General features: G+C 49.8%; 10 protein-coding genes and 1 long non-coding RNA gene across 19 annotated transcripts in view; 7 read left to right on the top strand and 4 right to left on the bottom strand.

Annotated features, from left to right (window-relative positions):
• Positions 1-9,957, top strand: part of NR1I3 (nuclear receptor subfamily 1 group I member 3) — a 15,340-nt gene extending 5,383 nt beyond the window's left edge. For 4 of the 6 annotated variants that reach the window (XM_063145967.1, XM_063145968.1, XM_063145965.1 and 1 more), the window contains exons 4-10: positions 876-1,006; positions 4,502-4,695; positions 5,224-5,438; positions 6,451-6,596; positions 7,866-7,982; positions 8,448-8,553; positions 9,819-9,957. In XM_063145967.1, the coding sequence (XP_063002037.1) occupies positions 876-1,006; positions 4,502-4,695; positions 5,224-5,438; positions 6,451-6,596; positions 7,866-7,982; positions 8,448-8,553; positions 9,819-9,957 (1,048 nt within the window). Of the gene's footprint in view, positions 1-875; positions 1,007-4,501; positions 4,696-5,223; positions 5,439-6,450; positions 6,597-7,865; positions 7,983-8,432; positions 8,555-9,818 lie in introns of those variants that run through there. The other 2 variants (XM_063145969.1, XM_063145970.1) reach the window with 2 other exon arrangements.
• Positions 9,958-11,098: 1,141 nt separating this feature from the next.
• Positions 11,099-18,870, bottom strand: TOMM40L (translocase of outer mitochondrial membrane 40 like). The gene is made up of 9 exons (XM_063145971.1): positions 18,204-18,870; positions 16,640-16,707; positions 16,156-16,248; positions 15,720-15,821; positions 14,954-15,059; positions 14,357-14,479; positions 12,691-12,767; positions 12,482-12,584; positions 11,099-11,847 (listed from the first exon to the last, which is right to left on the bottom strand). Exons 1-9 carry the CDS (start codon positions 18,307-18,309, stop codon positions 11,708-11,710), a joined length of 918 nt encoding a protein of 305 aa, XP_063002041.1. The 5' UTR covers positions 18,310-18,870; the 3' UTR covers positions 11,099-11,707.
• A 7,032-nt stretch (positions 18,871-25,902) lies between these two features.
• On the top strand, positions 25,903-28,620 carry LOC134411912 (apolipoprotein A-II-like). Of its 2 annotated transcripts, none has more exons than XM_063145620.1 (4): positions 25,903-26,010; positions 26,771-26,858; positions 27,153-27,294; positions 28,370-28,620. In XM_063145620.1, exons 2-4 carry the CDS (start codon positions 26,807-26,809, stop codon positions 28,470-28,472), a joined length of 297 nt encoding a protein of 98 aa, XP_063001690.1. In that variant the 5' UTR covers positions 25,903-26,010; positions 26,771-26,806; the 3' UTR covers positions 28,473-28,620. The 2 variants fall into 2 exon arrangements, with proteins under 2 accessions (XP_063001690.1, XP_063001689.1); XM_063145619.1 differs by having other exon boundaries at positions 26,750-26,858.
• Positions 28,621-31,621: 3,001 nt separating this feature from the next.
• Positions 31,622-35,809, top strand: LOC134411910 (apolipoprotein A-II-like). Its single transcript, XM_063145618.1, has 4 exons — positions 31,622-31,728; positions 33,035-33,117; positions 34,386-34,530; positions 35,569-35,809. Exons 2-4 carry the CDS (start codon positions 33,066-33,068, stop codon positions 35,681-35,683), a joined length of 312 nt encoding a protein of 103 aa, XP_063001688.1. The 5' UTR covers positions 31,622-31,728; positions 33,035-33,065; the 3' UTR covers positions 35,684-35,809.
• A 2,498-nt stretch (positions 35,810-38,307) lies between these two features.
• On the top strand, positions 38,308-41,988 carry UFC1 (ubiquitin-fold modifier conjugating enzyme 1). Its single transcript, XM_063145657.1, has 6 exons — positions 38,308-38,461; positions 38,816-38,883; positions 39,088-39,151; positions 39,373-39,449; positions 40,211-40,301; positions 41,723-41,988. The coding sequence occupies exons 1-6, from the start codon at positions 38,339-38,341 to the stop codon at positions 41,792-41,794; spliced, it is 495 nt and encodes a 164-aa protein (XP_063001727.1). The 5' UTR covers positions 38,308-38,338; the 3' UTR covers positions 41,795-41,988.
• A 4,172-nt stretch (positions 41,989-46,160) lies between these two features.
• Positions 46,161-67,934, top strand: USP21 (ubiquitin specific peptidase 21). Of its 2 annotated transcripts, XM_063145947.1 has the most exons (14): positions 46,161-46,240; positions 49,892-49,987; positions 50,176-50,995; positions 54,683-54,742; positions 56,944-57,067; positions 58,556-58,667; positions 60,270-60,407; positions 60,840-60,904; positions 61,624-61,727; positions 62,690-62,776; positions 63,104-63,182; positions 64,098-64,205; positions 64,599-64,713; positions 67,276-67,934. In XM_063145947.1, the coding sequence occupies exons 3-14, from the start codon at positions 50,201-50,203 to the stop codon at positions 67,364-67,366; spliced, it is 1,878 nt and encodes a 625-aa protein (XP_063002017.1). In that variant the 5' UTR covers positions 46,161-46,240; positions 49,892-49,987; positions 50,176-50,200; the 3' UTR covers positions 67,367-67,934. The 2 variants fall into 2 exon arrangements, with proteins under 2 accessions (XP_063002017.1, XP_063002018.1); XM_063145948.1 differs by lacking the exons at positions 46,161-46,240; positions 49,892-49,987; positions 50,176-50,995 and adding an exon at positions 53,130-53,301.
• A 2,587-nt stretch (positions 67,935-70,521) lies between these two features.
• PPOX (protoporphyrinogen oxidase) lies at positions 70,522-81,178 on the top strand. Of its 2 annotated transcripts, none has more exons than XM_063145893.1 (13): positions 70,522-70,656; positions 71,619-71,712; positions 72,415-72,549; positions 73,021-73,136; positions 73,274-73,406; positions 74,501-74,645; positions 75,627-75,817; positions 76,461-76,521; positions 77,197-77,315; positions 77,594-77,707; positions 78,435-78,584; positions 79,587-79,629; positions 80,463-81,178. In XM_063145893.1, the coding sequence occupies exons 2-13, from the start codon at positions 71,626-71,628 to the stop codon at positions 80,597-80,599; spliced, it is 1,431 nt and encodes a 476-aa protein (XP_063001963.1). In that variant the 5' UTR covers positions 70,522-70,656; positions 71,619-71,625; the 3' UTR covers positions 80,600-81,178. The 2 variants fall into 2 exon arrangements, with proteins under 2 accessions (XP_063001963.1, XP_063001964.1); XM_063145894.1 differs by lacking the exon at positions 70,522-70,656 and adding an exon at positions 70,835-71,324.
• Positions 81,179-81,915: 737 nt separating this feature from the next.
• Positions 81,916-95,047, bottom strand: B4GALT3 (beta-1,4-galactosyltransferase 3). The gene is made up of 7 exons (XM_063146308.1): positions 94,970-95,047; positions 90,976-91,265; positions 88,720-88,955; positions 87,395-87,585; positions 86,885-87,007; positions 84,747-84,851; positions 81,916-84,192 (listed from the first exon to the last, which is right to left on the bottom strand). Exons 2-7 carry the CDS (start codon positions 91,226-91,228, stop codon positions 83,592-83,594), a joined length of 1,509 nt encoding a protein of 502 aa, XP_063002378.1. The 5' UTR covers positions 91,229-91,265; positions 94,970-95,047; the 3' UTR covers positions 81,916-83,591.
• Positions 95,048-96,646: 1,599 nt separating this feature from the next.
• Positions 96,647-110,983, top strand: LOC134412363 (palmitoyltransferase ZDHHC3-like). Its single transcript, XM_063146267.1, has 9 exons — positions 96,647-96,975; positions 99,751-99,839; positions 102,370-102,464; positions 103,395-103,507; positions 104,085-104,146; positions 106,209-106,329; positions 107,148-107,220; positions 108,885-109,014; positions 109,114-110,983. Exons 1-9 carry the CDS (start codon positions 96,647-96,649, stop codon positions 109,203-109,205), a joined length of 1,104 nt encoding a protein of 367 aa, XP_063002337.1. The 3' UTR covers positions 109,206-110,983.
• Positions 110,984-115,643: 4,660 nt separating this feature from the next.
• On the bottom strand, positions 115,644-116,407 carry LOC134412161 (uncharacterized). Its single transcript, XR_010026391.1, has 2 exons — positions 116,325-116,407; positions 115,644-116,269 (listed from the first exon to the last, which is right to left on the bottom strand). It is a non-coding gene; the product is annotated as an uncharacterized LOC134412161 (long non-coding RNA).
• Positions 116,408-117,909: 1,502 nt separating this feature from the next.
• Positions 117,910-129,435, bottom strand: ADAMTS4 (ADAM metallopeptidase with thrombospondin type 1 motif 4). The gene is made up of 9 exons (XM_063145854.1): positions 128,481-129,435; positions 123,834-124,157; positions 123,095-123,227; positions 122,139-122,306; positions 121,032-121,318; positions 120,288-120,474; positions 119,682-119,857; positions 119,273-119,448; positions 117,910-118,615 (listed from the first exon to the last, which is right to left on the bottom strand). The coding sequence occupies exons 1-9, from the start codon at positions 129,102-129,104 to the stop codon at positions 118,201-118,203; spliced, it is 2,490 nt and encodes an 829-aa protein (XP_063001924.1). The 5' UTR covers positions 129,105-129,435; the 3' UTR covers positions 117,910-118,200.
• Between the last annotated feature and the right edge of the window lie 6,971 nt (positions 129,436-136,406).

Raw genomic sequence — 136,406 nt, 5'->3', positions numbered from 1 at the left:
GCAGGGTTCGCACGTAACAACAACCCACGATTCAGCAACAGCCCCAATTCAGCGACAACCCACAATTCGACAACTCTGAGTTGTCCTTATGTGCGAACCAAGCCAATATACAGTTGCGAGATATCTCTATTGTAATGCAAAAATATTTTGAGGGGTGTTTTGGTCTTGCGTAGGCAGTTAGACCCAGTTGCAAAGAAGAAAAGGAGGGGAGACACTGAGGCGGAGACAGAGGCAAACCTTTAGGTGCAGGAGATATTATTTAGCGGTCCCAAGCCTTTTCCATTAAGATCTTGCCCAGGGGCCCTGTCAAGCGCTCCACGCCTGCGTTCCATCTTCTCCAGATGCTCTCTTCCACATCGAGCGGGAGCGCCTAGGGGTGGAAGAAGGGAGTGTGTCATGCAACGTTTTGGAACAGGGTGGGTGGGGAAATATTTTGAATGCTGCACTATGGAGAAAACACAGACACCCTGCAAGTAGGGAATCAGTGTGCAGTCTAGGATAAAAATCTCCATCCCTGATACGCTAGCTTTATATTTTTAATTTGCAAGGAGTATAATTGAGGGATTATCATTATCATTATCATCATCATCATCATCATCATCATCATCATCATCATCATCATCATTATTTTTAATTTTTAAAATTTATTTATTCACATTTGAATCCCGCCGAGTTCGCTAAAAGGCCATCAAGGTGGCTGGAGCAAATTAACTTCTGTCGGAAGTGAGGTTAGAAGGGGGTGGGGGTGGGCTTCCTTCTTTAAAGCCACCTGAGTGAGCAGCCGCCCCTGCAATGCCTGGCGCTTGAAGACCACACATTAGCAGCGTTTACCTGTGCCAATGGGCCGATCTCTGTTCCCTCCCTCGGTCTCGCAGGCGGACAGTCATCAAGGGAGTCCAGTTTACCTGCCCGTTCACCCGCAGCTGCACCATCACCAGAGCCAAGCGGCGCCAATGCCAGGCCTGCCGCTACCAGAAGTGCCTGGCCGTGGGCATGAGGAAGGACAGTAAGTGTGGCCAGTCTCCTCTTGACTTGCTGTTTGCTAGGCTTTCTGGAGTGTGTGTGCCTGTGTGTCTGTGTCTGAGGGTACATGATGCAACTGCCCTGAGGAAGTTAAGCAGGGCCTGGGGCTGGTCAGTGCTTGGATGGGTGACTGCTTGGGAATGCCTTTGGTACGCTGCCTTGATTTCCATCATGCCAGAAAGGCAGGAGTTAATTCAACAGAGGCTGGTGGCTCTGATTTCAGTGGGGCTGCAAATCCATTCCAGGTTTCAGTCTGAACCAGCCAGAACTCAAAGAAACTATCTGAGGTGCTGAACCCCTAGCCCGCAAATAGGTTCAGCAGCCTGGACAGCTCCAAAACAATAATAATGGTGGCAACAGGCGGGGCATCATTGGGGAGATCATTCCATAATTGGGGCCACCATGGAGAAGGCCGTCTCCCTTGTTGCTGCTTTTTCAGCCTGGGGGAAGGCCTTAGATGTAGAATGTAGTATACAGGTAGGTTTATGCTGCTGCTGCTGCTTCAACATTTTCATCCCACCTTCCACCAAGGAGCTCAGTGTGTTGCATAAGGTTCTTCTTCTTTTAGCTTCACAACAACCCTGTAAGGTAGATTACGTCAGCGGTCCTGTACACCAAGGATGGGTGATAGCAAAGGAAATAATTGGGTGGGATTTTTTAAATGGGCTACAGCACTTTAAACAGGTCGAATGTAGCTTGTTTTGAAGCTAAATTTTACCTTTTTATTGCAGTTGTTTATATATTTAAAATGTTTCTAGGGTATCTTTTGGGGGTCAAGAAGGAGAGGTTGCTCCTTCCTGCAGGCTTCCCATTTGGCTGGTTGCTGTGGAAAACCAAATGCTAGGCTGGAACCAGGAAGGCAGTTCGCATGTTCTTATGGCAGACAGGTCTATCTAAAGCTAAATGGAACAGTCTACTGAAAACCAATCCCTATGGGGCATGGTGGAAAGAACTAAAGGCACAATCCTATGCCTATGTAGACAGAAAAAAGCCCTACAACTCCCAGCATGCCCCAGTCAGCCTACATCTCCCAGCATGCCCCCGTGGGCATTTATTGTGTGCTTGTGATTCCTTCATCACAGTTGTTTACAGGTTCCTTGGACAGAAACATGATCCTCCAGTTTCACGTCTGTTTTTTAAGAGCAGTTTACCAGGGCTTTTGTCTTGTTTTGTTTTTAAGAGCGGGGGAAATGGGGTATTATTTCTGAAAGAGAAAGAACTACTTGTGGTATTTCTGGTATTTCGCTATAGCACAGCGCTACCTAGAGATCATGTAGCGGGGAAGAAGGAAAAGAAAAGCTCTTTGTGTAAAGCTCAGATCCCAATTCCGCAGCGAAGGGAAAGCGGATACTGTGATTAACAGCTTCATGCAGAGAAGGTCTTATCTACTGGCAGGAAGTGCTTGAAAGCTAAAAAAAAATCTGCAGGTAGTTTTGGTATTCCGAGCCTGTCCCCTTTTTCCCTTGGCCCCACCCACCATTGTAAGGTCAGCCCCCAAGAGCTGCTCCGAAATGGAATTTGGCCCTTGGGCTGAGAAGACGTTCAACAGCCCTGCTGTACTTGCATCCTGTGTTGCGGATTCGGCACCAAACAGGGAGTCAGACTAGGTGATCTCTAAAGGACGGGCACAACCAGCAGGGTGTGTGTGTGTGCCCTAATTCCTGGCCAGTTCTGTTCAGCCACTGTGGGGAAGCTGGACTAGGTGGCCCCTTCTTCTGGCTGCTACATTTGTCCCATGCTTCCGGTGTACTGCCGAAGTGCGCAAGAGACGTGGCTCCAATGGGCAGTTGCAATGGGTCTCCTTTGCAGGGGAGGAAGAAGCCTTCAGCTTTGTTTTGCTTCTGCAAAGCCATCATTGCTGAGGCAGGAGGCTGCGGATGCAGCTGCAGGCAGTGTGTGTAGAGTGGGGGGGTGTGGAAAAGAGGAGGCGGCTGTCAGGAACGCCGCATCATCTCCCCAGGGAGGCGCACACTGGAAAATCTGGATGGATGAGGCTGCCCCACCTGGCTTTCCTCCGCATTGACTGGCCCAAAGGGTCAGGTTTCATTAAAAGCAGGGAGGGGGGAGAGAGAGAGAGAGAGAGAGAGAGAAGAAAGAAAACAGACAGAGAGAACACAAGAATAGATTCATCTCCTCCAGTGGCAGGCTGGAAACAGAGCCCAGAATGGGTCTCTGAACACAGAATAATATGACGGGGGGGGGGGGAGTTCTGGTCAGAGATTCATCCTTGCACCTCAGGGCAGCGGGGAGACAGAGCAAGAGCAGTGAGCAAAGATGAAGAAGGTGGTGTATTGCAGTTCCTTGCTGCAGCCTGCCTGCTGTTTAGCCCCGGGCACGGTTGCTGTGTTTTTTTTTTTTTTACAGAAAAAGAAATACAATCCAGATCTGTGCCAGACACACACACCCAGGCAGCTTTGACTTGCACCTGAGCCTCTCCCAGATGCTGTGAAGAAGGCCGTTTCTGTTGGCGGGGTCTGAGAGGGGAGAGGTGTGCGGATAAATCAATCCCGCAGGCTCTCCCCGCAGAATTTGAAATGGGTTCAATCAGGCACCTGGGAGACAAATAAGAAAAAACAGAGAAAGCTGGTGTGTTAAAGAGGTTACTGGCGATGCTGTGCTATGCCTGCTCCAGGGACCTGAGCACCATGGGGACTAGAACCTTGTTTTCAGAGCTACAATTTAGCCCTGGAATATGAGGCATCATAACTAGAGCGTGGTCAGAGCAGCCTGGCAGATATTTTGGACTACATTTCCCTGTGTTCCTGACCTTTGGCCATGCTGGCAAGGGCTGATGGGAGTCGGAGCTCCAAAACATCTGGAAGGGAATGAGTGAGGGAAAGGCTGCATGTTGGGCTAGATGTGGAGAGAGGCAGGTTCAAATCCTCCCCTCCATATGAAGGGGGTGACCATAGGTGAATCACCACTTTTCAGCCTAACCTACATCACAGGGTTGTTGTGGAGAAGGATAAAATAGGGGTTATGGGGTGGAGGAAAGGACCAAGAATGGTGACACAAGCAACTTGAAGGAAAGGTGGGAGAAAAATAATCTAGACCCCCCACTGAAATCAATGGGACAAGTTAGTCCTGGTTTAAGTCCTGTTGATTTCAATGGGGACTAGGTTCAACTAACTTAGTCTGGATCTAGCCAATAGTATTAGTAGTTGTTGTTATTATTATTATTTATTATTATCCCGCCTTTTGCCCAATGCTGGGCCTCCAACTTAGAGGCCAACCAACTTGGCCAAATCCAGATTTGGGGAGCAGATTCGGTGTGTCCAACCCCTTGGCCATCCATTGCACACAGACCCCCATTTGAAATCTGGTACGACACTCAGAGGAGCACTTTGAAAGCAGGCCAACGGGGATCACGTCCAATTAGGCACTTGCCTTTCCAGGTCTCTGGCAGCCACCGGAGTTTGGGTTTGGCCCAAGCCGTGGCGGCCTCTTCCCTGAGCACCGCTTCTCCTTTCTGCCCCAGTGATCATGTCGGAGGAGGTTCTGCGTCAGCGCCGGGCGCTGCGGCGGCAAAAGCACCAGCGAGATCAGAGCCCCACGGCTGAGCCGGCTGAAGAGACGGGCCTAACAGCGGAGCAAGAGCAGCTGATTGGGATCCTCACCGAAGCGCACAAGAAAAACTTCGACTCCAGCTTCTCCCAGTTCATCCACTACCAGGTGTGCTGCAGAGGGGTGTATATCATTTGCTCCTGTACGCCCAGCCTACGTTTCAAGGGTGGAAATCAAGGAGAGTGTAGGCATGGCCAGGCAACTGCGGAGGTCCCCCACCCCAACAGGGGCCCTCTGAGAAGAGTCCCTTGGACCTGCTCCTCCTCCTCCTCTTCCCCATCGCGACCTGCTGGTTCTCCTGCTTCTTGTTCTGGCCCAGACGAGAGTGGCGGTGAGAAGGAGGAGCAGGAGACGCCACGGCCCCCTTGCCTCTCTGCCTGCCAAGCAAGCAAGTGGGAGCCAGGAGGAGGAGGAGGGGGAAGAACAACTGGCGAACCAACGTCTGTAGGACAGCCTTGTTCGCCACAGAGGACCAGTTGGTCGGTAAGTAGCCTGCTTTTAAAACGTCTGTGCAAGTCTCATGAGGACTAGGCACTTAGCAAAGAAGACAAGGCCGTTGAGCTTGCCCTGGGCTTGGCACGAGAAACAAGGGCTTGTGTGGCTTGTGAGCCCCTCTCAACCAGCCTCTGTCTTCAGACTCCAGTGCGCCTGTCCATCCACAGTCCGAGTTCTTGGAGCCCCCCACATGGCGCTTTCCCTCCGCTGTGCCCCCTCAGTCCTCAAGAGCCTGTGGAGAGCTACCCGGAGGAGGTCCTGCCTGACGTTTTCTCCATGTTGCCGCTCTTTGCCGACCTCAGCACCTTCATGATCCAGCAAGTGATCCAGTTTGCCAAGGCCATACCGTCTTTCAGGTATCTCCCCCATTTGTTTGATCGCCCTGGAGAGACATCTGGGTCCTCTTTGCCTTCTGTTACCCACCCTCTATTTCAGGGGTGGGGAACCTTAGGCCCAGGGGTCAAATCCCTCCCTCCAGGGTTGCCCAGATGGTCATGTGCCCTTTTCCTTCCCCCCAAACACAGGTTGTGATTTCCCAGCTTTTGTGCAATAAATTAAGGAGACTGTTCAGGCTGGTGGGAAGGCCCTGCTCCGTCCTCTCATCTCCCAATGGAGGGGCAGATCAACAGCACCTTCTTCTTCCCCACAGGGTGAAGATGTTAGCCTTGTGGGAGGGGGGGTGGTTTCCAACTGAAGCAGGCTCTGATAGTCTCTGCCTGCTCCAGTCTCCCTCGCTTCTATATGTCCATCATTCTGTTTTCCACTTTTGGTGTGCTCTCTCTCTGTCCACCAACTGTCCTCTCTTCTTAAAAAGAAATGCCAAGCAAGCAAACAAAGGGGGGGGGGGGAATGACACCGGTGTCATTGGCATGACCCAACTTGAACTTAGATCAGAACAAAGCCTCATATGTGGGAAGGCGAGAGCTAACTCTTCCTTCCCCAGCTGCAATAACCCCCCTTGAAAATTGCCCCCTGCATGGAAAATAAGCTGGGGTGGGGGTGGGGACTTTCATTGCCACCGGTGGACACTTAGGGCTTTGCAGAGAGGTGGATAGCTCTGATTTCATGGGGCTGTGAATCCTTGGACAGCTCCTTTAGCGTCCTGGCTGTTTCGGAATGAAACCCAGAATGGATTCACAGCTCCGCCGAAATTGGAGCCACCAGCCTCCGCTGAGGTCTGGGTTCCTGGGAAATAGATTCAGGTCCACAGCCCCCAACCTCGCAAAGCCTTTGCTGAGCAAGGGAAACTTGAAAGTTTCGCCTTGAATCTCCAACAAAAGAAGCAAGGAATCCATGGCATGGTTTTGAGCTGGTGCCAATGCTTAACCATCTTTTCTTGTCCCCCCCCCCGCCCCCGCCCCCAACTAGAATTTTGCCAATCGATGATCAGATCTCGCTCCTCAAAGGAGCCACCCTCGATATCTGCCAGATCCAATTCAACACCGTCTTCAATGAGGAGACCAAGGCCTGGGAGTGTGGCCAGCACTGCTACACCATCCAAGATGGAGCCCTGGGTAAGTCGCAGGAAGTCTAGAGCCTTGCTACTGCCATGTAAGGTTGCGCGGACTTTGTAAAATCCGTCCTGTCGAGTGTCTTTCATTCCATTGTCCACTCAAAGATCAGATTCCCCCCCCCCCCAATTTCTTGAATTTCCACAAATGTGCAAATTCCCCCCCCCTTGCACATTTCATGCTTTAGCCTATGGGAGAAATGCACATTTTCAGCCAGCGTTTTTATTTTATGTATTTTTCTGTGACTACATTTCTGTGACTACATAAAATGCAAGAAATTTTACAAAAACCACCAGTCCACGAATCCGTACTACCTGGGAAAAGCCATAATCTGTGGTTCGCATTCACCCTACCAACCATCACCCATGGGTGGGAGGGTGCCGTTGCACTATTGTCCTGCTTTGTGTTCCTAGCTGCGTCTCTCCAGTGTGGACTTAGGCTTCCTGCCTCTGATACAGGAGGCAGCACATAGCCATGAGGACTAGTAGCCCTTGATAGCCTTCTCCTCCAGGGATTTATCCAACCCCCTTTTAAAGCCATCCAAAGTGGTAGCCATCACTACGTCTTGTGATAGTGAATTCAATAATTTAACTCTGTGCTGTGTGAAGAAGTCCTTCCTTTTATCGGTCCTGAATCTCGCACCCATCAGCTTCATGGGATGGCCCCGAGTTCTAGCATTTTGAGAGAGGGGGAAAAATGTCTCCCTCTGCATCAGCATAATTTTGTAGACCTCTGTCATGTCTCCCTTAGCCTCTTTTTTTTTTCATGCTAAACAATCCCAGCTGTTGCAACCTTTCCTTTTCTGCATCTTTTCTAGCTCTACAATCTCTCTCTCTCTCTCTCTCTCTCTCTCTATATATATATATACACACACACATATATAAGAATGGTGACCAGAATTGTCACCATACTTAAAAAAACATGCTAAGTGGTCCCTGGAGCACTGGCGGGGTGCAGAGGCGTGGGCATTTATTTATTACATTTCTATACCGCCCAATAGCCGGAGCTCTCTGGGCGGTTCACAAAAATTAAGCTTTGCTTCCTCCCTGTAAAGGCCTTGCGTCTTGCCACCTTCCAAAACCAGCCCTGCTAAAACATATCCGTCCTTTGGGTTGTGTGAATGCACCCTCGTGTGGTCAGAGGGGAGTATTTACCGCGGCAAAGGAATCCTGACGGGACCAATTCTTTGAATTTGTCCCCCTTGAGAAAACCATTCTGCCCCCCCCCCGCACACCGACACCCCTCGTCAACGACACCCCCTCTGTCTTCCAGCGGGATTCCAGCAGATATATCTGGAGCCATTGCTAAAGTTCCACATCAGCTTGAAGAAGCTCCAGCTGCATGAGGCTGAATATGTCCTGCTACAAGCTCTGGTGCTGTTTTACCCAGGTAAATCCCTCCCTCCCTCACCCCAATAGCCACAGTTTCCAGTGGTGGGCGGGACAAAGGTAAAAGGGCGGAACCAAGAATATATATATGTTAAAAAAAAACACAGTATGTTTTAGCTGAAAGCTCTTGGTACCAATAAGTAAGCCTTAGGAGAGGCATTTTGACCTCTTAGGTGGTGGGGAAACCTGCCCCAAAGCCAGGAAAGCACAAAAAGATTGCCGGTTGTGGGAAGGGGGTGGGGCCAGGGGAAAGGGGGTGGTCATCTGGGGAATCATAAAGGGCAAAGAAAGTCTTCTTCCATCATTGCCAGGCGTTCCGTCACAAGCACTTCCAAGCTATGGGGCTCCCCTCACTGCAGCAAGCGGGGCTTGCCCATGCTCCCTCTGGGGCAAGGGAGGGGTCCAGCATCACCACCCCATCTCTCCTCTGCCTTGTCTCTCACTGCCCAAGCATGACGCTTTGCAGACCACGTGAACGTCACGCAGCGAGAGGAGATCGACCAGACCCAAGAGCGAATTGCCCTCACCCTGAAAAGCTACATTGACCAGCGGCACCCTCTGCCTGAAGGCAGGTGAGCAGGGGAAAGAGCTTTTGGGGAGGGGACTCAGGGCCGTAACTCAGCGGTAGAGCCCCTGTTTTGCATGCAGAAGGCCCCGAGTTCGATCCTCAGATACAGTTGGAGAAGAATCCCACCTGAAACCCTGGTGAGGAGCAGCCAGGCAGAGCATTTCTCCATGAGCCTTTGATCCCACGCCTTTACCAGGGCTTCAGCTTCTGGATTCTTTGCAGGGTTGAGATCAGGTCCTTTACACGTTGTTTTCTGGGGAATTTCTTTCTCTGCCTTTCTGTGTGTTCTATTACACAACCATTAGGTGGCATCATAGTATAGCGGAATTGCACAATTACACGGGACTGTATAACACCATTCAGAAAAAATGCCTCACTTTCCTCATTAGGAAAAAAACCCACCCATGATAATGGTTGCAAAGCACAGGAGAGGCCCTGGAGGATGACAATGTCATGTAAAGGACCCATAAACTACCACAAGTGAAAAATCACAAGCACACAATAAAAGCCTCATGTAGAAAGGCTTGGAATCCGTGGGCATCAGAGGAGCAAAAAGAAATATGTCTCTCCCCGTATAAACCTACCCACATGCTGAGGTGTAGTCAGTGGGCTCTGTTGTGCCTGCAGCAAGTAAGAGCAGGGCCAGCTGAAATTAAAAGCTTTTACAACAACCGTGCAGGCGCTCTCGTATCTCCTTCTGGCGGAAGAGAGGAACGCGGTGCCTCTGCTTCCGTTTCGCCAGGCTGCAAGACCTTTAAGCAGGGGTGCAACTAGGTGATTTTAGATTCTGGCCTTCCAGCCCCCCCCCTTTAAATGTTAAGTGAAATTGTACACACCACTTTATAATCTGGCCAGCCTGATGCATTTGAGGGGTGGGGTGGGGGAGCATTCTCCTGCTCATGCTGTTGAGTGAGGCCTTGGATATCTGCCCAGAAGTCTTACCCTAATGGCACCACTGCTTTTAAAGTTGCCTTTTGGCTTCAGCGTCCTGCAGCTGTTTATCTTTTGACAATTGGATTTTCATGTCGCTGTCCATTTTATCAGCTTTTTAAAGAACCCAATGGAAACCCCCATTCAGCCACCATAATAGCGGCGTATAAATAAATACGTATTTCTAAAAGCAAAGAAACGGGGCAGATTGAAAATGCCTCTTGCCAGTGTAGCGGAGAGGGTCAGGCCTTTCAAAACTGGTCATTAAGAAGGGGTATAATGTCACTGTGAACCCAAGAGCAGAAGGAAGAGAAACAGAAACAAAGGCTCTTTCTCCAGGTTTCTCTACGCCAAGCTTCTCTTGCTGCTGACGGAGCTGCGGACACTCAAAGTTGAGAACACCCGCCAGATCCTACACATCCACGACACCCAGGACCTCACCTCCATGACGCCGCTGCTGTCAGAAATTATCAGCTGAAAGCTCGAGGCTGGGAGCACGGAGCGTTTCCTGCAACTCACCTGCTTAGATGTCCCTTACATCTGTTCTGGAAGACGGGAGCTAGAAACTTCCCCCAGAATGAATCACTTTATCTTGAAATGCGGGAGCTAGGGGATCCGATGGGAAGTTGGGTGCATCTGCCTCTGCTCAGGCCGGCATCAGGGGTCGGTGTGGTTGGGCAGCTGCCGAGGGCCCACTGACAGGAGACCCCTGGAGTCGCTCCTCCTCTTCCCCATTGCAACCAGCTGCCTCCTGCTCTGGACCGGAGAACGGTGGTGGTGGTGGTGGTGAGGAGGAGGAGGAAGAGCAGGAGATGCTGCAGCCTCCTTGCCCCCTGGCTCTCAGCCTGCCAAGCAAGCAAGCAAGCGGGAGCCATGATGAGGAAGAGGAACTGGTGAGAATGGCAGGGAGAAGGTGCACTCACCGAGGGAGAAGCCCATGGGGGGATCTTGCCCAAAGGCCCTCCAGAAACTGAAGCCTCTGTTGCCGTCCTCCCTGCCATCTGCTCCGAAGCCATTTTTGTGTCCCCCCCACTCCCACCACAACCCTCTAATCCTCCTTCCACATAGCTAATCCAATAGCAGCCATCGCCGTCCCCACCAGTCCCAGGCTGATCCTGGCTTAGCCAAGGGCCGGCTGATCCTCTCCAGTGGCCAACCTCGCCTGATCCCCCCGAGCCTTTCTAAGCTCCCCCAAGCGTCTCTCTAAGCCCCTCTTTAGGCTCACGAAAAGCAACGCCCCGTTTGCCCGGCTCCTGCCACCCCCCCACCTATGGTAGACTGTGAGGATTCTCTGGGAGAGACGTCTTGGAGATGTGTTTTGCACAATGGAGATGTGTTAAGTTTGTGATGTCTTACGGCATTGGAAGGAGATGAACTAGGGGCTCCTCCCCCCTCCCCCAAATAGCACTTTAATGGCAAAATTAAAAAGGACTGGTTTTATTTTTCCACTCCTGTGTACCTCTCTCTTTCTCTCACTCACTCACTCAGAGGAAGCCATTCCTATCCTTAATCAACCCTCTAGTCTTCATTAAGGTAGCATCAGTATGTGGCACTTTCCTAAGGTTCAAGGAACGTCCCTCTGACCCCATCCAACCTAAATCAGAACAAATAAGATACTCTTTTGTGGGGAAGCCCCCTGGTACGATTTTAATTGGAATCCAAGCTGTCCTTGCACAGAAACCACAACCTTTGCCCTTATCGCAGTCCTGGAGCGGCACAGTGCTTCCTGGACTATAGACTCTATGAAATCCAGAGCTCACAGACAGCACGCAATCCCCTGAGGGGAATTTCCACCAAACACTGACAGATGGTGAGGGCACAGCGGCCGCCGCCCCTTCACGAGCGAGGGCTGTTGCATCCTGCCCCAAAAGCCTTGCCACCAAGTTGACGCCTTGCACAATCCACAGCCCGGTTTTGGGAGGAAAGCGCGTTCTCCGTCTTGGTGTGTCTTTCCGAAGGCAATAAATAAATAAATTGGCACACCTCTTCACGGCAGGATGGCAGCGTGGACACTCTCAGAGGGAGGGTCGGGTCGGGTCGGGTCGGGTCCCCCCACTCTTTGTCATCCATGCCACGGAAACGGCCCCACGGCACCCACACACAGAACACTTCCCCGAGCCCTGGACGCACGCAGGCAGCCGACCACCTCTGTCACCTCTTCCCATGCAGTTTCACCCAGTGAAATCCAGCAGCCCTTCGCGCAAGCGGAGACTGGCTCCCTGGGATGCTCAGCCCACGATGATGCTGAAACCGCAGTGGAACCGGTTTTTCCAATGATTGAGGAAAGTGCCCAAGGCCAGGGTGACAGGCAGAGGGGGGAGCTTTTTCTCTAGAACAGCCCCCACGCACCAGTTACTGTCCACAAAACCTAAAACGAAAAAGAAAAAACGAGGCAAATAAGGTAATGGCAGCTACTGTGACAATCTTCCAGGCCACAACCTCTCTGCAAGCAGCCAAGATCATTTCAGTGTTTTCCTCCCAACCGTCTAGTTAGTTTCTCAGCTCTCTTTCGAAGGATCTCAGAGCCTTGAATTGGGCCTCAGAAGGGCATCAACATGGCCAGGAGAGTTCCAGATGTGTGCTTGGGGCGGTGGTGGGAGAGATGTTGGGAATTTTCTCCTCGCTTAAAACGGTACAAGAGGAATCCCACCGACCATCATCTGCAGGCAACGTCTGTGGAACAGGCTAAGAATTTCTGAGTTCGGGGGAATGGAAACGGAGAACACATTACAGGTGAGAAATCCCCTCTCGTTGGCTGCTTTTGTACAGAACGGTACAGCAGGATTTGCTTGAACCAGCCAGAGTTGGTTTTACACACAAGCAAAATGTTTGCACTTGTTGGCTTAGCATCGGGTGTGAACCAAGCCATTTCCTTGCCATGATTGACCAAGAGACGATAGACGAAGAAGGAGCTTAACGGAACCGGGATCTGCTGAATGCTTCAGGGTTTTTTTAGCACGCCGAGGCCTCGTGAAGCATCCTGACCGCTCGCTCAAACTCACCTCTGAAAACCATGTTGGCCTGCGGCAATGTGAGCTGATAACCAAAGGCAAAGCTTGTGTCCTGTAGACGTGTGTTCGCCTCAAATTCCACCCCGACCTGGATCTGGGAGGGGAAGAACATGGAGGCCGAATTTGATAAGCCACTGGGCCAAAATAACTAAGGAAGGGGGTGGAGAGAGAGAAGAGGAGAGGACTCGTTTTTTATTTACCTGGTCATTGGCCCGATGGTAGTAGCTGGCGTGAGCCCCACCATAGCCCAGGTTGAGCGTGGCGATCCATTTGAGAGCTACAGCAGAGGGAGAGAAAAGCAACTTGAAATTGCGGCATTACCAACTCCAGTGGGTTTATAAGGGGAGGAGAGGTGGGTAAAGATTTGTGGCACAGTGACATCTTTATGGTACAGCCTCTATCCAAGAGCCCTGAGTTCCTTCGACTACCAAAGGGGAGTGAAGTAGTTGGCAGCTGTTGAGCTATCCAGAGTTCAGTTTCCCTGCTACAGTATTCCGTTTGAACTCTTTAGCGCTGGGGTGGGGAATACGTAGCCCTCCAGGTGTTGGTGGACTGCAGTTCCCATCAGCCCTTGCCAGCATAGCTAAGGGCGGGGCCTGATGGGAGCTTCATCCCAACAACAGTGGTGGGAGATTCAAGACTGATAAAAGGAAGGACTTCTTCACACAACATGTAGTTAAACTATGGAATTTACTTCCACAAGGTGTAATGATGGCCACCAATTTTTTAAAAGGAGGTTGGACAAATTACTAGAGGAGGTGGCTATCAATGGCTACTAGCCCTGATGGCTATGTGCTACGTCCAGTATCAGAGGCAGTATGTCTATGTGCACCAGTTGCTGGGGAACATGGGCCGGAGGGTGCTGTCATGTCCTGCTTGTGGGTTGCCCGTGGGCAGCTGCTTGGCCACTGTGTGAGCAGAATGCTTGACTAGATGGACCCTTGATCTGATGCAGCAAGGCTCTTCATGTGTTCATAACATCTGGAGGACCACATGTTCCTCAACCTGTTTTAGCATTTGCCTGATGAACTAAAATAGCTGCTTTTAGACCGTATTGCCTTTTAGGGTTGGGAGAGGCCATGTGGCTGAGAAATTATATCCTCGTCTTCCTTCCTTAGTCTCCCATCCCATCTCTTTTGGTCTTCCTGCTGAAGGTAGCAAACACTTCTTTTTAAGTTGGCGCAGAGCGGTAAAGCAGCAGTTTCTGCAGCTGAAACTCTCCCCACGGCCTGAGTTCGATCCCAATGGAAGCTGGTTTCAGGCAGCCGGCTCAGGTCGACTCAGCCTTCCATCCTTCCGAGGTCGGTAAAATGAGTACCCAGCTAGCTGGCGGAAAGGTAATAATGGCCGGGGAAGGCAACGGCAAACCACCCCGCTATAAGGCCTACCAAGAAAACGTCAGCAAAAGCTGGCATCCCTCCAAGAGTCAGTAATGACTCAGTGCTTGCACGAGAGGTTCCTTTCCTTTCCTTTCCTTTCCTTGAAAGGAGTGCTGTGTTGTTTCCAACTGAGATTTGCATCATAGCTTTACCCTGCAGCTTTTTGTGATTTAATTATTTGTTGTCTACCCAGGTTTTGTGGTTTTTATATTGGGGTTTGCACATTTATTGAAAGGCTTTGTCATTTTAACAGAGAAGCTTGGAATAGACAGATTAAAACCCAACCAAACCTAGGCCATGTGGCAGCCTCCAGAGGTTTTGGACTACAACACCCATAACCCCAGGCTAATAGCAAGGGAGTTGTACTTCAAAACATCTGGAGGGCATCAGGCTGCCTGTCGCTGCGATATGGCCGAAAATGGAGAATGGCATGTGGCGGGGACTTCTCAAGACTGCACACTCCAAATTGTCAGCAAAAAGGACCAACCTGTGTATTTCCCAGCGAGGGTGACAATGGCCCCCTCTTCTCCCGGCCGCCGGTGGTACACCATCTCGCCCCCTAGGACCAACCGCGAAGTCATGCTCTGCAGGAAGTGCGCAACAACGATGACTGTAAAGAGGGAAACGCAGTCGGTGTCTGTTCACAGGAAGTGGTCCCGTCCTTTCCCTGTCCCCTTAGGAAGAGATGCACATGGCTGCCTCCTATAATCTTTCACTGTAGCAGCTAATTTTCCCTCTCCCCCTCCAAACTCCTAGGGAAGATTAGCCGCCAGGAAAAAAAGAGATAAACAATTAACAGGAAGATACAGGCACAGGTTCCTCCTTCACGGTGTTTGAAACTGCTGCTTCCTCTCCTATGGCGAGTGTAAACAGACTCTAAAGCATACTCATGTTCCTAGAGAAGCCAAGTCAGGTTGCATCCCCATGACATCGACACACACACACACCAGGTTGTGTTAGCAGCTGAGGTGTGCAAGAGTGGACTGAAGAACCGAGAGAAAGAAAACAGGGTGGGAGTGGGTAGGCAGGATACAAACACACCTATGCCAGTTGCAAATGAATGTGAACATGGCAAGGCACTCACTCGATTCGCTGACCAAATCGGGGTTGCCCAAAGTCAGGGTAGCCGTGTAGTCATCCCCGCGGTATTCAGTATCAAACTGCCAAGTCACAAATTTGGACTGCTGAGTCTGGAAGAGACAGATAAAAGGGGGCGAAGGGTGAACATGGACAACTTAAAACAGAATTGCAGCCTAGTTCTCAGAGAGGTGGCCAACCTTTGCCCGAGCCGTATTACTGCAGAATATGGGGGTGGGAAGAAGAGACACTTTTTGAATGGCTCCTCCAGGCAAAAAGAAAAAAACCCTTCATGTAGAAAACTAGCATGGCAGGTCAGTGACGTCCCTTCTAGGTGCAGGGAATTCCTTTTAAAAACAAAACAAGGAACAGTCAATCACATGAGCTTGAATTTGAAGGAACACAGTTGATCATTGCTGCAAAAATTATGCCTACATTAAGCAGCCTCTTCCGTACACTCCACATTAACCATAACAGACTGGACCAAGGGAGAAACAGATAGATTGACTGACCACAAAGGCTGAAAAGAGCTCTGAGGAGTGAGATTATCTGCCAGAAGGTGGAGTGGAATAATAACAAATCATAAAAAGGACAGTCTGCAATAGCTTTCCCCAACCTGTTGCCCTCCAGATGTTTTTGACAGCAACACCTATTGTTCTCCGCTAGCATGACCAATGGTCAGAGTTAATGGGAGTTGTAGTCCAAACCCCTGTAGAGCAACAGGTTGGGAAGCCTGGTCTACACACACCAACACACACCGAGTGCAGCATTACCTGAAATATGGCCTTTGTTCGTATCCGCTCTGCCAGCAGGTGGAGCACCTGAGCGTTGAGGCTCCCAGCATTGTTAATATCTCCAACGAGTGTTGGGAAGGCCTACATTGGGGAAGGAGGAAGGGAGATGGGATGAACCAGAAACTCGGGCTCTTTGGTACCGCTACCTTGTCCAAAATGGCGCCATTAGTTCGAGGAAGGCTGAGAGCAACAGGCAACTTGGAAGCATTTCTTCACCTCTGGCAGAGGCAGTGATTGAACAACATTGCGAGTTGGAGGAGAACAGCGAACCTTACCCAGACAGCAAGGGAACGCGGAGGGGAACCCAACATGGGCACGCACCTGGCTTGAGAATTAGAATCAAGGGACAATCCCGTAGTTTCCCCTCTTTTCACACATATCCCCCGCCCCCCGTGAAAACATGCACTTCACTCACCTCCGTGGGACTCAGCTGCTCGTCCCCCACATACGTTGCATTGAGGTGATAGTTGGACTGGCCGATTGTGCTCATGTGAATGGTGTGGGTCACCTGGAGGGAGACAATCACATGGCAGCATTAAGCAGCTGAAGCCGAAGGTTTGAGACAGGTGCCCTCCTCTTTCCTGGAGTAGGGCAGGAGAAAACTAGCCAGATCCACCATGGGAGCCAGTTTGTGATGGTGCCCACAGCAACTTCCCCAAATCCGCCCAAAAGTTGGGGAAGTTCTCTCTCTGTCATGCACACCCATCTGTTATCAAACGTGTTCCTCTAGACACAAAACCCATCCATCAACAACCCCCCACCCCACCCCATATCACCTCATTTAGAGGGGCAGGGCCATTTCTGCCATTTATACAACATGACTAGGAAAAAACTAGTCATGTTTTATACAACATGACTAGGAAAAAACTACAATGAATAGCAGCAAGGTTAGTACACACCTGAAAATGGCTACTGAGGGATTTATTAATGATAAGCTTGACTCCTTCCATTTGCTGGGGGAAGACTTCTAAAATGGAGAGTGAGAGGAAGTATCAGAAGCAACATTTAAATGTACCTTCATTTAACCACCACCCCAAAAGAAGCAGGAAAACTGACAGATATTATTGTGGAATATATATATTTATTAAAGGTGCCTTAGGCTAAACACCCATAAAATCCAAATTTCACAACCCTTTGCGTGTTTAGGGCTCCATGCATGTTTAGACAACTGGCAATACGGAGTAAATATCTAAATTAAAAACAACAACTCACCATTGTAATACAAATACAAATAAAAGCAGCATGTTAAAAGAACAAGTCAAAACAAATAACTGAAAACAGAGGAATGAAACCCACAGAGCTAAAAAAATACTAGAACGTAAGAAGATCCAGAGCCCTGCTGGATCATTATTATTATTATTTATTTATATAGCACCATCAATGTACATGGTGCTGTACAGAGTAAAACAGTAAATAGCAAGACCCTGCTGCATAGGCTTACATTCTAATAAAATCATAATAAAACAATAAGGAGGGGAAGAGAATGCAAACAGGCACAGGGTAGGGTAGGGTAGGATCAGACCGAGGGTCCATCTAGTCCAGCACTCTGTTCACACAGTGGCCAACGAGCTTTCAACCAGGGACCCACGAGCAGGTCACAGTGCAACAGCACCCTCCCACCCATGATCCCCAGCAACTGGTGTACATGGGCACACTGCCTCCGATACTGGAGGCAGCACATAGCCATGGATAGCCTTCTCCTCCAGGAATTTATCCAACCCCCTTTTAAAGCCATCCAAACTGCTGGCCATCGCCACATCTTGAGGTCGTGAATGACGCGTTGAAAGACCTGCGAGACTGAAAAGATATTTGCCTGAAGTAGGTGACAAACAGGCCTCTCTGGGAAGAACAACCCACAACCAAAGGGAGCCACGATCAAGAAGGCCTTACCTCCCTTGACAGCCTCAAGGTTCAGGTAGGTAAATTAAAACTGTGGTTTGTTTGTTTGCCTGCAAGAAAGCAGGGGATTGAAGGGAACAAAAGCAGAAGAGGCAGGCACAGGGACACCGCTGCATCTTTCCTCGGCACAAACTGAGGACTAGACACTTGCTTTATCAAATGATTTACTCTTTCTATAACACCATCAGCATGCATGGTGCCAGAACGCAGGTCCCTGCCCCGTAGAGCTTACACTTACGGGAAGCGGAGGCAGGAATAAACAGAGGAAGGGTAATCTCCTTTCCATGTACTACTTGAGCTTGCTACAGCGGTAGCGTTCCTGACCTGTTGACTAGCCAGAGTGGCAAGTGGAGTGTGTGCGTGCGTGTGTGTGTGTGTGTATAGAGTGGGGCATCAAGGCACTCTTCTGCTCCCTTCCCTCTCTATAAATGCAATCCTATGCATGTTTAGCCAAGGAAAAAGTTAACTCCCCTCCCTGTCTAAACACGCATAGGATCGCACCCTAGCGAATTCTGAACTCCTCCTCTATGCAACAGTGACCAGAAAGACACAGAGAGGCCTTACCTTTGCATTTTCGGTGGAGTTCATCGAAGCTGCCTGGGTTGGAGACCGGCTGCTCGCGACGGGCCCCCCTCCGCAGGCCAGGCACTGGGGACAGCATATTCCCCATGGCCCCCCCTTTTAATCCGCCCCCACCTAGCTCAGCTGCCGGCCCATGCGTTTGTTGGTGTTTGTTTTTAAGTCTTTTTGTATGCAACCTTTCCCGGCTCTCACTTTAAATTAAGACCAGGCAAGGGGGTGGGGGTTGAAATCCTCGTTAAGCAGAGGAGCAATTTAATATTAGGAAGTAGAGGCCTTTGAGGCACAGCGGAAAGTCTTCTCTAGACATGGTCAACCAAGCAGGGGACGTGGTTTTTCAAGCTGTCAGAGAGAAGGGGAGGGGGGATTCTCAGCAGCAGGGCGATTGTGTGTGAGGGGGGGGGGGGAGGGATCGTCAATGCAGCATGCTTTAATGCTCCAGCCAGGGTCGAAGCAAAATCTAGGGCGTGCATACAAATATTTGCGGGGCGGGGGAGGCTCCAGAAAGCAGATACCCCTACAAAAGCACCAGGTAATACCCTGGCAAGGCCGATTGTGGAGGGCAGGGGGTTATGTCAGCCAGAAGCCCGGACTCTAATAACCCCCCACCCTGTGATCTTGATGGGGGCAGCCATTTTTGCCCCCCTTCCCCCCCCCCTGACTCCACGCCCTTCCCCCGCCCGCTTTCAGGAAGCGATCGGCCTCCCCAGCACCCCATCTGTTTCTTCGGAGGCCATCTTTGAAACGGGCAACTCCCCCCCCCCCACCTATCTAGCCAGGCGTGAGAGGAAGCAACGCAGAGTTTTGATTGGGTATCAATGTTGCACGCCGCTTCCTCTCCTTCAAAGCCGTGCCGAACGTTCTCCGTTTGTTTGTTTCTCCCAAGCCGCTCTGTGATTGGATAGAAATGTTGCCTTACAACTTTCAGGTGTGTAATAACCTTACAACTTTCCAGGCTGTTTAATGAACTGGATGCTGATGAACACCGATGATGTTTGCAAAAACGCTTTATCCTCCTTCGCCGAATGTAGCAGAGGAAAAACAAGAGGAAAATCTAACACGCGCCCTCCTTACAGTAGACCCCTCAGTCTCCCATATGAAATAGAAGAGATGCCTTGCCTTTTGTCAAATCACCCGGAGGAAGGACCCAAGGGTACGAAACGCGTCGGATTTATTTTCTCACAGTAAATAACATTCTTTGTTCCACCGCTTCGCCTTTGGCTTTTTTGGCATCTTTGTTGGGGAGTTCCTTTTTTGGCTTTTGTTCTGCGGTTAGACAGGGGGGAAATCCTATAACTCCTAGCATTCCCCAGCCGGTTGCAGGACTTTTTCCTGTCTAAACCTGCCTAGGATTGCACGCTAAACAAAAAAAAAAGTGTTATTGCAAAATGTGGAGTTTGTGCTGGTTTAGCCCAAAGCAGCCTTATTTTAAAAATCCATGTTATAGCTGATAATTTACATGGTACTTTTCTTTTTTGTTAAATGAGGGCAAATTTAAATGCTATTTCTGACTCTTTCTCACTCCATTTTGGTTGAGGAATGCTGGGAGTTGCACACACACACACACACACACACACCGGTCTACACATACACAGGGTTGCACCCTTAATGGGAGGGGGGGGATCTCAATTCACATGAGGTGATTGAACTGGAGTTAACAAACTGAGGCATTATCCAGTCTCAAAGCCAAATCCCAAACTGATAAAATTCTTGAAAAGAGACTGAGGGGAAAATGCTATCAGTTAAAAACAAGTTAGATTAGGCAATCTGGAGTGGGTCATTGGACTCAGTAGGGGCTTCTCTCCGGAGGACACGTGGGTTGGACCGGGCAGCAATTTTGTGCAGATTTACTTGGGCGTAAACTCCCTTGGACTCAATGAGGCTCCCTTCTGAATAATCATGCATGGGATCAGGCTGGGATTTTACTCCGGTGTGTAAGTGTAATTGCACTCAACAATACTCAAATTCTATACAGGTCTACTCAGAACTAAGCCCCATCTCCCAGGTATACAATTGCACCTTGAGTCTCCCTTCTAAAGGCAGGACTAGTGTGCAGTAAACCTGTGTGCACCAGTTGCCGGGGAATATGGGTGGTAGGGTGCTGCTGCTGCACCATGTCCTGCTTGTGGGTCCCTGATCGACACCTGGCTGGCTACTGTGTGAACAGAATGCTGGACTAGATGGACCCTGCTTGGTCTGATCCAGCAGGGCTCTTCTGATGTTAAATAAACGTGCTTAGGATCTGACTGCACACTATAAATGCATGACACCATGCAGCTGGGGTGGGGGATTGTGGGGGCACAGAAAGGGCTAAATGTATTTCTGTGTGAGCAAACTGTATCCAACTTGTTAGATTTCTGACCGAGAAATAACAGATATTTCACATTAACTCTCCTGTCCTACACATACGTTTTCCCTGAAATAAATCCTTATCAACAAGGAACCAAATTCAACTTCAATATCTAATTCTTGGAACTAACAAATGATCCGACTGGTTTTCCACCCCCTTTCCAGAAATTTGCTTTCCAGTTATTTTGGGTTGAAGGACAGCACTGATGTGAGAGGGCTGCATGGTACTCTGTTTTTTCCTTCTTCTTCTTTCTGAAATGCTGTGGGAGTCGGGGTGACTATGCAACCAATCCTTTGGACTTCGATCGCCAGGTGACTCTTCAAACACGGGGGGGGGGGGAGAACATGATGTGCAGCTGTGACAAGGGAGGTAGGCTGAGAGTCTGTGCCACGTTTATGTGCAATCAAACTTGGGATGCCAGCTCAATGGTTTGTGATGGACCTTTCCCCAGAACTTTTGAACCAGAGGGCAAGACAAAAGGGAATTTGTTTTCTCTGTCCTCCATCCTCCCCCTTCTTCCCCAGCCCATTTTCCATCCAGGTATGTTACCCTCTGGTTTATGATGCTAAGAGCATGCTGATCATGCAGACAGGTGCACGGAAGGTGGTGCTAAGGTTGCACAAGGGTGCACGAGCAGAATTGCAGCTTTTCCCGACCCTTCAAACGAGGCTCAGGGGTGCCCGTTGGCCTGCTGTGTCCTGTTTTAGATGGGCCATTAGTTCCCGCGACGTTTCAGCCAATCAATCAATCAATCAATCACCTGCCTTTAAACTCATCCATTAATGAATCACTTCCCAATGAGCACAGGTAGCACGTCCCCGAAGCTCAGTAGATGTGCTTTCAGCAGATCTGGAAGGCAGTGTGAGATAAGAGCCACGCTGGATTGGGCCAAGGGTCCATGCAATCCAGCTTTTCACAGTGGCCAAGTAGTTGCTTCCAAGTAGTCCCATACCTGGAGGCGATGGTGTGGTTTGGTCATTTTAGACTTGGACAGACGGTGTGAAACTAGATGTTTCTATTTGGAAGCAAGCCCAAGGGGACTTTCTCCCAGATGAGTTTGCAGACTTAATGGTCTTTGGGGAGGAGGCACCCCCTCTTTAGATGGCTGGGGGCCCTTGCCTCCGCAAGGAGTAGCCGTCAGGGGTTCATCAGGCCCCAGCATTGCAAGGTTTTAGGAAGACTCGGAAAACCGACTTGTTTACTCTGGTCTCCCTCTGATTTTGTAGGTGTGTGTTTCTTGTGGTTGTCTTTTTTTATATAAAACTGTGCCTGTCCATTTGATTGCTGTGAGGTCTCTTCCCCTGAAATCATTTCACTGATTCAGAATGTGGTATGCCAGCCCTGCTGTGTAGGCCACCTCCTCTCCTGCTCGTTCTGCTGAAGGGCGCCTTGGACTTCTGCCTCAAAGTTCAACCCTAATGCTGCCACTGGCTCCAAGCAAAGCGATGGTTTTCCTACACATTCTTCTTAAGGGGAAGAGGAAAGAATCCAAAGAGCTGAAATGGGTCTACATGGATTTGTTCCTTTGGGAGGGGAGGGGGTCCTTGTTTGTTTGACCCACTGACCAGCCCTTGAGAGTGTCTTAAGGACCTCTTTACTCCTTGGACTTCTAAATCATATTTTCTGCTGACTCTATTCCCCCACGCTGCAACACATTAGTCAATCTGTCATGTTGGAGGTTAACGTCCAGTGATAAGAGTAGGCCAAAGCACTGTCCTTCACCTCGCTGCTAATAACCCATCCCTGAGCTTGCAAGACCACTAGGGATATCGACAGGCGCAGCTAGGATTTCTGGTGCCAGGGTTGCCAACTTTTTTTTAAAGGCTGCTCCTATGCTTTTTGCATCAGGTCAATCTCTGCACCTGGACAACCGATAATGCTGATAGAAACTGCCACCTTTCGACTTGTGCAGCGGCAGCTTATTTTAAATGCGCAAGAGTAAGCTCAGGGCCTTTCCCCGCACATCACTTGGCAACCTTCTCAGTGGGTTGGAAGAGTCAGGATGAAGGGGTGGTGAGAAATTTGCCACTTTCTTGCCTGGCTCTTATGTGGGAATATGAACAGAAGAAACGCTCACACGGACATTTAAATAAGGAGCTATTAGCAGAGCTTGATCTATCTCTGCAGCAGGAGAAGCCAGCATTGCCATTCCCCCCCACCCCACTTTGCACTGCTCAAGTGCTTTTAGCAGCAACCTGACCAAAACATTTCCTCACAGGGAGATAAATTGATGGGGAGAAAAACTATATCTGTTCTTATTATTGGGACCAGTAAAAACAAAATAGCCGTTGGCAACCTTAGGACAGTTATAGGGGCATTGGCAGGGCTCCTGCAGGGTTTCCAGATCATGTGACAGGCATAGATGTATTCAGCAAGCAAAAGAATAGCAAGCATTTACGTCGCCCTTTAGAGCAGGAAAGGCAACCCAGGGCTCTCCAGACGTTTCAGCCTACAACTCCCATCATGCCTAAGTACTGGCCATGTTGGCAAGGGTGAAGGGGACCTGCAGTCCTAAAACATCTGGAAAAGCAGCAGGAGGCCTACTTCTGTTTTAGAGTGGTCAAAGCTTGACCTGATCACTCAAAGGAGAATCTTCTCAAAATATACCTGCCTACATATGGAGTTCTTCATCAGAGGCCCTCCTCTGGGTGCTCCCGATGCCTGAATTCGAACAGGTGACAACCGGTCAGAAGGCATTCTTGGCTGGGGCACATGAACTGTGGAACAGGAAGTCTCCCCAAGCTGTCACCTGTATGTTTTTTTCAGCAGCAGGAGAATCTGTACTTCTCCCAGGCTTTTAAAACCACTCGCTGGGCTGTTTTAACCAGCTTCCTAAGTTAGATTTGTAAGTGTTGACCTGGATAAACATGATAATAAGGAGAATTGTGCTGCATCAGACCAAAGTCCATCTAGCCCAGTGTTCTGTTCACTCCAAGGACAAGCAGCTGCCCATGGGAAACTCACAAGCAGGACAGGAGTGCAACAGCAGCACCCCTGCCCATGTTCCCCAGCAACTGGTGTCCATAGGCAGACTGCCTCTGATAATTAAGGTAGCCTAAAGCCTTTGGGACTAGTACCCACTGATAGCCTTCTCCTCCAGAAATTTCTCTAACCACCTTTTAAAGCCATGCATGGTGGTGGCCATCCCCGACGTCTTGTGGTAGCGAATTCCATAGTTCAGCGTTGTGCATGTTTGGAGATGTCCTTGCTTTTATCTGTCCTGGATCTCCCACCAATCAGCTTCATGGGGTGACTGTGGCGTTACACCCCACAGGTCAATTCCAAATGTATGTCTGCAGTTTGTAAGTCTGTGGTTTGTAGAATGTTGGCCTGAGTGGGCGAAGTTAGAATGTCTTGGGAGGGGGAGGAGTGATATATAAGGGAAGGAATGAGGGGATTGTGGGGGACTTATTAGGTACTCTTAGAGTCTTTAGTGCTCTCTGTGTTTATGGTACTTAAGTTCTGGGAAATTTGACAGTCAGTGTAGTGAGTGGCGTCTTTAGAGTGTGGTGTGCATGTAGTGGATGTATATTAATCAATACTGAGAATAAAGAAAGTTTAGGAGTGATTGTGTGAGAAAAAGGAAAGCATGTATGTGAATGAGTGACCGGATTGTATGAAAGGTTTCAAAAAGGTTTTTAAATGTTGTTATTTGAAACAAAGCTTATGAACTTTTAAAAATAAATTTTGATTGTTTTGTTTTTAAACTACCACAAAAGTCCCACGTGTCTGTTTGGCATTTATACACATTTAACACCCGCTCTGACAATCATTCACCTAAGCAGATATAACTCACAGCGCATTATTATGTATATTAAAATCCATTCTCCATTTTAAACCCCTTTCTCCACATAGTTTGGAGGAAGATCAGTTTTATCCCTTGCCTCAGGCGTATCAAGCGGTGGTGCTTAGCTTGAGCAGGGAGTGTCCTCCACCGGGTCTGGTGTTCAGAGCCTGTGTCGCCCCATAATAAGTGGTGGCAGTCGTGAGGTCTGGTGTTCAGAGCCTGTGTCGTGGCAGTGACCCCTTTGGGTTCTAGTGTTTATGAAAGAGGGAGAAAAATGTCTCCCTCACCACCTCCTCCACACCGCGCATAATTTGATCTATAGATCAATCCATAACGCATGTTTTAAACCATTTCCGCTGAAGCCTATGATTCCAACTTGCGGCAAGGAGTTTCACAACTCAGATATAGGAAGAAGTACTTTTCTCAAGCCGGGTTGGTGGTGAAGAACAACAGAAAAGGATCTCCGTATTTGTGTGTCCTTGATAATGTCACGGAGGTGTTGAACTTCGGGGCTGTGAGCCAAATCTAGTCGACCTCAGATCCCAACCTGGCTATCCGGAGTTTTCCCAGGTCATCAGACACCCCTCTGCCCCGATTGCTGACCCTTTTCTAAAAGGTTGAAATACCTGTGCTAAGGCTGAGTTATGAGCAGTAAGAGATTTAAGTTAAAATATGCTGGTAATTTTGCACCTCCCCCTTTGACATCAGCCACACCCTCTTTTGCCTTTGGCCCCGCCCACCACTAGAATGAAACCTCAAGACCTTCTCCAAAACTGAATTTGCCCCACGGGGTAAAAGAGGTTCATTACCCCTGCTCCATCGGATCCCCCTCCCAAACCATCTCTCCCCTCCCTCCCACTTCCGTCCCCAAAACTCAAAAGCTTTGGATACTTGGGCTTTTTCTCCAGCCCCCGATCCGCATTTCCTTGCCTTCCCCACCACCCCGCCGAAGTCTCTGATAATGTCCCAGAGGACCTTTTCTTCTGTCGCCCCCAGACTGTGGAATGGCCTGCCGGAGATTTCTAAGACAGCCTTAAAGACTAGTCTCTTCCGACAGCCTACCCAGATGAATTTTTAAACCTAAGAATTTTAAGATGCTGTGATTGTTATTTTAATATTGTGTTGGTTTTATATGCTCTTTTAACTAATTTTATGTATTATATATATTTTTAGTGTTGTTCCCCACCTTGATCCACAGGGAGAGGCGGATTATTATTATTATTATTATTATTATTATTATTATTATTATTATTATTATTATTATTATCCTTCCTTTTCCTTTTTTGGGGGTGCCCCCAAATGTACACTAGATGCCAGATGTAGTTTATATAACGGCATTTGGCAAAGGCAAACCTGGCTGTGGTTCTCTTGTCCATGCTAAAATGTTATCACCAAAATGTGTGCATGGGAGGGGGGCTTGACCCTTAGACACCCTCCCCCCCCCACAAATCAGTTTACATGGAAATGGATTTTGCTATTGATTATACAAAGAGAGTTGGCAGATCTCACTGGGTGGGCCGAAGAAGAACACCAATCAGAAGGAAGATAAGATCAGGTGAAAGAGACTGGAGTTCCAGGGTGACACATAAGAGCTTGCAGCCTTTTGGCCTGGACACAATTCTTCCCCAACTAGCTCCTTTGAATTGATTTTTCAGGTAAGAATGAAACACGTTGCTGTTGTTGTTGTTATTATTGTTGTTGTTATTGGAGAGAGGAAGGCAATGGAGTCGTCACATTTCTCAATTCCCCCTGATAGAAACTCTCTTTCTGGGCTGTGTGGCAGACAGGAATTCAACTGGTGCAGCATTCCCCATCGCTGCGCTACAGGGCTTCGTTGATAAAAAAAACATTTCCACCTAAGTATTATTTTCTGGTTGCCAGGGCTGAGAACAGTATTGGGCGCATGGCAGCAGATCCTAAAGCTCAAACTAAGCCATGCTGTTGCGTTGCCAAATTAGGTCAGCTACACCAGTTGAATTTGAGCCTGTTGTCAAAGCCTGGGCAGGAGGAAGAAGGTAGTATAGTTGGAGGAGAAGGATGATAAGTAGGGAAGCCCCTGCCCCCCCCCCCAAAAGTGCTGACTTGGATTTGAAACAGAGAATTTCTCTCTGACAATATTATTGGTGTTGTTATTCATTGCCACAACGGGTTCCTGCAATAAAATGTTGCAGCGTGAACTGCTTTTCTTCAGAATATTCTGAGAGAAGTACTTTAGCCCTTGCCTTCTACAGCTTTCTCTGGCACCCCAAGAACCACAGCTTTCGGTTGATCAAAAAGGGAGGAATGCAATAGTTTCTAGTCCTGATGTTTTCTTGCAGGCAGTAAAGTAGCAGAGAATAATACATGCTATGTAACGAAAGATTGGTCGACTTACTTTCTTTTACCTTTGGTCAGAACATCCTCTCTTTTCTCCAGAAGGTGCAGGACCCACCCGCCCCAGATCGTGCCAAGATGAAAGTCTTTGCCCTGGCGATCCTGTTGGTCAGCGTTTGCTGCCTGGAAGGTACTCTTTGTGGCTAGCAACTCCTTTTTGGCACTGAGATGCAGGATGCTAAAGACCCTCAGTAGGGAGGATTGGGCAACATTTGGCCCTGAAGATGTTTGGGTGTACGACTCCCCTCAGCCCTCGCTAGCATAGCCAATGGGGAGGGATCGAGGGAGTCCCCGTCTCTTGTTTTCAGTGTCGAACCATCCAGAGAATTTGGGGGCAGTGTCTTACGAATACTGGAAATGGAAGCAGCAGCCTGCTTTGTGGGGCCCAGGTCCTCTGCTCACGTCTCCCCCTGCATCCTTGCAGGTGCTCTGGTGAAACGGCAGGCAGAAGAAGGCCAGAGCCAGGCACAGCCCTTGACTGTTGAGGAGACCTTCCAGCAGTTGTCCGACAAGTTCACTGAGTACATTTCCCCGGAGAGATTCAACACCCTGAGGACCCAGGCACAGTAAGAGCCGCTTTTTGAATCGTGGGAGGGGGGTGGGTGACATGGCTATTTAACACTGTGCCCCTCCCCTTCTCTGCAAGAAGAAACCCTGCCTGTCCTACTCCCGGGGAAGCAGCCCGTGGCTTGTCCCCATGACTATCTCCTGCTGCATAGTGGGAGACCCAAAGGTGAGGGGTCGTGATGTATCTCCAAAGGTAGCAAGACACTTCCCCCTTCAGAAGCAAATAGAAACGATTCACCATATAGGAGAAAGAAAAGGACAAGATGCATTGGTGTGTGTGTGTGTGTGAGAGAGAGAGAGAGAGAGAGTTTGCTAATTATTGAGGAGAGAGACGCACCCCCTTTCCACCTTGGTAGACCCTCCATCCCCAGAAAACAAACCTACCCTGCCCCCAAATTGAAGAGACCCCAAACTCTGGTGTCCAGATATGTTGGACTACAATCCCCATCATGCCCGGCCAACCAGCCTGCCCCCTTTTGGCTGGGGGGTATGAGTGCAACACATCTGGAGTGGGGCCGGATTGGGGGCACGCTGTTTTTGAGAGTGCGTAGAGGGTGGAGCAGGGGGTTGGTTTAGGGTTTTAAAGGCCTCCTCGTGATCGGTGGCAACCACCTTGGCTAGGGATGATGGAGACTGTAATCCAAACTGCATAGTCTGAGCTGTTTCTTTGAGTGTGACAAAACGCTTAGGGGATGGGAAAGGATTTTGTTTCTTTTTAAAGATATCTCATTCATTCTTTTAAACAAATACCCATTTTTGGAACAACGAACCGGGTGGAGGCTGGTTGTCTTCATATCCTGATTGCAGCGTTCCCGGTTAAATCTGTCTGACCATGGTTGAAAACTGGATGCAGGGCTGGATGGACCTTTGGTTTGATCCTGCAGAGCGTTTTTTATGTTAAGAGCTAGGAATACAGCCTCCATGTTCATTCCATGTACCTTGGAATACCAGTCACTGAGGACAACCTATAGGAGAAGGCTGTTTGTTTGTGGACTTTTTGGGGAGTTTCCTTTTGGCTGCGGTGGGAAACCCCTGAATTGGATGGACCCTTTATTTCTTTTCTTCTAATTGCAGGACACATATTCAAGAGTTACATGACACGTTGAACTCGGCTGCAGACAGTCTGAAGGCATTCCTTCAACACTGGGCAAACATGGACAAGAAACCTCCTCAGTAACGAGCAGACTGTGCCTCCAAGCTCTCTCCAGCCCTTCTGCCGAGAGCGAAATGAGGGAAACTCTGGCGCGCCCTTGCAAACGCACAAAGGTGGCCCGGATCTCACTCTGGTCTCAATAAAAGAAAAGCAGGCCCGGTTCTCTAACTTGTCTGTGTGGTTTGATTCAAGCCCCAGCGGAGCCGCATTCTGGATTCTCTGCTGTCCGAACTCAGCAATGTAAATCCAGAAATGGCAAGTTGCCTTTCCACTTACACCATACATGCTTAAAATAGGTACAGGGACCAAACTGGGATCATGGAGTCAACCACCCCTCTTTCTTTCTAATGGACAGTGCCAACTCCAAATATACCAGCATGGGGAGCCTTTGAGGAGGGTCCCAGATAGCCACACTCCCATTCCCGCCTCTCCGTTTCCCATTCTAAAAGGGCCAAATGCCTCTCCTAAGTCTGAGTTCCTGGCCAGAACAGCTTTGAGCTACCCTATGCTGGCAATTTTTGTGTTTTGGCTCTGCCCTTTTTTGCCACCTGCCCCGCCCACTGATGGAATGCAGCCTGGAAGATCTTTTCTGAATTTGAACACAGGCCTTGGGCTCAGAGAGGTTCAGCAGCCCCTGCTCCGTCATATCCCCCTAGCAAAATGTCTCCCCTCCCCAAAACTCAAAAGCTTAGAGCACGCTGGCCTTCCCCCCTCCAGCCCCTTGATCCTCTTTTGCTGTCCTCTCCTACGCTATGCTTTCTTTTCGTTTTTGAGATGGGGCGCCCCAAAATGTACATGGTCAGGGCTGGCTCTGGGTTCCTGAGGACCCTTGGGCAAGACGCCCTCCAAGGGCTCCCTCCCTCAGTGAGTCTACCTTCTCAGCGCCGTGGTCATCAGCTGCTATGGGTCTCTTCCGCACCATGGTTCCCACTTGCTTGCTGGACAGGCAGAGAGCCAGGGAGTCTCCCACTCCTCCTTCTCGCCACCCCCATTGTCTGGGCCGGAGCGAGAGGCAGGTGAACCAGCAAGTTGCAATGGGGAAGAGGAGGTGAGGGCTCTTCTCAGTGGGGCCCCGCTGGCTCTTGGCCAATGTCTGATCATGCCAGCCCCATACGAGCAGAAGGAAAATGGAAAACACGTCGCGTTCTAGATGCCCCTGGACCAGGCCAGGCGGAAAGGTGATAGCGTGGGATTTAAGTAGAAACCAGGAGTGTTTTGTACAATGTACGTCTTCTCGGGAATGTCATGTTAGAGGATGTACAAACACACTCATCTTTGTCACACTACAAGAGCAGGTTCCTTTTTTTAAAAAAAGAAAAGCACACCAAAAGTGGGGTTAGCCAGAGGGTGGCCTCTAGATGGCCACGTGTGTTGCTTCCATTGTGTGATGCTATTTCACGCTTTCCAACTCCTTCTACATCCCTGATACGTTAATGCAAAAAACCCCAAACACCCCAGATCTGTTTGCTACCCTGATTCCCCCCCGCAAAAAAGACATACTCTGACCATGTGCAGTTTTAAAAACTCAATGAAATCACAGCACTATCACGGCTCCAGGAATAATAATAATAATAATAATAATAATAATAATAATAATAATAATAATATAAAAAATATATTTCTTACCCACCTCTCTGATTGGATCGAGGTGGGAAACAACAGCAAGCATAAAATACTGATTAAAAACATAGTATACACTGTTAAAAACATCCTAAAAGCATCCAAAAATTCTACTGGATAGGCCTGCCAGAAGAGATCAAATGGAGTTTGCTTCTGGAACCTACATTGACTGGCTGAGAGGGTAAACTCCATTTTGTCATAGAAAAGGAGAATATATATTTTAAAGGGAAAATGAGCATCTGTGACCATATATGCACCCAGCGGGCCAGCCCCTGATCATAACATGTTTTCACAAAAAGAAGAAAGGATCTTTATTTACACTACCAAATAAAATATCCAATAAAATATTGGAGTGGTGGAATATGTTGTGGGGAGCAACGTTGCCAGAGGGTGGCCTGTGTTTCCTCTTTTGCAGTCCTCTGTTTCAAGGACTGTCCTCCCCAATTCCAGTTCAAAGAGAAAGAAATATAAGAACTGTGAAGAACAGGCTTCACACCTAGACAGCAGGTTGAAAAGGTCACCTGTACCCTGTCTTCCACGCTACGCTGTATTTCTATCAAAATTCTAACGACGATTTCTAAATTTGCCCCAATACGTACAAATTCGCATGTGCAAATGTTATGCACGTTTGTATCATTTTTGGGGGGGGGAGATTCATCAGCAGCCATCTTAAATGTCAGTCCTAGTGGGGCTTCGCCAAGGAGAACAAGCAGGTTGCAATGGTGAAGAGGATGAGCGAGTCCAGAGAACTGGGATTTGGCCAGTATGGGATATGACAAGAGCCCAGCCATGCCTTTTAAGATGTTTGTTTTTAACAATTATATTTTAATTCAGTTTATGTATTTTATATTTACTGTTGTTCCCCGCCTTGATCAGAATGGAGAGGCAGGTAAGAAATAAAATTATCATTATTATCATTATTATCATTATTATTATTATTATTATTATTATTATTATTATTACCCATCATGCCAGCCCTGGATAGCCCAAGTGGGGTAGGCTTTCAGGCAGGTGCTGCTGTGACTCCTCCTCCTCCTCCTCCTCCTCCTTCTTCTTCTTCTTCTTCTTCTTCTCTACCACTTGCCTGTAGGTCAGACAGAGAGCCGGTCAACAAGCAAACATTAGTATCTACTGCACCTCCTTCCCATCACCTCTGCCGTCAGGAAGAGGAGCAGATTCAGGGGGCTTTTGTCCATGGGCCCCTGCTGGGGTGTGGACCTCAGCGAGCGCCCGATCATACCTACCCATGATGCTGGACCTGTAAGGGATGCAATCACAACAAATCTACCTTGCACTCCACGCAACCCCCAAGTGGCTATGTTTTTCTCGTTCATGCTAAAGGTTATCCATGGTGGGTGCGTGGGTGGGTGCATGTGTGGCAGGGGAACATGACCCTTAGACCACCTCCCCCCCCAGCTCTGTTTACATAGGAATTATCTCTGTTAATGATTATACAATGTATGTGATCAGATCCCTAAAGCGAGCGAGAGAACAAGCGAATGGGATGGCGGGGTGGAGTGGAAGGAAGAAAACACCAATCAACAGGAAGATCACCTCTAGGCGAAAGAGGCTGGACTTCCAGGGCAGTATATAAGAGAACCATCAGCCTCTGCCACAAAGGCATTTTCATCCCAACTGGCTCCTTGAACTGATTCCTCAGGTAAGAAAGAAATTGCTTATTTTTCTTTTCAAAAGAAAAAGAAAGAAATGGGGAGAGTGGAAGGAAATAAGGTTGCCACATTTTTCTTATACCCTGACTGACATGCAGTGACTTTACCAGCTGTATGCATGGCAGAAATCCAACTGGTGCAGCATTCCCCATGGGTGCATTACAGAGCTTCGTTTGTAGCTTCTCTCTAGAAATGCCACCCTGGCACCCAGAAGCTCTTCCCCTGAAGAATCTCCATTGCGTGGGCCACTCTTCTCTCCGTGGTCAGGTGGAAATGCGCGCCAACTGGGGGACATTTTCACCTAGTCTTATTTTGTGCGTGCCAGGGCAAATGGCGATAGATTCCAAAGCACAAATTAAGCCATGCTGCTGCTTTGCCAAGCCTTTGCCAAGCCAACTACATCAGTTGAATTTCAGCCTGTTGTCAAGGCTGGGCGGAGAGGGGGAAGGTGGCAAGATTGGGGCAGAAGGATGATAAGGAGGAAAGTCAAAAAGAAACTGCTACCTAGTTTGAAACAGATAATTTATCCTTGGCTATGTTGTTGTTTTAATTCGTATTGCAACAACATTTTGCAGTATAGAGTCCTTGTTTAGTGTATTCCTCCACCCCAGTTTTCTGTCTCCCCTCAACTCTCAGCCAGGATGACATCGAATATCCAATCTTCATTGGGCTGTTTTTCAGTTTCCCTCCTTGCCTTAGGGGTTCACCTCCCCCCCCTGATTTTTTTGTATTTTGTAAACCTCCGGGTTCCCCCAAACCTGTTGATATCTTCCTCCTTGTCCGTGGGTGATGCCGTTTCGGTTATAGGTGTAACAGCACTTGGGAAAGTTGAACTGGTAGGAATTAGAATACAGGACAATTATCGTTCACCATACTACAGCAGTGTAACACTACCCATGGACATTTTAAAGAAAATTCACTTGGGAAGCTTCTCTGCTACCTTTCTGTGTCCCATTGAGTTTTGTGGGGCTTATTTCTGAGTGGACATGCAGAGGATTGCCCTGTATATCAGTATGAAGGTGAGAGAAGGCCTTAAAGGGATCCCTCAGTGTTGACCCAGAGGATTAAGCCCCCTTCACCCCACCACCACATTCTGCTAGACAGCTTTCTCTGCTACAGACAGTTCAACAATCCCTTCTTCCTGTTGTTCAAAAAGGGAGGAATTCAATAGTTCCTAGTCCTCATGATGACGGGCAGGCAGCAGAGGAAGATGTGCTATGTGATGATGGGTTGGGGGGGGGTCTTGCTTCTTTCCCTCCTTGTTCCAAAACCCTCCCCACCCTCTCTTTTTTCCAGAAGGTGCAGGACCCCCCTGGATTGTGCCACGATGAAGGTGTTTGCCCTAGCAATCCTGTTCGTCACCGTTTGCTGCCTGGAAGGTACTGCATACTTATAGGGCGCAAATCTCACTGAACTGTCACTGAATTCAGTGGGAGCTACTTCCGAGTAAACACTGTGCCCTTGGAAATGGAAGGCTTGAAACCAACAGCAGGATTTTGAGAGCGGGGTGGGGGACTTACTTTCCACCATTGAGCATTCATTCCCCAGACACCCACCCTAAATATACTGAAGTTACGTTAAATGACCAAACTGTAGGGATTGAGAAATATTTGTTCTGTAAACACAGGCTAATTATTTTTTGAAAAAAAATCAATGGGTCCACGGTTCCAGCATCACAACCCTACCGGAATGTGATGAAAGCCAAGACTGAATAACCTCTCCCACCTAATTTTCAATGCCAGTCCAAAAATGCCCCCTATGGCTGTAATCCTGCACATGATTAAACTGGCCATAATCCCAGCGGAACTTGTTTCTTAGTAAACACACAAAGGCTTCAGTTGTATGATAGTTTCAGTTGCATAAGCCCCCATGGCTGGGTTTGCACATAATGCTAATCCATACGATGGTTTGTTGATTTCTGAGCTGTCGTGTTGTGTGAACCCAGCCACCCTAACAAACTATGGTTTGTTAACTATAAACAACCCAGAAAGAGAAGCTGTGGTTTGTTGCTTGGTAGTTTAACCCACAGGTTGTCATTATGTGTGAACCCAGAATCTTGGGTTGTTATGCCAGCCTAGAGAGGCAGCATTCGGGAGTAGTTTAAAAAACCCAACTGCTCTCTATGCCAGTACTACAGTGCCACAAAGGGATTTGGGATACAGGGAGGGAGCAGGCGAAGGAGGAAGGAGACAAATAACCCAGGAATTGGGGAAATAAACTGCCATTCAAACCCCGGTATGGCAACAAACCATGATTTAACCTAGGGATGCCTGAGAAATCCACAATGGAATCAAATGAGTTTGCATTTCTATGAAGCTGACCTATTGAGTTCAAAGGGGACTAGCTTTTCCCAACAGATTCTGTCGATTTGTGGGCCATTTTTTAAAAAAACTTTCTGGAATTTTACTCAAATTTTGTTGTAGAAATATATAAAAACTGGCTGAAAATGCACATTTCCCCCATGGGCTACAGCATGAAATTGTGCAGGGGTGAGGGGGGAGTTTTGCACATTTGGGGTGGATTTGCACATTCTTGCTAGTGCAAATTAGTGCAAATTTGGGAAATGGGGGGGGAATGTCAATGAGCGGACGATGGAATGAAATGTTGACTTCACCAGTGGGTCATGATTCTCCCCACGTCCTTGCAGGTGGTCTTGTGAAACGGCAAGCGGAAAGCCAGGCCCAGATCCCCGCTATTGAGCAGTTTCAACAGTTCTCTCAGTCTCTGAAGCAGTACCTGCCCCAGGATTTGTTTACCCAGGAGAAGTTCACCGAACTGAGGACCCAGGCAGAGTAAGAACCGCTTTTTGAATCCCAGAAGGGGTGTGCATAGGGTGGCTATTTAACATTGCCCCCACCCCACCCCGGCCCCAAAAGAGGAAACACGTCACCTAAAGAAGACAGCATGGATTTGCATGGCTAGTTGATGCATACAACCCAGGAAGGCGGTGCTGTCGCCAGGGGTCAGCATCCTCGGGCACAGGCCAAGGGCCATGCCCAGTTGTGGGCTCACTGCTAGTCCCTGGAGCATTCTGGCTCTCCCCTTCTTCCTCCTCCAACTCCTCCTCCTCTTCTTCCATGCGGGTGTTACCAGTCACCACTCCAAGCATGAAGAGTGAACACAGCAGCCCAGTTTCGGAGGATGGTCTAGAACTCCACAACCTGAAAGGAATGTCCTGGAGGTGCCGCCTGGGTTAGGGGCCCTAGGGCCTGATTGGTTGGTTGGGGGATCCCTGGCCTTTGGGGGAGAAAGGCATTGTCCCTTTCCTCACCTGAATCAGTTAGCCTCCTCTTGGAGCCGAGCGGCCAGCTAGCCCCTGGGAACAGAAATGCCTAAAACTGCACGCTTGGCCAGATGGTGATGCAGAAGTGCCCACCTGAGGAATAAGGCCTCCTTGTGAGTAAGGGCATACTCATGAGCAAGGCTCTGCTTATGAGCAGACCACACCTCAGGGCCCCCAGATGGCCTGCAGCTGTATTCTGGCTGGGGCAGAGAGGGCTTGTCCTTCCACAGCGGCCATTTTGTGGTGGTGCTGAGGACAGCTTCTCAAACGGCCCAATGCACCCATGGCCCACAAAGCTTGCCTGCCTCCGCTCTGGCGTAGTGGTGCAGAGCGGGCAAGCAATCTGACCACCTTGTTCATGCCCCACCCCACCCAAACTCCATGTTCAGTTGCAGTCAACCTTGGAACAGCAGCCTCCAAAGATATCCTACAGCAGAAGGCAGTTTGCTGGCGGGCTTGTTGAGATCATTCTTTTGGCTGCAGTGGGAAATGGGGTGATGAAGAATCAAACAGAACATTACCCTCATTTCTTTCTTTTTAATTCCAGGGCAGGCCTCCAACGAGTCCATGAGCATGTGAAGCCCTTCACTGATCAACTAGCAGGAACCATAACCGAATTCTTCAGTGGCTTGGCAGATTCTTTCAAGACCCCGGCCCAGTAAAGAGCAGATTCTGCTTCCTGGGCCCATGAGCTGAGACTAAAGCGAGAGAAACTCTGACGCGTCCGTGTGGCACTGCCCGTGTCTTACCCCTGTCTCAATAAAGGCAAAGCAGGCCTTCTTCTCTAACCGTGTGTGTCTGCGTGGTTTGATTTGGGGACTGGCCGAGCTTCGTTTTAGGCTCTCTGCTGTGCAAATTCGACCAGGATTAAAGTGGGCGATTGGGTTGGAACCAAATTAGGACCCCGGTGCACATTCCCTTTCGTTTCACATGGGCGGCACCAGACACCCTGTCCACACACCCTTTCCTCCCGACCACTGGGTGCTTCTTCAGCTTTTGCAGTCTCTCTCTCCCCTCACCACCACCCCACCCACTGCTCTCATTCTAACAAGTTTAAATGCCTTTCAGCTCAAATATGCTGGAGTTTTTTCCTTTAGCCCTGCCGCCACTGGAATGCTGGTATTTTAGTCCCACCCATCTACATTCCACTGGAATGCAGCCCCCAGCAGCTTCTGAAATGAAGTTCAGCCAACAGGCTGAAAGAGATTCCAACACCTATTTCCAGGTGTATTGCCCCCATTTTGCTGCTCCGTGGAGCTTTCGCAGTTACCCATTTCCCGATATTGTTTTTAAAGCGCCTGCTGGAAACCCTGGTCAAGGAAGACGACGCTGCCTAGTTGTAGCAAGGTCTCCTAGACCAGTGGCATTTCAGCTCTTGGTGCAAAGACTGCTGGCCCATGCAAAGGCATAAAAAGATCTTTGCTGGACCAGAGCAATGGCGTGGTCAAACAGAGTCCTCCAGGGTGGTCATGGACAAGGCAGGGCAGCAACCATCCTTGTGGGCTCTCCCACACTAGAGGCCGTCAAGAGGCAGCTGGACAACCATCTGTCAGGGATGCTTTAGGGTGGATTCCTGCATTGAGCAGGGGGTGGACTCAATGGCCTTGTAGGCCCCTTCCAACTCCACTATTCTATGAGTCTATGATTCTGTCCCCATTGTTGCTCTCCTAAATGGAGCTTGCATTGACCCAGGAAAACCTGGGATCCCAGTTTGGATGTCTGGCTAGCTGTGTCACCCACCCACATGCAAACAAACACTTGAGATATTTTATTCAATTATGTATTACATTTCCGTTCTGCCCAGTGCCAAAGCCCTCTGGCTATTTCACAGGGATGGATGAAAACTTCCAAATGCAATGTGATAAATCCCAATATAAACACTTTAAAGGTTTAAAACAGAAGCAAAACAGAGTAAAAAAAACCAGCAGCAGGGGGATGGGGGGAATAAAACATTTATGATGCAATCCTATGCACGTTTCGAGGGAGCAAAGTCCTACAATTTCCAGCACAACCTCAGCCCAGTATGGTTGATATTGCAACATATATTGTCCCAGTAGATGGCAGTAAAAGGCTTTGGTAATTGCTCCCAAAAAACTATGAACTTTGCTTACACGATTTCTGTTTTTAGTTTAATTTTATTATTACTAGCCACCTTGACTGCCATTTTATTAGCTGGAGGGGTGCCTTCCCCTGCTAATTGCAGGGGAAGGCTATCCCTGTTGAGGATCTGGATGGCCTGCTAAATAAATCACAAAGCAACTTGGGTATACCAGGCTTACTGTCCCAAAAAATTCCCAGCAAAATTATCAATTGCCTCCCCAAACCACCATGAACTCTTGTATACATCAGGGATGTTAATTATCATCCATCTTCTGCTCTGGGCAACGGCTCAGGAGAAGAGGAACAATATAGGACAAGTGGCAGGATCACATCTGGGACTTGCGTTGTCTTCAGGACCATGGATAGCAACTCCTTGGCGCTAGAATACCGACAGGTTACTCCGGCACTGACTGGGAGCAACTGGCAAGGTCTTTCTGGAATCTCCATTCCCTCGGGTACTATCTGTTCAAGAGCCAGCAGCTTTCTCCTGGAGGCATTGACTTAGGGCAAGGGATTGGCCTCACCCCTGTTTTTTGTCTCACCTAGCTTGATGAAGAGTTCTGCAGAGCTCGAAAGTTTGCACGTTTCAATGGGGGTTTGGTTAGTTTTAATAAAGGTATTGTCCAACTCTGGATTTCTTTACTCAATGACCAGGATAGCTACTTTTGTTTTTTATTTGCCCCTTGAAGTTACTATTGTGAGAGTTCGCTCTACCTGCTACGCCTTCCAATGTGTATCGCTGCCTAATGCGAGCACCACTTTTTCTATTATTAGAAGGTGCTTAACCTTTTGCATTTCTGCCTGCTGCCATACAGCTTTTAAAAGCCGAGGAGTCCAATCTTAATACAAACCCACCAACTTTTTCTGAAATTCATTTGGGCAGAGGAGCCCATTTATTCTCCCAGCCCTTCTGCCCTGAGAAAGAATCCACAAGGCAAACGCTGCGCCCTTTCCCCAAAAACCTTGCCCTCAACAATCATGGCGTCCTAGTAGGATAAACAAGATTCACTTCCGCCACCAACCAACAGGGCGACTCCATATCTCTATCATTCCTCTTCTATCCTCCCCACCGCCCATTTCCGCCCTTAATAATCATGCCGCTAGCACTACTTTATCCATTTCCGGCCAATCACCTGTGCCCTTGTCTGCTTCCCACTTTGCTCCCGAGATGTGAAGCCACTTCCGGCTATTCCCCCCCACTTTCTCCCTCGACAAAGATGGCAGACGATGCAACCCGCCGGGTAGTGGCTGAGCTGCCGCTCTTGAAAACTAACGCAGGGCCGCGAGACCGGGAGCTGTGGATTCAGCGGCTGAAGGAGGAATACCAGGCGCTTATTAAGGTCTGTGCTGCATCCCGTCAGGGGAAGGGAGCCTGAACAACCTGGGCTGACGTGGCTTTCTTATTGCCTCTGCTTGCCTACGGTGGTTCCGAAGTACCAATTGGATTCAGGCTTTTTGCTCTTCACGTCCTTTTTCTCCTAGAATCTAGATAACGGGTAGTCAGCCTGGCGCCCTCCAGATATTTTGGACTGCCACTCTCATAATCCCCGCTCATTGGTCTTGCCGGCTGGGGCTGACGGGAGTTGTGGTCTGAAACATCTGGAGAGCACCAGGTTGCCTCCCCCTGATCTGTTGCCAAAAACATCTTGGCACACACCTTCCCTTGCAGCTTATTTTTCTTTCTCTTCCCCTAGTATGTGGAAAACAACAAGAATGCCGATAACGATTGGTTCCGGCTAGAATCCAACAAGGAAGGCACCAGGTGAGAAAGACACAGATTTGGAGAGCCCAGAGCTTCTTGGATGGCTTACCTTGCAGGGCTGATGTCAAAGGTTACAAATAATGCATGTGAAATGCTTTGAACGCTTGGAAGCTTTATATGTATTGTAATGGTGACGTTTTGCTTTCTTAAACAACAGAACTACGCATAACTGTCTTATCTCGTATTTCTTTTTTCTCTTGCCAGGTGGTTTGGGAAGTGCTGGTACATCCATAACCTCCTGAAGTATGAGTTTGCTGTTGAGTTTGATGTGAGTCCTTGTCCTGTGTTTCCTTTCATTCTCTGTTGTCTCTGCCCAGTGTTTTGTCTGCTACTGAACAAAACCACCAGCAGGGCAATAAACCGAACAGAAATTCCAGGCCCAGAGTAGCTCGATTCTGCCCCCTGCACAAATTAAGCCCATTGTACTGTGAGCTATATATTTTTTACATATTATGCTCCTGTTACTCACGTGTATGCTTCCATTTGCAGATCCCAGTCACGTACCCATCCACCGCGCCGGAAATCGCCATTCCAGAACTGGATGGGAAAACAGCCAAAATGTACAGGTGAGATGCTGCTCTCCTGTAAAATTTTGCCCTGGGGTGTTGACCCTTTGTCAGTCTGAGGGCCAAAAGCAAACAGGACAGGGCCAAAATACCAAAATTGACAGCATATTTTTGCATAAACTCTTAATGGCCAGTAACTTAAGTCTTAGGAGAAGCATTGCAATCCTTTATACAGCTCATGTCCAGGTTATTTGAAAGACCGTATTCTCCCTTGTGAGCCTGCCCGTGCTTTGAGATCTTCTGGAGAAGCCCTTCTTTCAGTCCCACCATCTTCACAGGCGCTCTTGGTGGAAACATGGGAGAGGGCCTTCTTGCTGGCTGCTCCAGTGCTCTTGAACTCTCTTCCCGGGGAAGCTAGACTGGCTCCCTCCTTGATGGGCTTTCGGAAGCAGGCAAAAACTTCCTTGTTCTAGCTGGCCTTTGGAGAATAATCTGGCCCTCCATCTATATTTTAATGACTTATAATTTTGTTGTGTATTTTAAACGTGTTTTTTTCTTCCCCCCCCCCCCCCCCCCGCCAATGTACTGTATGTTTTAAACTTTGTAAGGCCGCCTTGAGGCCCAGTATTGGGCAAAAGGCAGGATACAAATAAATATAATAGTAATAATTATAATGGGGGGAAACTGCAGAAAAGCTGGGAAACTCTGAAAAGTTCTACACCCCTGATTTAGCCTTCTTGCATGTTCTGGTCAGTTTCCCCTGCATTATCTTAAACATCCTATCTTAAGTTCTGGATCTCTCTCTCTCTCTCTCCTTGCAGGGGCGGTAAAATTTGTCTAACCGACCATTTCAAGCCCCTCTGGGCCAGGAACGTTCCCAAATTCGGGCTGGCACATCTCATGGCCTTGGGGGTGAGTGGTTGGCATGGCTTCGAGTGGGTGGGTGTCGAGGGGAGCAAGAATACACTGATGGTGCTATGTAAATAATAATAATAATTGGGATGGAGGAGCATCCTTTCAGGTGTCGGGGACAAGGAGTAAGATTTAGCAAGGCCGAAAGGCCTGTGCCTGGGTACCCTTGCAGTTAAGTGTGGATGGACAAACGGCATTTGTTGCAAATGTCTTAATTTTTCTAAATGCTATAAAAACATGAATGCAACAGAAAGTTGCTTTCAGGTTTCTTCGACACTGAAGGGCGCTATGGAGTGCGCCCTTGCTGCTTGGAAATCCCCAAATGTGGAGACTTCTGAGACTTGTATGCCCTGCCAGGTGATCTTTGCCTCCCCGAGGGAAGGAGGCTGGCTGAGGCGCAGGATAAATCATATTCTGTCCTCTCTGGTCGTCTCCTCCTCTTCCTGTTCTCCGAAATGTCTCCTTTCCTCGCATTCTGCGGTTGATTTTCTTACCTCGGAGAGGCAGCCTGTGTGGTTCTCTCCACGCTGGCTGCAAGGGGTGGCGGTTGGCTTTCCGTCTCCTCCTTCCGAGGTCGGAGTGGCATCTCCGACCTCGGAAGAGGTTTTCTGAGCTATTCTAGGGACCCTGGGACACTCACCCAGGACACTGGCTTGCTCTCTAATAGATATAGTAAGACATACATGAGCTTTTGTAGACTACAGTCCACATTGCTGGTTGTGTAGCTATATAGGGTAAACAACATGTAGGCCAAAACTCCCATCATGCCTTACCATTGGCTATGCTGGCTGAGGCTGATGGGAGTTGTGGGCCAAAACATCCCAACAGCCACAATTTGCCCACCCCCAATATATAGGCTGGTGTCTTCCATGCAAATGGCATTTCTGCAGTGAATGAGGAAACATGTCTGCCCCAAAGAGCTTACAGCCAGGCAGCTGAGGAAGGAGAGTGGAATGGAGGAATATGAGGTTTTTTAACCTCCAGTAATGCATGTGTAGTTTTAGTAATCACAAGTTCCCTGAAACCTGGACACGGTGAATACACCTCCCTCAAATGGCAGTCCTTGTGGGGTTTCTTTTTGTGTGTGTGTGTAGACACATACATAGATATGCACACACAACTTTTCAGCTAAAATTGGTCCACAATTTAAAAGCACACACAAGTGCCAGATATTAAGTGTTGGAGAGAGTTGGGTCAGCCTCTTTTTGGCCATGGGCTCTTGGTGTTGGAGTCCGGGGTCCAGGCTCTTTCTCTCCGGGGGTGGGGAAGGCAGAAGATGCTATTGGTAGGACCTGTCCTGTGGAAAAAATGTCCGCCCTCGGAAACAACCTTTCCATTGACCCTCATGGTGTTCCCATCCCTGGGTTGGGATTCGGAGGCCAGGCTCCGGCAGCTTCCTGACAGCCCTCTTTGTCTTACAGCTGGGTCCCTGGTTGGCTGTGGAGATCCCGGACCTGATCTCGAAAGGCCTGATCGAGCACAAGGAAAAATGAGGTGTCTGCAGCCTGTACGTGGAGGTTAGGCCTCAAGCTCTCTCCCTAGGCCTTGCCTGCTGATGCCGGCAGCCCCCCAGGCCTCTGCCAGTGACTTGCCTTGTGCTTCTGTGTGTAACTCCAGGACCACCAGCTCCCAGTCTGTCCGTGAAAGTGACTTGCCAATAAAAGCAACAACAATACCCCTCCCCAAACCTCTTTCCTCACGGTTGTTGTTTCACAGCGTGGCTCTTCGAAAAGGGCCTGGGCACTGTTGTAAAGCAAAGGCGACAGAAGGTTGATCATCTTCTACCGGCAGGCCTAGGGCAGCTTGGAACCAATCGTCAAGGGTTTGGGACTCTCCATTGTTTTAATAATAGCTAGTAAATAGTTTATAGCAACAACAACAAATTAGGCAAAATGACAAAAAAAGGGGGGGCGTAGGGCGAAAATGGGAGTGGGTATTTGTGCACGACGCCCACTCTCTGGAACTGCCTGCCACTACAAATTAGGCAGGTGCCACAAGGGAGGAGGCCAGGCAGAGTTCTCACTGGGGAGGAAGTTCCCCAACTGTGAGGCCACTACTGAAAAGTCCCTGTTGTCTGTCACCACTAACGCAATTGACTTTAGGGAGAAGCCTGAGAGCAGGGCCCAGGAGGGTTTATAGGGCTGCAAGCCATCACTCTTCCAGCCTGAAGGCTGATTCAGTTTTGGAAGGGGGGGGGGAATGACATTCCAATGAGGGGTGGGGTCAAAGGCAAAAGGAGCGAGGCCAAAATACAAAACATAGCAACATATTGCAGCTGACAGCTCTTACTGGCAATAATGGAGCCGCGGGAGGGGCTTTCCAAGCTTTTAGAATGGGGGAAGAAACTTCACAAAAGCCTACTCAGTTCAGGACAGAGGGGAGAGTCAACCCAGCGACTTCTAATTTGTAGTTCAGTCTTTTGCTCACCAACTCTCTAGAAAGTTCTCCTCTAGGTCTGGATGGGACCTTGTCTAATTCTTTGCAAGTTAGGGCCCAATCCTATGCATGTGTAGAGAGAGGGGGAAAGCCCTACAACGCCCAGCGTTCCCCAGCCAGCCTTTTTCTGTATCCACATGTGTAGGATTGGGCTCTTACTCTACTTTTTCTCCAGAGATTCTCCTTGCTGTTAATATTTGCTGAAGCATTAAGAGAGGACTTGGGGTTTAGTGACCAGCTAATGCAGAGGTAAGGGAACCTGTAGCCCTCCAGTTATTTATTATTATTATTATTATTATTATTATTATTATTATTATTAATTGCATTGTTATACCGCCCAATAGCCGAAGCTCCCTGGGTGGTTCACAAAATCTAAAACCATTCAAAGTGTAAAACAAACAGTATAAAAACATGATATAAAATACACATTAAAACGAATTAAAACATACCATACATGATTAAAACATCCTGAAAATATTCTAAAATTTCACTGGATAGGCCTGTTGGAATAGATCAGTCTTTATTGCTTTTTTAAATTCTAAAAGGCTGTCAAGTTGACGAATCTCCTCCGGCATGCCATTCCACAGTCTGGGAGCAGCAGAAGAGAAGGTCCTCTGGGTAACAGATATTAATTCTTCCCAGAGGACCTGAGTGTGCAGGGCGGATTGTATGGGAGAAGGAGTTATGGTTCGTTTATTTATTTGATTTATATCTCGTTTTTTTACTAAAAAATGCCACATGTGTTGGTCAATTGCTCCCATCGTTCCCGATAATTGGCCATGCCGGCTGGGGCTGATGGAAGCTGATGTCCGACAATATCTGGAGAGCTGTGGCTTCCCCATCTCTGAGCAGCAATGCTTCAAGTGGTCCTGTGATCTCCCTGTTTTCTTTCTGGTAAGCTGATACAAAGCAAGCAAGGAATACAGGGCAACATGAGCCCTGAGGCGGCCGGATTTCCGCAAGCTGATACAGGGGGGTCAGTTTACCACCTGCAGAGGCCAGTTTCGTCCTTGATGGAGGAGGGAAACGGCCATGAAGCCTCAAGCAGCAGTACCAAGCGAAGAGCACCGAAACACCCACCCTCAGTCTGTGTTTCTGGTGCCAATGAGGGATAGACCGTTGGAGCAGACACGGCAGCCAATCCTTCCTCCACAACGGAGCTCACGAGGTGACCCCGGGTGCCTCGCTTACCTCTGACTAACCTACCTCGCAGGATCGTAGTGCAGTGAATGTCAGATAACTTCCCGCAGAAGGCAGGTTTGGATACAGCTGTTTAATTTTTACTACCTTTGGATAATACAGTTCAAGGAGAGGCCAGGGACAGGTTGCCTCTTTAATTTCTCCTTTTTAAAAAACAAAATGTTTTATGGAGGGTGGAAATCCTATGCATTTATTTGATACATTTATATCTTTTCCTCTAAGGAGACCAAGGCAGCATACATGAATCTCAACAACCTTGTGAGGTAATTTAGGCATAGAGTCAGTGCCCAGTGAGATTCATGACTGGGTGGGGATTAGAACCCGGATCTCCCAAGTCCCAGTCCAGCACTCCATACTGGCTTTCACCTTGGCTTGGGAGCCATTTGCTAGAAGGGTTAAGGCTACAGTCCTAAGAACATGAGAAGCTGCCATTAGACCATTTAGTTAGGGATTTTCCATACCATGGATTGGAAATGTCTGGCTTGTGGGCCGGATTCAGCCCACCAAGGCCTCCAGTGAGGACCCGGCCCCTTAGAGAAAGGAGAACAGTTTCCAATTCAGCCACCACACAGCTCGGTTTGATTCCTTTCCCGCTATGTGAGTTTGAATGAGGTATGTATGCCTGTGCCTATGTGAATGGGGTCCAGGAAAGCACATTGTGTGTGTGTGTGTGGGGGGGGACATACTGGCTGTGGCATGAGGCCTCCCAAATACCTGAGTGGAGTTGGAAAAGGTTCTCCACCCCAGGTCTACGTTGACTATTAATTTATTACATTTCTATGCCATCCAACAGCTGAAGCTCTCTGATTGCAACAGTGAGTCTCCAAGGTTTCAGCCAGAAGGCCCCCAGGCCTGCCTGCCTGGATATGCTGGGGAGCGAACTTGGAGCCCTTTTGCACTCGGAGCCTATCACTCCCTTACAGTTCTCGCCCATCACCAAATCCAATGCTTGTTACTTGAGAGTAGCGACTTCCAGAAGGTTGGCTGTGTTCCAGCACAATCCTCTGCATGCCTACTCACAAGTAAGCCCCACTAAGTTCAGTTGGACTTGTTCCCAGCTGGGGTTTTAGCCTTAATCTGTTGCAGTAAAAACAGTCCTTGGCTGTGGCTCTTCAAAAGACAAACGTAGGAGGCTAGGAATTGATTATTAATCTGTTTCGGAGTCTTGGCGGCACCTCAAGCCTTTGACACTGTTACTTGTGAGTAAGTCCCGTTCAGTAGAGTCAGCTCAGGTTTCAATGGAGCTGTGAATCCATTCCAGGTTTCAGTCAGCACTAGCTGGAATTCTAAAGAGCTATCCAAGGTGCTGAACCCTAGCCTCAGAATAGATTCAGCACCTTGGATAGCTTCTTTAGGGTTCTGACTGAAACCCGGGATGGATTCACACAGGCCCACTGAAATTGGACCTACCAGCCCATTGAAAAATGTGGGGCTGTCACCTATTTATTTATTTGCAATATGTTTTACTTTGCTCTTCAGCCAAAAAGTCTCCCAGAGCAGCTTACAAAGATGAATAATAAGACAGCCCCTACCTTCAGGTTTGCAATCTAAAGGAAAAGACACAAAAGGAAAAGTGAGTGGGAGGGAGGAGGGAAAGAAAAGAAAAGAATCAAAACTCAGGCACCAATGCTGAGTTTCAACTCCTTCTAGGCGTTCTTGCTAGCAGGAAAGCTCCTTGCAGCTGCTATTTCTCTGGTTGATATATGGAACCAGGTTCGTTTCCCCGCCCCTGCTGATCTTCTTTCTGGGAGACCTGGTCGTGCAGTCTCCCAGAAGCCTTCTGTTCTCCGGCCGATGCATGAGAAAACATAAATTACGATTGAGTTGCAAACTTGTAATCCTATTAAGTAGCTCATTTAAGTGAGAATTACTTCAGACTACGCGTGCATAGGGTTGTCTTGCAGGGCAGCAATCCTATGCATAAATCCCTTTCGAGTAAATCCCATTGAGAAGTCGCTCTACTACTAAATTGCACACGTGCATAGGCTGTAATCTCTTTTATCAAACGTTACTGCGCCTTTAAATTCTCGGGGACGCTTTTCTCTGCTTCCATGGCGACGAGACGGGAGCATTGCCTATGACGTTAAGAAAAGGGGGGAAAAGGCGGAGGAAGCCTAGACTGCGCACGCGCGAGTCTCGCAGGCCGGCCGCAGGGGCGCGCGGACTCCGGAAAGGGCGCCGGCGCGTGCGCGGTGAGGCGGCGCGAAGCCGGCTTCGTCCGGGCAACCCGCGGAGGGAGGGGGAGGAACAAAGATGGCGGCCGGTGCTGCAGGAGTTGTTGTTGCCATGGCGTCGTGCAGGAGGTGAGGCCCACACACCTGAACTCCTTTGCTGGACTGGGTCTGTTAGGGGACCGGGGTGGGGCGTGCTGTTTCTTGGGGCTGGGGTGGGCAGTAATGGACGCTTAGGAAGATGGGGCTTCTAATGGAGCTGTAAAACAAAAAGGCGCTGGAGGTTCATTTTTCTTTTTCTTCTTTTAGTGCTGGGATGGCTATTGATGTATATGGGGTGCGAGGGGGTATTAGAGGCCTATACAGGGAGCCCTCGGTACCCCTTGGACTTCACAGGCGACCCCCCCAAACGTCTACATTTGTATGACACGAGCGGTGGGGGCAAGGGAAAGGGACTCCTGCTTTGCATTATTATGTAATCTCTGTGCATAATAATTTGGGGGGTGAGGCTTACTTAGAGGGGCGAGAAATCCCCCTCCCATGGCTCCTTCGTTTTTGGGGGGTGGGTGGGCGACTTCTGTGGGACTCTAATTGGAAGGGAGGCGGATTAGGTCGACAGATGTGGTTTGACTGCTATGTAGGAGTTGGGTCTTGGCAACAGGAGGAGACCCCTCTCCCCAGCCCCATGAGGTATGGGGGGGTCTATAAGTCTGGGAACTGGAAGTATGAGAAAGTCTCCTTTCTATCTCTATATTTATTACAGGCTTCAAAAATTATGTGTAAGGGAAGTATAAACTATTAAGTATGAGAAACTCTACACCCCTAGAAACAGATGGAATTGTGAAGGAGAATAGATCTCTGGTTTGGGGGGCTCTATATGATTTCATAATTTATTGTTATTAAATTTACAAACAGCATTCTCATTTATTGGCTTTGGGGGTGGGCGTTTTCAGATGATTAGAGCAGAGCTGGGCAATGTGTTGGCCCTCCAGCTGTTTTGGCCTACAGCTCCCATGATCCTTTGCCACTGGCTATGCTGGGTAGGGCTGATGGGAACTGTAGGCCAAAACAGCTGGAGGGCCAGAAGTTGTTTGGCCCTGGATTAGAGAAAGTGAAAGAAGTTAGAGGAACTAAGACTATGTGGATGTATTTGTATTTGAGCAATTTCTCCTAAATTGCAAGATTTCGCTTTTCTTTGTGCAGGATTTGGCTTCCTTGCCATAGGCGGTTGAAAGCATCATAACATTATTTATTTATATATTGTTGTCATCTATGTACGTGACACTTTGCAAAGAATAGGTTTGACAGGGCCCTGTCCCAAGGGGATTACAATCTAAAGTAGATATAGGGAGACAAATGAAAGTGGAGAGGAATAAATACAGGGCATCGCACAACTTGGCAACAAGAGAAGTGACAGGAGAACAGAAATGACTATGTACGGTTTGGGAGGAATAAAAGAAAGCAGAGATCTCACTTACATACGCAAATATCCGAGCATTATCTTTATTACTGGTCCTCCAATAACTTCATATATAATCACCACTGGCATTCCTGACCCCATCTCCAGCCCCTTTATTCTATTGCTTCTTTAATTATGGGTAAAATGGAAAACAAGGTATTCCTCTGGGATCTGTTGTTACTGCGTCTATCCTATATTAAGCTTTATTTACATGCAAAATTGCAATGTGAGAAATGGAGCACCTGCACAATTCCCTGGGAGTTCTCTTCCCTGCTCGCTTTCAAATCTGTCTTTGACACTCATGAGAGCTAGAAACTTGTTTTCTTTGGAAAAGGAGAGATTCTTCAAGATGCTGCATCTTGAGTTGGGTACTGGATTCTATTGCTTGTGTTGGATCTGTGTGCCATAGCGTGTTCTAACCTGTTCATCTGTGTGGCCGTTTAGTCCCCAGGGGCAAGCAGAAGGTAGATTGCACTTCTAGGTGAGTTTTGTAGATTGGCAAGGGTTTCTGACTCCAAACAGTTTGATAATAGCAAGTAAAAATGATTTTTCTTTTTAAATAATCTCTGCCATGGCTGGCTATGTGTGAATGGCTTATCTCTTAGCCTTGGTGTTCCTCACCTGTAAAATGGGACTGTATGAATTGGTTGCCTTTGACCAGGTCTTTCTTTGTGTGGCTGCTTTGGAAGGTTTGCGTCCAAGTCCCTGACCTATGTAGCCCATTGCTGTATTTATGTATCCAGTGCCTGGTTTGTGGGTGCAGTAGGCAACTGACTTCATTGGCCTTGCTCCCATAGCCTCCCAATTGTGCCCTGGCTCTTAGTGGACCTCAGAGTTCCAATAAAAAGCGTGGCATGCCTGGGTTTCTGTTCCAGCATGAATGGCCTTGTCTTGCCTAATAACTGCCCTTCTAAATCAGACCAGCAGTGTTGCTAATAGCTGCCAACAGACCAGTTCACTGTACATTTATCTAACTCAAGCCTGGGCAATGTGAAGCTCTCAAGATGTTGTTGGACTGCAACTCCCATCAGGCTTTTGGGTTGAGCCCAGCATGGAAATTCCTGCGTTCTTCATGTCTGCATCATTTCTATAGAGTTTCCATAGTTCTGCTCAGCAGGCCCTTCAGAATTTGGCTTTCACGGTTTGCAGAAAACGGATGTTTTTTTAATATGTCACTTGGAAGGACCTTTTTTAGCTTTGACTTCCATTGCTTGGGAATCTTAGCTGCCCTACTGATGAGAAGGAAACAGGTTTTTTTTTAAAAAAAAACCCAAAACCCCAAAAACACCTGAACAGGTTTCTAGTCCACATGATTGAATTTATTCATGAGACCAGATGTTGGCCATGCCACTTTAAATATAAAATATCCCCAGATCATCTTGCAACCATAAAACCTAAAAACATAATACTGAGACATAAGCTAAACCAATGTTTCTCAAACTGCAAGTTAGGACTCCGCTAACCGTCAGGTGTTTCTCTGCTTGCCCTGTGCCACAGTGGCACCATTCACATTCCACAGGCAGGGGCGGCGACAGGGGTTGGTTAAACAGGAAGGCTAATCTATGATCAGGAGCGCAGTCCTGCATCCCGCCTGCAGTAGCCCACTGTGTTTCTATGCCAAGTGCAGAGAAGGAGTGTAGGGCTCCACCTCCCCCACCCCTCCAGTCCGCTCGGTCGCCCGCAGGCAATTCCTTTTCGCCTATGGCTACCAGGTGAATGCTTTGATACAAGGCTGCTATAAGGCGCTGTGTATCCTGATGCTGCCGTATAAATGGTAATAAAATTTATAGGAAATCTGTCAGAACCTGGAGTTGGAGCAGAACTGGCCTTGGTGAAATTTATTGCCAGTAATGAATCTGCTGCGCAGGAGTAAATGCAATCAACTAGCAACCGCTGCCCTGTCATCCTTCCAGCCTGGTCCTGTACTGTTCCCACAGCCGCATCCTGTTCCACAGGGTCAAGCCCCCACCACGTGAGAAGTACTCACCTGCCAAGTCCCGTTAGTGTGTAAAGGCTTTAAAAATCTGTATACTTCTTGATCCGCTACCCAGGACCAATGAGGAACATAGACTTGATTTTTAGGAATAAAGTTGAGGTTCTCAGAAAGCCAGCGTCCAGACTGTGCCCTGCGTGGCATTTATGGGCTTCCCACAGCTTTCTGTCTAAGGAATTAAACTACGATGCGGCCTCAGTTTCCCCTCAGATACATAGAGGTGGGGGAAAGTGGCTCTCGTTCCATTGGCACAAAACCACATGCATTCTCAGAGAATCTGGATAAGGGGAACCTCTCTGACTCTGCCCGACTTTGTGTTTTTGTTTTGCAGAGCAATAGCCGAGGGGGGTCCTCGTGAGGTCAGCCACCTCTGTGAGGTGTGAGCCAGGGGCCAGCCGGGGGGCAAGAGTCTCTCGGCTTGTGAGAGGTACGTACCGACCTGGGAGGTGCAGCTTTGCCGAATTGCTGGGCTTTGTTAAGTGCCAGCCGGTCAGGGACTAGAAACCTTTGTGCCTTTCTTCCATTGGGATTGCACAAGAGGTTGTGGGCTGGGCGCTCTGAGCCAGCCTCTTTAACCTGCGTGACCGTCTCCCTCTCGTCTGCTTTTCTCCCCAGGGCTTTCTTCTCCCTTCTCTCCAAGATGCCCCAAGCCTCAGAGCACCGCATCAGCCGGGCAAGAGAACAGGCGGTCATCACCTCTCAGCCGAAAGCCACCAACAAGCTCTCAAACGGACACCGGCCCCCGGGCCCAGATCATCGGGGCTGCTCCTCTTCCTCCTCGTCCTCCGCCTCCAACGGACTCTCGGCTGCTTCCAAGCTCCGGCCTTTACCGCCCAGGCCGAGCCCTCTGGATGACCGGGGCAAGAAGCTGGAACTGGACCGGGGCAGGGCCTCGAAGCGCAGCGACATGCGGGGCTCGGCCTCCCGCCGGGGCCCCGTCAAGGCGGACCATGCGCTCAAAGTGCCCGGCTGCTCGCCGGCCCTCACCATCTCCGGCAGCACCTCCTTCACCATGCCGTCCGGGGTCCTCCTTAGCGGGCCGGACTCGGAGCGCCGGAGAAGCAACCTGCTCCGCTCCAAGTCGATCAGCATCGGTGACTTGAGCCAGACCGGCAGCCGTGGGGAGGAGCAGCTGAGTGCGGCGCTGAACCGGCTGGTCCTCCAGGACCGGAGTCCCTTGTGCAGCCACAAGCTGGGCCTGGGCGCCCTGGCCCTGAAGAGGAGCTCTTCCCTCCGGAGAGTCAACGTGGCTGCCGGGCTGGATGGGAGGCCGTCGGCCACGCTGCTGTCGGTCCGCACGGAGGGCTGCCTGAGGACTCGCGCCACGGATCCCCAGGCCACGGAATACGCTTGCTCCCAAGACATCTTGGGATCGACGACCCCGCCCCAGAGCAAGGCCCCTGTTCCCAGCAGGCTGGAAGAGAAAGCGACCACTGTAAGGAACCAATCAGGGGGCCCTCAGAGATCCGAGCTGCCTCTTGGGGCAGAGGGGCAGAGCACTGTTGAGTGGAGGAGCCCCTGAGTGGCTCCCCTCCATGGACCAGATTTTTTTTACTACAACTCCCATTATTCCTCATCATTGGCAATCTTGGCTAGAGCTGATGGGAGTTGTAGGCCCCAATTCCCAGAGGTCCACAAGTTGCCCACCCTGGTATGTGGGCTTCCCAGAGTCTTAGGGCTGGCCGCTATGGAAAATGGGGTGCCGGACTGGGGGCCTGTGACCTTGTTATGCCCCCTGGGAATGACGGAAGAGCTGCTTGGCTAATGCCTGTGCAGTAGCTTCCTCTAGGTTTAACTATTTTGGTTCCCGTTCCTCCCAGACACGCAGGAATAACAGAGTCCTGGGTGTTCTAATGCTAGGAGAGGGCTCAGGTATCGCTGACAGGCCGTTCAGACACTACAGTTCCCAGCGTTCCTTGGGGTGAGTGTGTGGGGAGAACACCGCAGCAGTTAAGCTGGTTTTAAGTGGCTCAGCTGCATTAGATTATTATTATTATTATTTATTTATATAGCACCATCAATGTACATACTTAGCCCCGATTTATCTGCCATGGAACCTGTCTGATGCGCTGTGTGTGTGTGTGTGTGTGTAGAGGTTCTGGTTCTGTGAGGCGGTCGTAGATCCTTCACTGAGAAGGCTTGGAGAACTGCACTTTGTAGAGATATGGAAGAGCAGAGCTGGGCTTCTTAGGAGGCAAGGAGGAACGAGCAGCTTTTTCTGCATGTGCGCGTTAAATAAGTTTTGGAAAAAAGCTTTTTAAAAACACCAGGCGCCTGCATGCCAGGCAGCAGGGTGAGAAGCACCTCTACGATGACGCCAGGGATGCTCAATGTGCGTAGAGCTCAGCCTGGAGGAACGCAGCCCTTGATGCCCGTCCCCGTTTGAAACGGTGACCCAGAAGGGAAGATGTTCTGTGGGGCAACTTCCTGTGTGCCTGGCGGTGGCTGCCACCGTGAAAGAGACGCACGCCATGGGGAACAGGAAGTGCCTGGCCATAGTTTTTGTGGGGGTGCCCAGGCCACCCTCTCAAAATACCAAAGGTGCCCACCAGCCGTAAGGGTGTAGGGACCTGAGCTCTGAAGGTTTATGATCGCGGGGTGGAACTGAACGGGGCTTTGCGTGGATGGCTTCCTGCCAGAAGCCATCCCGGCCCAATTGTGTTTCCAAGCTGGCCGCTTTTGGAGCCGTGGGCATGTGTTTCTCTGACGCTTGGAAGCATGAGGCAGATTGGGAGTGGTGGCGGTGGGGACGGAAGAAGACATTTTTGGACGTAGCCTCACGAAAAGGACATTGTTTCCATAGAAACCGATGCATGGAGCCATGTGCGTAGACGTCTTCCCCAAATCCTTTCCTCCGTGAGTACAGGGTCTGGCTTTTGGGAGGGGAGGGGGGTGGCGGCTAGGAGAGGACACGTTCTCAAACGTGTCAGGTTTTCTCTCCATCCTGCCCCCTCCCCTTCCGGGGTGCCCTGCCTCTGGTTCCCTACGCACCCCTCGCTGTTTCCTGAGGAACACTGGCCTTCCAGGTGCTGGTGTGCCTGCCAAAGGAATTCTGATGCGCTCATGGCCAAGGCCATATTGTCACGGTTCAACCTGCCCCAGTTGACGTGGCTCATAGGTATGGCTAGCAGCGTACACACACACACACACACACACACACACACACACACACACACACACTGTAAAGTCATACTGCGGTTGCTGCCCGGGTGGGAGCCAGGAGTGTCAGGCATTTCCTGACCCTTCCCAGCTTCAGGGTCGCCGTAGGTCTCCTGGGGAGGTGGTAACCCTGGGTGCACTCTCCTGCTGTGTGTTTGTTTTGGTTTATTTCTGTTTTTCTTCCTGGCTCTCTGGTTCCCTAAACAGCCGCTGCTCCCCAAAGTAGCTCTCCAGGCTAATTAATCCCACCGAGATGAGCGTCCAGGAGAGCCAAGAATAGCCAGGGGAAATCGGATCAGCTAATGAGCTGATGGCTTATAGAGGCCGAGGGGAGGGCCCGCCGGTCCTTTTCCACTCGGCGCCACGCAGGGTGGAGCGCGGCCTCGTCCCGCCGTCCCTCTGCCTCTCTCTCGCCACGGACGGGGAGCCATGCCGGGGCTTCCGGGGGCCACTCTCGTGGAGTTGCCCCGGAAGCTGCACCGCACCTTGGCCACCAAGCGTGAGCTCCATGGCCGAGCGGCAGACATCTCCGAGTCGGTGGTGCACACGGCAGTGATGGGGCTGCTGCTCATGACCAGTGAGGTAACTAGCCGGGATACCTTTGGGTTTGCCAGCTGGAGAGCCCCTGCTGCTTGCTGGGTGAGGAGGGTGGGAGGGTGGGGGACCCAGTGGGTGGGACTTCTGGTTGCTTGGGACAAGGGTCTGTTCAAGCGCCCCTCAACATAGGCAGCAAGGTTGCTTTGGTTTCATGGTAGATCACGGCGTGCAGGGCCGGCCCTGCCGTTAATCAGAGTGAGGCGGCTGCCTCAGGCGGCAGACATTGGCAGGGGTAGCAGATCCCCTAGCTTCTCTCCCACTGTTGGGGACACCATTCAGTCTCCTCCAGATTTTTTGGGGTGCAGGAGAGAGCATCGCCCCATTGCTCGTGCTGAAGTGGGGCTCAACTACCAGTCCAGTCAGCTTCAGGGCTGCCACCTGGCCCTTTCCTCAGGCAGCTCAACTGGCTTGCGTTAGCCCTGAGCAGGGCGCTGTGGCCACCTTTAACCTTGAATGGCAATGAGGGACCCACGTTTCATGTTTTACCATCGTACTTGTCTCTCTTCCTTGCCTCTTCTTTCTGTCAGGCCTATCTGCAAAGACAGACTGAGCAGCTCCTTTATTATATAAAGCGAGAGTTGTTCTCAGAACAGCTGGGCTGGTGGGAGAAGCAGCAAGGGCTGAACTTCCCTTTTCTCTGCCCATGCTCTGTTTTCTTTCATAGGCGGCCTTCTCCGAGCTCCTCCTCTTCCTTCCCACCTGTTGAAGGCTGAATTGGCACAGAGGCAGGGAACCAGACATTGTTGGACCCCAGTTCCCATCGTCCCTCCCCATTAGCTGGGGCTAATGGGAGTTTGAGTCCCCCCACCTCTGGAGGGGGCTACTGGTTGCTCACTGCAGACATAAAGGAAAGACTGGGATTTAAACAATCCCAGGGGGTGAAATAGGCTTGTGTGGTGGGGCTTCTGTTTGCCAAACGTGGGGGCCTGTTGGTTTAGAAAATATAGTATCTATAACGTTGCAGAATAATCAGTGTCTGCTGAAATCCTTGAGGCTTTTACTGCTCAAGGAAACGTGCTCCACCGCTCTGAGCCTAGGGTGGGAACTTGTCCACTCTCAGAACAGAGGCATATATATTTCAGAATGTGTAAATGCCAGCGGAGGGCAGAAATGATAACAGAATGACCACTAGGCCATCGAGCCGTCTGGGCTGGTGTGACGGATTGCGGTGGGGCAGAAGCTCCAGCCGTTTGGCAAAGGGGATCTACACAGTGCCTGGGTTGGGCTCTTTCAGTGTGTGTACTCAAACGTGAACGTATCTGTCCTCGTGCGGAGACACGAGTCAAGCGAAAGCAATTATTCACGCTGTCACAACAAGCGCATCATCCCTTCCTCCTCCTCCTCTCGTTTTTTTTGTTTCCTCCAGACGCATCACACCCTCCTGCTGGGCTCTGGGCACATCGGTCTGCGCAACCTTGGCAACACGGTAAGAAGTGGGGGCCGCCCACTCCCCTCCCTGCCCCAGGTAGACGGACCTTTTCCCCCTGCGAAGGCATTTCCACAAAGGCTGCTTCAGAGGCCCGGCGGCGCACCGTCTTTGTCTCGCTTTCAAAAGCCGTCTCAAAATAGACGGTGTCGGGAAGCCGCCTTTGCAGGAGGCTGTTGTGTTTCGTAGCTTTCTCCAGAAAGGGCAGCAGAAACAGGGTCTCTTTAGAGCAAGGCTGTGGGGCCCAGTTCCCACCCCCTCCTGGGTCCTGCCCGGAGATGTGGACCCACTGCTGAATTTGCTGCTACAATTCAGCTGCAGGCCAACAAAAAAATAACTAAAATCCAGCGTCTGCTTTCCCCCCTTCCTTGCTGGCCCCACCCCAAGTTTTGGCAGCAGGCTGCAGGCGGGGGGGGGGGGGGGGCGGGCGGCAAGCGGTCGCTCTCCAAATGTTTGGGCCTTCAGCTCCCGTCATCTCTCGTCACTGGCTGCTAGGCGGGCTAGGGCTGATGGTAGCCCAGAACACCCGAGGGGCCACAAGTTGCCCAACTCTGTATTGAGGCCCAGGGAAACCTGCCCTTTTTGGCTGCAAATTCTATGCGGGTGGGGGGTTTCGTAAAAAAAGGCCAGGGGTCGGGGGCTGCCTGTGTGGCCTGCGGGCCGTGTTTTGCTCACCCTTGCTTTGGAGCGTTTGTGTATGTTGTGGGAGGCAGGGCTGTGTGAGTGTTCTGCAATTGCCCTGCGCCAAGTGCAGGAAGCAGATGCAGAATCCAACATCATCCCAGAGGTCCAGCTTTCACGATCTCACCAGCCGCAAGCCACCCGCCCCCCCCCCCCCCGGGTTGCGTCAGCTTCTTACGGCGGCCACTGTCGCCCCAGTCCTGGCCGCCATGTTGACTCCTGACGCTACAGCGCGGGTATGTGCCTGGTTGTGTACGGAAATGCAGCACCCCGCGCGGTGGTTACCGGGCAAAGGAATGGCAAGACGAGAGAAGACGTAGTGGGGTGGTCAGTACCCCTGGCCACCTTTTGGGGAGATGGGCTGCATGGCCTCGGTTCCGCCCCCCGCGTGCCCCCACCGAAACACAAGGCCTTGTGGGTGGATTGAGTCAACGTCGCCTGTTCTCATCACCTAGTTCTAAGAATATCTGACCTACTCTGGAGGCTTGGGCTGTCAGTGGCTGCTAGTCATGATGGCTATTTATTACCTTCAGGATCAGCAGCCTTTCAGTGCCAACTGCTGGACATCAGGAAAAACTTCCTGACTGTTAGAGCAGTACGACAATGGAATCAGTTACCTAGGGAGGTTGTGGGCTCTCCCACACTGGAGGCCTTCAAGAGGCAGCTGGACAACCATCTGTCAGGGATGCTTTAGGGTGGATTCCTGCCTTGAGCAGGGGGTTGGACTCGATGGCCTTGTAGGCCCATTCCAGCTCTGCTATTCTATGATTCTATGAGCAGGAGGTTGTGACAGCGCTCGTGTCCTGCTTCTGAGCTTCCCACAGGTAGCTGGTCGGGCACTGTGGGAGCAGGAAGCTGGACTAGGTGAACCCTTGGTCTGATCCTGGAGCGCTGCTCGGCCATTGTTACGATGTACAAAGTGGGCTTTTGTTTGTTTCTCCCACCACCCCCGCTAGACAAAGAACCCCGTGGTAACTGACAGAGTAGGCTCCACTCCACGAAAGCTTCCGCCACGTTCAGTCTGTTAGTGTCTCCCTTTTCCTCCGTCTTTGTTTTGTTTGTGACTGGAACGCTGTGAGATGTGAAAAGCTGACGCCAATTGCAGCCCAGCTTTGTGGACGAGCCCATCATGCTGGCTGGGGGGATGCTGGGAGTTGTAGTCAAATCTACTTGGCGGGCAGCAGGGGGTCGGGGAAGGCCGCTAGAGAGTGTGCCGCTGTACTTTGAGCGGTGCCCTCTCTCCTTTCTGCGTTGGCAGAGCGGTTCTGCGCCCTACCAGGAGGAGAAAAGCAGAGAATTTTAGCGGGGTGTGCTGGCTTGGGAGTTCACACCTGCATTTTATTCCGTTTATTCCATTGGAGCGCCAGGTGGGGTACGTCGGGTCCCCGGGCAGCCGCCTATTCCAGCCTTGGCCCCGATCCAGTCCTGCTTGTCTTCAGCAAGGTGGCTGCTTCCTTAGCCTTGGGGAGGAAATGGACCCCTGCCGGCCACAGTGACACCCCGTTCTGTTTCCTTTTTAGTGTTTCATGAACGCCGTGCTGCAGTGCCTGAGCAGCACCAAACCCCTGCGGGACTACTGCCTCCGTCGGGAATTCCGGCAGGAGCAACCCGGCACGCTGCGGACCCAGCAGGAACTGACGGAAGGTGAAGGGGTGATGAGGGCGGCTCTTTCCTGGCTGTTCCGTTTCCCCCCCCCGTAGGCAGAGGAGGTTACATAACAAGTCTGGACTCACTTCAACTATCAGGATCCTTTCAGTGAGCCAGGGAGCTAAATTAGTCTCTGAAAAGCCTTAATCCAAGCCTAGTTGACCACAGTTACATAAGCCCCTTGGCCTCATCCGACAAAGAGTGACATAATTAGAGCACCACTTCCTGCGCTGTCCTGTCCCTCTCTCACCTGTGAGAGGTGCACATCGTCTGTGTTCTCCGGCTTACAGCTCGTAAATTATTATTTATCACACCTAGAAAGCAGCTTAAATTTTGCCGAGTGAACTGCCTGGGAAGCAGTTTTGGGTGGGGAGAAAGGGCCATTCTGGTCATACTTGGGGTGGGGGGGCGATATTGTTAGTGCACGCAAAACCCAACAAATGTAGCATGAGTAGCATAAACAGTGTGCGGCATTCATCCCTTGGCCAAAAGATTGAAAGGCGGGAGCGCTTGGACTCATCTTAAATGCTGCAGGCGCCCTTTCTCTCCTCTCCTCTCCTGCCCCCCTCCGCCCTTTATATCTGTGGAAGGCAAAAAGAGTTGTGCTGATATTCTTTTGTCTTGTTCAGGGGTTGGTTCTAGTTAGGGATGCGCAGGTTTTGTAAACTCCACTCCGCCTGCGTTTTGCAGATTGTCAAGCGCCTTCCGTTCCGTCGTCCGCTCATTGACGGAATCGGATTTTTTTTCCCATGTCCTGAATTTGCGCAAATATGTTCCCCCGCCACCCCACCCCCCGTGCGTTTTCATGTTCTAGCCTAGGGGGGAGATGCGCGTTTTCAGCTGGTTGTGTTTTATTTTTAATTTTATGTCTTTTTCTGTGACTAAATTTGTGTAAAATTCCGGAAAGTTACCAAAAAACACAACCAGCCCTCAAGTTCGCTGAACCCATTTTGATTCCGTTGTGGATTTCTCCAATGTCCCAAGTTCTAGTATATCCCTGGGGCATACTGCCCCAACCCAGTGCCCTTCAGCTGAGTTGAACTACAACTCCCAGAACCCCCCAGCCATCACTGCTGGAGGCCTCAACAGCCCCGCAAAGGCCCTTAGAACACTGCAGTAGTCTTACAGCTTTGCCTTCTGCCAGCCCAGTTCGACTGAAACGGAGAACCCTGGCATGTGATTCTGCGCTCTGGCGCCTATGGCTGTTGCAGCATTTCACGAAGCTGCCCTAGACCCTGCTGTGACCTCCCCTTCCCGGTTGGCCCCATTGATAATTTGCCATAAGGCACATCCAAGCCTGTGTTGTCTCTGGCTAGACAGATCTAGGTTTGGACTCCATCACTGCCACTGTCTCCCTCGTGTGGCCTCTGCCAAGTCGCTCCTCTCTCAGCCCAAATAAAAGACTGCCGAGCATGTTTGGAAATGAAGTGTTGTCGAAAGGAGGAGGAGAGGGGAAGACTAACTGGTTGTGTCGTTGTCCTCCAGCTTTTGCAGACGTCATTGCCACGTTATGGCACCCCGATTCCATGGAGGCCGCCAACCCCAGCCGCTTCAAAGCCGTCTTTCAGAAATACGTGCCATCCTTTACAGGATACAGGTGAGCGAAGCCAGGATTCCCCCGCCCACCTAGCCTCCTGGCACCTTCCTTATCCTCGCCTCGCTTCCTGGCACCCAGCATGTCCCTTCCTGCACAAAATATGTGTGGCCAAATTCCACCCCCCACCATCCCAGTAAAATGAAAACCTGGGTTCAGAACAAAGCGCAAACATGTGCTTCCTTGGTGCAAAGGTCAAGTTGGGGTTCAGTTGTAAGGTCATTGAGAGCAGGGACCTGTCTAGGATGCTTCTGTAACCGTAAGATGTCCCGTATGCTCATGGCTCGGTTTAAATGCTAAATGTTTATAGTGCTGTAGTTCTAGAGTGATGTGGAGGTTCCTGTCTAAAGATCCTGAGGGCAGACATGAGGAAAATGTCAGTGGTGCGTTGTGGGGAAGGTTTTACCTCTCCATCTTGTGATTTCCAAGGCAGCTTCAATTTTTTAAAACAAACACTTAGAATGTAATAAAACGACTTCATCAGGAAGGCAACAGCAAAAGAAAAGTGCAACAAAACCACAGAGTGGCCTTCCCTAAACTGGTGCCCTCTGGATGCGTTGGACTGCACCTCCTGTCGTCCACAGACATGCTGGTCATGATGGGAGATGGAGTCCAACACACCCAGAGAGCACAAGGTTTCAGAAAGCTGCCATGGGCAATGAATTCACTGCAGTCTCTCACGGCCTCTCGAATAACCAGGTCTTAAGCTGCCATCAGAACCCCTAGCTGCATCCCCCTTGGGAAGAAGGAGTTCCATGTTATAGGGGCCACCACCGCAAAAGCCCCGACTCGGGCATCCGCACAGTCTTACAAACTGGGCGAAAGGTGACGGAGAATGGCCTCTGGCGTTGTAAGGACACAGGTTGGCTCACGCAGCAGGAGGTGGCCGTTACATTGGCTAGATCTTTCAGGGCCTCGTTAAAGGCCCCTTTTGAGCCAGCCGGGCGTCTGCAACGATGACACAAAATCATTGGCCATGCTGGTTGAGGATTGTGGGAGCTGTAGTCCCACACATCTGGAGTGCCCCAAGTTGGAGAAAACGGCAGAGCAGCCTGTTTGGGCTATACGCTACAAGAACGCCTCCTGCAGACTTGATTGCTGAAGTCGTACGCCGTCTTGATCCTCCCTTGCTGCGAAGACTCGAAATTTGCTCTTACATCTGCCGCACTTCATAAACCTGATCTTGTGTTCTGCAGCTGTGAATATTTATAGGACCTTCTGGATGAAAGGAATACAGTTTTGGTGGGGGTTTTGGTTCTTTGTCTCAATGGCTGCTGCTGCTGCTGATTTATTTATTTTGCACCATCAGTGTACATGGTGCTGTACAGAGTAAAACAATAAAATAGCAAGACCCTTCCGCATAGGGTTACATTCTAATAGAATCATAATAAAACAATAAGAAGGGGAAGAGAATGCACCAAACAGGCACAGGGTAGAGTAAAACTGACAGTATAAAAGTCAGATCAAAATCAAGTTCTAAAAGCTTTAGAAAAAAGAAAAGTTTTCAGCTGAGCTTTAAAAACTGTGATTGAACTTATAGTTCGCAAATGTTCTGGAAGAGCGTTCCAGGCATAAGGGGCAGCTTATTCTCTTCTTCGTTTCTAGCCAGCAGGACGCTCAGGAGTTTTTGAAGTTTCTCATGGATCGGTTGCACGTGGAGATCAATCGGAAAGGGCGCAAGGCTCCCAGCATCCTCTCTGACACCAAGCGGCCCTCAGTACTGGAGGACGCCGACGCCTTGAGGTGAGCAGGGCCTGCATGGGCAGACGAAGCTGATTTAGTTCAAATCAGACCAGTGGTCTATCTAAGGACATAAGAACATCCCTGTGGAATCACACCAAAGATTTGCCGAGCCCAGCATTCTGTTTGCAAAACAGTCAGCCAGCTGCCAGTGGAGGCTGGCGGCTTCGATGTCAGTGGGGCGGCGAATCAAAACTCTAAAGCTGATTTCTAAGGTGCAGCGCGTGCAGAGCAATTGCGCTGAATGCCAAGTCCATTTTGCATGCAAAGGCCGCCCTCTCTCTTTTTTAAAAAGATAAAATTCTAATTTTTTTTAGAAATTCTTCTTCCTGCCACCTCCTATTCTCTGCCCCGGTGGCCTGCCCGTCACCCTGTCCTCTCCTCCCAGCCTGGCGTCTCCTAAAGTCCTCTCCTTGGGTTTCTTTTCTTTCCCAGTGACGACGAACAAGCCAACCAGATGTGGAAGCGCTATCTGGAAAGAGAAGACAGCAAGATAGTAGGTGAGCGGGCACGTTTGACGCATTCAGCCTTGAGCCTGCTTTCCAGTCGCAAGAGTTAAAGAAGTTAATAACTGGGGCTGTCAGATTCTAAATTACGTTTCAAGACCTTTTTAACCGATGAATCGCTTAGATTTATATTGCCCAAACCTTCATATATATAACTTCTCAGGGGGAAGTTTGAAGAAGTGTAAGGTAAACCTGCAGTTTAAATAAACAAAAGCTACTACTTGCTAGGGTATAAAGTCTTAAAAGAAATATTCAACATTTTGTAAAAATCCCAGAAATACACTATAAAGCCTCTGCTACACGTGAGCCTCGTTAAGATAGTCACACCTAAATCAGAGTTTAGTTCACAACTCCCCCTTAGCTCTTCTTCTTTGCATACAAGAAGAAGAGAGTGAAAGCTTCCATTTTCACTTAAGAACAAACGGTGGTTCCATGTTACGTTCAAGCTTTGGCAACTATAGTTTGTTCTAACCAAAGTTCGCTTGAACAAGCCAGGTTCTGAAGCCATGGCTTGATCCTGGTTTGTTCTGTAGCTTTCGTTAGAACAGATTAGAGTTCCCCAACTTCGGGTTAGAGCAGCATACACAAGTCACAGCTGTAAAAGTCAAACTGCTTGCAGGCTGACCCAAAACTAACAGAAGCAACAGCTGGGCCCCGTTCCCCCATCTGTCTGGCTCTCCCTTTCTCTCTCTCAGTATCTTTCTCTCTCTCAGACCTCTTTGTTGGCCAGTTGAAGAGCTGCCTCAAGTGTCAAGCGTGTGGCTATCGGTCGACCACATTTGAAGTTTTCTGCGACTTATCTCTGCCTATCCCAAAGGTAGGCTTAAAAGGTGTCACGGCGGAGTTGCAATGCGGTTTATGACGCTTCCTCATGACGACTCAAACCATTCGTCCATCTAGCCTAGCTTTTCCCAACCTGGAGCCCTGTTGCAGTCCAAAATACCCGGAGGGCATCAGATTGTTAGGGGGCTGAACTCACCTATCTGCTTTGGTTGGCAATGGCCGCAGTGGTTATTCTCAGTATTTGCTGCCAACGATCCTTTTGTTTAAAGGAAGGTTGGATTGGGGGCTTTCCAAATGGAAAATTGGAAGGCGTTCCACAGAGGACACCTCACAGACACACAGACATACACATATAGTCAGACCTGTTTCATCCATCACGATGGCAATTCTGGGTCGTTTAGCCCAGGAATTGCGGGGACAAGACGAGTGTGTGATCCTTTCCACTTATAATTAACTCAGGATTGCATCTTATTTTGGGTTACAGCTAATGACCATACACATAAAAACGTTATCTGTCTCAGCTTTATATTTAAGATGGCCTCATCCCTCTCCAGATGTATCAGACTACAAATCCCATCAGGATACCCACCAGCTGGGCCAATATGTATGTTGGCTGGGAATTGGGTGGGAATTCTAGTCCGGCACATCCAGAGGGGGCCAGGTTGGAATGAGGCTGGTTTTAAGCAGCCGTTGGCGACAAGGAGACCCAGTTTCAAATCCCCATCCAGTCAGGGAGCTCAGAGGGGGGCTTTGGGCTAGTCGCTCTGTCTCAGCCTAGCCTACCTCACAGGGTCGTGAGGGTAAAATGGGACGGAAAGAAGAACAATGAACACTGCCTTGAGGTCTTCGCAGGAGAAAGCGGGATATAAATGTAATAAGTAAATAGCTAACATTTATATGCTAACTTTTGTAAGCTGCTGTGAGCCTCAGCATGACGGTGAACTATCGGGGCAGGGCAAAGATCTCATCAGTAAAATCCTTGCTCTGCTTTCGCAGAAAGGTTTCACCGGAGGGAAGGTCTCTCTGCTCGACTGCTTCAGCCTCTTCACCAAGGAGGAAGAGCTGGATTCTGAGAACGCCCCGGTAAGTCTGTGATGGATTTCGTGGGCCGAGGCCAGCTGGGGCAGGGACTCCCCGGCGCTCTTGCGCCAGACGATGCTCAGTCCCTAATTGGGAGTCAGCTGCAAGAGGCTAGAAAGCCACTCTCGATTTGTGTCAGCTGCAGAATCTGGGCTCTTGTTGAACTGAGGGTATTATGGGTAAGAGGTGGGCGGGAAGGGGAGGCAGGAGCCTAGTGGTAATGAGAGGCAGTAGAGAGAAGGAAAGCAAAGCCTCCGCCCTTGTTTCTCCAGAACCATTGCTTACGCTGAGACGGCCTCGTCCTTTGTCCCCCTCTCTCCTTTGGTGCAGGTGTGTGACAAATGCCGGCAGAGGACCCGAAGCACCAAGAAGCTCACCATCCAGCGATTTCCCCGCATCCTAGTACTACGTATCCTTTCCAGACTGCCGTCTGGGACAAGGAACCAGGAGCTGGTCAGGGCTGTGGCTGCCAGCGGATGGGCCTTGTGGGAGGGCTGCATAAGGCGCCGATGGGAAACCGCTGAAAGCTTGCAGCGTAACCCCGGCCGATTTCGCAGGGTCGTTCTTCAGAGTCACGTGAAGCGCATCGTTGTTGTAGTTGTAGTTAGCTTTTCTGGGATAGCCTGTGCTGTGTAAGGCTTCTTGATGTAAACCCAGCCCAGGGCAGTTTGGCTTGGGTTCGGTTTTGCGGTTGAAACATCTGGTCATGTTGCATTGACACGTGGGACAATGGGTACCCTGGTTCCGAGGCCAGTTTGCAAGCCGGCTGAGTTTAGGGGTGAAGACGAACCTAATCTTGGAGCGTTGGGGCTATTTTTTAAGCACCTTCGCTGCGTTCAGTATGCGCCTTCCCTTCTCCAGATTAATCATTGGGTGGTTGGGGGGAGGAAAATGGTGCTGCGACTTTTTTCAGTGGAAGCTGGGTCTGGAGGGTGACGCCCATTTGGGGAGGGGCTGTGATGTCATGAAAAAGCCACACCCACCCACTGCCCAATTGCGTAAAGCGGTTCTGCACGCTAGACTTCTGTTTTTTAATCAATAAGTCGGCAAGCATGGAGATGGGTCTTAAACGGCAGGCAAGCGCCACCGCTAAAGTGATGTTTGGCTCGCTTTTATGCGTGCGTGCTAGTCAAATTAGAAAACAGGAGGGGAGGCGCTGTGAGTTCACCTTCTCACCTTGCGCCTGACTTCTTTGCTGTGTAGTGTCCCTGACGTGGGGTCTTGTGGGTTTCTGGTGTCCACCAGGAGATTTCCCACTCACAGCATTTGTGAGCCGTTCTATTGCTACTTCCAGCTAGCCTTTCTTTAACTCCCGCTGTCCCAGACCTGAATCGGTTCTCCACCACCCGCTACTCCATTAAGAAATGTTCCGTATACGTGGATTTCCCCCTCCAGCAGCTCAACCTGAAGGAGTTTGCCAGCGAAAAGGCCGGTGAGTGGCGTGACGGGCGTTGGGCAGTCCATGCTGTGCCTTCCTGTTTTATTTCCCTGCTGGCTGCTTTTATTGTTTGCTGCTGATTGTAGAGTTACAGCTTGTTTTATGTGATTGACTTGCTTTTTTAAAACTTTTTCTATTGTATTGTTATTTTTGGAGATTTTTATTGTCGTGTTTTCTTTTTGAAAACTTAGCCTGCCTTATTTACAAAACAAGGAACTCAAAGCTGCTTAGAGAAACAAGAACATCACATAATATTTTTGAATGATGTATTGCCCCCATTTTCTAACGATCAGAATGATTTTTAAACAGTTTTTAAGTACAACAGTAGAAAAAGAAAGAAGTTTTCTGTTTAAAAGGTGGTGTTTTCTCGATCTCCTTCTTTCGCAGGCACACCTGTGTACAACCTTTATGCCCTCTGCAATCACTCCGGCAGCGTGCACTATGGCCACTACACCGCCTTCTGCAAGGATCAGTCCAGCTGGCGGGTTTACAACGATTCCCGGTAAGCAAAGGCTTGCTATGACTCTTCCTTTTTTTAAAAAAAAATGTAAAAGATTTATATTATTTATTTATTTATTATTTATTTAAAACATTTATATCCCGCCCTATATCATTAAGATCTCAGAGCGGCGTATAGATAAAAACATACAGTATGAAACCATAAATATGCACAGTTAAAAACAAATTTAAACCATGATCCAAGTTAAAACAATATTTAATTTAATTTTATTTATTTATTTATTTATTTTATTACATTTCTATACCGCCCAATAGCCGAAGCTGTCTGGGCGGTTCACAAAAATTAAAACCATGAGAAGCATAATAAAACAACCAACAGTCTAAAAACACAAATACAAAATACAGGTTCCATTTAATGAGGGGGAAACCAAGTTCCTAGTCCCTGTGATGGAGTGGATGACGTTTGAAGCACGTGGGCCGAGCCATCCAAATTCAGAGAACCCGGATTAGTTCATGCATAATTTGTCTAAACTGGATCATTCTGATACTTGCTGGTCATGGGCAGCGAAATAGCCTGAGCACTGCAACCCAGCCCTTCTGGTCCCTGGAAGCCTTCCACAGACACGCTTTTGAGATTTCACACGCACTTCCAACCATACCTTTTTTTAAAAAAATAATAATCGTAAGGACTATTTGCTTTTAAACTAAGCTAAGGCAGGCAGTAAATCTGACTCGGCGTCTGGTCATTCTGCGCTCCTGTGTTGGTTGTGGCGCGTGCCTGGGCTGGCTCTTGTTAAAGATCCGAAGCGGAATGCGGAAGCTCTTCCGCTGTGACCTTTTTTTTTCCGGCTACACAGCCTCCGCTCTGCACTGATGCCAGGATGCTAATATTGTCTGCCCAGAGCCTGCAAGGTCAATGACCTGGCTAAGTAGCTTACAACGCCTATTTCTGGCACTTGCCCTCTCTTGGTTGGAGAGTCGGAACCAGGCCAAGCTGCCGTGAACACGCTTCACTCAGCCTCACAACAAACTGCAAAGCGGTCGGCCTGCTCAGAGCAAGTTGCGCTAAAAATATATTGCCTGGATAACCGCAGCAAAGTTTTGCAATCTACACAGACAAAAGCCAAAGCCTCTGGTTTCTCTTAAGCATTGCCTGAATTTATTCTGGCGTTTCCCCCTCTTTTGCATAACCGATTCCTCTTCTGCGAATTCTGTGCAAATTTTGGCCATCAGAAATCTTATTTGGCTGCCACGATTCCAGCGGGCAGTGCCCACACTGGGCGTATCTTTGCAACCATAAGTGGAGAAACAAGACCTTGTTCTTCATAGGAAGACCAATTCTGTGAGCCAAACTATGTCCTGAGGCTTTTGCATCCTCTGCACACAACCACTATTACGGTTATTGCTGTGTTGTTTTATATGCAATGGTATCTCCATGTATCACACTTTACAGAGGACAGGTCCCTGCCCCAAAGGGACTACAATCTATAATTAAACACAAGGGAGGAGGCAACCCAGGCTGGGAAGGGAACTGGAGGTGGGGTAAAGAGGCGTAGAAGTTTTGCTTATTTCAGTATACTATCCTGCTTCCAAAGAAGCTGGTAGGGGAGAGGAAGAGAGTACCTCTCTGTAGTTCACACTCTTGACCTCCACCCCCGAAAGGGTGGTGTTCTTCTCCCTTGCCCTTCGCCCCGACAGACTTTATACTCCTGAGAATTGCGAGGCTGCCGTGCAACCTGGTGCCCTCCAAATGTGCGGGACTACAGCTCCCAGCATCCCCTGGCCAACATGGCTTGCTGGGAGTTGTAGTCCAACACATCTAGAGGGCACCCAGCTGATTGGCGGAAATGGCAAGGGAGGGGCACAGAAGCATCCATTCTGGCAAGTTTACTATCCGGAAACGTCTGTCGGTTCCAGCCGCAGGGATCATAATTGGTGTTCAGTGGCCGGATCCCATGCTCTGACCCTTCGCCACCACCTTTGGTTGGCTTCTAGGCTCAGTCCAAAAACTGGGCATTTAGCTCATGCGGCCCTTAGTGGCCTAGATCCAACATACCCTAAGGATCTCCTTTTTCTCATATGAACCTTCCTGAGCTGCAGAGGCCCTGTTCTGCCCTGCCTCCCCTCGTTGTCAGAGTTACGACAGGTGAGCACACGAGGCGAAGCCGCTTCTGTCATAGCCCCTAAAATGTGGGGAAGCCCTGCCAGGTCTCTCTCCTTCTGGTGCTCAGTCGAGCACTTCAGGCTTACCTGTGTTCACCAGGCTATGGGGTTTTGATGGTTGCTGCATGGACTCTTTTTAAAAATTGATACTTTGGTGCTGTGTTTGAATCTGTGGTCCCATTACTTCCGTTCCTGTTTTAATTGAGATTTTCTTGATGGACAGGCCTGGTGTTGCTTTCAGCTTTTAATACAGAAAAGCAGCTATGAGCGTTAACAAAACTGAATACAAATAAGGGCACCCCTCCAGCGGGACCGGGCAAACTCAATGCTTCCCACCACGCCTGAAAAGTATTCCGCGTGGCCGTGCGCCAAGAACAAGAAAGGACCTGCTTGTGCTCAACCCTGCCTGTCCTGACGTTTCCTTCCTCCCTCTCTCGAACAGGGTCTCTCCCATCAGCGAGAACCAGGTCCCGTCAAGCGAGGGCTACGTCCTTTTCTATGAGCTGGACGACATGCACTGGAAGAAACAGTAAAAGTATTGAACCCAGCACTTCGGCCTGCTGCCCTCTTACCTCAGAGACTGGTGCTCGGGTCTTTTAAAATAAATCTGGTGGGGGGGGGGGAGACAGTGACACAAAAAAATGATAAAACTAACAAACGACACTGTGTGGGGTTTGTTTCTGAGAGCGACTTGGGTCATCCACCCGCTACATATATACCCAGGTTTTCTTTTGTTTTCCTCCTCCTCCTCCTCCTCCTTCTTCTTCTTTTAAGTTCACCAGGTCTTAAGGCAGGATGGGGGAGAAATGTTGGCCCCAGGGAAGGACTTGAGGTTGCAGGGGAAGGCCGGAGAGAGAGGGGTGTATGCGTAAGGAGAAATGGGGGGCCTCCCTTGTCTGTCCGTCCATCCGCCCGTCCGTCCCCCTTCCAGCCTTCAGGGGAAATAATGTGTGCTCACCCCTCAGACAGAGACTGTGGCAATCACTACTGATTTTAACGACTATGTGACTTTGTACATAATGATGGGTTTGTACATAGATGATGAGAGAAAAATGAAGAGGTTGAAACTTTTTTTTGTGAATAAATTTACTAAAAAAATATTATTATTATTTGGGTCTTGCTTCTTATTGAAGGAGTGCAGTGCTACAATAACGGAAACACTTTTCATAAAGTCCAGGTGCTTTTAAAGAATCCCAAAAGCAAGGCAAGCGGCCTTCCCTGCGTCCCAGTAGGCAGAGGGACACTGCCCCTGAGGCCATCCCCCTACCTATCAGGACAGCCAATTCCATCAGTGAAGGAATTCTCTGTGTGTATACACACATGCACATCTCTGTGTATATTTATTTATTCAGTTTACGAGTCTCCCAATCATCAAAGCTTTTGGTGATGAACACAATAAAAGCCAAGGCAATAAAACCACCCTAAAAATTTAGCATTGTTTTAAAAGCAGCAACAAACATTCAGCATGTAAAAGAGAAATAACTGAGCTCTGAAACAGACAATGGTTTTAAAATGCAGCATTCAACTTTAAAAATGAGGCAGCAGCAGTTTTAAAAAGTACTTTTCAAAGGCCTGGGAGAATAAAAAAAAGGGGTTTTGCCTGGCCCTGAAAAGTCAGTGAAGTAGGTGCTAGGGATTGATGAGCCACGGTAGGAAAGACTGCTCACAAGTAGCCACCCACTGAATCTCAGTTGCTGGGGGTGCTCGGAGCAGGGCCTCCAGCGACGATCTCAGGACATGGGCAGGAAAATATGGTCCTTTACATCACAGAGGTCGGCCTTCATAGTGTCAAGTAATTACATCGGAAGGGCAACGACCATCAACCCCCAGGCAAGCACGGTCATGAAGCGAGTTATAGTGCGAACTTTTGTATCTATGGGTTTTTTTGCTAGCAGAATAAAAGCTGGCTGGCTCTTGGGCAACTCTGTTGAGAAACTGCTTGATGTTAGTTGCTGGGTTTAATCTCGCCAGGGCCCAATTAGTGTCTTAGCTCACTTGGGATGAAGAAAGCTCCAGTCATTGGGGGGGGGGGGTGTATCCCTCTGGATCTCTTCTCTGGCTCTGCTCAAACTCTCTGGTGTTTTAATAAAAAGTAACCCTCTCTGTGGTGTATGCCAGATGTCTTACTTGACACCCCTGAGCTAAAATATAGCCATCTTATATAATGCAGGAGACAAAGGAAAGGTGATTCTGGACACCGCACCTAAAAAAGGATGTAGAGCTTGAAAAAGTGCAACTAGAATGTTTAAGGGTCTGGAGCATCTCCCCTATGAGGGGGAAGGTTACATCAACTGAGACTGTTTAGCTTGGAAAAAAGGAGGCTGAGGGGAGACATGATAGAGGTGTACACAATTATTCATGGTATGGAGAATGTGGAAAGGGAGACATTTTTCTCCCTCTCTCAAAATGCTAGAACCCGGGGTCGTCATCCCATGATGTTGATTGGTGGGAGATCCAAGACAAATACAAGGTAGTACTTCTTCACACAGTGGAACTCACTACTACAAGATGTAGTGATGGTGGTCACCAATCTGAATGGCTTCAAAAGGGGGTTGGATAAATTCCTGGAGGCAAAAGCTATCCATGGCTACTAGCCCTGATGGTTGTGTGCTGTTTCCAGTATTCGAGGCAATAAGCCTGTGTGCACCAGTTGCTGGGGAACATGGGTGGGAGAGTGCTGTTGTACCATGTCCTGCTTGTTCAATGGCTGGTTGGCCACTGTGTTCTCACCTGTTAATACATAACATTTTTATAGTGCTTCTCATAAGAACATAAGAAGAGCCGTGCTGGATCGGACCATGGTTCCGTCCATCCAGTCCAGCCTTCTATTCACACAGTGGCCAACCAGCTGCCCATTGGGAACCCACAAGCAGGACATGAGTGCAACAGCACCCTCCCGCCCATGTTCCCCAGCCACTGGTGTACGTAGGCTCCAGACTGATACTGGAGGAAGCATAGAGCCATCAGGACTAGAAGCTATTGCTAGCTACTAGTTTCGAAGCGCTATATGTGCATTATCTAGTTTCAATCCTTACAACAACCTTGTTAGGTAAACAGGTATGATTATCCCCAATATTGCAGTTGGAGGGGTTGAGGCTTAGAGTGAGGGGCTTGCCTAAGGCCACCTGAAGTGTTCATGGCAGAGTTGACATTCGAATTGGCAACTTTTTTATTTATTTAACTTCCTGATTCTTTGCTCCATCTCTTAGCCACTATGCTGCACCAGCTCTATTTTTCTATAGTGCAGCAGCTTTATACATTAATTTCTTAAATAAACTAGCTGTAACAAGCAGCAATGCCATTGGATGCAGTTCTCCAGAGCAGAGAGAAAGTGAGTGTGTACAATGTCTTAACCTGTTGGATTTCTGCCTGCCATGTGTTTGCTAAAGGCACAAGAGTTCTGTCTGGAGGAGGAGCCTTTTGAAAGCAGGGTTCGCTTTTAATGATTTGTTTGCAAAGTGAAGTTCTGAATTTCTTAATCCTAAAGTCTGTAAATGACTTTTTTTAAAAGAGAGCTCCGTTGGGTGGAGCTACCAGGAGGCTCCGCCCGCCTCTTCACAGACCCCGCCCACTAGAAGTTATGTACAAGAAGTATCACCCGACGTTCCATTCGCCTCGCCTTCCCCGTCCTTTTGGCTCCGCCCCCCGCGCTCGGGGCGTTTGATTGGAGGCGAGTCGGTCAGCCCCCTTGAACTTTACGTCATTGTCCTTATTAACCAATCCCAGACGGAGGGGAGGAGCCTTGAGCTCAGCTGCGGAGGAAGAGACTTGATGCAGGATATCAGAGTCAGGGTCGGTATCCGGATATCAGAATCAGACCCAGGTATGCGTGCCTTGCAGTGGTGTTTGTGCTCGTGTGAATGCAGCCAAAACGTGTAGGAGAGAAGGTGTTGATGTAGGAGGAGCCAGTCATTGCAAAACTGGGGCCATGAGGTTGTGGGTCATGGAGGGGTTTGGGTGGCGCAGAGGCTGCAGGGATAACTGGAAAGCGAGTAAAGGAGACATAGAAGCATAGAATAGCAGAGTTGGAAGGGGCCTACAAGGCCATCGAGTCCAACCCCCTGCTCAATGCAGGAATCTTTGCAGGGTCAGTGTGCATTACGGAGCCAGAAGGGGTAACCGGAGGTTCTGGGTTCGGATGGGTGTATTCCACAGACTGGAGGAGAGTAATGCATTAAAGAGAGACGATGGAGGGCAGTGACCGACCAAGAAAGAGATCTTGGGGTTGTGGCGGACGGCTTGGTGGAAGGGTTGCCCCAGCATGCAGCTGCTGTGAAAAAGGCAAACAACTCCACGTTAAGTATAAGTAGAAGAGGGATCGAAAACAACTGCCAAGATCATACTGCCTTTATACAAATCTATGGTGCCAACTCGCTTGGAATACTGTGTACAGTTTTGGTCACCGCGTCTCAAAAAAGAATGACGTAGAGTGGGGGAAAGTGAAGAAGAGGAAAGGTTACAACAGCTGGGACTGTTTAGCTTAGAAAAGAGGTGAGTGAGGGGAGACCTGATAGAGGTGTACAAAATGATGCCTGGTGTGGAGAATGTGGACAGGGAGACGTCTTTCAACCTTTTAGAATTGCGGGAGGTGCGAACCCCGCAAAAGCTGATTGGAGTAAAGGGGGGGGGGGAACAGGGCATGGTTTTCTGGTGGATATGCCCCACCCCCACCCCTGTGTGAGGTTCTGCACCCGTGATATATACCATCCAGAGCTGCATAGAAGAAGGAAAGGGTGTCATTATCATTATTATTATTATTATTATTATTATTATCATCCTCTCTAGTCTTCTGATGCAGCGGAAGGTGGCTGTCCTTGGTGGAGGGGTGAGCGGTCTTGCAGCCTGCTATTACCTGGCCAAAAGTCCCCAGGCACCCAAGGTGAGTATTTGCCCCTCTATGGACCACTGTTGCTCCCAAGAGGCCCAGGGCATAGTAAAATGCCCTTTCCTCTTCACTTGGCCATGCTTTGTGGGGGTGGGGGGTGACCAAAACCATTGCAAGATGGTAAACACTTATATCGATCCAAAGCAATCCTGCATCTCATGAAAACAATACCAGGAAGTCCAGGCACTACAGCTCCAACCCACCTGCCATCCTTGAAATTTGAGCTTTCTTCCAAATCTTTAGCCACTTGCCCATCAAACGGTGTTAAGATCCGCCAAAAATGTAAAGGCACATTTAGATTAAACAAAATGTGAGGGCCTGCAACGAAACAATGCAGCATGAGTTGATTGTGTTCTGGATACTCCATTATGTCCCCATCCCCCTTCAATTCTGTCAGTAACTTTCCATGGCGCCAAAGCATGCTTAGATCTCGCTGGGCTGTTGGTGGGATTCCCCCCGCTTCTGCAAACTTTGGGTTTCCCCAAGTCTGGTGATATCCCCCTCTTGCACATGGGGCAGGGATGCTTTGCCTGTGCAGTGATCGGCATTCACCCCGTGAAGATTGGAAATAGAGGAAAATATGATGACAACCAGTCCAGCAATCCTGATGAAGACATGGCTGAATGGATCCCATTTGCTCACCTTCTCTGTCTTTCTTTCTTTCTCTCTTTCTCTCTCTCTCTCTCCTCCACCCAGATAATCCTCTTAGAAAGCAGCAACCACCTGGGCGGCTGGATCCATTCCACCCGCACGGAGGATGGGGCAGTTTTTGAACATGGGCCCAGAGGGATCCGGCCTGCTGGGGACGTGGGAAAGAACACCCTTCTTATGGTACATTGGGAAGGAGGAAGAGGGAGGGAATCAAGGCCTGATTGGTGAGATCCACCCATCTACAGGAATCTGTCATTGATGAAGCAATTGTTAGAAGGGCGCAGGGAATCCATTTGTGCTGACCACACATTAACTTCCAGCAAGCAGATTGATAAGTTAAAAACACACGTGCCTCAGTAAATATTAATGAGTGTCCCAATGCAAAATTTATCTGTATAATGACCTCCCCAAGGGGACAACCAGTAGGCATTACCAAAACATGTGCTTAAAAGAAGCATTAGCTGCTTAACACCTCCAACAATTAGCCGATCCTTATTGAAGAGATGTTGGGGTCTCCAAGAGACGCGTAACAAAAGTCGTCGTCGTGAGGATAAAATGGTGAGGAGGACCGTGCAAGAGGAAGAAAGGCAGGATGAAAATGTAGTGATAAATAAATGGTTAAGCATAAATGGGGTCACGATTCTTCTCTAGGTGTCCGAACTTGGACTTGAAGGGGACGTGCTTCCAGTCCCTGGTGACCACCCAGCTTCCAAGAACCGCTACCTCTACGTTGGTAGGATGCTGCATAAACTCCCTTCGGGTATTGGGTACGTTAATTTTCCAGAAATCCCGTTGAATGGGGGGAAAGGCCATCTTGCTTAATGGGTACCAGAAAATGATGGTTTTGTGTCCTGTGCTTTTTCCCCCCCTTCTGCTTTTTCTGCGGGGGCGGTGTGGTTTTCAGGGGCCTCCTCCGGACGGTGTCTCCTTTCACCCGTCCTCTGGTGTGGAGCGGGCTGAGAGAGCTGACGGCCCCTCGTGGCTCCGAAACAGACGAGACCATCCATGCCTTCGTGAGGCGGCGCTTTGGGCAGGAGGTACTTGTGCCATGTTCGGTGCCCTGCTCATCTAAGAGACTGTACACCTCCCCTTGCTGCAAAGCAAAAAACAACAACCCACAATTGCCTTCTTCTAAAACACAAGGTTGGCACATGCCCCCACCCTCCTCCCACCCAGTGCTGCTGCTATGCGTCTAGCAGCTGCCTGCCATACAGAAATCACACAGCTCAAACATTTATAATCTTCTAGGAAAATCCCCACCCACTATATTTCTACATGCCAGGCCCCTGATAAAGGCACAGGAGTAGGGCTAGAGAGTGAAGTGAAAGCAGTCAGCACTGGAAGAGGCAGTGTTGTGTAGTGGTGAGAGTGTTGGACTGGGACTCAAGAGACCCAAGTTCTAGTCCTCACTCGGCCACGAAGCTCACTGGGTGGCTTTGTGCCGGTCACCAGCACCCAAGCTAAGTTAATTCGCAGGGTTGTTGTGAGGGTAAAATGGACAGGAGGGTCATGTACATTACCTCAGGCTCCTTTGAGGATAAGGCAGGAAGTAAATGTAATAATTAAATAAATCCCTTCCCATGTCAGAAGAAAACACTGTTTTAAAAGTGTTGTTTCCTTCTGCCTTAGGTTGCCAGCTTTCCCCGCCCCCTAGCCTGGCCCCTTTGCCTTTAAAAGTAGGCCGGAAGGCTGAAATTTCAGTGGCCAACTATTTTTTTTGGCAAGTTCAGGAACATTTTGGCTGCTTCCTTCCCCCCCCCCCCCCCCCCGTGCTGGGTGGTGGTGAAGAGGGCATAGGCCAGAAGGGGAGATGTAAGAGGTCATATTTCGCTGGTGTATTTTTTTTCTGGGCGTTGGGGAAGAAGAGAAACAAGTGAAGGGCGGGACGGCGGCTGTTTGCGCTTATCAACTCCACGCAGTGCCTGAGAGGCCTATGCTGCTGTTCCCGCCCCACCCTGTTCTCTCACGTGAAGGCTCCCCCACCCTGACCTGTCAGGATAAGCCATTCCTGAAACAAAATGTCCTCAAAGGAGCAGAGTTACTGTACACATATATATATAAAAAATGCCAATCCCCTCAGAGCTGGCTTGTAGAAGCTCCCATTTTGTTGTCTTGTTCTTCTCCTCCTCAGCTGGCCGACATTGTCATCGACAGCCTGTGCCGAGGAGTGTTTGCCGGAGACTGCCGGGCGCTGAGCATTCGCTCCTGTTTCCCGGCACTGTTCCGGGCCGAGCAGACGCACCGCTCTGTCATCTTGGGCATGGCCCTGGGTGGAGGTGAGGCCTTAAAGGAAAGCAGCTAAAATGGAGGGAGGGGAGTTCAACCTCATTCTTGCTGAGGCGTTCAGTCTGTGTCTGGACTCTACCACCTCAGTCCGTGTCTGGAGACTCTGGACTCTACCACCTCAGACCAAAGGTGATTTGGAATGCTCTTCTGTGGAACAAGCGCCCAACAATTAAGATCCCCCGTCACCCTTCCAAATTTAGCCTTAGGGTTAGCCTTAGGCTAGAAACTTGATCTCTTTTTAGATACTGGAAATTAAATCCGGCTTGGGATTTTTTTTGAGTGGGTGGAAATGTGGTAAATTTCAGAGGTGGAGAAGCTGATGTTCATCAGACAAGACTGATTAAGGTTTTACCAAAAACGAATCAAGGCGTGTAATCAATGTTTTAACGCCTCGACATGCATTTAATAAAGTGGGTTGGATCCAGACTTAGTCATTCTTAAAGTAGACTCATTGATGATTTCAGTGGATCTGCTCTGAGCGTGACTTAAGTTTGGATCCAGCCTGACGCATATTTGGCAAGTTTGGATGCATGTTAAGTGTAAAGTTTAATACAATGGTAGAAAAAGGAAAAGAATAACTCCCTTTATGTAGAAATCTAGCATATCAGGATCCTTTCTTCCTGTCATGCTAGATTTCTATATACTTTTGTATACTTTTTAATGTTCACTGTTTTTAACTTTTGTAAACTGCCCAGAGAGCTTCAGCTATGGGGCGGTATATAAATTGAATAAATAAATAAATACAGAGAATTTTGGGGTGGGTGGAGGAGTTTTCTATCACCTGGATGTCTGCCTGCCACACTGCTGTTCATTTCTAGCAGGACCCCTGCCCCAAATCACCCCATCAAGCGTTCCTGAAGGCTGTTGAGTGAGCATGAGGTGGAGAGGAACGCATATAGCCCATGGTTGGCAAAAAGAAGAATTGTCCACTGCAGTTTTCCTGTCTGCCTCTCAACAGCCTTTTCTGCTAGGGAAAAGCGTCCCTGTGGACTCTCCGCTGATCCGCAGGGCCCAGGAAGAGCGCTGGAGTCAGTGGTCCCTTCGCGATGGCATGCAGTCCCTGCCTGAAGCCTTGGGGGACTTCTTGAAGCAACATGGGGTGGAGACCCACTGTGACAGCCCTGTGAAGCAGCTGGAGAGAACAGCGTCTGGTTCCTGGCGGGTGAGAAAGGCTTGCAGGGGTGGGTAACTTGTGGTTCCGCATGGCCCGAAGACTCCACCTGGAGAAGAGCCTTCCGTGTAGTGGCCCCCTTTCTATGGAACTACAAGCAAGACCTGAGTGCAGCAGGACCCTCCCACCCATGTTCCCCAGCCACTAGTGTACATAGGCAGACTGCCTCTGATCCATGATGCATAGAGCCATGAGGACTAGTAGCCTTTGATAGCCTTCTCCTCCAGGAATTTGTCTAACCCCCTTTGAAAGCCATCCAACACTAAGCTGGACACACACACACACCACACCACATGAGAAGCAGGTCGTAATGCAACAAGGGAAACGTAAAATCTGAGTCGCTGTAGCCATTCTTGAGGTATGTCATCACAGAGGCCTCTGTGGCTGGGTGAGGAACCTCTTTCACTCAGAGGGTCAAACTCCATTTGAGAGATGCTCTCGGGAGGAGGGGGCGCATTCTGGTGGTGGGCAGGGCCAAAATACCAGTGTATTGTAGCTGCAAGCTGTTCTGCCCAGTAACTCAGCCTTTCGACTTTTTAGAACGGGAAGCACCACAGCCTCAGTGGTTAGGGGAAAGGGGCTCAGAGCCTTGGCAGAAACGAAGTTAACGCTGGTGGCGCTTTCCTTCCTTCAGATAGCCCTAGAGGACGGCAGCGTGGAGGCCGACCACGTCATCAGCGCTCTGCCTGCCAAAGGTAGGAGGGACCGACGGCTCTGTTCTTAAGCCACGGTGGTTAAGCATTTTAAGCTAAACTGCATGGCTTAGTGTGTCGTGTGAACCATCCCTAACCACGGTGGCTACATAACCACGGTTTAAACATGCTCACTAACCATTTGCTACAAAAGGGTGAGCTGCCTAACTGTGGTTTAGCGTGTTGTCTGAACAGGTCCTTCTAGGGTTGGTTGTGATTACTGATGATCTTCCCGTCCCAAGAGCAAACTTGGTTCTCTCAATTTTTGGTAGCCAAAACTACACCTTCTACACAGGTATCTGGGGAGGAATTGGTGGGCCCGGGGGAACCCCAAGGTTTGCAGAAGTACCCAAACTCTTTAGATAAAAGAATCCTACAGAGGGGGAAATAAACCCAAAAACAGCCAGATGAGGACTAAGCGCGCTCAGTGAGCACCAGATGCCGAGGGTTTGTTGGGGATGGGAGAAGGAAAACGGGCGGAGGAGGAATGTAACGGAGTGTTTGGGGAAAGGGCATGGCTGGCTGAAAGGAAGCGTGCTGCTCTGCTACTGTTCGTTGCAGATGCCAGTTGTGGCCCCTATAAACGAGATGGAGGGAGAGAAAAATGGCATCCTGCAGGGCCCCAAATTCCCCTTCAGGATCCCGGGCTCACTTGCTTTTTCTCTCCTCTGCTTCCAGCTCTTGCTGCTTCACTCCCCGGCTGGGCCGAACCGCTGGGCCGAGAGCTGCTGGCCATCCAAGCTGTTTCGGTGGGGGTGGTGAACCTGCAGTACGAAAGCGTGAGGCTCCCCGTCACGGTAGGAAGGCACTTCAGATGCCAAAACACAGAGCTGCTGAGAGAGAGATTCTCTCTGCCCTTTCCAAGCTATCAGTTGAATCTAGGCCAGGTTGGGGGGGATCATGTTTACAACGAAGTAGCAATTGGGATTGGTGAGGCCTTACCTGTTGAATTTCTGGCTGTCACGCTTGATATGGCTCTTCCTCCCAGTATCTTTAAGGAAGAATGAAACAGAAATATAAAACTTCCAAACTATGCTTGTTAACAATGCTTATTCCTGACATCTCTTTGCTCCAGGGGTTCGGGCACTTGGTGCCTTCCTTTGAGGACAGTTCGTTGCTAGGCATCGTTTACGACTCGGTCGCCTTTCCTGAACAGGATGGGTCCAGCGGAACCAGCACTCGCCTGACGGTAAGAACTGGAGTGGTGTTAGTGGCAGGGAATGAGAGGAAAGTATCCTGTTTTCTCCCCCTTCTACCGTAAGATTTGTGTACTAAAGATGGTTTCATGGAGAGCCGGTGAGTGCGCTTGGTATTCAAACAGTATTCACGTTATTTGATTGCATGAGGCGGCAAATCTCACAAGCGCCTGCCTTCATCTCTAGCGATAAAAAAAATGCAGCACTAACAAACTGGCTAGCTAACCTTTCGCTGCCCCTTTGAAATCTCTGCCTGAGGCAGCTGCTGCACTCTGCCTCATGGTAGGGCCGGCCCTGGAGCAGGTCATGAGGAAGACCCTTCTCTACCCATGACCCTGGAGAAGCAGCACTGCCCATCAGGGCAACTGCACTTCTTTCAGCCTGAGGGCCTGAATCCCATTTCAGAGAAGCTCTTGAGGGCTGCATTGCCATGGTGGGCGGGGCACAAGGGGCGGAGCCAAAAATTCCTCTTCCCCCCCAGACTAGTGTGTTTTAGAATAAAGCACTTCCTGCCAGTAACTAAAGCCTTCAGAGAGGCATTCAAACCACTTAGTATTGGGGGGAAATGTGGAAAAGCTGGGAGACCACCCTAAAAAAATTGGTCGGTGGAAAGGAGATGCAACGGGAAGGGTGCATGGCCATCTGAGGAATCCTGGATTGGGACCCCAGGCAAGCCAACCTGGCATAAAAGCAGGCTCCTTTGTTCACCCTTCTTTTCAGGTGATGCTGGGTGGCGCATGGTTCACGCCAAGTTTCGGTGACCCAGACACAGTCTCCCATGCTGTCTTGCTAAGCCGAGCACAGGCCGCTGTGCAAAACCACCTTGGGATATCGGCTGAGCCGTCTCGCTCCATTGTCAAGGTGCAAAAGGTAAGTCCACTCAGCAATTGCAGGCCGGAGAGAGAGAGAGAGAGAGAGATTTTCTCTGCTTTAGTCCTCTGTCTTTCTAGCCATTCTCCATCAAGTTTGAGAAAGCAGCCGAAGTGGAACAAGCCGGGAACAGAGGACCTAAACAAGTAACTGAGGATAATGCACGCAGGCGATGAATGAAGAAACAGTCAATGTGAATGACGCGGGATAAAGACTGTATAACAGTAAACAAGTTTAACAATATGAATAAACACCGTATACAATGTCTATATAGTAATTCAGTCTATGACAATGAATCTATATTTGCTCAGTTCATGTATATCCATTTTGTTCATCTTTGACAGATACTTTAGTTCATATCTGCTTTTGGTTCAGCCGATCTAGTTGGCACTCGTACTGAGCAAATATTAATTACATATACTTTGTCTATTCATATTGTTAAACTCGTTTACCATGGTCTAGAGAAGATGTGTGATTTTTCCCCAAGCAGGATTTGCCATTGCCAGGTAGTTCGTCGTGTTTGAAGGGGGAATTAAGTGGTCTTTTAGTCCAACCCACTCTCCCTGCAGGATTTGCAATTTCAGCACCCTGGACAATGCCTAAAAATATTTAAAATAGTTGATGGTTTAAAACACAGAGTGAGGTCCACTGTCTATATGTTTCGTTGAGCTTTGTACCGAGCATGGTTTTGTGAATGATATTGTGTATTTTAATTGTTGGTTCATGGGCTTGTTCCAGCCCTCCCCAACCTCCAGACATTTGGGACTTCAGCTCCCATCAGCCTCAGCCAGCATGGCCAATGGCCAGGAATTCTGGGAGTTGTAGTCCAAAATGTCTAGAGGGCATCAGGTTGGGCCGGGAGAAAATCATGTGCGTAGAAACAGAATGAAAGGCATTCCAGCTTTTGCCGCTTGGCTTTGAACTCCCACTTTTAATGCACCTGTAGAGCAGGCTGAAAGGCATTCAGATCTGCTGATTCTTTGCCCCTTTCTGTCTCTGTAGGCTTGCATTCCTCAGTACACCCTTGGCCACTGGAAGCACATAGGTAGGTCATGGAAGATGCTTCTATATCCCTTTCCATCCACCACAAAAGTTTTGGGGAGGTGGGGAGAAGGTGTAGTGCGAGGGTAGAGTGCCTGCTGTGCATGCGGAAGCCTCCAGCTTCGGATCGTGAGATCACAAAAGGATTCTGGGAAGTAGAGAAGCCTTGGAGAGCCGCTGCGGGTTGCAGGAGATGAATGCAGGTGAGGCGGGTCAGCCTAGGGCAGCCTCCCATTTAGGTGCTTAGCCCAGACTTCGTAGGCCAAAACACGTAGAGTGTACGAACTGACTATTTTGTTTGGAAGCTACGAAGGGTTTTTTAAAAAATAAAATAAGCCTCTAGTCCTCATCGGTGCCAGTCTCCTGCTAAAGATAGACGATGTTCAAGTGGAGGAATAAAGTCAGTTCCATCTCTCTCTCTCGACTTCCAGTCATTCACACACCTTGTGCTCTCTGGGTTTCCACCCCCACCCTTTTGCCCTGCTTGTATATTCCCAAAATACAGGGCAGAGGAAAGCTGGATAGATAGATAGATAGATAGATAGATAGATAGATATATGAAGTCTATAGAAATTAAGCCATTGCTTCTGGGCTTCCTATGGGCCTCTGGTTGGCCACTGTGGGAGCAGGTAAACCAGCCTTCCCCACCTGCGGCTCTTCAGTGTATTGGACTCCAACTCCCATCAGCGCCAGCCAGCACAGCCAATCATGAGTTATGATGAGATTTGCAAGCCAAGACCGCAACTTCCCGATTGGGTGAAAAAGCTCCAATTTGTGCCTGCCTCCCGTTGGCCCACCCGACTTGCTAACTGGTTCTCCCATTTCCCTTTTCTCTAGAGAGTGCAGCCGCTTACCTAGCACAAGAGAAGCTGCCTCTGAGCCTGGTCGGGGCCTCCTACGAGGGTGTTTCGGTCAACGACTGCATCTCCAGCGGCCGGACCGCCGTGGCCAAGCTTCTCGGCCACGTCTCCTGAGCGAGGGCTGCGCTCCGCCGCAGTTTGGGATCCCTGTGCCAAGTCGCTCCTCTCCTCCAGCCGGTGATAGCTCTGTCCCTATCCTGCTGGCTTCCCAGGACCAGGGGTGCAGGGGAATCGACAACTTTTTAACAACGGTGTTTTTAAGAGGAGGGCCAGTTGCCTTGGGCCGGCAGGGAAAGACGAACAGCACCACCCCGTCCTGAAACGGCATCCCCTCCTCCCGCTTGGATGCCTCCATGAGTGCAGGTACTTATCTCTCTGCACCATCAAGTGAGCGTCATCCGGATCAGGCTTTCCCCGGGATGATGGGTGTGTGAATGTGTGCTGTCGGGCTTGGAAGGAGGCTCTCCTGTGCATGGGGAGCCTCAGTCCTACACTCCCCCAGCAGTGGTGTTCCAGATATTGTCCTGGTGGGGTTTTGGGCATTCCTACTCTGTCCCAAGATGTGGGGGTTGGCACACTCTGCAGGCGGCGTTGGCCCTGCCGCACGCCTGTGTACAGCTCACTGGTACGCCAATAGCTAATAAAAGAAACCCAGCAGACCTACCGATGGGGCTGGCTGGGATGACTTCTCAACTGGCCTGTGCTGTCATTGAATGAATGAATGAATGAATGAATGAATGAATGAATGAATGAATGAATGGGTGTTGAGGACTTGGGTCCAATTCAGGCATAAAACTAATCAAGGGCTTAGCACAGGTGTGTGTGTGTGTGTGTGTGTTGTGGGAACGACCTTTTTCCCCTCAAGGGCCACATTTCCTCAGGGATAATTTGCCAAGGGAGGCCTGCCTTCTATCTCTCCGTCACCAGGGCTGGTGCCAAAGTATTTTGCGCCCCACCACCACCCAAAATTGCCAACTTTGATTCAGCTGTTCAAGAAGAGTTTCTGAACGATTAAATTTTCCTTGTTTTTTCTTGGAGCCCAAGGCAGTGTACATAACCCTCCTCTTCTCCATTGAATCCTCACAACAACAACCCTGTGAGGTAGGCTGGGCTGAGAGTCTGTGACTGGCCCAAAGTGACCCAGTGGGTTTCCATGGCCAAATGGGGACTAGAACACAGATCTCCCGATTCCCAGTCCAACCCTTACAGGCATCTTAGGGTGGGGTCTTGGGCCTTTTGACACACAGGCAGAAATTCAACAGGTGAACCCCACCCTACCACTCCCCTCTACTGAAACGAAAGCCAAACCAGTTGATTTTCTGTCTGGCCTGTTGGACGAGCGGCAGCCATAGAAGGGGGAAAGCCGGCGACACTAACCAAAAAAGGACAGGCTTATACTTTAATCCCTGGACAATTTTTATTTTTATTTTTTAAAAATCAGTTTATCAAAAAAGGGAGGCGTGAGGACAAGGCAGCGGCAGCGGCATCTACGGCAAGAGAGGACTCCATAAATAGAATAAATTACTACATACCATTGGCAATAGCTAGAGATTGTGAGACGCACACGTAAGGTAAGGAAGAAGTTGGAGGAGGAGGGCAGATTGCAGGCTGGGACCAGCCCTAAGACAAAAGGGGGTCTGTGCAACGGAATAGAGCTACAGCTTAAGTCCAGGCCTGTGTGTTTTGAAGGGGTGGGGAAGAGATCTACAAAAGTACTTCATTCAGCAGCTAAAGGAAGTGGCGGTGATAAACCTCGTTCCGCTGCCTGCCGCATCCCCGCTCTCCTCAAGCCTGTCCCCGGAGGCCTGTTTCCAGCCAGGAGCATCGCTAAAGTGCCTGGAAGATTCGGTGGTAGGGGTAGAATAGGATTGCAGCACAAAGTGGCCAACATTTCGGGAGGAGGTTATTGCTCCAGAGCAAAGAGGACACGGTAAGCCCCGATTCAGCCAGAGAATGCAGCTAAATCCATGGCAAAGTGCTTTTGCTTGGCTCCCAAAAATAAATCAATAGACTTCTGGCCTCAAACCGGGCCCCTCTGGAAACGGCTTGGGATGGGGGCACAGCCAACGCCAGCTCAGGCCCAAGTCCCTTGGTTAAACCACTCTTGGAGCGGCAGCACGTTCACTGCTTGACACTCCGATCGTGCAGGTCCAGGGAAGAAGCCGGGCGTTTCTTCTTCCCAGGATCCTCTCTGGGTGATGCCCCCTTCTCTCAGGCATGAACAGACCTGCAAGAAGGGTTTTTTGCAGGGTGAGGGGAATACCAGAAGTAAATAACAGAGCCTGCTGTCAACGAAGGCCCAGGACAGTGTATTTTAAAAGGTGGTGGTGGGGAAAGAGATGAGCCAGACCGGCTAAGCAAGATAACGCTTAGTCTCCTGGCAGTTATGACATTATCTAGCAGCACCAGGCCACAGGGGTAGGTTCAGAACCCCACACGCAGTCTTCTCAATGGAGCCCAGAGGACGTCAGGAGCGTTCCTGAAGCCACAGCAGCAGCTTCCAATTTGGGACAGCACAAGTCGTGAGGCTGGCGCCCCTGCAGGTGCCTCGTACCTTTGCTTGCGTGGAACCTGCCACCATCAAAGGAGAGGGGGGGGTTGTTCCCCTACCCCCGTTCATTCACGCACAGCTGGCTTTTCTCTAGCTCGTACCCCCCCCCCCCAACACACAAACGTCAAGTCAACGTGATTACCCTTAGGAGTGTATATCTAGACCTGCGAAGGCCCAGGAATGGGATGCGACCTCCACGCTGCAGCGAGGGCTACTCTTTTGCCTACGGTAGGCGGAACCTCTGGCCTACGGCCAAAGCTTCCTGCCTTCAGGAGAGGAGTCTGCTGGTAAGGGAACAAAACGTGGAGCGTATTCCCAGTGAAACGGAGTGAGTGTTTCATCCTCCCTTTGCCCACCCCCACCCCGGCCTCTCTATTGTCCAGTCAGGGTTCACATCAGGCCAGCAACTCAGCCTGGCCACCCGGCAAATGCCAGTTAGGGCCTCCCAAAGGCTTCTGGGCCACAGCAGTAATGCAGCTCCTACGATTGGGTCTAGAGACCGAGGTCCGGCTGTCGTTTCGGGTCCTGGGGCCCGTGGTCTTGGACTCGTCCCCTCTAGTCGTCAGCCTTTGGCCCGGTGTGATTGCTTGCCTGCTTCTGGGGCGTCGAGTCGGAGGCCGTGCGTTCATGCGAGGTTCCGGCAGGGTCCACGCTGGCTTGCCCAGATCCAAGCGGCTGCTTCTCTTTCCCAGCATGCTCTGCTGCTCGCTTTGGAACTGCCGGGCTGGGAGCAGCCTGAGCAGGCATTCCACGGCGTGTGTGTCCGACAGTCGGGCTGGGCGATCCGTTCCCCTCCTTCCTGTCGATGGGGCTGGTTTTGGGTTTCTCCGATTTCGGGGCCTTCTTTCCGGAGTCCAGCAGGGCCTGGATGGTTCCAAAGGGCACTTCCCCCCAACCCATAGCCTGGGAGAGTTTGGCGAAGGGCGTCTTGCGCAACATCTCCTGCCGGAAGTCGTGGTTGCTGCCGCTTGGGTAGTTCCTCCCTCCGAGGCTGGGCAAGGAGCCCTTCCTGCCCTTGGTGGCTCTCGGATTGGTGCCGATGTCGGCCGTGACGTTCGTGTAAAGGGGCAGCAGTTCCTTGGAGAGGAGCGAGTACGTGAGGGAGTTCATGCCATCCTGAGTCCAGGCCCGGTGGGTCCGGATCAGCAGATCAAACCTACAGGAGGAGGAGAGCGAGATGTCACGAGAGAGGTAAGAGCCAAGCGACCCCAAAGTGGAAGGCCTCGTCTTTTCACCCCAGACACTCCCAGGCCCGCCTTGTGCCTTTCTTTGGGCTAGATGGACAAAGGCAACAGCCTGGTATAAGGCAGCTTCCTAGCTGATTCTCCTTTGCCTTTTTAAGAATTTCCCAAGCTAACAGAAGATTAATATATATATATAAATCTCTCTCTCTCTCCTGACCAGGATGTAGGAACTTAAATATTTATATTTTCAGAACGGCTGGGCAAAGCCATAGATTTAACCTGCTCCTGCCAGACATTTAGCACCTTTAGCCCTAGGCCAGGGGAAAGAGGCCAGAATATGAGAAGCTTTGATTTTTCAGAATGTCCCCACGTTTAGATAACCAAACACTGGCAGCGGCTGTAGCGTAATGAAGCCAATTTTGGACAATGTGGCAACGGCCAGCACCAGCTCGCCATGCGTGTGCTCTTCCAGATGCACCCCCCCTCCTCCAACCCAGCCTCAAGGGAAGACACTGCGCACCCCCACCTGTGGGGGTTCTCCTCGTTGCCTTTGTCGCCCTTGTGCCGCACCATCTTGTAGTGTCCGACGGAGACGGGAGGTCGCAAGATCTTCATGCCGGCCAGGCGCACCCTAGAAACGCAGACGTGAGAACGCAAATCGCAAACTGAGCCCAGGGGCCGCCTGCCTGGGTCCTAACCCACGCAGCCATCTCCTCCTGGGATGAGGTCAGACTTTGCCCTGGCTGCGGGGTCGGAGACTCCCAGGCAATCGGGCGAGGGGCACTTTGCATCACTGAGCGGTATTGACAGCTGATTCGCAACATTTCCAGAAGCAGCCAAAGGAGTAAATGTGAACACACCCTCAGAGCCAACGTCTCCTCCTCCTCTTCCTCCTCCTCCTGCCTTTGCACTCGGGTTTCTTTACGTTTCTCTTTTGTCTGCGCTCAAGGTTAAGAATGAAACGGTTTCTCCCCCCGCAGAGGGAGGTGGAACAGTTGCTATGGCAACAGATGCACAATCCTAGTCGAATTTCTCAACAAGACACAATTTCAGGGAGCCAAACGGTTCCCCGGGCGAGTCCGTTAGAACAAAGCACCAATTTTGTTCGCCCCTCGTTACCCACGTCCTCTTCCTTTCCTCCCTTTTGTCATCGTTTCGCGCTGACAAACCTGGAATAAAGCCCTTAAAGGCTGGGATCTGCCACTATCCTGATTAGCTTACATGATTCTATAAGGTGCCACGGGACGTCGAGGGCCTTATATCAAGAGCGCCACCACTACGGAGCTGTCTTCCCCAATCTGGTGGCCTCCAGATGGCTTGGACTATAACTGTCTGGAGATGATGGGAGCCTGACGCATCTGGAAGTTGCCAGGTGGGGGGGAAGACTGCTGACCAGCATGTTGGCATTTAGCCAGAAGTGTCTGGGACACTGGGCCCACTGGGACTGCAGAAAATGGCACCTGGCTTTCAGAGGGCAACGAAGGAGAAAATTGGAGGAAATGAGATTGGAGCGGAAGGTGGATTTGGAGTATGGGAATCTCCCCTGGGCTGAATTTTCTCCCCTCTGATTTTTCTGCAGAGGCAAATAAGTTATTTATTGTATTCTTGGACTGTGCAACAACAACAAAGTTCTCTGGGCAGATCCTCAGGGCTATTCTAAGGAGCGAGTCTTCTACAACATAGTGACAGGGGAAGGCAGAAACGGAAGAGGAGCCCTGCTGGATTGGGTTTTAGCCGAAGAGCTGGCTAAGCGATGGGATCACTGATCAGGGCATAGCATCGGCAGGTGGGCTGCAATTCTCCCACCCCGCCCCCTTACCTGGATGCTGCAGCCTAACTGTCACCCTGTGCCAGGGGGAAATGAGCATGCAAAGATCCAAGAGACAGCACAAGGTGGGACGGGAAGAGAAAGAGAAAGAGAAAAAACAACAACGTGATGATGACAACGAAGGCAATGAGAAAGCAGGCACCACTCCAGGTGCAGGCCAGGAAGCGGGGAGTGGAATAAGTGTTACACACAGGAAACACAGGAATGGAATGGATGTTACATGTTTGGCTGCTGGGAAGTCAGGGTTTTGAGGAACCCCCAAGCCTTCCATAGGAGGTGAGCAACAAAATGAGACGGGGAAAGCTATTGCACCACAGAACTCCAAAAATTATCATCTGAGACGCTTCCGCAGTGGCCTAAAAACACAGCGGTACCTATGCCAACACTCCAAACAACCACAGACAAAGCAAGAAAAGTGGTACCTGGCCCAGAATCCGCCCTTCTAAAGAACCCGAGCTGTGGCTTCTTCTATTTAAGGACTACCAACTTGCTTTAAGTTTGTGGAGATGCGTTTGAAAGTGTGTAGGCCAGCCTTCCTCAACATGGTGCCCTCCCGATGTTTCAGACAACAGCTCACAGCATTCCCAGTTATTGCCCATGCTGGCTGGGGCTGTTGGGAGCGGAAGTCCAAAGCTCCTGGAGGGCACCGTGCTGGGGAAGGTTCGTGCGGACGACGCCTGCCTGGCTCGGAGGGCTGGAAGCTTCCAAACCCTTCCCGGATCCTACCGAGCGAGGCACAAAGACAGCAACTGCAACGCAGATGCTAAGTGAGGGAGAAGTCTGGCCGAAAGAACAGGTCGGGGTGGGGGGGGTGGGGAAGCCGAGGTAAACCTCACCTGGTGGCGATGTCGTCGTCCTCGCCTCCCCAGCCCCAGTACTCGTTGGGGAAGCCGTTGATTTTCAGATACTGGTCTGGAGTAAGTGCCGACACGCCGCCAAAGTACTGCGAATACGGGAGGCTGGAGACGGAGAGGCAGTCAAAGGCGTTACCTGGTTTTGAGTCGCACTGGGCTCCTTCGCGAGGGGAGCCCACAACTCAGTGGAGTGGAGTGGACTCCTGTGAGTAAAAGCGGTTCACTTATTCTTAGGGTTCCCTGCAGCTGGGGATGGATGAGTAAGCAGACGATTCGCTGCACTTCGTGAATGCCAGCCTGTTGTGCGTGCATTTCAAGGCAAAGGAGCAAAGTTTTTTTAAAAAGGAAAAGGGACGGAAAAGAGGGACGGGGGGAGCCCCAGTGGGTTCAACCCTCACTCCTGTGAATGAGGAGGCTTTGTTCCACGGAGGGCGCACAGCCGCCCCCTCCTCCCCGCCCCGTCTCCCAAGCCCCCCCCCCCCCCGCGCTCACTTGTAGCCGAACTTGTTCATGGCGATGGAGACGTGCTTGGGGCTCCAGGAGTCGCAGACGTAGAGGTTGTGGTCGTTCTCGGGGATGAGGTCTACGTCGTGGAGGAAGAGGCAGTTCCACTCCTCATCCTTCATGGCCTCCTTCACGCCCACGTTCAGCAGCTTGGCTCGGTTGAAAGTGCTGTTGCCGGCCTACAGAGGAGCAGGTAGGGGAAGGTGGGAAATGGCGGCAGGGCGCACGACTCTCGCACAGAGGGCATGCTGGCCATGCCACCTGCCAGACGCTTTGCAATTATCGGCTTTTTAAGCACTGGGAAAATGCCGCCTTGGATGATCAACCCAGCAGCCTCGTTTACGTTAAAGATGTTTTTCCTAGTCCCCAACCACTGTGCCCTACCAGACAGCTTACAAATTCAATTATATATAATCAAAAATAGTGAGACAAATTTAAAGTTAAAACAGCCTAAGAATGATAAAGGTAAGGCAATAGCCACGTCTTCATTGCAGGGGAAAGTTTGAGTAGATGGGCTTCATAATGAGACCTGGAGCACCGTAGTGGTTAAGGCAGGGAGGGGAAATGTGATACGTTTGGAGTGCAATTCCCATCATTTCATTTATATCCCGCCTTTTTTCCTCTTGCAAGGAACCCAAGGTGGCGCACGTGGTCCTCCTCTGCAAAACGCCGTGGCTTCGGATTGTATAGCTAAAAGGCAGAACGGGGGAGCTAAAAGATGAACGATAGCCGTGAGAGTTTTTGCAACTTGCACGTTGACTGTGCTGCCTGAAGATGCAGCTCTGGGAGGAGGGGGAGGAGGGAGCAAAGGCCTCCTGCTGCCCTCCGAATGCCAGGGCTACGCTCAGGGCTGGCGTCAAGGGTAGGCACGGCTGGGCACCTGCCAGGCTCCCCCCTCTCAAAAGCAGCCCACTGACGAGAGCCGCCCAGAGTTGCTCCTGCTGCCTCGTGCTCTGGCCCAGGCAACTGTGCTGGTGAGAAGGAAGAGCAGCAGATGCCTCCTCGCTCACGGACTCTGCCTAGCAAGCAAGTGGGAGCGACGATGAGGAAGAGGGACCACAGCAGCTGGCGACAATGGCAGGGAGAAGGTAGGCTCACTAAAGGTGTCTTGCCCTGAAAACCTGACGTTGGCACTGGCCATGCCACCTCCCTCATCCACTACCGGGCACTGCCAAGTTTATTTATTTTTATTTATTTATTTATTACATTTTTATACCGCCCAATAGCCAAAGCTCTCGTTCCCTTGCTGTCGTTTTCTTCCATCTGTCCCCGCCCCCTGCTCCTTCCCAGGGCTGCCTTCTCCTAAAACACACCTGATGTACGACATAGATTCCATATTGCAGCTGCTGGCGCTGGAGGAAAGGGTGTAGGTAGTACAGTAAGTAGCGGAGGTGCGTCTCCCGGTTGCGGTGTGGAATGATGACGGCCGTCCGGGAGCGGGGCTCGCAGGCGGAAGGGCGGTACCTGCCCCCCAGGCCCACCGCAGGGTTCTTCTCCTGGATTTGCTCCAGCGTCGGCACTTGGCTGAAGCTCACCGTCAGGGGGCCGACTGAGATGGGAAGAGAAGAACGACAGGGATCAGAAAGGCATTCGTTCCCACTCCTACTCGTCCGGGACTCTTGCTCGTCCTGCTCAAGTTTCTAGTCCTCATGAGAACATTAAAAAAAACACACCTGAAATGAAGGAAACATTCCCCACTAAAGGTTTCTCAACCCAAAGCCAGGGATCTAAGCTAAGCTAACGTTTTCCCTGTCATGCCACGGGTGTTGGCATGTTGTGCATATCAGTAACTTCACAGTTGAAGCTTTCGGCAGAATCTCCAGGGGGAAAGGGAGCCAAAGAGGCATCTATATGCAAAGACAAGGATAACAAATGCTGCCAAGGCCACCTGGAACTGCCAGAATCCCACCAGAGAGAAGTAGCTGACCATCTGCCTCCAGGAAATCGGTATTAATACCAGATGACACTGCCACCGTTTTGGTACCAGGTAAGACGTGCTCATTTTCCCAGGCATTTGGACATGAGTTATGGCCCAACTGTTGTGGAGTTGATTCTAGGCTTGGAGGAGACGGGGTGGGTGGGGGAGGTATACCACTAGGTATACTGGCTACTAGGGTTGATGGGAGTTGTAGGCCAAAACATCTGGAGAACCAGAGGTTGTCCAGCCCTCACACCCACACACACCAGCCTTCCCCAACTCGGGAACTTTCAAACGTATTGGACTACAATCTCCCAGCCAGATAAGGCTAGAGGTTGTGGAAGGCTGGTGCACATCCTTAGCTGAGAGGAATTCCCCCTGAATTCTGAGCAGACATGCGCAGGCTTGTGCATTTACATAGCAATAGGGCACAACGGGTCTCACCGGGAAAAGGCAGAAGTGCTGAGCGCTCCTACTTGGAAAGGGAATTAACTCCATCACCCTCCTGAAAGGCACCTTCCTCGTGGGATTTACAGTGCGTTTATCTTCATTAAACATTTACCCAGGTCCCAACACAAAGAGCCTGCAGGGCACAAAGCAGCCGTGCCCTTGTTGTCTGGAGCAGGAGACTTTGTAATCTCACCACACACCCACATTGCTTCTGAATTTTACTCTGGCAATACTGAGCTTTATTGGGAATAATTTTCTCGGTGGCCCTGTATTTGTTTTATGGCGGTTTTAATCAAGTTTGATTTTTTTAAAAAATGTCTTATTTATTTGTAACATTTATAACCCATCTTTCCTCCCAGAAGCCCAAGGCAGCTTTCGGGATCCTCCGCCTCTCCATTTTTATCTTCACAACAAAATCACCTAGTGACCTTCACGGCTCAGTGGAGACTAAAACCTGGGTCTCCGCAGTCCCACTCCAATACTCCACCTATATTGAATGCCACTATTTTTGGGGGGGTAGAAAAGTGGGATACAAATCAATCAGAGAGCAATCATATAGCCTCTAGAGTCGGGGGGGGGGGCTATAGGGTACTTCGGATTCCTGGATCCGAGGTTGGAAACGGCACTCCAACCTTGGGCCCATGAGTCTGAACATCCCACCACCTCCCTGTTGCAGCCGGTGTGGAGAGAATCTCACCGGTTGCCTCTCTGAGGTTGGAGAGGACAAAAAGGGGGCATTCTTGTGGGCGGGGGGGGGGGGGACTGAGAAAGCAGGGATACAAGCCACCCTCCGCCTCCTTCCCTTTCCCACCCTGACACCTCGGCTAGATGGGCAAAAACACCCATCTAGCTGAAATGCAGAGCAGGAGGAGTGCAGAGGGGAAGACTACCTCCATGCTCTTCCCACTCTGCATTCGATCCCTGTCAGCCTCTAGTCCGGAGGCTGACGGGAATCCCGATAGGACTGCGCCCTCAATCAATCAAATCAAATAAAACCCAAGGTGGTGTTTCTTTAATCCAAACTCCCGTTTCTCCCTATTCTGGCACTTCCAGGGAAGCTCCTGAGCCCTGCAACTTTATAAACCTGCACTCACCGCCACCAGCACCCCCTTGTTTTTTGACCTCCGAACTGAATGATGGGACCAAAGGCCCACAAGCACAGGGACACCCCCCCCTTTTTACCCTTCACGTTCAGACTCACGGAGGTAAGGCGACCGCTCTGGGCAGTAGGGGAGCGACCTCGTGGAGCTACCACGGCGGGGCTGTTGAGGCAAGAGGCTGAGATTAGTGTAGACGTCGTGGGTTCGGGAATAGTCGAAAGACGGGTTGGCATCATGCCCGAAGATGGAGGCCAGGTTCCGGAAGCCCCCGAAGGAGAAATATGCCATGAAGGCGAACTGGAAGCCGATGAGGAGGGCCAGGGTGCAGGGCCGATCCAGAAGCCTTCGGAGCATGATGGTGGGACGCGAGACCTTCGTCCTGCAATCGCACCTGGAAAGGGAGAAGGGTACATAGAAGGGAAGGCTAGTTGGACTGACAGTCTGATTCAGCAGAGCTTCCTCTGTTCCTCTAACAACATTTGAGCGTTCCAGTAGGCCATTCCACCATCCCTGCTGAAAGGATTCCCCCACTTACCCACCCCTTCCTGTCCCTTTTTCCTTGCATGCCTTTTTAAATTGTAAGGGGGCACCTTGTTTTACTGATTATATGTGAGACACTCTGGGACGCTTTTTGTCTTGAATAAAATAAACAGAACCGGGGGGGGGGGGACCCCTACAAAAGCCAGGAAACCTCCAAATGACAGGTGATCAGGGGAAAGGTGGCCTGGCTTTGTGAGAGACCCGTATTCAGATCCCAGGTCTGCCACAAGCCCTACCTGTGGGCGGTCCAGAGGCGTTTCTTTGGCCGATGTGATGTGTAGGCTGCTGAAGGAGGACGTTTGGTCCAAGCCAGCAACGCTCTTCTTCTGTTCTTATCCCTGTGCGCCATCGTACCCCTCTTGACCCATGCCATCGTCCTTCCAAAGCTAACAATCTTTCCCGCAGGACTCCAAGGGAAAAGTGAAATGGGCGGTTCTCAACTGACACCCTAACATTCCATGTTAGAATTGCTGACTTTAACTGATGGGTTGGCTTTTGTCCCCCTATGTAGTTGACTTAGAAATCTGGTGCAACTGGTTTTAGTGACGTTTTGCCTGACAACTGTGTCTTTATTGTATTTCATGTATCCACATTTTTCTTATCGTATCTGTGTAATTTCTGTGAGCCTTTGGTAGAACTGCAGGATACAGATTTAAACATTAAAAAAATCACATGAATGACTCCCGATTCCTTTAACCCAACCTTTTCCAAGCTGGATCCCTCCAGATTTTTTGGATCACAACGCCCATCAGTCCCAGCCAGCATGGCCACTGGTGAGGGAAGACCAGACTTGTCGTCCGAACCCTTTGGAGAGAAATCCAGCAGCATGGCCCACCCAGTTAAAAACCATCACCACCAAGCAGCACTAAAGATGGCAGTTCCTGTCTCTGGCATTCAGTGTGAACCTTGAGATTACCTCCAAAGTCTATGAGATAAGTTACTAAATATTTTCTTTATCTTATGCCCTTAACAGGACTCTGTGTGTGTGTGCGCGCGTGCGTTTTCCTCCTTTTATTTACAAACTTATATACTTGCACATATTTAGGCAGTCCCTCAAGTACACAGCAAACTCTTTTTCCCCCTGCCGGGCCAGTTTCGTTTTCAGACTGATAGGTATGCCACCAACCAAGTTCATTATTACAAGGAATAATAACAGGTCTATAATTAGACACTTATCTGGGTAAACGAGCATTTAGGGATGCTTCTATAAATTGGATCCTACAGCCTCCCTAATGCTAGAATACTGAGAATCATAGTTCGGGGGTTGTTTTTGTTTTTTTAAACACACACAAACATATTTCTAGTCCTCAAGGCAAAAGTGTTTCCCTTCCCTGCGTTCTTTCGGGCTCCTGGTGTGCTGCAAATGGCTGACACCGGTCTGCAGTGATAAAATGTGGACCATCAGCCTTGTAAATAACTTCACAACAGCTAAGTACACCACCTGGGGATCCTCTGAGGAAGAAAGGCAGTTTATAAATTGAAAATAAACACATGCAAGTGTGAGACTGGACTTTGAATTTGTTGGCAGGGGTGAATTCAAAGGATTAATCAATCTCAGAAGTCTTTCATGGATTCACAACTCTATTGATGAGAATTATAAATGGCTGTTCTCAACCAGCAACCACGTGTGCCAGGCTTTCCTTTCTCCTTTACAAGAACCACACTAAGTGACTCCACCACAGGACAAAAGCACCCACACAGACACATCAGCACTTCCCAAACCTTCAGCCGTGGGGCCAAACAACAGAGTCAATTGCCCACGTCCAGAAACCTTTTGGTTGCAGGTAGGAAATGGGGCTACACATGGAATCAGTTAATATTACTTGTTATATTTTATCCTGTTCTTTCCCCACACAAGGAAATAAGGACACATGGCTCTCATCTCCTAACCACAGTTTATCTTCTCCAGAACCCTGGGTGTTTGAAGTTTTCCCCAGTCCCAGGCCAACATATATCCCTCCCACTTGCTGGCTTGAAAATGGCTGTCTAAATAAATTGGTGTGTCTGTGAGAGAAAACATGCACCAAATAGCATGGGCGCAAAAGAGACAAGATCTGGTGCTAAGAGAATTCGTATATGTTTTTTTATTATTTGTATCCAAAGGTGCTCAACGTTTCAGACCGGGAGTCCTTCGTCAGGAGCTATAACAATTCAGAATAAACAAGTTAAAAGAGAAAAGAGAAACAACACCCAGAAACTAAGTTACATTCTTTGAAAAATTGTTTTGTGAATCACAACTACCGAAACGTTGAGCACCTTTGGATACAAATAATAAAAATATATATACGAATTCTTTTAGCACCAGAGCTGTCTAAATAAATTGGACTTTGATATACACATTTCCAGAACACCTGGGGTTGAAGGTTTCATGCCTCTTTTCCTAGTTAAGGTTAAAGTTACCTGCAGAGCTATGCCACAGCTTCAGGCAACACCCAACTTTCTTGGGGGTGGGGTGGGAAGGATGCATTTGTTTTCATGGTTCTAGACCGCATGATCTCAAAGAAAAACTTCAAAGCAGATGTGCAAATCTCAGAAGTCATAATGGTGGCTGAGTACAGGTTTACAGTGGCTATATAGTGGCTCTTCAATACGCTGCATAAAGTCCAAATTGCATGAAGCAGAAGTCATGCATCAACCTTAAAATGTCAAAATAAATCACACCACAAATAAATAATGTGGTCGTCCTTCTGTCTTAGGACAGTGGCTGAGGGGGTGAAGCGTCCAGGAGTGGAATAAGATACACACACCAATCCCTTAGACCAGTTTCATCCCCCACTCTTATTTTTCTCCTCCCTTCCCTCTCTCTTGTGACTTGAAATCCAACAGGAGAGGAAGAGACCTTTGCAACTCTAAAACTTGCCCATTTCATTTTGAATCCCAGATGGTTCAAGCAATAAGAATTCTACTCTTACTTGCTCTGCCTTCTCCTGCACGCATTCTGGAGGGATCTATTGTCCTACCCTCCCAGAATTCTCCATCACTAATTTGTACTCCAGCCTCCCATGATCTGGTGCCCTCCAGATGTGTTGGGATACAATTCCCAGCTGTGAATTATAGTCCAACACATCTGGAGGGCACCAGGTTGGGAAAGGAAGCTCTGTCCCACGCTGCTACCACCTTTGCTCGCTCATCTTAAAGCCCCAATGGAAAAATATATAAACACACACACATCCATGTTGCATCAAAGCAAAAATTCCCACCTGCTATTGCGTGGGCATCAGGGATAAATCTACATAAGCAGAACTCAGCTGAGAAAGGGGGAAGAACGAATCCAGTCGTGTCCTCCCCATTCCAGATTCTTTTTCCAAACCTAATTTAGGGAGAAGGTTGTATTCATCCCCTTCCTGATAAATAAGCAACACAAGGTTGGCTCTTTCTACCTCCCAGCACCATTGATCCAGATGTCCTCTCGGCTCTAGCTGGCAGAATGAGTTGTGTGTGTGTGAGAGAGAAGATCTCTAGTACCTACTCCCTCCTGCTAGGAAGCATCTCACCTGAGCACCCAGGAGTGCGTGCACGCACACACATACACCTCTTCGGATCTCACTCAGGTACCTGAATGTTTTGAGTCCTCCTAGCCAGGAGTTCTTGCTCTCAACTGCACCCCGGGATCCAAAGCACCATCGCCGCCATCTTCAGAAGGTGAAAATGCAATTAAGGGGTGGGGAAGCCGTGGAAAGGGATGGAGGGGTGGGGGGAAGAAGGGAAGGGCTTGTGACGTAGCACGACAGGGCGGGGCCTGACTCTCTTTCCCTTAAAGGGCCCCATATTTTAGTTTTGTGTAGATGGAGAAGACGGAGAAGGTGTTGATTTGATTTTCTACAGCACTTCTTTTTAAAGGACGGAAGCCCCAGGATGTTTTGTTTGGCAAGCACAGGCTGAGCTTTCTTGGAACATGTGGAGCCCAAATGTTGTGAGCATCCCTGAGCATGTACAGAGCAGGACAAATATTACCATGTTTTCCATTGTGATGTTTTCCATTGTCAAGAAGTTTTAGCAGGATTTTGATGTCTTTTTACTGTTGTTTTTATGTTTTGAAATTTTGTATACTTTTAATGTTTACTGTTTTTAACTTTTGTAAACCGCCCAGAGAGCTTCGGCTATGGGGCGGTATATAAATGTAACAAATAAGTAAATAAATAAAATAAAAAAGACGAATCAGGGGGGACTTGATAGAGGAGTACAAAATGATGCCTGGTGCCCCATACCTGCCCCCACAAAGTACAAAAGAGGTTACAGATCTGGACAAAATCTGGCCTGTGCTAAAATATATGTAAATGTGGAAATGATTCCTCAGTTTAGATATTGCCAACATATTAGGGACGACCTTGACTAGCTGACCTGTGTGCTTGCTCATACTGCTGTCCATGGTGCTGGTGCTGTCGATGGGCGACTTCAGGGCCCCTGCTCTGCTCTCCCTCCTTATGGCTCTTTTACTTCTGAGTAAACAAGGATAGGACTGAGCTGCATAGGGTTGTGCCAAATCGTTGCCTTTTTAACAGAACAAAGGAAAGGGTGAACAAGATTTAGCATTTTAATACTATACGTACTTACCTGGGAGTAAGTCGCATTGAACTCAATAGGCTTTGCATTTTAACACTTTTCTCTCCAATGCCACAAGAAAGATAATAACACACGTGTAGCTGAACTGGACACGTATTTTTCTTGTTTACCCTCCCCTCCATCTTTCTTCACTCCCTCTGTTGCCTTCCCCTGTGGCTAATTTCAGATTGTAAGCTCCTTCGGGCAGAGACCTAGTTGTTGCTCTGTAAAGCCCCATTCACACTGATGGTGCTGAAAGAATAACAAACAGTGGAAGTGTCTCTTAGTGGAAGAGATGTGTTATCAAACAGCTTGAAGCCTGCAGTTATTGTTATTTCACTCACACAAAAATCTTAGTTCTAAAAAGCCGTTTTTAAAATTATGCTCTAGTCTAGTTCGCTTTTTTTTTGGTGGGGGCCCCTAATTTTTCGAAATCACAACGTTGTACAAAACATTATGGAATGAAATTTATTATTACCGTGTTTTTCTGACTCAAAGGTAACTTGGGCTTCAATGTCTCCGACATGGACACCCCAGAACTTAGTTGTTGCCACTATCCTTATTATTATCATCAGATTTTTTTTTACTCAACGGTAGTCCCTCCATCACGGACACCCCAAAACTCAGTTGAGGCAGCGCCGCGTCCTTAGCGCAAGGGAAGGGCTGAGGCGGCCGGTAGGCCCCGTCTCCATGGTAACAGGAGACCGAGGAAGCGCGGCGGCGGCGGCGGCGGCGGCGCCCGGGGCTTCCGCGTCCTCTCTGCCCACCCTCCGCTCGCTCTCCCGTGCTGCGATTGGCTGGTGGGTGGGCCGGGGGCGGGGCCGGAAGTGGCTGCTGGGGGTTGCCATGGGTGCGGCGGTGGCGGCCGGGGGTCGATGCCGGTGCTGGTGCTGCGGGAAGGGGCGGTGCCGGGCGGACCCGTGTGGGCTGCTTTGCCTGCTGCTCACCTACCTCAGCGTGGGCTACGCCGATTATGTCATCCTGGAGCATGTCCTGCTCCAGCCGGGCTTCCGGGGCAGGTAGGGCGCGCAAGCCCCGCAGGAAAGGCCCTCTGCACACGCTCAGGGGTACTGTGCCCTTGCGGTGGGGTTGTTTCTGGAGGGGGAGGGGCTAGAACGACTTTTTCCTCCTAGGAGAAAAGGCCTTCTGTACACGCCCAGGGGTACCGTGACCTTGTGCTGGGCTTGGTTTTTGGAATGACGTCTTTCCCTCCTGAAAATAGAATCATAGAATAGCAGAGTTGGAAGGGGCCTACAAGGCCATCGAGTCCAACCCCCTGCTCAATGCAGGAACCCACCCTAAAGCATCCCTGACAGATGGCTGTCCAGCTGCCTCTTGAAGGCCTCTAGTGTGGGAGCGTCCACAACCTCCCTAGGTAACTGGTTCCATTGTCATACTGCTCTAACAGTCAGGAAGTTTTTCCTGATGTCCAGCCGGAATCTGGCTTCCTTTAACTTGAGCCCATTATTCCGTGTCCTGCACTCTGGGAGGATCGAGAAGAGATCCTGGCCCTCCTCTGTGTGACGACCTTTCAAGGATTTGAAGAGTGCAATCCTGTCTCCCCTCAATCTTCTCTTCTCCAGGCTCAACATGCCCAGTTCTTCCAGTCTCTCCTCATAGGGCCTTGTTTCCAGACCCCTGATCATCCTGGTTGCCCTCCTCTGAACACTCTGCACACATAGTCACTCTGCACACGCTCAGGGGCAGTCTCCTGTATTTTATTTTTTATTTTTACAAAATACTTCTTTGCCCTTGGACTGGGAAATCGTTGCCTCTACACATGTTCATTGGTACTTAGATGTTTCGGAAACCTTTACATCATGGAAAGGGGGTGCTCTGCACATGGTTGTGGGCGCTGTGCCTTTACGTTCTTCTTGGAAAGCATCCTTTTCTCTTTGGAAGGCAACATGGAACTCTGCATATGCTTGTGGATACTGTGCCCCGACGGCCTTTTCTTAAGATTTTTGGATGTGCTTAGAGGCAATGTGCTTAAGTCCTTTTTGGAAAGCCTTTCTCCTTAGATAGGGTTACTGAATCCGGCACATGCTTAGAGATATTGTGCCCTGAGTTTATTTTGAAAGCGGCCTGCTGTGCTATGGGGAGAGCAGAGCATTACGTGTTTGAACAGATGTATAGTGACTGATAAGGACAAATTTATAGAGTTTGCTATGATAACGGCCCTTAGTTTAGAATTTGCTGTTGATTGTTATATATATATCCTGACTTTTCATGCAAGGAACCTATGGTGACCTACGTGGCCCTCCTCCTCAATTCCATTTTATCTCCACAACAACAACCCTGTGGGGTACATCAAGCTGAGAGCCACTGGCTGGCCCCAAGTCACCCAGTGAGATTCATGGCTGAGTGAGGACTAGAACCTGGATCTCCGGAGTCCCAGTCCAACACTATAACCACTACGTCGCACTGTCTGTCAAAAAGAGATTTAGGCTGGAATCTTATGTATACTTAACAGAACTCAGTGGGGCTTATTTCTGAGTAGACAAGTGTAGGATTGTGCGTTTACTTTCCCCCCCTGATGTGCATCTCGCCCTTCAATACATGTATTTCCAGAGCATTCTGCAATCCAGATTCATGGAGTTTGGAGAAGTCTATTAGCAGCTACTAGTCATGATGGTTATATTGAGCTCCCATGATCAGAGGCAGTATACCACAGAATACCAGTCGCAGGCACTTAACAGTAGGGGAAGGGCTGTTTCTTTCCAGCCTTACTACTGGAGCTTTTCTGCTACAGGAAACAGGATCTCGGAGGAGATGAACCTTTGGTCAATCCAGGAGAGCTCTTATACTTGTGTGCGAGTTGTATTTTTAATTGGGGCTTGAGAATGCCTTTCCCCCCTAATAGCTGGAACTTTAGAGGCCATAGCGCAGTGGTAGGACGCCTGCATTGTATTCAGAAGGCCCCAATTTCAACCCCAGCTTCTCCACGTAGAGCAGGAGAAGCTCTTGCCTGAAAACCTGGAGAGCCACTGCCAGTCAGTGTTGACAATCCTGAGCTAAATGAACCATGGTCTGATTCAGGAAAAGGCAGCTAGCTTCCTATATTCCGAATTTGTTTTATACTTTGAATGGTTTTAATTTTTGTGAACCGCCCAGAGAGCTCCGGCTATTGGGCAGTATAGAAATGTAATAAATAAATAAATAAATAAATTTAGCACTCCCAGCGTTCCCCAGCTAGCCAGCGGTAGAACTTTTCTCTCTCTAAACATCCATAGGATCACGCCCTTAGCCTGCAATGCTAAACATGCTTGCTAAGGAGTAAACATTGTTGAACACAATGAGATATACCTCGAGTAAGTTTGCAGAGGCAGAAGTTATTTGGAGGCCAGGATCTAGAGAAATGTGCTGGAGTTTCAACTTCTGTTTCTCAAACACCATCTTTCTTCCCGCTTCACCCCCAATGCCACATTTTGAAAGTGCAGAGTATTGAAAACACAACAGAAAACTGACTGAAATCCCACTGGGTGCACCCGGCCATGAGATATCCCTACAGAGGGCCTTTGGATCCCAGCTGCACTGAAATTAATATTCCCCCTTCCTCCCAAAGCTTTGCTGCATTAGTCAGATGATCCCTGCTTGACTGTCAGAATGCGCCATGTGCAACGGGATAATAAGAGTGTTAAGGATGATTATGATGGTGCAGGGATAGAATGAGCTCTCGAATTTCACTGAGTTAGCCTCTCCTGGGAAAGCACGCGGGGATGCTGTTGGTGGAGGGGAGCGGGGGAAGGAAGCTTGCAAGATGACGATGATCTCATCGCTTCTGTTTGTCGCAGCCTCTGGTGTCCGTTCCACGCCGTGGCGTTCAACTTCATTGTCGTGATGCTCCTGGCCTGCCACACACGGGCTGTCTTTGCTGACCCAGGTAAGCCTCCTCCATGCCTTGGCTGAAGACCTCCAAGGCCCTCTCTCTCTCTCATTGGCTGTGGTGCAAAAGGACCATTTTGCACTCACTTGCTCTCTAACCAATCCATGGCTTCCTAATGGAGCTTGCTGCCGTAGGATGGAGTGACATTAGCCACCAACTCAAGTGACACTGGAAAAAAGATGAAGCACAATCTTGTGCCTGTATTCCTAGAAGCAGGTCTTACTGTGTCCAACGAACGCGAGAGCCCTGCTGGATCAGACCAAGGGTCCATGGAGCCCAGCGTTCTGTTCACTCCATGGCCAGCCAGCTGCCCACAGGAAACCCGCAAGCAGGACGGGAGTGCAACAGCACCCTTCCGCCCATGTTCCTCAGCAACCAGTGTACATAGGCTCACTGCCTCTGATTCTGGAGGTAGCACATAGCCGTCAGGGCTAGTAGCCCTGGGTAGCCTCCTCCTCCATGAAACGATCCAGTCCCCTTGCAAAGCCCTCTGAATGGGTGGCCATCACTGTGGTAGCAAATGCCATAGTTTGAGCTGTGTGAAGAAGCCCTTCTTTTTATCTGTGCTGAATCTCCCACCAATCAGCTCCATGGGGTGACCCCTTTGGGTTGTACCATTACGAGAGAGGGAGCGAAACGCCTCCCTGCCCACTTTGTCCACACCAGGCTTTTGTACCCCTCCGTCACGCCTCCCCTTACTCGCCTTTTCTCCAAGCTAAGCAGTCCCAGATGTTGTAACCTTTCCTCATAGAGGCGTTACTCCGGCCCATTGATCATTTTAGTTGCCCTTTCCAGCACTTTTTCTGTGGTCACTCCATAGATTTGTATAAAGGCAGTGTGGTCTTGGCACTTTCATTTTCAATTTCTTCCCTGGTTATGGCTAACCTGGAATTTGCCTTTCTCACCGCAGCTTCCATGAGCGTCTGTCTAAGACAGGGGAGGGCAGTCTCTGGCCCGTGGTCCTGATCTGGCCTGTGGAGATTCCCCACGCGTCCCACAGAACATGGGCAGCTGCCTTATATCAAGTCAGGCCCTTGGTCCATCTAGCCCAGTATTGTTGACACTGACTGGCAGCAGTAGCGGCTCTCCAGGGTTTCAGGCAGGATTCTTCGCTGGCTCGACCGGGAATCCCACCTGGAGCCTTCCGCATGCAAAGCGCGGGCTCTGGCACTGAGCCACGGCCCCTCCACAGATGTTTTTAAGAACTCGCTTTGAGGCCCAAGTTCCAAGGGGCTTTGGGGGATAAAGAAGCACAAGCCAGGAGAGGGGCTTGAACTCACAGCCCCTGGCTCTTCAGCCACCCTCCCTTACCCGCTGGGCTATACTGACTGGGCTAGGAGTCGCACCTTTGTGCTCCATAGCAAGGACGGAGCCAAGCCCAGTGCTGCTTTTTAGCAAACCTAAGCAGAGCAGCTGCAGGAAGCTGAGATGCCTCCCTCCTCCTTGGCGGGTGTTATTTTTCCATAGCTGCTTGCTGGGCTCCAGCTGAAGGTTGTCACCTCGGCTTCCTTGGACGTGTCATCTTACCCTCCTCCCTCTCCCGCCTGTGAATCTCCAGGAGTGTTTATCTCTAGCAGAGGGAGGCCGTCGGTCGTCTTTGCCAGTGGCATTTGGGACAGAAGGCATTTAATTTAAATTAATCAGCCTGCTTTCTGTATGTGATTTTCTCTCCCCCCCTGCCCCCGGCCACTTCCCTAAATGCAAAATCAAAATATTTAGCGAGCGAATGTGCCTTCTCTGCGTCACTAAGAGATAGAACAACTCGGTTGAGTAATGTGCCTGCATCATGGTTAGAGAAGTTCATCCTGTTCCCATTTGTTGGGAGTTTGTTTAGATCATGATATACTTTGAAAAAGGGGAGGGGGGGTCAGGAAGTCTTGGTTCTCGCTTCCAGATGGGGCCAAAGGCCCATCTTGTCCAGCACTCCAAGAGCGGCCAATCGTGTTCTCTAGGAAAGCTCAAGAACAGGGCATGACGGGGAAAGCCACCCCCTGCTTTTTGTCCCACGCATCTGATACTCAGCGGTATACTACCTCTGCACTAGGAGGCTCTAGTGTGTAAGCCGGCAGGAAGACCCTCAGGGTCTGCTCCAGTTGTCCCCTCCTCTATGCTGTGGGGAGTTTCCCCCCAGGAAAACTAAGTGGACCGACCCTTCCCCAGGGGCTATAGGGATGTACCATGGCAACAGCTGAGCCTAAGGGTGCCAGCAAGCATGACTTTGCTCAGACAGGGCCGGGCACAACATGCCCAAGCCTGACAGCTACATAAGTTCTCTCGAAGGCTTTGCTGCATCAGATTAAGGGCTCTTCCCATCCATGTGAAGCCGGGAATAAATGATCTGGGCCCCCCAGGGAAGAACATGAACCAAACATGCCAGGGTGCGTGCATGAGATCTCTTAATGTGGGCAAAGGATGCTCCTTAATCCCTGTTTTTACGCCTGGTCAGCGTGGGTGCGAAGCAGAGGATCACCCACAGCACCGCACCCGTCTTTGGCCCAGTTTAAATTGGACTCCGGCTCTCTTTCAGGCATGGTGCCGCTTCCCGACACGGCTATTGACTTCTCCGACTTGCGAAGTAGCAGCAGCAGCAGCAGCAGCAGTGCAGCGCACAAGAACAGCCGGGTGAGCTGTCAGCCTCGCAAAGGTTCAGCCTCCCAGGGGGAGCCTAAAGCTGCCTTCCCCTTCGCCCGGCGTCCCGCCAAGCTCAGCGCTGACTTCTCCGACCGGCAGCGGCTCTCCAAACGCTCGAGCTGTGCAGGCTGGGGGTGATGGGAGTTGTAGTCCAGCCCATGCAGAGGGCATCGGGTGGGGGAAGGCTGCCCTAAGCGATGGCATCGTGGCAGCTGCACTCTCTCGAAGTACTGCAGCGGGTTCAGATAAGCACCATTTTTCCCAGTTTCCCTCTGCAGTCCCCAGGGAAAGAGATACATTTCTCAGCATTAGGTTGCAGGGTTTCTTTTTCTTCTTAACAACGGGTATAAAGTTACAGCTGTCACTGGAAATCGCCACTGCCTTCCCCACCCCTCTGCATGCCCTTTAATGAATAGGCCTAGTTCTCTCTGAGGTGAGCAGCCTGTGTCTTGGGTGTGCCACCACCGACTGGAGCAGGGAGCAGGACTCCTTTTAATGTTCCTTCATGCCAGTAACAATTCGACACACATAAATGAGTCTAATGCATGAGGGAGAATGGTTCTCCCCTTGCCCTCTCCCTGACATCCTAGTTGTCCATATGCAGGGAAATTCTGGGGGATGGGGAAGAGTCATGGAAAGCAGCTGGCATCGTTGGCCACTGCTGGGGTGAGGGGGCACGTCCAGGCCGGGGCTCTGTTGATACTTGCCCTGGGGGGGGAGTGGGCTTAATTTTTCTTTTTCCTTGCTAGGTACTTCAACCCATGCTGGGAGGCTAGGTCTCGCTACCATTTTAATCCCCCACCGTGCCTTTGACATATTGCTCTGGGCAACGATGAGCCCAGGTGCGAAGGCAATCTGAGGCGTGTGGGTGCCGCGGTCCCTTTGCCCCCTCCGTCATCCTCTCCTCTTTTGCCTCCCTAGAATAACGAGGACTGGACGGTGTGTAACCGCTGCGAGACATACCGCCCGCCACGGGCGCACCACTGCCGTGTCTGCCACCGCTGCATACGCCGCATGGATCATCATTGTCCCTGGTGAGGATCCTGCAGTCCTAGGCCATGGGGCTGGCCTTTGGCTGGGGTGGTGGGGTTAGGTGGTTCATTGCAGCCGCTTGGTTTCTGGCCAGGGGAGGGAGATTCCCAGGCCATTCCACAAAACAATGGGCCAAACGCAGAGGACCTTCTTGGTGGTAGCCCCCGCTCCCCAATTGTGGAACGCTCTCCCCAGTCAGGCCTGCCTGGTGCCACCGCTGTGACCTTGTGGCGCCAGGTTAAGACTTTCCTCTGCTCCCTAGGCATTGGATGACATATGATCACCTCCCTTATCTCATTGTCACCGTTTTTTAGCTGTTTTAAAGTGTTTTGAAACTTTGTACGTTAAAGATTTGAGATTATGTTTTTATCGTGCTGCATTGTGGGAATGTAGTTTTTGTGAGCTGCCCAAAGAACTTTGGCTGTTGGCTACAGACTAGTATAGAAATGAAATGAATTAGACATTAGAATTCAGCTTCCTGCCCCCCTCTGGCAACTAGAGAAAGCAAACCTTTCTTCTTTCAGTATGTTCTCTTGTGCTGTGTTTTCTTTTCAACGCGCCCGCTCCCTCTCTTCATAGGATCAACAACTGTGTCGGGGAGCTCAACCAGAAATACTTCATCCAGTTTCTCTTCTATACAGGTGTGTTGTGGTTTGGAGGAGGATTTCCTGGGAAGCGGTGGGGTGGGGTGGGGGGTCAGGGCACTGTGAGTAGCAATCATAATGGATCTTCTGGCTTAGCGGGCCCCATTATGCAGTCAGCCCCTGCCAGTGGTAAATTCTGAAGTGGAGGCAGTCATCAGGACAAGAGAGAGAGAGAGTCCAAAATTGCAGGCAGCTGCGTTGATCCATACCGACAAACCATCTCCAGCAGGAACAGGTGATTTGCAAAGCGAATGGGTCCTAATTGCCCATTCAGGACGAAGCCCCCGTAAAATACTTTGCATGACCACAGGGGCAGCTCACAACTATATATTGTTGCTGGCGAAATCCGTTTCCCCAGCCAGCCACTATGAGGATGGCAGCTGCGTTCAGAGAGAACGGGGGAATTCTTAGGGGGGTGGGAGGTGGCAGATAACGTCGGGACCCTGCTGGGCCTGCGTCCCTGCATGCCCTGGCCCCGCTACACCACCAGCCTCTGTGGGCCTGGTGTGCGCCATCCGCAGCAAACAATCTGTAAGCTTGTATTGCTGGTTGAGCAGCACACATTCCTCCCTGAAGCGTCTTGTGGGCCTCAGAAGAGCGCACAGTTCTGCACCGACTGAAGTGGATCCAACCGCCTCTATTTGTGCTCTGAAACCTAGGCAGCAGTTCCTGCCTCTCCCCACTGGAGGGTGCTCTTGTCTCAGGGACACGGTACAGACACACACACTCCCGTCCCGGGAACCCTGGAGACGTTTCAGATTTCTACCCAGTTTCTTTGTCTGTAAGAGCTGCGAGTTCTTGTTTGCCGGGGCCTGCGTCTTCCAGGCCCCCTACTACCTGCAGGACATGCAGTGGGGTCTGAGGATTTCAGCACAGGGCCACCACACCCGGCTTCCTGATTGCCTGCTTCAACCTTTGTAGCCTTTGCTATTCTGGCTCTGCCGCCCCCACCCACAAGAGCAGGGGTGAAGATGTTGGGGCCGGTGGAGTGACGGCTAAGAGGGCGGGGCCAAAAATGCCAGCATATTTTAGCTGAAAACTCTTGGTGCTCCTAACTAAGCCTTAGCAGAGCCGTTTTGGCCTTTTAGAAGTGGGGGGAGGGGGGGAGTTGCACAAAAAGGCCTGCGTTTCCATAGCTCTGTGCTAGAGGCTTCCCACCGTTCTGTGTTGCACTCTGAGGACCCCTTAGGCAAAGCACCCTCCGCCAGCCTTCGTAACGTGGGAGAGGTCGGCTGTGCACAAGCTAAGCAGGCTCTCACCTTGCTTCATACCTTCTCGGGTCCTCCATGCAAAGCAGAAAGGCCCCTGTGAAGATGCCGGTGGGCCCTTCGCCAGTTTTGTCCTGCTTCCCCTGCAAATAATAATAATAATTATTATTATAACGCCTTTTTCCCAGTACCTCTACTCAAAGCGCCACCTCCCCACTTTGGCCGAGAACCCCTTTCCAGTTCATAGAATCATAGAATAGCAGAGTTGGAAGGGGCCTACAAGGCCATCCAGTCCAACCCCCTGCTCAATGCAGGAGTCCACCCTAAAGCATCCCCAACAGATGCTTGTCCAGCTGCCTCTTGAAGGCCTCTAGTGTGGGAGAGCCCACAACCTCCCTAGGTAACTGGTTCCGTTGTCGCACTGCTCTAACAGTCAGGAAATTTTTCCTGATGTCCAGCTGGAATTGGCTTCCTTTAACTTGAGCCCGTTATTCCCCTTTTCTCCCTTCTCAAAACGTATTCTTTCTGTAAAGGTTTTGGCTTAATCTCTCATTCATCTACTTTTAGTTTGTGTTTGTGACCATGAGGGCTAGAAACTTAAGGAAAGCTGGGCTTCTTAGGCATCCGAAAGTTGTGCGGGAAGCCCTCCCCCCACCACACACTTTTTTCTTTGTACAAACAAAAGCCAGCAGTAGCATCCTTTCTGCCCATACTTGGGAATTTATGACAAGCGGCCCTAAGGGATGATGAATATAGACAGCTGGACTGATGCACGTTTTTCTTGGTTTCTCTCTGCCCCCTCCGCCCTCCCTGTTTCCTGGCCTTTGCTGACCTAATTCTCCCGGCCGCAGGCTTGGCTAGCCTTTATGCCATGGGGCTGGTCTTGACCACCTGGCTTTGGCCCGCGGACAAGAGCTCAGCGGGGAAAGGAGAAGGAGCCGAAGCCAGCGTTTCCGGCAACCACGTCCAAATGTGAGTGCCCGCTTCTTCCTCCCGCCAGGGAATTGGAAAAGAAAAAATACACACACGCACACACACACACACAGAGGCATAAATGGGGGTTGCAGAGGCCCTGTGAATTTCTCGGGCTTTGCAAAATTAAAAAGGAGGAAAGAGAAGGAATTGCCATGTCACACGGTGCCTGCCAAGAACAACTGGAGCACGAGAATGTTGGCTCCAGGCCCAGGGGAGGGGAGGAATGGATGCTCCAAGCCAGCCTTTGTGAAAGAGCTGAACCACACCGCTCTCTGGGCAATGGGGGTTGGGAGTTGCTCCTTTGTTCACCCAGAGCCTCCCCACCTGTCTCCTCCTGTATAGAGCCGGACTTGGTCAGTCGACACCTTCAATTTACTACATGGAAGGAGCCGGACACAGCCTTGTCCCGTGTGTGTAGATGTGTGTGTGTGTGTGTTGTGGTGTCAAAGCAAGTAATTCAGAGTGTTGGGACAGTGTGTGTGTGTGTGACTTTGGCGACTGGCCCCTCGGTGATATTCCAGGGCTCCCTGTCTTGTGGGTGTATCAAAACACGAAAGCCTTCTACTTAGGGCGATAGGAAGAAAACGGGTGGGGCATATTCTTCCCAATTTTTTAAGGGAAAAGACGTTCCCTGTTTTCCCCCATGCGCCTCCAGCCAGCTTGGCTCCTGTGAGGATGGAGTGGCCAGTACCTGTGACGCACAGGCCAGCCTTACGTAAAACGCAACACACACCCCATCCAGAAAACCCCACGGGGTGGACGGGTGACCTCCTTAGCCAGCAGGCTGACTGCCCTTTCCCCTCTCCTTCCTCTAGCGCTCATCGCATCATCTTGCTGGTAGAATCCATCCTCTTTGGGCTCTTCGTCACAGTCATCTTTTATGACCAGGTTAGTCTTACGGATTGGCCACCTGTGGCCTTCAACACGTTGTTATTTATTTCTATAGCACCATCCATGTACATGGTGCTGTACACAGTAAAACAATAAAAGCAGCAAAACCCTGCCACGTAGGCTTATATTCTAATAAAATCATAATAAAACAATAAGGAGGGGAAGAGAATGCACCAAACAGGCACAGCGGACAATAAAACTAACAGTGTAAAAGTAAGATCAACTCAAGGTCTAAAAGCTTTAGAAAAAGGAAAAAAGTTTTCAACTGAGCTTTAAAAACTGCCATTGGACTCGTGGTCCGCAAATGCTCTGGAAGAGCATTCCAGGCATAAGGGGCAGCGAGAGAAAATGGACGAAGCCCAGCAAGAGAGGTAGAGAGACCCTTGGGCAGGTAAGGAACATGGCATTCAATGAGCGAAGGGCACGAGCGGGGCAATAATGTGAGATGAGAGAAGAAAGATAGGAAGGCGCTAGACTGTGACAAGCTTTGAAAGTCAACGGGAGAAGCTTATATTGGATTCTGAGGTGAATTGGAAGCCAGTGAAGGGATTTCAGGAGTGGAGTAACATGATCAAAGCGACGAGCCAAGAAGATGATCTTAGCAGCAGAGTGGTGAATAGAAACCGAGGAACTGACATGAGAGGAAGGAAAGCCAGTCAGGAGAAGGTTACAATAGTCCAGCCGAGAAATTCTTGGACTTCAGCTCCCATCAGCCCCAGCAAGTATGGTCACTGTTCATGGACGATGGCAGTTCTGGTTCCCCACCTCTGTTTTTAAGAGGGGGTTGCACAGGGCACCCTTTTTCAGTCACCAAAAACTCTAATTTGTATGTCAGCACTTCTCATATAAAGGCCCAGGCACAATACCGGAAGAGAAATAACATCCATGATGGCATTGGCACTAGCCAATACAATCAACAGATGCACCTGCCTTGTGCAAAGTCAATCTATTTAGCCTGGTATTATCTATTCTGACTAACAGCAGCTCTCCAGAGTCTAAAGCAGGGGGCTTGTTCCTAGGCTGGAACGCCAGAGATTAGAATTGGGGCTTTCTGCATGCCAAGTAATGTGATCTCCCACTGAGTCTTCCCATCTACCCCAACTCATTCAGCTAAATCCAAGATCTCAGGCAGAGTCACGGAGTACTTCTTGACACAGTGCAATACTGGACAAGATGGACCCTTGGTCTGATCCAGCAGGGCTCTTCTGAGGTTCTTAGTGGCGAAGGACTTTGGAGGTCTTCCAGTCCAACCGCTTGTTCAAGGCAAGATCTGCACTGCAGGGTGCAACTGCAGCCTCCCCGACAGACGTCTGTCTAGTTTCTGCTTAAATCCCTCCAGCCGAGGAGGGCCCAGGAAGGGGCTCTCCCATCCGTCCTGCCCGTGATCCGTTTCGGGGTTGGAGGATTTGAACTTGGGAGCCTTCTGCGTACATAGCGATAGCTTTCCCCCTTGCGGCCCTGCTTCACCTCTGTCGCAAGGTGCCGTTCGGGGTGGGGGAGGTAACGGGGCTGAAGGGCCAGGCCTCGGAGGACCTGCCGAGGGCCTAAGGAAACCCGGACGGCCGATTTGCCCGGGATGGCGGTGCAATGGGAGCAAGGAGCCAGGCCGCGTCATCTCTCCCGCATCCCCCTCACTGCTTTGTGTGTGTCTCGTCTCCCAGCTGGTCTCCATCATCACGGATGAGACCCCGATCGAGCAGCTGCGCAACCGGCTCCTGAAGGAGGCGCGCCAGGAGGTGTCGCACACGCGGAAGCCCAAGATTGCCCTTTTGCGGGAGGTGTTTGGCCGAGGTACATCAGACAGCCGGGGGGCAGACGGGGCGGAAGGGCGCCTTCCCCCTGCGCCAATCTCTTCTTCCTCTTCTTCTTCTTCTTCTTCCACTCTTTCAGGTCTCGTGATCTGCTGGCTCTTTCCCTGTCACTGCACCTCTCCATCAGCCAACGGGCCTTCCTACAGCTACTTGCCCAACTACGACGTGTGACTTTGCTGTGTTGCCTCCTGGGGCGGGGGGAGTCTCCCCCCTTGCTCTGCTCATGGGTGCTCTCGCTCTCGCTCGCTCTCATTCTCCCCTCTCTCAGTGGGAGCCAAGGGTCCCGTTCTGTTTCATCTGCTACAGCCCGCAGAGGAAGCAGCGGCTTGCGACGTTTTCCTTGAATCCTGGAGGGGCGCCGGTGTCCCATGACTGTTTGAAACTCTGCGCCCTCCCTTGGAATCCGTGCTCCAGCTCATCTCTTCTCCTTCCCGTGAGGTGGAGGTGAGTGAGAGGCCTTTGAACTCCCGGCCTGCCAGCGCTCCTCTCAGAATCGTGGGGTGGCTCATGGTGAGCCCCGTGCTGAAATCCACCCCGGGATCTGAGCCAACAAGTACTGGGCCTGTGAGAAAAAAGGGGCAGAGATGGAGCCCCCCTAGTCTTCTGGGCCTAACCCTGCATCACAGGGCCCTGGCATCGTTGAACCTCTTGAGTCCAAAGAGATCATCCCCCTGCACACCAGCCTACACGAACAAGGGATTCCCAAGGCATTCGTAGCCTCTTGGCAGCTGCTCGTGCGATGTTCGTGGGTCGTTCTCTTCCTCTCGGGATCTGTGTGACCTCTACCTTCTGGGGATGTGTTTACCTGCTCTTGTTTACCTGGTTGCTTACCCCAAAGCGAGGGGTGGGGATAATTCCGTTTCCAGTTGGCCTCATCCTCCGGTCCACTGCTTCTGTGTGCAACCAAAGTGGGAGGTATCTGGTGAGCAGCTCACGATTTGTCATCGGCAAACCACTACAATTTTCTACGTCACTACAAATCGGCCAGTGATCTGAAAGTTTGATGGGCGCTGTAGGTATTTCTCTTGTCCCCAGGCAGAGCTTGGGGAGTCCATGAAGAGCAGGCCATGGTACCCTTCTCTGAATGCAGCACCCACTTCCTGAATGTTTGCCTCTGGTTTGCCGCAAGTGTTGTCCTTTCTCGTTTCAATACCCCCCCACCCTTCCCTTACATCTTTTTCTGTTGGGCTAGAAACTGAGTGGGAACGAATAGTGACCAGGGTGGAGATGGGACCCCTGAATATTTAGGCTTACCCATCTGCCTTGGGGGGCTTCTGCCATGAATGTTTGGCTTGGAAACAGGAAGGCTTGATGTTGTTTTGCGTATCTCATTTTCAGGGGAGGGGACTCCTGTGTACCCTAAAGGATAACCCCCGGGGTGGATCACAGCCCTTGAAAATAAGAGCTTAGGTTTGCAGCGTTATTTGAGGGTGGAGCTTCTGAACCGAAGGAGAGGGAGAGATTTGGGGGTGAGGGCAGTTTCTCCTGACTTAGCATTTCGGTGGTGGAGGCGGGGCATTACACCCCTTGAAATTCTACCTCTGTGAAGCTCTCTTAGGACACAATCTTATGCATGTTTAGACAGAAAAAGAGCCCTACAACTCCCAACATTTCCCAGCCAGAAGGCTGAAAGCTGTAGGACTTCTTTCTGTCTAAATCTGCAAAGAATGGCACTCGTCCTGTGTGGAATCAGGTAGCCATAGTATCAGCTGCTTCTCCTATCTGGTGTATTATCAGCATTTCCCCTCACCCCATCCCATGTTTTATGGTTGTGTTTTATTTATTTAATTTATTTAAAGTGATCTATTTGCAGTGTAAAAAAAAAAGTTCAAAAACAAACAATAGTCAACAGGTAAAATAGCTCATTGGCATTAAAACCAGATGGCTTCAGAAGCTAGGAGGAATGTAAACGCCTTTGCTGTGTCGCGTTGGCACATGGTAAAGGGAGACGGGAGGGACTTCCAGAGGTAAGGAGCCATGGCCAAAAAGGCCCTGTTCCTTGTTGCTAACCGCTGCAGCACAGAATGTGGAGGCGCTCTGGGCTGAGGATGGTTTTGGAGGCCTTCAAGAGGCAGCTGGACAAGCATCTGTCAGGGATGCTGTAGGGTGGATTCCTGCATTGAGCAGGGGATTGGACTCGATGGCCTTATAGGCCCCTTCCAACTCTGCTATTTTGTGATTCTATGGACAGGCACGTTCACATGGGAGCGCCCTGACCCAGGTTATCCAGGGCTTTGTAGATTTCGTGTGTTGTGTGCAATATGTTCCAATTAGGGCCGTGGCTTTTAGTTAATTGAGCAGTTAGGTTGTTCAGTTAAAAAGGGTTTAATGAGCTAAAATTGTGCCCCGATTGATCGGGCAGCAGGCTTTATTATATAATTTTAAAGAAAAGTACTTCTAAAAACAGTGGACGGTGAGCATGATAAAAGAGGCATTCTCCTTCCTCTCACGTAGGAAGGAATGCCTCTTCTGAAAAAATGCCTGCTGTTATACAAGACATTAATAATCTAAAATCAAAGAAGATGTGCCTCTAGCTTCAGAAATGTAGTTTCTACCCGTGTAGAAATTTAACTGATGGGTTTAAGGGCACGACCCCCCCCCTCCCCTTCTAGGATCCTCTGCCTTCGACCTGAACTCATACGACTAATCAGTGTAAAATGCCTTTCCTTGGGCTGCAGCCCTGGTATCAGGAAGGGAGGAAAGAAGGAGACCAAGTGCCCAAGGAGAGGGTTATGTTTTGAAATAAATCCCTTCATAAATAACCACCCTCAACCTAGCCTGTAAGCTACGATTGAGCTGTGTACCCATTTTCTTCCTACGATTGATGCCCGTTCGTTTCTCCTGCAACCTGAGTTTTGACACGAGCAGCATGTCTGGACTATTGGGTACTAGGCTGGAGAAGGCTGCAGTACCCCTTTCCCATTTTTTTTTTTACTTCAGCTGGGCCCCTGCTGATGTGCATTAATACCTTTGGTTTGTGCCTGAATAAGACTTCGTGCTTTTCCTTTCCTTTTAAGCCAGTGGTTTCACTCAAACTTGGCAAACAGGTTTTGAACTATGAACTTTGTGTCGAAATGAATGGAAGGCGTGGGGAGGTGGGGGGAAAAGAATGTCTACAGGATTTGATTTTGACAATTTTCTTCCATCGAAAGTCTAGACAGACCCAAATGCAAGAGTGTGAAGGAATAAGGGTGTGTGTGAGAGAGAGAGAGACACACACACACACACAGAGCAACTGATAGCCTCTGTGCCCTGCGGACAGTGTTCACGTTGCAACGTAGCGCTGGATGTGGAATAAGTCAAGCGTTCCATTTGTTCTCTGCTTCTTGGGGCTAATTGCATGCGATGCTTCATGCGCTGGCCAGCTGCCACATGCTCTCTTTAAAACAAACAAGGTGCTCAGTCATCTGCACTCACTGCAAACTCCGCAGACGGTGGCTCCAAGAGTGGGCCAGGAAGCCAGGGATCCGGCATCTTGATCAGAACCTTTGCTTTTCATTTTTGTTGTCCGTGGTGTTTTATTTTTGTCTGTTAAACCAAGGCTCTGGCCCTCATTGCTGCAGTTTCAATTTTTTTAAAAAAAACCATAGCGAAAAGGAGTTCAGTGCCCTTGCTACTTTTCTTGCTACTTGGCACAAATATCAAGCTTCCAAAGTTTAGAGGATGTCTTTTTTTCCCCTTTCACTTGCAAACAGAAACCCTGATCCCAGGTTTATGTTTCTAGTCTCTCTCCCTCGCCACCAGCCCAGTCAAAATTATGCGGTTACTCAGAAATGAAGCAAGTGGTGCAGTTTTGAAAATGGGTTCTAAATGAAAGCAGGTAAACGGCTTCCTTAATAGATCCAGGCAAATTTGTGTGGCTGTGTTTACTTTGCGTACCATCCTGCGAGTCCCAGTGAGGACGCAGGTGGCCACCCAAGACCTTGAAACTAGACAGATAACCTGCGTGTGTCTTTGGCACGCACTGCCCCAAACGCTCCCACTCGCAATTCTACAGTTCTAAGGGCTAGAAGCTGGCTTTAAAATTCAAAGCGAAGTATTTGACTTGTGCAGCAGTGGCATCACACACGGCTGGCTGCCCTGCCCCCTTACTACGCCTATTTTGAATTGCATCCTCTAAAAGTGACATGTGCAGGTACTGTAGAGCAGGGATGGGCAGAAGATACTTTGAGATCTTCTACTCTGGGCGATTTGCAGCCAATTGTTGTTTAAGGGCAGTGGCAACAAAACCCCAAATTTTGCTGTTGAAAGCAAGCGAATCCCGGGGTGGGAGGAAACCAGGTGGGGATTATTGTGAGTCAGGAGTGGAGTTTCTTGTCGAAGGTCTGCGAACTAAATTCTGATCTTGGAAAGAAATTTTCGGGTAGCACCTGTTTTCAGAGGCACCCTGTTCCTTAATTCTGCCTGCCCTCCTGAGCCACTGTTTTGCAGCAGGCTCCAGTCGGCAGACCTCAGGGATTCTAGTGAAACAACGCCGCGAGATTGCGCAACTCTGAAGTCTGCCCACCCTAGCTGTAGCGCAACCGCGAGGCTTCTCTGGAAGCCATCCTGGTTTAATGTGACTGTGAATGCGCCCAAGTATTTTTTTTTGGGGGGGGGAGGGAAATAGCGGACAGACAAACCTGCCACAACAGTGCATCTGTGGGGAAGGGATGGGGCAGACTTTGCCAAGGTCATTGCTACACATGTGGGACTGTTAGTTCTGGGACTAACGCGACGGCCAGAACTTTTATACTGAGGAATGGACTAGTCTGGGCTAGTCTTTAGATGCTTGTTGAGGAAAGGTGTGTTTTGGGGAGAATGCTGACCTCGTAGCAGTCTTAAGCAGTATTAACAGAACATCTCTCTGTATGTGTATTTGTGATTTGTGTTACTGCAAGACATTTTATATATAAATCTTTCCCACCCACCCCTTCGTCAAATTGCGCTTGAAGGTGCTGCTTTTATATTTGTGACTCAGTCGCCACGTGCACAATCTCTCTCTCTCACACACACACACACACACGCACACACACATCTCGATTTAAAATGGCAGCCGGGCATGCTGAGAGTTCCACCACCACCCCGCCCCCATTTCTGCACACGCACCCCTTTCCAGGACCAGGAATGGAAATTGTAGCCTGCGTTGCGAGCTCTGGAATCTGATCCGTGGCTTCGCGGCCTTGGGAGGCTTGGGGACTTGGAGCTGGGCCTGGGAGCCTTTCAGCGCCGCAATGAGTCAGAGAAAGCCCTGGAGGAGGGCGAACGTCTGGAAAGGAGATCTGAGGAGGCAGGAGGAGATGCGGTGGTGGTCCTTCCTCTTGACCTGACCCCTGGGATCTCCTTCCTCTCTGTGATGGGACGTGGCCCGGAACCTCGTTTTTGCGGTTCAAGTAGGCCGCACTCATATGGTAACAAAAACAGCTGTCAGGCAAGGGTTGTGAGGATACGCCTTGAGGATAAGGAGCCCAACGGGGATTCCCAGCTGCTTTTTGTGTGGAGGTGGAGACAGGTCATCCTTGGGCAACTGTGAGGGTCTTGGCAAAGCCCACCACTAATGCCTGCCCCTGGGTACTCTTAAGCAGCCAGCCTGCAAATTTCCCAGGATGCCCCTGATCTAGCATCACTGGGGTATTGTGGGAAATTTTAAGGAGTCCCAAGGCAGTGCCAGGCCAGGTTGATTTCCCCCCTCCCCCATTTCCTGGCAAATTGCAATGTTGTCTTCTCTCCCCCCCCCCCCCATATCTTTGTATGCTGAGCAGCACACCAAAGCTGCATTCCTGTCCCCACCTGCCTGCAAGTAAGACCCCTTGAACGCAGTTGGGCTTACTCCTGAGTAGACACATCTAGGATTGCACCGTAACTGATCAAAAGTCAAGCAGGGCACACATTTCTTTATGACCCTTTACATCGGTGTCTTAGGCGTAGCTGCCGAAGAGGAGAAAGATAGAAGCTGGTAGACTTCTCCTCTTCCTCCTCCTGGAAAAGTACAGGGAGAGAGCCTCTTCCTCTCCTCCAGCCCCTCGAGAAGTTTCTCTGTTGCTCCCAAGGGCAGGACAAGAATTAACGAGTGGATATCGCATGGAAGCCAACTTTGTCTAAATGTTAGGGGAATTTCCTAATTGTCGGCCCTGTGTGAAATTTCCTAATTGTCGGCCCTGTGTGAAATTTCCTAATGGTCAGCCCTGTTGACTTCCTCGGGAGGCAGAGGGCTCCTTCGTTGGAGGTCTCAGCTTAGTCTGGACGGCCATCAGGGATGCTGTGATCACACAATTCCTGCACTGAGCAGAGCATTGGCCGGGATGGACCTGCGAGTACTCTTCCCATCCTAAATTTCTATGGTTCTTACACTTGCGTAGCAGAGGGAAGACATCTCAGGTAGTTTGGCCTGCAGGCAGTTGGCGGATTTGCCCCTTCAGTTGGGCAACCCTGCATGGTGGGCAAGTAGCAAGGCCCATAAGGCCACCAAAGGCGACCCAGCCTGGTGACTCCCACCTGATCCCGAAAAGACGCTAAGATCTGTTGTATCCTTTCCCCTGAGCCTCTGCAGAAGTACCAAACCCCAGAGCCGAACGGCGTCCACCGAAAGGACCACACCACACCAAGATCGGGTTTATAAATAGCATTAAATAACCTGGCAGAACTTTATTATTTTAAAAACAAACAAAATAATAACCCCGGATCCCTGACAATAATTATTAATATTAAACATGTCGCTTATACAAAATTGATAAAAACAAACAGACCCTCCCTCTCGGCCCAGGGGACTTGCCTCAGGGCCAGTAAGCCGTTTTGCTGCCGTTCTTTAAATTATAATTTAATTAAATTATTAACCTCCAGCATCAATCTCTTGGCTGGTGCAGGTATTGTGGGGGAAAGACCATTCCTGGGTCGAACGGGGGGCTTTGAGAAGGGGACGGGTGGGTTCCCTCTGGTTCTACAGAGGTTTTAAATAAATTCACCCCCTCCAGGGGGAAATTTTAGGTGCATCAGCCCCAGGGTGGGCATAGCTCACAGCCACAGGAAAATCAAGCCAGGTGCAGCACTGTGTGGTTTCTCCTTCCCCAAGTTTTCCTCCTTTGCTCCGACCACTAGAAGTTGGACAGAGAAGCCGGGCGGCCTGCCCCCTCCGCATTTCCTCTGTCGGGACCCGCATTTTAAAATTTACCCATCCTAAGGGCTTGTCAAGGGTAGTGTTTGGGGCTCTACGACGTGCGGAAGGGGGTTCCTCCCGCCCTTCGCCGCTTTGGCTCACACTTCTGCCAGGGCTCCTTGTGGTAAAGGAGTCCACAGTTGGAGTGTTTTCCGCACTCCAAGCTGGTGTGCGGAAAACAGTAGCCGTGCATTACAAAGTGCCCTTCTTTCAGCGGGCCTCCCCCAGTGCACCTCAGGACCAACCAGATTGGAGATGGGGTTCCAAAATGGCTGCCTCTTCCAGGAACGTCGGAAGCTGACGTATACCGAGTCAGACCCTTGTTCCATCTAGCCTAGTATTTGTCAGCACTGACCGGCAGCAGCGGCGGCTCTCCGGCGTTTGGGGCCGGAGTTTTCCTACCCCACCTGGAGATACCAGAGCCTGAACCTGGGACCGTCTGCATGCAACACAGGGGCTCAGTGACTGAGCTACTGCCTCGCCCTCATTGCCAGACATGGTGTCTCCCCTGGAGCTGGTGATAATTGAAGCCCCATTATTCCCCTCCCTCACTGCTCCAACCACTCCTCTGCTCTCATTTTAGAACTGAGAATTGGATGTGGGAGTCTGCTGCTCTGTCTTCCTCCCTCCCGCCTGCACTGGGTGAACCGTGACCGCCTTTTAGGCTGTGGAAAACTTCCCTTGAATCGCCTGCTCTGTGGAGAGTGCCTTCTAACCCAGAACGTTAAACTTCCCAGTCCCCTCCCCGGCTTGTTAACCCATTGGGAACCGGCCCAGAGATGCAACGTTTTCTGGGCTAAGGGGGAGGGGGGAATTCTTCACCATGGCCTCTGTGCATGCTTTCAGGGTCAAGCAGGGCTGCGCAGGCCACAGCAGTGACATCGGCATGTGGACCTGGCCCCTTCCTCCTCCTCCTCCTCCTCACCCCTGGCTGTATGAAGGGAGGCCAGCAGGGAAAGGCCGAGGACCTCAGCCTGACCGCTTTGGGATGGAATGGAGGCCTGTAATTTCTCTGGTGCCTATTCGTTGCCACAAGAAAAAAAAATCCCCCTGCCAAAAACCAAGAGGCTTGGTTGTCCTGAGAGAGGCCGGTCGAAGCCAGGAGAGCCGACGGGGCCCGAGGAAAGAGTTCCTTGTGCGAAGAGGCAGTGAAGAAGGAGGCGCTAAGAGGCTGAGGTAGACACCGCTGATTCAAGCACATTTTCTGGCTGGCCCAGAAAACGTGTGGCATAAACTTGCCAAGTTTTCCGTTAAGAGCTAAGGACACAGGGCTGCTGGCTTTGTTCTGGTTTGTGTGTGTGTTTTAAAAGATACAGCCCAGCCCACAACTACTACTTGACGTACCCAGAATGGCGAATAAATAAAAACCAATAATAAATACAGTACAGAAGCGGTCAGGAATCAAAAGGGTGCAGCTACGATGGATAATAAGAGGCTCACTGAAAGCCTCTGCTAACCCAGATGTAATTCTTCCAGAATTGATGCCAGCTCTCTTCTGTCTCTCCGTCTCCTTCGCCTTGTTGCTGGTATTCCCTAATCCTGAAACGCCAGGACGCTTTTCTTCCCAGCCTTTTCCCCTCTCTGGATTCCTTTTGGGAGCCTGGTTTATCGCCCCATAACTTCTCAGGAAACGGGTTGGCCTGACCAACCAACGCCACAGACGGCCATGTGAGCAGCACAGGTTTTAGGCCTCTGGGCTCCTTTCCCTCCCCTGCACCCCACCACCACCCCACTCGCCCTGGTTTGTGTCCTGCATCGCCAAATGTCCAGGCCGTGCAAGCGGGCCAGAAAGCAGCCCCCGACAAGCTGCCGAAGGACCGTGAGGCGTCAGCAGCTGTCAAGCAGGGTCCAACATGGCAGACTCTTGTTAGCAGTTCTTTCCGCTTAAGGGTCCTTGCAGGGGTAGCAGTTTTGTCATCTTTGGAAAAGCTGAGACGTAAAAGTGCCTCTCAGCCCCCCTCTCTCCCCACGCAGGCATCCCTTTGTCGTTTGGAGAAGCTTTTGAGGCGTTTCCCAAGCACCTCACTTCGGAGTCTATTTGTGGCCTCGCCGGTTCCTTAGGACTTCTAAGATGTGGGCTTTTTGCTTCAGCCATTGATTCGACAGCCTCTTCGGAGGCTTGGGGACAAAGAAAGTGTACTTGAGGCGTGGGGTCTTCTGGTCGGTCACCACCAAGGCCTGCAGAGTGAGGGGCTCCTTCAGTGGCCCACGCCCTGTGATCATCTCCATGGCCTTGGTGGCCCCGTTGTAGCGGAGGACCGCGCCGCCCTGCAGGTGGACGTCCTGGTCGGAGGGCACCAGGATGTAGTTGCCGTTGAGAGCGTAAGAGCCGTCCCGCCGGCGCAAGGCCAAGTAGATCCCATCGCTGGCGGACGTTGAGCCGCTGTTCTGGCGGATCAGGATGTGCGTGGCTCCTGCGGGGATGGTGACCACGTCGTTGTAGCCGTACCTGGTGATTAGAAGGACAAGGCACGTCAAGGGTAAGTTGGGATGGAGACCAACCAAGGCCTTAACGTGAAGCTTCTACACCTGTAGCCCTGAGAGTCAACTTTTTGGGCTTCATTTACATACACATACACCCGCCCCCGTACATCATTTTTATCTGGGACCATAAATTGGGCTTCCGATGGTTATTTTCGGCATAGGCCTGTATGAATTAGTGGCGGAGGTGTTGCTAGGCCTCTATTTTCCATGGCCCTGGATCTATTCCCCGGAGACCTAAGCGTCCTTTGGTGCCAATGGAAAGGTTTCTTTCTCCGATTAATTGCCATGCAAGGGGAGTTTTCAATGGGACTGACCGCATGGCAATTAATCTTTAAAAAAGAATCTTTCATTGCTGCCAATGGGAAAGGATTTCCCCCTCGCCTAAGCTTTGGTACCATGCAGGGGGGAATTCCCAGGGAGGTCATTGTTGGGGAGGAAAGAATTAACGCTCCCCTCCCTGTACATCACGGCAATAAAACTTAGGGGAAAAACTTTCCAGCAATGCGAGTGGGGAAAAATGGCCCCGTTTAGTCGAAAGACTGATAAATACCACAGACAGTGTGAGGGAACCAGGGATGCTTTTCCCGACGCTTTCGCGCCACAAGCAAAAAACTTCACTCACTTGGGCTTGGTGAAGGCGCCGTAGATCTTGGTGCAACCGGAGTTGTCACCGCCGCACACCATGCATTTATCAAACTTCTTCTTGGAGCCGATGACACGGTCGCAGCCGGCGTGAACGCAGCGTCCCTGAATGCAGACCGAGGTGGATTCGGGGGAGCAGGGTGTTCCATCAGCCACCTAGACAAAAGCGACAGGTCAGTTTGCTGCCCCAGGGATTTATGGGGAAATCTCTTTCTGCTGCCCTCCGCGTCTTTCCACCATTTTTAGCTCCTTCGTTTTCTATCCCTCCCTCTCCTGCCTCCGTTTTAAATTTCCCATCCATTGCTTTTCTTTTTTTTAAAGCCTGTCCTATAAAATCACCACCCAGCCTGCTGAGGGATGTTAGGCCCCGTTACCATGGTAACACTTACCCTTGGTTCCAGGACATAGTAGTAGCCCAGGGCATGGGACTGGCAGGTCAGCTTGCACTGGTCACGCTCCGCCACGCCGCTGTAGCGGGGCACCCAGTCCATAGGGGCAGGGTAGTCCTTGAACATCTCCGTGCGGTGGTTGTAGGCAGCACACTGCTCTTCACGGTAGGTCAAAGCTGGAAGGGAATTCACGCATATTTGTTTATTTATTTATTTGTTACATTTATATACCGCCCCATAGCCGAAGCTCTCTGGGCAGTTTACAAAAGTTAGAAACAGTAAACATTAAAAGTATACAAGATTTAAAAACATAAAAAACAACAGTATATTTGTTTATTTGGATGTGGGGTGAATCTCTCTGCACCATTTGCCCCAAATATAGAGCAGCCCCTATACATTTTTATTTATTTATTTATTGCATTTCCATACTACCCAGTAGCCAAAGCTCTCTGGGTGGTTCCCAGAAATCAGAGATGTGCATGATGTGATCTCTCTCCTCCTTATCTTCACAATAACCTTGTGCGGTTGTACAAAGTGCCTTTGTCTGCCTGTTTTGTAGAAATGCGGGTCGTGCAGAAAGCTGTCAAAGAATGAGAAGGGTCTTACCGTTTCCGTTGGAACAATCCTCGGTGTTGCAGGAGCGGTACTGCGTGCGTTTCCCCTCGCAGTACTTGCCGCCGTTGCGCGGGACGGGCTTGTCGCACTCGCGGGTGGAGTATTGCACCCCCCCTCCACAGCTGCGCGAACAGTCGCCCCACGGGCCCCAGCGCCCCCAGCCACCGTGGGTCGGAATCTGCAAGCGGGAGAAAGGAGAAAGTGGGAAATGATGCTTTGCGTCCAAAAATAAAACGTCGTGTTTTCAATATAAGGCTTTCAGGAGTTCGGAGCACATTGCAAACCTAGTCATGCTTTAAGGGAGGTCAGGGTTCGTCTACCCTTGTATTGCAGTTGGAAGTTGAGGAGGAGTGGAAATGGCTGAACTAGGTCCACTTTGTGAGTTCATGGCAGCATTTCCTGATTTGCAGCTTAGTGAGAGCCGGTGTGAGGTCGTTGTGAGAAAATCGGGCCCTGCTGGAGTTCCTCTGGGGTCCCCCCTTCCCCACCACTTTCCCCTGATCACTGATCATTTTGTGGTTTCCTGGATTTGGGGCTGTCGTTCCCCCCTCCCCTCATTCTACGAGGTTGAACTGCCTCTCCTAGGACTTTGTTGCCAGCAACCAGAGCTTCAAGCTTACATACTTTGGTATTTCGGGGGCAGCTCCACTTGTCTTAGGATTTGCCCACTTGGAATCTGTCCTTTGGGCTGGAACGCCACCACCCCGCCCTAACCGGCCCTTATGGGCTACTTACATTGTATGCCTTCAGCTCCACTTTGCTGATGCACTGGCCACTCATGCAGCTCTTGCCTTCGCCGCAGAGCGTGCCGTCAGCCCAGGGGAAATACTTGGTCTGGCACATGAATTGCCCGTTGATCCGGCCTGTGCACCACAGGGAGGAGCATGGCGGGTGCATGTTGGGGCAGTGGCGTGACTCCGACCCAAAGCTCAGCTGGCACTGCTGGTCCACGTCGTAATTGCTGCCAGGGAAGACGGCCGGCAAGCTCAGGGATTCGTGCGGCTTGTCGAGGAGGCAAAGACCTGCAAGGAGAGGGAACCAAAGAGTTAATTGAGCCTAGGCCTTGCTTCCGGGAAGAAGCTACTAGTTCTGCAAATAAAAAACGGAATAAAAGATAGCTTATCCTGACAAAGAGTTCTGGAGAACTTGAAAGCTTGCACATTTTTGTGGAATTTTCGTCAGCCCTAATAACGGCCCTAACGGTTGATTTTGGTTCCTCAAAGTTCCCTTTTCTTAAAGGATCACTGTTTTGCTTCCCCTTTACAGTAAATTGTCTAGGCATCCTTGTGAGCTGTCATTTATTCCTGCTCCTGAATGATTAACTTCATGTTTTTACCCTTAACTGAACAACACTAAAGTGCATTGAGAAGCATTGGGTGATTGTCCATTTTACTCACCAGCAGGTGCTGGCTTTTCTCAGTTGTCTTTAAGAAACATTCTGGTTAATGGGGTTGGCAAAATGACGTTGTTGTTGTTTCTATTATTGTTGTTATTATTACTCAGGATCAAAGGCAGTATGAATCTGATGTTGCTGGGGAGCAACAGTGGGAAAGAATTGTTTTCCTGCTAGGGATACTAGTATATAAGATGTGTATTTTAGGATCGGATATGTTTAGATATGCATATTTTAGTGAAGATAAATATCCACTCATTCACACAGCCGCGGTTGTTCTTGTTGACTCCCTGCAAGTGAAGTGCACTGCGATTATCCCCTCTCCACCGTCCAGTGGTGGCCTGCCACGCGGCGTGGGCAGGATGGTGCGGAAGGGAGCTCAGCCACAGCAGAGAAGAAAACCCAGCTGAACGGAGGGGAGACGCACTAATGGGAAGACGAAACCTTACCGTGGCCGTTGTCTAGGAAATCGGTGATGAAGCGGCCGCTGCACGGTGACCACATCTCGTCGGGGTCCACGGGGGACATGACGGAGGCCATCATATGGCGGGAGTTGCTGTGGCCATTGAGCTCTTTGCAGTGTTTGTCATCGTCATGAAGCATATTGAAGACATGACCTACGCATGGGCAATGAGAGGGGAGAGATATAAGGTCAGGTCCCCGTTCCTCTTAAGCCTCTACCTGTGGAACTGCGCCGTATCCCATGCAAGGACAGAATCTGTTATCTAGTGTGCAGTTTTAGAATCTCTCAGTCTTCATTTTTCTATTCTTGTTTTGAAATCAAGTTTCTGGTCCTCATTCTTATCTGTCTTCCCACAGCCTGCTAAATGATTTGGCGAAAATTAACGCCGAATACATGTGGGAAAACAACCTTTGCAGATCCTTCCTCTTTGACTGGAGAGGGATTGGAGATATATCTACATCCCAATTACAATTCTCAAAATTCATTGGGGAAAATAAGAAGTTCGTTCAACTGTTATAAAAAGCAATAGAAAATCATATATAGTATGTGTGCGCGTGTATGTTTGTGTACCTATATATCTACCTGTATATATACACATATACACACGCATACATATATTCAGGCTGGATAAACACTTACGATTTTACATTGGATTTTATAACATTTGAATGGGCTTCTTATTCTCCCCAATCAGTTTTGAGAATTGTGGTTTAGTTAGGAAGTTGAGGACTCTCCATTCATGATCTTCTGTGAAGAGTTAAAAGTTTGAAGTGCAGTCCTATACACATTTACCTGGGAGCTGGTCCCGTTGAATTCAGTAGGTCTTACACTTGAGTAAACATACTCAAGGATTGCGCTGCCTGCCTCCTTTCTTAGGGGCCGACCACCGGCCTTGTAGGCAGGGATGGGGCAGTAAGGGCTAGTGTCCCAATCCCCACTTACCGAGTTCATGTGCCGCGGTGAACGCAGACTGGAGCCCATCGTCCTCCACAATGGAGCAGCTGCGTGCTGGGTCACAGACCGTGCCGACGTCCGCCATGCCGAGCGTGCCGCAGCTAGCGCGCCCACAAAGATCCTGCCCGCAAAAGAGAAGCACATACTGTAAAGGCTGCTGTCGCAGAGTGCCTTTTCCCTGGAGTTCTAGCTCTTCGAAATGGAATTGGCTTGCCCATGGGAGACACTCCTTCAGGCAGAACATCCATTAAGTCAAGCAAGGAGCTTTCACAGAGGTGGAGGCATGGCACCACCCCACAACCGCGTAAATCAGTAATGGAAACAGAACTCCACGTCCTGAGAACTTTGGGCTGTCAAGCCTTCAGCCAGCCTTCTCCAGCCTGGTGCCTTCTGGATGTTTTGGACTACCACTCCCATCATGCTTGACCATTGGCTGTGCTGGCTGGTGCTGATAGCAGTGGTCGTCTAGAATGTCTGGAGGATATCAGGTTGGGAAAGGCTGTTCTAGTCACTATGCCACACTGGCTTTCAACTAGCTGTGAAGCAATCTGGGTGGCCTTGGGCCAGTCATTGAATCCGAGTCTAATCTACATCACAGGGTTGTTGTAATGGTAAAAATGAAGAGGACGACGACCGTGTAAGCCGCCTTGCATTCCTTGCAAGGAGGGCAAAAGGCAGGGTATAAATACAAGAAACCTCTGGCTGTGGACACAAACTAGAGGCTCACCTGCCGGGTGAAGAGAATGGCCGTGTCGAAATGCTCAGGATCCTTGTCGCTGGGCTTGTTGAGGCCTTTCTGCCACGTGCAGAAGTTCCGCAGCGTCTCGGCGGCGTTGGAGGACACGTGCAGCCCGTCCTCGCCTTCCCCGATCACCACCAGCCTGGTCACGACCAAGTTGACCGGGTTCTTCAGGCTGGGGTGGCGGAAGAACTTGGCGGCGGCGGCCATGATGGTGAGCAGGTACGGCTTGAGGCCTCCACCGTGGAAACGCACCATCTCCTCGTCGGCCACCACCAGCGTCTCCACGAAGCGTGGGATGGAAGCGAACCGCTGCAGAGGGGAAAAGTGGGAAATTAGGAGACAATGGGCAGACGGCAAGGACTACCAAAGGCACCATATGCAGGAGTTCTGGGTTGGAATCCTGCTGGCTGGGGTTGATAGGAGTTGTAGTCCAAAATATCAAGAGAGCACCAGGCTGGGGAAGGCTTATCTAAGCCCGTCAGTTGAAACATGGCAAGCAAAATTGCTGATACTACACCGAAAGCATTTGGAGCAGAGGAATAAATTATGTCTACATTTAAGAGCCTTTTTTGGTAGGATGCACATGTGAAGATGCATCTCTTCCTTGTCACTTTTCATGATATGTAGTTATTAAGGTTTTAATGCTCTCTTTTTGTTTTACAGTTTTAACGTTCTTATTTTTATTGTTTTACAATAAAAACAATATTGTTTTACCACCTCAATGGCTTTTTGAGCAATAAGGTGGTATATAAATGTTAATAACAGATAATATTTCTTTAACTCAATTTTCCCCAGCATGGCGTCCTCCAGATGTGTGACTACAACTCCCACACATCTGGAAGGCTACTTTAACCAGAGTCAATGGATGTGCCTATGAGGCCTGTGTTAAGGGCTGAAGGTTCTACGCTAAATGCTTAGTTGATTAATCCGTCGAGGCCCATTTGACCGTGGTGGGCTGCGAGTTAACGGCCTTTGTGCCTGAGCGCCTGACGTCTTCGAGCGGTGGGAGGGTTAACGAGCCGGGCTTGTGTGCCGTTCTCCTTGGCTGAATGCCGGATAGAATTCCTGAGAATGGAGGGAGGGGTATGTGGCGGCGGTTTTGGGGGCGGTTCTTGCCGCTGGCACAAAGCCTCGAGCGCTGAGTCCTTCTCTGGCTTGTGCTAAGCAGGGAGGGGAGCAGGGATTGTGCGGCCTTGAGACATCCCCGCAACACGGTGAGGTCAGAGCTTGCTCCGCTGCGTGTGGGGCGTATGTCAAGAACCAGAGGCAAAAGGCCACGGGGGCAAAACGCGCACGGCTCTAGCACCTCCTCGGAAGGGGTTCTCAAAACCAGCGCAGCATCCAAGTAGGGTGGCCGGCTGAGCTCTGCTTTACCGAGAACAGTCTTTTATTTGAAGACTTCCGGCATGTTGCTCACAAGGCTGCGGCTCTGTTTCAAGAACTGCCCGTCCAAAGTGTGGTTTAAAGAGAACTCTTAAGAAGGGGGAGTTTCAGGGGCCCTAATGCCATGTTTAGGCGGATCCACGTCATCTTTTGTTCTTTGCTTTCTCTGTGTGTGTGTGTGTGTAGTGCATTTGCTTCAGAAGCCTTCTTCCCCCTTGCCTAAACGTGTGGATGTTGGTTGTGCTTGCTTATTCAGTGATAAGGGCAAGGGGCATTCTGCGCATGCCTAGGGCCAGTTTTCTTCCATTGCGTATTTTAGAGCTGGAGCGTATCACCTGATGTTCAAATTACAGGTAGGGAGGAAAGGTAAGGGGAATCCTTAATGAAATCCACAAATGCTGCTTCCAGACTTCCCCAATTTTAGCCAAATCCTGCCTCCCCATCGCCTTCTCAAATGGATAGCCCGGGTGGGCGATGGGGAGACAGGTATCACAAAATGCAATCCACCCACCCCTTTGCTGTTCCTGAAATTGGAGCAGAGGGAATGAGCATTGGGAGTCTTGATTCAGGTTCCAGTTTGGTAATCCAGCTCCTTAAAAATAGACTGTAGACCCTTTGGGGCAGGGACCCGAGTTTTGCTTATGTTGCTCTGTAGCGCTAAGCTTAAGGAATGATAATTAAGAGTCAGGAAGAGACGATGATCATTCAGGCAGCATGTCCAAATCAGCTGGCTGCGTTGGTCCGAATAATATTGTGAACCGCTGAGAGGTGGGAGAATGGCGTTGGATGGGTTGAGCCGGTGCAGGTACAAACAACACCTGACCCCAGAGCAGCAGGGCAGGTTCAACCTGCTCTACCGTCTGTCGTTTTATGACTGCTTGGAACTACCCAAATTAGAGACCTGAGATTGTATGTGCCTTCCCCACCCTGGAGCCTTCCAGGTGGTTTGGACTTCAACTCCCATCAGCCCCAGCCAGCATGGCCAAAGGTCAGGAATGCTGGGAGTTGTGGTCTAAAACACTAGGGCCATAGCTAGACCTAAGGTTTATCCCTGGATCATCCAGGGGTCAAACCTGTTCATCTAGGTGACACACAGGGGATCCAGTGCTCAGGCAGGGGCGAACCCTGGATGATCCCAGGATAAACCTTAGGTCTAGCTGTGGCCTTGGAGGACAGCAAGTTGGCTCAACATCGGGTCCAGCAGTTGGCTGGTGGCATGAAGCCTCGCTTGATTGGCCAGTCCTAGTATAAATACTGGCCCACAGCAGGTCAGGCACCACCTTTCTCCCAGGTCAAGATCCATTTCCAGCCTTCAGGGATCCTAGCTTGGGAGAACACACTCTGCTGGACCAGATTTGGTTTCTGCCAACCACAGCCTGCCTCTGACCCAAAGCCCTTTGAACGGGACTCTGGGACACCGCTATTATTTTGCGAGGGGAAATGCGCCTCTTCCCGCCAGAGCCACGCGTGTGAAATCCTGCCGGTAGCCTCTTCCCACTCTGAAGCCCATGCATCTTCCCTTCCTGCTGTGACGCCTGTTCCAAGATGGTAGCCAAACCGGGCTGACCGGGCCTTTCCGGTTGTCCTTAGCGATGGCTTGGCTCAGCAGGGCTAATTACTTTCCCCTGCGGTTTTGCCCAGACTTTTCATATTGCTTTCCCAACCCAGCTGATGACTTCTCGCAGCCAGGGCAAAGAGCAGCCGGGAGAGGATTGTGGGTGGCGGCGGAGAGCGTGGAATTGCGGCCCCAGGGTTGGGCTTTCCCCCAGTTCAGTCTGTTCCGTTATTATCTCTCAGACTTGCCCCCAGGAACAATCGGGGTGGTGGTGGGGAACAGTTGTCTCATCTCAGCCCCTTGCCACTGAGTGGGAGGAGGGATACGTCTGTAACACTGAGTGTGCATTTAAGAAACAGGACCAGAAGGAATGCCAAACCAAATGACGTGGAACCTATTATTGGTGCTGCTTAGCGAGGAGGTAGAACTAAAATGCCGTGCTAGGCGCTGTGTGGATCAGGCCCCGAGAGAGTGCCCCCAAATGTTTACAATTTATAACAGAAGGCAGGGGTAGAGCATTGAAGAGGGGGGTCAGAGGCTAATTGGATTGTGAGAAGGCCCTAAAAGAGAGTCAGGCTGCTTTGGCGGTGCGGGTGAAGGGGATGCGAAGGGCTGATATCCGCACTCATCCCCCCAAAAAAGTACACAGCGGCTTGAGCAGTGAGGCCACGTGGTGGCTGAGAGTCCACAGGGTGCTTTGATTTCCCCGGGCACAGACATTTAATTTGTCCGGGGGAGAGGGGGCAGGGTTGCGCTCATCCCTGCATATTGTAACCGCTAAGTAATAATAACCGTGGCAAATATCTGTCCTCGTTACCATCAACGACTTTGTGATCTTGCCAGGAATGACTGTTTCTAACGGACGCACCATTGATGTTGTTGACTATGGTCAGAAAACCACAATGACTCTGAAGTGTTACCAGGGAAAGCCGGGTGTCGTTAGAGCCATGTCTAGCCACGGCCAGTGTCAAGGTTTGGCACCATTGGACATCTGTTGAGGCCCACAGGGCAGCTTGGAGCTGCTACTTACTCCCAGCTCTGAGCCCCCTGTCCTCTTTCCTTGCTGCCTTTTCCCATCTTCCCTCTCCAAGCGTGCGAGGAGAAGATGCTTCCACCGCATCTTCTGGTCAGTGGTTTCACCAGGACACCCTTCTCCTTCTCTTTAGATGGTAACGTGCATTGCTTCGCTTCAAAATATGTTAAGTCAGCCCTGTTTCTGCTTTTGGGGGAGGACTCCTGCTCATTCCGCTGAGTGGGGCCCCCAGACCTCTGCCCCCACGTCCTACCCTGATGGCCGTGACGGTGACAAGGACATGGGCTCACTCACAGAGGGAACCCATTGAGGGCATCTCGCCTAGGAGCCTCCTTTCCTCCCCACAGCAATCTGGAGCAGTCACTGCTTCTAGCTCCCAGAACAAATTGGGAGTCATCCTGCCAGCTGGCAGAGTGTCACTGTGGACAGTTTCTCTGAGAACTTCCCAGGAGCAAATGAAAAATACTAAAATTGAGATACTAAAAACTGGAAGAGGTACTAAGGGAACTTTCACTCAGAGGATGGGACCAAGGGCAGCATAGAACTGAGCAGCATCTGGAAAGCATTACAGGTGGGAGGTTTGTCAGCCGTCCTCCACACAACCACTCTTCTGCAGCCAGTAATCCATCATTATTATTATTATTATTATTATTACTCTTACCTTTGCTCTCCTGGGAGACCCTTCTGTCTTGGTCAAGGGTTCACTTCCTGGGGCTTGCCCCATGCTCTCCGGTGTCTGGGATCCGACGCCGCACATTGGTCCGTCCGCTTTTTCCGGCATCTTCTTTCTCACCACGTGGGCGCCGGCTCCTCCTGCCGTGTTTGGGGCTCCCCCTTCCAGGGGCTGCACATGGTACTCAGCGCCACGGTACTGCAACACCCCCAGCAAAGATGCCCCGTCGTAGTTGACCGCCACAACCGATTCTGGGTCAGAGTTCACCGTTCCGGTGAAGTAAGTCCCTCGCTCAGTCAAGCTGTCTACCGCTTCCCTGGACCGGCCCAAATATTGTACTGTCAAGCCCTCCGTGAAGAAGCTGGGGTCTTTCTCTAAATGCAGGACCAATTCTTCGCCAAATACTCTGAAGCGGTAGGAGAGCCGTTCATCCGGACTTCCATCGCTGCCCAGGCTGTTGTCAAAGGTGCCATCCTTGCTCCAACCCGGAGGATGAAAAGTGGCATTCAGTCTCTCGGGATAGATGATCTCTTCTCGATACCTGCCGAAACGAGATCGCTCATCTGCCCCCAGGACCAGGCTGCAACAAGCGGCAAACCAGAGAAGGAACATTGGGAATAAAATATTGTTTTTAAAAAATCAGCCTTAGAAAAATAGGGGCAACGTGGTTTTTTTAAGTAGTGATTTTAGGGGAGAATCCCCTGAGATTAGCAAAATAGCAAGTCCAGCAATACACACAATAGGAGCAAATTATAAATACAGATAATTGATGGCTCTCCTCTTTATCTGTGGTTCACAGCGTTTAAAGAGAGAACGTTCACAGCGTTGCGGGTTTTATAGGCATGAAAATGCGGAGTCTCCAGTCACCCTGTACGCCCGAGTGTGAAGTTGCTTCTTTGATTGTTCGCGTTCTATTTTAGTTAGCAAACTTCTCTTTCCATATTTTTTTCCCTCCTTCCCCCTTCAGTTCTGCCAAGTCTTTTTTTTTCTCCCTCCGAATGACTTTTGTCTTCTTTTCCACTCACGGCACGGTCTTCAGGATGTCTCTGCAACAGGACAGACTTGAGGCTTTCCTCCTCTTTATCTTATGTTCCAAATTTGAAAAAAAGCAATCTTTATATATTCAAAAACAAGCTTTGCTTCCCTTTCAATAAAGAAGTTTGGATGGGGGGGAAAAAATCAGTGGAAGCAAGAGAAGAAGAAAAGAAAAAAGACGAGAAAATAATATAATTCCAGTTGCAAATTTTCTCTTTTTTTCTGTCTAATAATCCTTGGGAATTTTCCGTGTTTGAGAGAGAGAATGTGTGTATATATGTCATATATGAGTATGTGTCTGTGTATATATTAATCTCTCCTCCTCCTTTATTGAATTGTAAGCTGGCCCAAGTGCACTGCTCCTTTTAATAGCTGGGTTGTGTTTTTTTTTTGCTCCTGTTGATTGGCTGGAGAAAATGGCTTTTTTATAGCAACTCCTCCACTCCCCCCCCCTTAAATTTTGCTGATGCACATAGGACGCACGCCGGCAGTTGTTTGATGAACAAGAACTAGGGTTAGGTTTTTGTTTTGCTTTGTGTGTTTTTTATTCCAAGGAAGGGAAAGGGGGGCTAAATTGAGAAATAATGGTTTGGCCGTGGGCTAGAAACCATCCTTGAGTCACAAAATTCTGACACAGCACTTTCTTTTTACTTTTTTTTTTTAATGCTAGGACCCATTGTAGAATCCGTTCTGCTGATCCCCCCACCACCAAGATTTGAGTTGGCTTTAAGATATCAACTATTTGCAGGCACTGCATTACTACAGTGGATGAATGGCGTGCTGGTTCAGAGTTCGGATTACCCACAAAATAAATACATTAGATTGCAAGAATTGGTCTAGGATGAAAAGAGCTATCAGCCCTAAACTCTGAAAAAGTAATGATCAAAGTCTGTCTGTCTGCCTGTCTGTTTCGTGTATGTGAGTGAAGTTACCAGACATTCAGGGCTTTTCTATATAAGGCTTTTTAAACCCGCCACTTTGCTGAGGTGTCTGCTTCTGAATTCTTTGTGTAAGATCGGTTCCATGTGTTTTTTCCCCAGGGTTTTTGTTTCTCTGCCTTTCAGCCACTAGGTGGCACTGTTATTATAGCACAATTATGCAAATACAGCAGTGTTTCATGCTGTCATTCACAGAAATACCAGACTTTCCATGTTAGAACCACCCCCCACCACCCCGAAAATGACTATGTTGTGTAAAAGACCGGCAAACTACCGTGAGTGAGGAATCATGAGCGCACAATAAATGCCTTGTGTAGAAAGGCTCACAGTGCAATCCTATGCATTTCTATTCAGAAGGAAGCCCCACTGAATGCAATGGGAGTTATTTCTGAGAACCTCCATGGACTAGCACTGCAAGGCACTAATCCTGTATACACTTACCTAAGAACCAGTTCCATTAAACTCAATGGAACTCCCTTCTGGTGTGCATGGGACTGTGCTATCGGATCTGAAGCCAAAGACAGTATGTTTGCTAGTGAAGCATAAGTTGGCAGGCAAGCACAGTGGTTGCACATCAATTCTAGCAATGTAAGCAGTTCTTAATCTGGTTTAACTGTAATGGCTTCCTTCCCCCAAATAACTCTGGGAATGGATCCTTGTGTGATAACTGAGAGTCGTCCCTTCCTCTTTGACAGAAGCGAATCTCTGTATTTTCTTGTTGGGGAGAGGGGGAGTAATGAATCATAAATCAGTTTGAGTTTATAGCACAGGTGGGCAAAAAGTAGGTCTCCAGATGTTTTGGACGTCAAGCCCTTGCCAACATGGCCAATGTCCAGGAATGCTGGGAATTGAAGTCCAGAACATTTGGAGAGCTACTTTCTGCCCAACCCTGTTTTACGGTGTGTAGACTTCTGTCCCTCAGGTTACAGATGTTTGGTCCAAATTAGGAAAAAAATGGTCATAGTGTTGAATAGGTACAGCTGGACGGTTTATGGTATGGGTCTTCAAGCAGCACGGGAGTAGGCCAAGACTTTTTGGTGCCTGAGGCGGAATGCAAATGGTCTCCCCACCCCAAAGCCCATCTTTCATAGTACCCGAGGCCAGCAAAGTTGGCTCCTGACATGTTGGTTTTGTGCGTTTAAGTTAGATTGTTATTGTTGTGTTTTAAATGGTTTTATTGAGACAGTAGGGTTTTAGGGTTGTTTTACTGGTGCTTCATTAATATTGCAAGCTGCTCTGGGCTCCGTTTGGAGGAGGGCGGGGTAACGTAATTTTAAATAATATTGTTCTTTGGGCACCTGAGGAAGAATACCTCACAAGTGCCTTTCCCTGGGAGTAAAAATATAATGGTAATACATTATATAAGTAGCAATTTATTTAATTGTTTCATTTCATTTCTATACTGTGCAATAGCTGAAGCTCTTCGGGCAGTTCACAAAAATTAAAACCATAAGTAAAGTATAAAATACATATAATTTACATAAATGTACATGTCATCATCATCATATGTTGCCCTTTTGAAATATCCATAATTAGCTGCCTGAGGACACTGCCTCACTTTACCTAATGGTAGGGCTAGGCCAGCCCCACTAGGAGAATTGATGCAGGTTAATCCCAATGGCAACATGACAAGTCAGTTGACCTTGTGTCCTACTCTGCAGAGGACAGTCCTTGATTATTTAAAGGCATCCTCTATTTGAAAGGCAGTCGTTTAAAGCTAACCCCAGAAAAGGGGGGGGGGCACAGTTTATTTGTTTGTTTGCTTATTCAATTTAATACCTTGCTTTTCCACCAAGAAAATGCCTAATTAGCACCTGGACAGCAGACCAGGAAGACAGACATATGGACCACCTGGCCATTGCCTGGAAAACACGGGTTATATTATAGTCATCATTTCTGAAACGTGCATCTCTTGATATGAATTAGCACGTGGGAATCTCATGCAAATCTATTAGTTTCCCCTGTTTTGGTGACGCAGAAGTGGTCTCTCTGACTGGCCTCCAAGATGGCCTTGTCGCCCTTTGGGAAAATCAACTTTGCAGTCATGGATGACACTTGCGCTTCCCAGAAGATGTTGTCATGTTCAACTATGACAGCTTAGTTTGTGCTAGATAAATCTCCTCTTTCTCTCTCTTTCTCTTTCTCTCTCTCTCTCTCTCTCTGGGACAAACGAGGGCTGCCAGTTTATGTCACTCTCCCTACCTTTCCCAGACTGAGAGGGTTCTTCTGGGAACAAGCTGTCCTGCTTTCCCACAGTCCCTTGGGCCTGCGTTGGGGAAGCCGGGAGGCAGGCCAAGCTGAGCATAGCTCAGTAAAGCAAGCCATACTAGGGGTTAAGAGCTTGGAAAACACCATGCTTTCGAAAGAGGAGAAAATCAGGCTAAATTCCAAAGAGAGATCTTTCTCATGGCTTGGCAGCTGGGCCCTACAATTATGCTTTCCTCAGCTTGTGGCAGTAAACTAACTAACTAACTTACTTTCCTTCTTTCCCTAATGCAAAGTCCTCCTCCTTCCCATGTGGATTGCTAACTTAAAATGGAGGACTTTGAAGAAGTTTAGAATACTAAGAATGATCTAGATCATGAATGGCCCATCAGACATTGTTCTCCCTCTCTCAAAATACTAGAACTCAAAGGGGTCATCCCATGAAGCTGATTGGTGGGAGATCCAGGACAAAGATGTCGTGATGGCCACCAATTTGGATGGCTTTAAAAGGGGGTTGGATAAATTCCTGGAGGCGAAGGCTATCTGTGGCTACTAGCCCTGATGGTTGCGTGCTTTCTCCAGTATTCGAGGCAGTACACCTGTGTGCTCCAGTTGCTGAGGAACATGGGTGGGAGGGTGCTATTTCACCATGTCCTGCTTGTTCATCCCTGGCCAATGGCTGGTTGGCCGCTGTGTGAACAGAGTACTGGGCTAGATGGACCCTTGGTCTGATCCAGCAGGGCACTTCTCATGTTCACCAGGCCCAGCAGGAAAAAGCTCTTATCTCTCATCAATCTGACTGGAGATAAGAGCTTTTCCCTCCTGGGGAAGGGTGCAGGGCCTGGGGAGGAAAGCTGCTGGACGATCTAGTCCTGTTTCCTTCAGAGGCTTGTCCTGCTTCTGAGTAGACGCGAGGAGGCTTCTATTGCTTATTTGTGAATGCGTACTTCTGACTGGACATGTGAAGGCTTGTCTTGCTTATTTGTGAGTAGATATGCCACTCATAGTTACTTCTGAGTAGATGTGCAAAGCCTTGTTGGCCTCATGTCTGAGTTGGCTTAAAATGGGTAAGAAGAATGTTTTGACCCACTTTGCATTTTGGCCCCACCTGGATAGAGATATTATTTGCCCCCTTCCTCATAATACTAAAACTTGGGACATGCAAATTAATAGGCTGGCAGTAGGTTTCAGATAGGGAGAATCACAGAATCATAGAATAGCAGAGTTGGAAGGGGCCTCTAAGGCCATCAAGTCCAACCCCCCTCTCAATGTAGGAATCCACCCTAAAGCATCCCTGACAGATGGCTGTCCAGCTGCCTCTTGAATCCCTCTGGTGTGGGAGAGTGTGGGGTGAAAATACTTCTTCACCCAATGCGTTATTAATGTAAGGAACTCTCTGGTACAAGATGTGGTGACAGTGGATCTGAAACTAGTTATCCACACCTTGTTTACATCACGGATAGATTACTGCCAGGAAAAACACACACCAAATGATCAGTGGTTGGGGGGAAAGGGGTGGGACTAGGGCAATCGGGCACCGTGGCCCCTCTGGGGAACCCGAGGGAATGAGCTTAGCACCCAGGGAGGTTCTGCACCTCTGCGTTTAGCCCGTCTTCTTAGTTTCTGAGAAACATTGAAACAGCCACTGATGAAATCCCGATACTGGATTCGGCCGACCGTTGGTTTGATCCCAACAAGAGTGCTTCTTCTGTTTCAGTGTGATGAGCACAATGAATGATGTGTTGCATGCAAAAGCAGTGCACAGCTCTTGGTCTCTTGCCACGTTCTATATAAAGTTATGACTTACAATGGGCAGATTCTATAGGATTCTTTCGTTCCCTCCCTTCCTCCTTCCTTTGTCTTCCTTTGTCCTCCTCTAACCCCATCTTCCGGCCTCTCGCGGCTCAGATTCAGGCATCTGGGCTGGCTTTCCCTCTAATGCCGTCGAAGGAGCAAGGGGAGATCCCTTGACTTAATCAGTCCGTTGGCAAAAACTCTTAAGCCCCCATCTGGAAACCTCGGTTAGGAAAAGGCAGAGCCACCAAATTCATCCTCATCATTGTCCCATTGCTGCGCTGTATTTCCTCCCCTCCTTCATACACACATCATCTCTGATATTTCCCCCTCCCCATGCCCGCCCCACACTTAATTTCCATTCTTTACTGATCTTCATTCTCTCTCTCCGTAGGTCTTGTATTTACGTTCGTGCGGTTTGTTCTACCTGACTCCCCCGGGAAACAATGGGGCGCAGTTCAGAGCTTTCCATATTGGGGTGATGGAGTCAGGATATCGTGCCCCTTTCACATCTGTACACACACACACACACACACACACACACACACCAGCACATGGAAAAGACACTGCTCTAAACTGGAGATGGACTCAGCAGCTTGTGTAGGTGAAGAGCAAAATCCGAAGTCGAGAAAAACTGGGGTACCCTGGCAAACGCATCACCAGTGACAGCAGCAAGTCCGGGCCCACTCTTTTCCTTGGAAACCAGCAAGAAATCTGTCTTCATCCTCCTGTTCCTTTTCTCAGCGGGTTGCTACCTACCGCCTTGACATTGTGGAGGAAAAAAACCCGGGTATGACTTAAACAGAGCAAAGTTTAGGAAGGTGTTATATTTCCTCCTTGTAATATTCTTCGCCCACCGCTTTCTGAATCAGATGTTCCATCACCTAATACAATAGCCCCAACCCTTCACGTATGGCCAAGTATCGAGGCAAAGAAACTAGGTCAGGTATTTTTAATATCTTCATTCATTCGGCTTTCAAAAGGCCTATGAAAAGAAAACCACCACAGTCCTATAAAGGGAAGGGTATCACCCGCCCCTCAAAGCCCGCTCTCCTCTCCAGCCAAGAAACCCAAACTTCATTGAGAAGGAATTTTAGCCAATATATATTTACATACATTGGCACAGTTTTGCATGCTATATCCTGCTTTAGGCACTTGAGGCTTTGGAGATTTTTCAGCAGGCATAGGGACTAGAAACATGAAAATTTTGTTTATTTATTTTTATTTATTTATTTAAAACATTTATATTCCGCCCTATATCAATAAGATCTCAGGGTGGCGTACAGATTTGTCTTTAAGGAAACAGATTGCCCAGAGCCTACGTTCTTGCTCAGACAGAAGGGGTTTTTTTATGTATAGATCAAGCTCATCAAGGCAAAGGCTTGGGTTTCGTTTTCCCTCCGAACTGCCCATCATAGGAACCTGCTTTTTACCAGGCTGTTTTTGTTTCTAGCCCACAATTGTCTCTTGTTTATTTGTTTGTTTGTTTGATGGATTGATTTATATTTAGCAAAAAATGACACCCGATGTGACTACAATAATTTATTTATTTTATTTATTTATTGCACTGATAATAAAATCAAGATAACAAAAAAAAGACTTTAAAACAAATCATTGTGAAACATAAATAAAAACACAGCAAAGGAAATGAAAAGCAATCATTCCAATGAGACCCACTTCAGCAGCAGGCCAGTTTACACTCCAAAGCCCTACCTGAATATAACTGTCTTTGCATGCTGGCAGAGGACCACAGAGAAGGAGCCTACTCAGCCCCTCTCTGCAGGGAATTCCAAAGCCTAGGAGCAGCCACCAAGGAGGCCCTCCCTCCTGTCCCCACCAAACGTGCCTCTGTTGGTGGTGGAACAGAAAGATGAGATCCACAGCCCCTTCGCCATCCCTTGGGACAGCAGCGAGCCACACCCCATAATTGACTTCTGTCTCT

Source organism: Elgaria multicarinata, chromosome 21 (genome assembly GCF_023053635.1).
Source record: "Elgaria multicarinata webbii isolate HBS135686 ecotype San Diego chromosome 21, rElgMul1.1.pri, whole genome shotgun sequence".
Classification (NCBI taxonomy): Eukaryota; Metazoa; Chordata; class Lepidosauria; order Squamata; family Anguidae; genus Elgaria; species Elgaria multicarinata.
Note: the sequence above shows the minus strand (reverse complement) of the source record. Positions and strands in the feature narration are given on the sequence as shown.

Coding starts and splice junctions, on each gene's coding strand:
- TOMM40L (XM_063145971.1), bottom strand. CDS start 18,309: ATGGGGAATATGCTGTCCCCAGTGCCTGGCCTGCGGAGGGGGGCCCGT. Junction 12,768..14,356: donor CCTCGCTGGGAAATACACAG/GTTGGTCCTTTT, acceptor CCTCTGCTGTAG/CTCTCAAATGGATCGCCACG. Junction 11,848..12,481: donor GGCCAACATGGTTTTCAGAG/GTGAGTTTGAGC, acceptor TTTTCGTTTTAG/GTTTTGTGGACAGTAACTGG.
- LOC134411912 (XM_063145620.1), top strand. CDS start 26,807: ATGAAAGTCTTTGCCCTGGCGATCCTGTTGGTCAGCGTTTGCTGCCTG. Junction 26,859..27,152: donor CAGCGTTTGCTGCCTGGAAG/GTACTCTTTGTG, acceptor GCATCCTTGCAG/GTGCTCTGGTGAAACGGCAG. Junction 27,295..28,369: donor ACCCTGAGGACCCAGGCACA/GTAAGAGCCGCT, acceptor TTCTAATTGCAG/GACACATATTCAAGAGTTAC.
- LOC134411910 (XM_063145618.1), top strand. CDS start 33,066: ATGAAGGTGTTTGCCCTAGCAATCCTGTTCGTCACCGTTTGCTGCCTG. Junction 33,118..34,385: donor CACCGTTTGCTGCCTGGAAG/GTACTGCATACT, acceptor ACGTCCTTGCAG/GTGGTCTTGTGAAACGGCAA. Junction 34,531..35,568: donor GAACTGAGGACCCAGGCAGA/GTAAGAACCGCT, acceptor TTTTAATTCCAG/GGCAGGCCTCCAACGAGTCC.
- UFC1 (XM_063145657.1), top strand. CDS start 38,339: ATGGCAGACGATGCAACCCGCCGGGTAGTGGCTGAGCTGCCGCTCTTG. Junction 38,462..38,815: donor AATACCAGGCGCTTATTAAG/GTCTGTGCTGCA, acceptor CTCTTCCCCTAG/TATGTGGAAAACAACAAGAA. Junction 40,302..41,722: donor CACATCTCATGGCCTTGGGG/GTGAGTGGTTGG, acceptor TTTGTCTTACAG/CTGGGTCCCTGGTTGGCTGT.
- USP21 (XM_063145947.1), top strand. CDS start 50,201: ATGCCCCAAGCCTCAGAGCACCGCATCAGCCGGGCAAGAGAACAGGCG. Junction 60,408..60,839: donor GAGGACGCCGACGCCTTGAG/GTGAGCAGGGCC, acceptor TTTCTTTCCCAG/TGACGACGAACAAGCCAACC. Junction 63,183..64,097: donor TCCCCGCATCCTAGTACTAC/GTATCCTTTCCA, acceptor CCGCTGTCCCAG/ACCTGAATCGGTTCTCCACC.
- PPOX (XM_063145893.1), top strand. CDS start 71,626: ATGCAGCGGAAGGTGGCTGTCCTTGGTGGAGGGGTGAGCGGTCTTGCA. Junction 73,137..73,273: donor AAACTCCCTTCGGGTATTGG/GTACGTTAATTT, acceptor TGTGGTTTTCAG/GGGCCTCCTCCGGACGGTGT. Junction 79,630..80,462: donor TGGCCACTGGAAGCACATAG/GTAGGTCATGGA, acceptor CCTTTTCTCTAG/AGAGTGCAGCCGCTTACCTA.
- B4GALT3 (XM_063146308.1), bottom strand. CDS start 91,228: ATGCTCCGAAGGCTTCTGGATCGGCCCTGCACCCTGGCCCTCCTCATC. Junction 87,586..88,719: donor GAATCTATGTCGTACATCAG/GTGTGTTTTAGG, acceptor GCTCCTCTGTAG/GCCGGCAACAGCACTTTCAA. Junction 87,008..87,394: donor ATGAACAAGTTCGGCTACAA/GTGAGCGCGGGG, acceptor CTCCGTCTCCAG/CCTCCCGTATTCGCAGTACT.
- LOC134412363 (XM_063146267.1), top strand. CDS start 96,647: ATGGTAACAGGAGACCGAGGAAGCGCGGCGGCGGCGGCGGCGGCGGCG. Junction 106,330..107,147: donor TCCGGCAACCACGTCCAAAT/GTGAGTGCCCGC, acceptor TCCTTCCTCTAG/CGCTCATCGCATCATCTTGC. Junction 109,015..109,113: donor GCGGGAGGTGTTTGGCCGAG/GTACATCAGACA, acceptor CCACTCTTTCAG/GTCTCGTGATCTGCTGGCTC.
- ADAMTS4 (XM_063145854.1), bottom strand. CDS start 129,104: ATGTTCCTTCTCTGGTTTGCCGCTTGTTGCAGCCTGGTCCTGGGGGCA. Junction 121,319..122,138: donor TTTCCTAGACAACGGCCACG/GTAAGGTTTCGT, acceptor CTCTCCTTGCAG/GTCTTTGCCTCCTCGACAAG. Junction 119,449..119,681: donor ACTATGTCCTGGAACCAAGG/GTAAGTGTTACC, acceptor GCTTTTGTCTAG/GTGGCTGATGGAACACCCTG.